General features: G+C 44.8%; 3 protein-coding genes across 4 annotated transcripts; all 3 read right to left on the reverse strand.

Annotated features, from left to right (window-relative positions):
* Positions 1-22,924: 22,924 nt before the first annotated feature.
* CCDC97 (coiled-coil domain containing 97) lies at positions 22,925-40,371 on the reverse strand. Its single transcript, XM_073549148.1, has 5 exons — positions 40,243-40,371; positions 26,832-27,329; positions 25,262-25,510; positions 24,797-24,923; positions 22,925-23,535 (listed from the first exon to the last, which is right to left on the reverse strand). The coding sequence occupies exons 1-5, from the start codon at positions 40,310-40,312 to the stop codon at positions 23,379-23,381; spliced, it is 1,101 nt and encodes a 366-aa protein (XP_073405249.1). The 5' UTR covers positions 40,313-40,371; the 3' UTR covers positions 22,925-23,378.
* A 4,042-nt stretch (positions 40,372-44,413) lies between these two features.
* On the reverse strand, positions 44,414-76,680 carry HNRNPUL1 (heterogeneous nuclear ribonucleoprotein U like 1). The gene is made up of 15 exons (XM_073549149.1): positions 76,501-76,680; positions 72,291-72,431; positions 71,627-71,759; positions 71,415-71,497; positions 66,435-66,574; positions 66,257-66,356; positions 65,804-65,916; positions 59,013-59,279; positions 58,802-58,924; positions 58,273-58,401; positions 58,020-58,188; positions 51,444-51,764; positions 49,007-49,206; positions 48,163-48,918; positions 44,414-45,221 (listed from the first exon to the last, which is right to left on the reverse strand). Exons 1-15 carry the CDS (start codon positions 76,565-76,567, stop codon positions 45,063-45,065), a joined length of 2,901 nt encoding a protein of 966 aa, XP_073405250.1. The 5' UTR covers positions 76,568-76,680; the 3' UTR covers positions 44,414-45,062.
* Positions 76,681-96,475: 19,795 nt separating this feature from the next.
* LOC141051989 (olfactomedin-like) lies at positions 96,476-137,996 on the reverse strand. Of its 2 annotated transcripts, none has more exons than XM_073549151.1 (5): positions 137,786-137,996; positions 103,092-103,244; positions 101,509-101,724; positions 101,270-101,420; positions 96,476-98,742 (listed from the first exon to the last, which is right to left on the reverse strand). In XM_073549151.1, exons 2-5 carry the CDS (start codon positions 103,098-103,100, stop codon positions 97,919-97,921), a joined length of 1,200 nt encoding a protein of 399 aa, XP_073405252.1. In that variant the 5' UTR covers positions 103,101-103,244; positions 137,786-137,996; the 3' UTR covers positions 96,476-97,918. The 2 variants fall into 2 exon arrangements, with proteins under 2 accessions (XP_073405252.1, XP_073405251.1); XM_073549150.1 differs by lacking the exon at positions 137,786-137,996 and adding an exon at positions 113,379-113,431.
* Positions 137,997-144,179: the final 6,183 nt, after the last annotated feature.

Below are 144,179 nucleotides of genomic sequence, written 5' to 3' on the forward strand. Positions count from 1 at the left end.
ACAAAGCTCCAGGCAGTACCACAGTGGAGGATAATTTGTGGGGGACTAAACCGCACGCTCCTATGCTCCAGCCTTTCCTGTCTCCCACACTCAGCAGCTCTTGTACCATCCTGTGCAATCACACAGAAGCGACTCACCAGCTCCAAAAATAATTCTGAGTCACTGACCACCCCAGGAAATCCCAAGTGCACTTTTACTAGAATAAAGAAGAGCGGTAGGGTCTTCAAATGTTCCATCAGCAGATATTATTCAGCATCTCCTCTATGATCAGCCATCACTCACTGCCCCACATCTCAGTCTGGTGTGTTGTATCATTAAATATTACACCAACACTGCCATAAAGCTGTGACTCTGCCCAACTTACCACACTGTCCAGCCACTCTACAATGCTGTACAGTCATACAGCTCCCCTCTTATCTTCATCTACCGACCCACTCACGGTTTTCGCTCTCATCCTGCCTTATTACATTCTCTTACAATGGTCTGCAGGACTTCTCCCATACTGCACCAGTCTCCACCACTCTCCTGTAGAGTGCCAGCATTAAATGGGCAGGGTCCTCTCTCTCTCCTTTAGGATGTGAACTCTTATGGGCAGGGGCCTCTCTCCTGTAATGTCAGCTCTTATAGGAAGAGGCCTCTGCCCTTTAGTGTCGGTTCTTATGGACATGGTCCACTTTCTCTTGTGGAGTATCAGCTCATATGAGCAGGGCCCTCTCCAGTCGGCTATTATGGGCCGGATCCTTTCTCTCTTGTAGAGTGTGAGCTCTTATGGGCAGGGGCCTCTCTCCTGTAGAGTGTGAGCTTTTATGGGCAGGGTCCTTTCTCTCTTGTAGAGTGTGAGCTCTTATGGGCAGGGGCCTCTGTCCTGTAGAGTGTGAGCTTTTATGGGCAGGGTCCTTTCTCTCCTGTACAGTGTGAGCTCTTATGGGCAGGGGCCTCTCTCCTGTAGAGTGTGAGATCTTATGGGCAGGGGCCTCTCTCCTGTAGGAGTGTGAGATCTTATGGGCATGGGCCTCTCTCCTGTAGAGTGTGAGCTTTTATGGGCAGGGTCCTTTCTCTCCTGTACAGTGTGAGCTCCTATGGGCAGGGGCCTCTCTCCTGTAGAGTGTGAGCTTTTATGGGAAGGGTCCTTACTCTCCTGTAGAGTGTGAGCTCTTATGGGCAGGGGCCTCTTTCCTGTAGAGTGGGAGCTTTTATGGGCAGGGTCCTTTCTCTCCTGTACAGTGTGAGCTCTTATGGGCATGGGCCTCTCTCCTGTAGAGTGTGAGCTTTTATGGGCAGGGTCCTTTCTCTCCTGTACAGTGTGAGCTCTTATGGGCAGGGGCCTCTATCCTGTAGAGTGTGAGCTTTTATGGGAAGGGTCCTTACTCTCCTGTAGAGTGTGAGCTCTTATGGGCAGGGGCCTCTGTCCTGTAGAGTGTGAACTTTTATGGGCAGGGTCCTTTCTCTCCTGTAGAGTGTGAGCTCTTATGAGCAGGGGCTTCTCTCCTGTAGAGTGTGAGCTTTTATGGGCAGGGTCCTTTCTCTCCTGTACAGTGTGAGCTCTTATGGGCATGGGCCTCTCTCCTGTAGAGTGTGAGCTTTTATGGGCAGGGTTCTTTCTCTCCTGTACAGTGTGAGCTCTTATGGGCAGGGGCCTCTATCCTGTAGAGTGTGAGCTTTGTCCTTACTCTCCTGTAGAGTGTGAGCTCTTATGGGCAGGGGCCTCTCTCCTGTAGAGTGTGAGCTTTTATGGGCAGGGTCCTTTCTCTCCTGTAGAGTGTGAGCTCTTATGGGCAGGGGCCTCTCTCCTGTAGAGTGTGAACTTTTATGGGCAGGGTCCTTTCTCTCCTGTAGAGTGTGAGCTCTTATGAGCAGGGGCTTCTCTCTTGTAGAGTGTGAGCTTTTATGGGCAGGGTCCTTTCTCTCCTGTACAGTGTGAGCTCTTGTGGGCATGGGCCTCTCTCCTGTAGAGTGTGAGCTTTTATGGGCAGGGTTCTTTCTCTCCTGTACAGTGTGAGCTCTTATGGGCAGGGGCCTCTCTCCTGTGGAGTGTGAGCTTTTATGGGCAGGGTCCTTTCTCTCCTGTACAGTGTGAGCTCTTATGGGCAGGGGTCTCTCTCCTGTAGAGTGTGAGCTTTTATGGGAAGGGTCCTTACTCTCCTGTAGAGTGTGAGCTTTTATGGGCAGGGTCCTTTCTCTCCTGTACAGTGTGAGCTCTTATGGGCAGGGGCCTCTCTCCTGTAGAGTGTGAGCTTTTATGGGCAGGGTCCTTTCTCTCCTGTAGAGTGTGAGCTCTTATGGGCAGGGGCCTCTGTCCTGTAGAGTGTGAGCTTTTATGGGCAGGGTCCTTTCTCTCCTGTAGGAGTGTGAGCTCTTATGGGCATGGGCCTCTCTCCTGTAGAGTGTGAGCTTTTATGGGCAGGGTCCTTTCTCTCCTGTAGAGTGTGAGCTCTTATGAGCAGGGGCTTCTCTCCTGTAGAGTGTGAGCTTTTATGGGCAGGGTCCTTTCTCTCCTGTACAGTGTGAGCTCTTATGGGCATGGGCCTCTCTCCTGTAGAGTGTGAGCTTTTATGGGCAGGGTCCTTTCTCTCCTGTACAGTGTGAGCTCTTATGGGCAGGGGCCTCTATCCTGTAGAGTGTGAGCTTTTATGGGAAGAGTCCTTACTCTCCTGTAGAGTGTGAGCTCTTATGGGCATGGGCCTCTCTCCTGTAGAGTGTGAGCTTTTATGGGCAGGGTCCTTTCTCTCCTGTACAGTGTGAGCTCTTATGGGCAGGGGCCTTTCTCCTGTAGAGTGTGAGCTTTTATGGGCAGGGTCCTTTCTCTCCTGTACAGTGTGAGCTCTTATGGGCAGGGGCCTCTCTCCTGTAGAGTGTGAGCTTTTATGGGCAGGGTCCTTTCTCTCCTGTAGATTGTGAGCTCTTATGGGCAGGGGCCTCTGTCCTGTAGAGTGTGAGCTTTTATGGGCAGGGTCCTTTCTCTCCTGTAGGAGTGTGAGCTCTTATTGGCATGGGCCTCTCTCCTGTAGAGTGTGAGCTTTTATGGGCAGGGTCCTTTCTCTCCTGTGTTGTGTGACCTCTTATGGGCAGGGCCCTCTCTCCTGTAGAGTGGGAGCTTTTATGGGCAGGGTCCTTTCTCTCCTGTAGAGTGTGAGCTTTTATGGGCAGGGTCCTTTCTCTCCTGTACAGTGTGAGCTCTTATGGGCAGGGGCCTCTCTCCTGTAGAGTGTGAGCTTTTATGGGCAGGGTCCTTTCTCTCCTGTGTTGTGTGAGCTCTTATGGGCAGGGGCCTCTCTCCTGTAGTGTGAGCTTTTATGGGAAGGGTCCTTACTCTCCTGTAGAGTGTGAGCTCTTATGGGCAGGGGCCTCTCTCCTGTAGAGTGGGAGCTTTTATGGGCAGGGTCCTTTCTCTCCTGTAGAGTGTGAGCTTTTATGGGCAGGGTCCTTTCTCTCCTGTAGAGTGTGAGCTCTTATGGGCAGGGGCCTCTCTCCTGTAGAATGTGAGCTTTTATGGGCAGGGTCCTTCTTTCTCTTCTGTAGAGTGTGAGTTCTTATGGGCAGGGGCCTCTCTCCTGTAAAATGTGAGCTTTTATGGGCAGAGTCCTTTCTCTCCTGTAGAGTGTGAGCTCTTATGGGCAGGGGCCTTTCTCCTGTACAGTGTCAGCTCTTAAGGGAAAGGGCCTCCCTCCTTTAGTGTCGGCTCTTATGGACAAGGTCATCTCTCTCCTGTGGAGTATAAGCTCGTATGAGCAGGGCCCTCTCCTGTCAGCTCTTACTGGCAGGGTCCTTTCTGTAATATCAGCTCTTACGGGGCCTCTCTCCTGTAGTGTCCTCTCTCTCCTGTAGAGTGTCCTCTCTCTCCTGTAGAGTGTGAGCTCTTATGGGCAGGCGCCTCTCTCCCGTAAATTGTGAGCTCTTGTGGGCAGGGTCCTCTCTCCTGTAGAGTGTCAGCTCTAATAGGAAAGGACCTCTCTCCTTTTGCGTCGGCTCTTATAAGCAGAGTCCTCTCTCCTGTCAAGTGTCAGCTCGAATGAGCAGGGCCCTCTCCCTTCGGCTCTTATGGGCAGGGTCCTTTCTCTCCGGTCAAGTGTTAGTTCTTATGAGCAGGGTCCTCTATCTGGTAGACTTCCTCTCATACATTGATTAACCAGCTGTTCTCATAAGCCTGGGCAAGTCTCTATTGAGTGCAGCTGCCCATTATACACAAACAGAAATAAAACCACATAAAAGAGACGCACCTGTGATAGTTGGAGGTCCAGACATTGTTTGATTATAGGAAATAAGACTTCAAAAGGGGTTGTGACGTTCAGCCTTGCCGGACCCCCAGGAGCTTCACCCACATCTGTATGGAATTATCAAGCACGGAACAACTTCTTAGGTTTTCCTAGTAACCAAGTCAGCAAAGTGGATGCAGCATGCATGTAGTCATCATGTACACATTCACTTAGGACGGTGGAGTAAAGAATATGTCGTAATATGATGTGTTTCATATACAATATGGCTGACCTTATGTTTATTAATGCTCTGGGCGACAACTTTTATTGATGTTCCTGCCTTTGGGTTGCCATATAGTGCCCAAATAATACAATCATATAGTGCCAATATAACAGTAAATTATTCAGAGGCGTATAGCTACTTGTGCGGTTACCGCCTTTCCATAGAACTGGGAACATAGGATGGGAATAGGCGGCTGTTGATGTCTTTGGTTTAGCCCCTAAGTTACGGCCTAATGGCTACTCTCTAGTTAAAGAGGCTCCTTCTCTAGACTATGCAAATCTGACTAATGAAAAATATGACAGGAATCGACATGACTATGGTTGCAAAGCTGCTTTAAAGCTTATTTGTCAGCACAATATCAATACCCACCAGCCTGTAATGAACAGCCCTGTCTGACAGTCTGGTGCCTATGGGGATGTATTTCCTAACAACCAGTCTTTTCAATGTGGTTAGGGAACAGAACCATATTATGTCACGCCTTTAACTAAAAGAATTCTCAATGGACCTAAGCCGACCACAAACGCAAGAACATTGCTGGACGACCTTTTGTACAGAAGGTAGCTATCTCTCCCGCCCCTACACATATGAGCGTATAGAGAGATACCCCCTCTGTCACAGGCTTATTTCCTCTAGAAACAAAAGGATCGGCTGTTGAAATTCCAACATCTTTTCCTCACCTATTAGATGAGGAGGTCCATGTACACATCAGAGTTTTGGCCAGTCCCATCGAAATTGGCAATGTCATCTCATTGTATCGGGGCCTTTTAAGCTATCAAGGGGCAAGAAAGTTTTTTAGAACCTAAGTCAGGCTTCTCTTTATCTATTAGTCCAACCATATGCTTGTAAGAGAAGCGGAACCATTTGAAGAACCTGTATTACTTGCAACTCATAGGTAGAATAGGGGTGGTCCTGAATTAGAAAAACAGAGTTGACGCAAATTGATTGGCCTAACCCAATTCATTGGCCATGACAGTGGTCTGTGACTGCTAGAAAGGAGTGGGAAAATCGCCTCTTTCCTGATGATATTCGCAGCGTTTCTTTTAATTAGCTAACCTAGTGTGATGTCACACGTGCATCAAGCCTCAATGATGTCGGGCCATGCCAGCTAACCAAAAGTGTCGGGAGGCAAGAAGCGGTTCTCCAGCTAGCTCAAACCCTTAAACTTCAATGGAACAGAGCAAGGCATATAGACAAGTGTGAAAATGTTTTTTTTTTTAGGAAAAATGTAGTCATGCCTTGGTTTTACACTTGTGTTTTTTGTGATCCGTTTTTGCAGTCCTTTGTTGCGGGCCGTATGGCTGCAATTTCCACGTTCTTCCGCAAAAACGGGCCGCAAAATACCTTCTCGGATCGACGTTTTTCCGTGTTATAACAAATAGCAGGGAAAAAAACGGCGACTCGCAAATACGGTGTACCGAAAAACAAGCTAACGTTGTGCATTGTGGCCGTGGCCGTAAGCCATGAAAAATATCGAGCAAGCTCGAAATTTTTTCACAGCTGCAAATACATTGGGGCCGCAAAAACGGCCAGCAAAAACACGGCAAGTGTAAAACCAGCTGTACAATCCCTTAAATGCTTTTGCAATAAACTGATGTGATAATTCATGATGAATACAATGGTCATATTCGTCTCTGTGTACTGATTAACCTAAATCAGGACAGAAAGTGGATATAGAAGATGAGAGTGATCTATCATAAAAGACAATGTGACAACAACCCAGGCGTATTGAAATCTGTCAAAAGCTAAACACCAAGGGGGATACACTGCTTGAAAACAAGACTGATGAATGACGAATGAGATTACATGAAGGCTTGGAGAAATCCTTGAGAATGCTGAACTGGAGACATTGTGATTTCCTAACGACAACACATCCAGGCATTGTGTTGGTCAGTGTCAAGATCATATCAGGCTATAGGAATGCTGTATTCAGATTCTTCCCCACATCTCCCTATCAGAACCACCAGCTGAGATCTTATCAGCTAATACTCCTCTACCGCAGACCTCCTACTTCCTCTGCTCCTTCCCTATAAGAAATCTCTGTTCCTCAACTTGAGAAAACTAATTCCTGAAACTTGAAATACAACATCTGTATTCTGGAGAACACTTAAAGAGTTAACACTCAACTTATCTGACCTCATGATGAGCTGGAGAGAGATATCATTTTCTTCCATAAATTTGCCTACTGTCCCTTAAGGCTGTGAGATGCAAGGCAAGGGCTGAGGTTTGCCAGGAGACATGAAACTTTCTTTAGTTAATTATCAAAATTGTTTTAAGATATATGACACAGACATAGTGTGGGAGACCACCCAAAGGAACAGGTACTTGAAAGAAAGACCACCAACCACTGGAGCTTTATTTCCCACCGAGATATTGCCAAATTCCAAAGCTCTTCACTAAAAGATTTAAAGTTCCCGTAACACCATCAATGGTAGTGGATTTAGGTAATACTTGGCAGGTTTGGGTATGGTTGATCTAGAGGTCTCTACAACAGCTGAGGAATTTAATGTGGCCAACCACATGTTAATATGTCCTCCCACATATGCCTGCAATATTGTAATACAGGAAATACTGGACTTTCTATATTTCTTACATGGTTTCTTCTTCAGTTATTACGGAATAGTGCCACCACTATCTGTTCACCAAACTTGCCAATTCTTCTGGAAGACGTCTTGGACTTTAGAAAGAGCTGGCAAATCTCCCAGGCAGTGCCTTAACCTTCCTTTAAAGCAAACTCTGTAAGGTTTCCCGTTTGTAGCACTGGGATCCTCTATCATAAGATGCTAATTAATTATCTGGCTTCTGATGGATGAGTCTGGGTTTGATGACCGCCGTGAGAACGTTACCCACATGACTGCATTGCGTCCGCTGTACAGTTTGGCAGAATAGGTTTAATACTATGGAGGGCATATATCATGCCTTTTGTCCAACACCAGTGTCTGAACTCACAAATGTTCGTCTGGAAAAAGAGGTAAAATTCCCACAGACCTCTCCAAAATCTTGTAGGAATCCTTCTCAGAAGAGCGGGAGCTGCTAGATCTAGAGAGGGGCCGACTCCATATTAATGCCTTTGGATGTTCAATGGAAAGTGAAAAAAGACCTTGTTAGGGAAATGAGTGGGTCTTCAAATACTTTGGTTCACACAATGTATATGTCTGAAGGTTAGTAGCAGATTTCTTGGCTGCACCGTCCCTGGATAAATTATGTTTCGGAATGTGCCTCTAAAGAAAATTACTGTTCTCAAAACTAAAGGTTAATAGAGGGGTCCTCAGTTCAGATACCTTATGGATAAGCCAAGGTGAAGACTGGCTACATAGAGTATCAAGCACATCCGTACAATGGGAACTGTGTAATACTTAATATTTCCTGTGATGGAGCTGTAACGACAGAACACCTGCGGTCATAATTTATTATTATTAATAAGACTATCAAAAACAGTCTTTCTACACCAGACAACTCCTTTAATTTTCATCTTACAGCTCGTCATACATTGTAGGCTGTGGACTTCTACCAAGAGGCCATGTTTCATTCATCCGTCTCTCTCCTACAAAGCTGGGATGCCCCTGGCATCTGGATGAAAAGAGGAATGTGTCAGACTGGACAGAGAGACACGTGGGAGGCCGGGCAGGTCTCTCCCTGGTGGGTCCCAATCTTTGTGTATATACAGTCAGTCTGTGAGCACACAGATCAGACACCACTGAAGCGGAGGGGGAGAGGGTGAAGTCGTCATCGCAGGATGTTTCCCACAAACACAATTATATTCTGGCTTTTGCGGTAAAACAAACTCTTAGGAGAAAGTGACAGCGGGCGAGTAATATAAGAACTCTACATTTCCTGCACCTGAACACTTGAGTCTCACTTATACATAAATCAGACATCAATCGATAGCTTTGCCTCTACTTTGCTACAAGACCACATTATGTGGCCGTTCCGGTGTCAAGAAAAGGTTTAAAAAGAAGTGGATGTTATTTTATATATTCTCCAACAGAAGGAGACTTCAAGTAAAAGTTAAGATTTGTTAGATTCTGGGAAGAATCAGAAATCCTGATATTCTCACCCAAATCTTACGTTTTCCAAGTATGGTATTGTGCATATTTGTCAACTCTCTGGCGGCGTCCAACAGGCTCCTCAAAAAAGAGAAAACCTCCTGGGAGGCCAAGTTCACTCCCTAAAGCCGCAAAGATAAAGGACCGCATAAAGAACGTCAGACGAACTGACGTCAGGCGAACCCAACAATATCGCCAGGTTTGGATGAAAGGCTAAAGAGTATGGAAGTCCTGGTCTGTCTGATTTCTTACCGCCAATCCTTTTGTTTTTAAGAGATATGACACCACCAGAGATGTCAGGCAGCGGCTCTCTCATAGAGAGCACAGGAGTGCTCGGCCAAGACAATGCTCCAGTGTACGGAGGAGTTGGGAGAGAGAGGTGTCGGACGTATGATCTTTTGTGTTGGGGAGGGGGGGGGGGGTTTAAAGAGTAACCGCTCTTTTAATTTTCCCTTTAAGTTAATATGAAAAAAATTAACTTTGTAACATTTCTTATCAAAGAAATCTGCTTCTTTCTCCTACAGGACTGATCTTTCATTCTCAAAAATGTCTTCAGTGAATACAGAAAGATGAAGATGACAGTTGGTGCTCATAAAGTTCTATGGATACTGCACCTGATGTTTTTGGAGAGCTTGCAGTAGAATGTCTGTTTCAGCCTCTACCTTCTTCCTCCTCCACAGAATTTTAAGAGAACCAACGGTCAATTCCTATCTCAGTAATGGGAAAATCTGCCTTCACTGATTACAGAATTCAGCGTGAATGATCAACCCAGGAGGAAACAAAACATATTTCTCCGATAAAATAAGCAGCTTTGTAATAATATTTTATAAAATAAAGAATTAAAATGGCCTTTAATTTTTAAGTCTGCTGAAACTGATGACTCTTCTTTCTTGCAGTCTCCTTCACTTGTGCATGCTGTCCCAGCTTCAGAATACAGGAAGGAGGAAAAATTAGTATTTTTGCAAGATTGGAGGGGCTTAGATACTTTTTCAGGCTTACTGCCTCATATGCTACACTACTGAGAGATTCTGATTGTCCTCGCATGGATTCAAATGATCAAATGCCATAATTTCGAGAACTTACTTGGATTCAGTACTGTCAGCATCGTCCTACCCCTGATCAGGGAACATACTGTATTTAGTAAATTTAGCCATCATGTTTGTGCCTGGAACTCCCCTTCCCCTAATCTCACTGCCATACGAGTGTTAACCATGGTGGTCACTTCTTTTGGCAGTGCTGTATTACAGGGGACTGTAGTGTACATTTTTGAGCCCTTTCCACTTTTCTTAGAGTAGTCTCCAGCTCCATAGCAGGGATCTTAGGAAACTCTTATCTCAGTTGTTTAATCCTTTGATCGCTGTGGTCCATGATCATGGCGTGATCAAAAGTGGACCTCTTTGCAGTCTGCCCTAAGAACGAAGACAGGACCACACAACTGTCTGTATAATGAGGGGACACTAATTCGGTGTCCTTATGTTCCACATCACATCCTTGGGAAAGGCGATAAATGTATGATCGTTGGGGGTCTGACCACTGAGATCTTCACTTATCCCAAGAATAGGGTTCCAAATCCTGTGTGAATGGAGCGGTAGTGAGCATGTATGACCACCACTCTCAGTGAATGGGCACTAGCATTGCGTTCACTTGTTAGACACAGGACCCCTATTTTTGGGATTTGGGTGGTCCTAGCAGTCAGACCCCCACCGATTATGCATTTATCACCTATGCTGTAGACAGGTGGGAAATAGTGTAGGCCCTTTTGTCCATGATGGGAGATGCATACTGAACACTCTCCCTAGAGGAGTTAACTGGCAGCGAAGATTTTTATAATGTATGTAATCCTATAACGTATATAACTTCAGGTATACGTACACAATCCTATGGTATACATACAGTCCGCTGGTATTATAGCGTATCCGCATTTACATAAATAGTGCTGTAATACCAGTCACAGCCTTGGGGCAAGAGTGGCGCTGTTTCTAGGGGGGGGAAAAAGCTGTCCTGTTTCTGTAATCTTGGAAAGCGCCTTAAAATATCTCCTAAACTAACAGAAGTTATAAAAAAAAAAGAAGAAAACTATCGATACAGCTGAAGTCTTTTGCAATATTTCAGCAAGCTGTGTCCGGACACAAGGTGGTTAATAACCTGCTGGAACCCATATCTATAAATATCCATTAATATAAGTACATCATCATGTCACTCCACTGATTTTTCCTTGATGTTTGAAATAACTCAGATTCCAAAAATTCTTTAATTCCCACCCCGGGGCAGAGAAGGGGGGTATGGAGGTATGTTGGGAAGGGGGGATATGTTCTGAATTCTCAGGGTTATATCATATTTAGTGGCTGGTTAGGCGTGGGCGGATAATGGAGATAATACGAATATATAAAAATTAACCCTGCGTTACTTTTCAAACGCTGATACTTTGGTTTTGCTGCGGTTGTGGGACTACAAGCCCCATCATGCTGACTAGAAATGGTCAATTCAGAACTACATTAGCTCATGAGTGGTAATGGACGAGGCAACCCATGGGACCGCATTGCTTAGTGCATGACACCAGGAGTGACTCAGCTAGAGGAGACTCAGTCCGTGCAGGGGAACATTGCTGAGAGCTGTGCAATGTATCTGGACCAGACCGCACAATCCCAGGGACCTTATAACCCAAAAAGGAGAAATCCAGAACTGAAAAATTAAACCAGAGATAGGAAAAATGGCATTACACTCGCCACATCATTACAGCCGTCCGAGAGGTTTATACCGAAAGTATTAATAGCTTCCAGCATCATTATCTCCAGCTCCTGAGCCGAGACGTCACATAAATCTCTGCCGATCCATCGTGTCAGTGCAGGGAAGAAGCAGAGATAAAGAGTACAGTTATATAATGGGGGCCAATGGACAAGCAACGGAGGGTGCCAGGGGCAGAGTTAAGATGGAAGGAGATACAAGAGACCGGGGGTAAGAAGAAAGATGGACACCAACGAGGACAGGGGAATGAGGGGGACACAAAAAAAGGAATGGGTATGGCAAGACAAAAAGGTAATCAAAACAGGAGGCAAAACACAATGAAAAGGGCATAAAGGCGAGAAGAAAAAGGGAAGCCAGGAGGAAACATAGATTAAAGGGCTATGGAGGCAACAAGCACCAGAAAACAAGGAGGCAATACACAAAGAGGAGCATGAAGGAAAGAAAAAAAACAAACAAAGAAGGAATCATAGAATGGTAGAGTTGGAAGGGACCTCCTGGGCCATCTGGTCCAACCCCCTGCTCAAAGCAGGATTCGCTAAATCATCCCAGTCAGGTAACATACAGAGAGGGACATGAAGGTGAGAAGAAAAGAGAGCACACAAAGGAGGGGTGAAGGCAAGAAGAGAAGGAAGACATGGAGGTTACACAAAGAGGAAGATGAAGGCAAGAACAGGGGACTATTACACAAAGAGGGGGATAAAGGAGAGAAGAAAAGGAGACATGGACATTACACAAAGGCAGGAAGAAGGCAAGAAGAAAAGGGAGACATGGAGGTTACACAGCGAGGGATGTAGGCAAGAAGAAAAGGGAAACATGGAGGTTATACAAAGAAGGAGATGAAGGCAAGAAGAAAAGGAGATATGGAAGTTACACAAAGAGAGGGTGTGAAGGGATACATGGAGGCAACACAAAGAAAAAGAAATGGAAAGGTAAAACAGAGAGAGACAGACAGGAAGACAATAAGCACATGAAGACATTGGTGACAGAAAGGGGTGTAAAGGCTTCAATCAGATCGGAATATCAGATAATGAGGAAAAATAAAAAGTATAATGAGTAGAAAGAAGGGGAAAAGGGGGTATGGAGAAGACCAGGACGAGAGGCCCCAAGAGGATAGGAAAGTGTTAGGAGAATAGAACATATCCTGATAATCCCAAGAACTTTGCAGTCACGGAATTGTTCTATAAGATAAACATATATATTGAGAAAACACTAAAATCTATTTGGATCGGGTCATTTTTGGGGATTATTATTTAATATAATTATAGGAGAGCACTGTCACTTGTGTGATCTTCTTCAATGGTTAAAAGTCAACCGTTTGTAATGCTTGTAACAAGAGAAGACAATATCCTTCTCACTGGTATATGAAAAGGTCTCTGGACTTTCTCAGCCCTGTAGATAAGACTGATAAATTAATTACCGGGGTAGGACTTGTCTGGATTTCTTGTTATCGGTTCAATTTGCGACACCAAAGAAGTCCCATGGACAGAAGTCCCATGGACGTTACTCTAAAGGCTAGCCACATAACATCAGTAGTCATCCACTCTAAATACACAAATAGGTTTCAAACTTTTTAGGGAATGGCAACAAAAGATAACCATGGACGGCAAGTCCAGAGAGAAGACTCTCAAAGTTGCCTTGTTGCTGTGGGATCGACCTAATCTAATTTGAAGGGAGTGAAGAAGGCAAAAATTGTTCCATGGTTCAAAGATTATTGTACAAAAATAAGTAATCCCTAACAGCATGGACAACATTGTCTTGTCAGTAGATCCTTCCTGTCACCATACATCTCATATTCACACCACAGATTTTGCGCTGTGGTTCTGAAGTCATTCCGCCCAACCACCCTCATAAAATCAGAGGGGGACTTCAAAAACCTCAGACGCTACAGAAAACCTTGTCTTGGACTGCTGAGTATGAAGTGATGGCTCTGTTTAATTCAAGCTATGGTTGAAAGACCTCCCACCCAGTAATCTTAGCGTATTTGTGCCCACATTTTTCACAAGCTGCCCACAAAAACCCACTGGTCTCTTATTGGCAGTGAGAAGAACATCTGATGCCTCGATACTGACCACATATGAAAAAATACGGCAGAGTCCTAGAGATGAAAATGACCATCTAAGAACGGCACAATACTGCTATATACTATGGACATGGTGATCCATGTCCCAATGGCATAGTAAAGTATTTGTTAATTTATATACCGTATTTAATTGGGGGGGGGGGGGAAGATAGAGCGAACAATATTCCGTTTCTGAATAATAGGGTGGATTGTTTGGGGTAAAGGTGCCAGGGTGTAATGATTACGTACGGGCACAGACAGAATCCGCCTCTTAGTCAGGATTATATTTAGAGTCAAGTGCCAGTGTAATAACATAGCTAAACCACAAAGCCAGCTTGGCACGCCAGGAAAATATTCTCCTTCTGTGTATACAGCTCCCCCCCGTAATACTGTACCCACGTGTTTACAAGTGATAGCCGGCCTTCTGTCTGTGGCTACGAAGAGGCTGGTGCCCTGTCTGTGCAGAAGGGTGGGCATGGTGGTCTATGCTGGCCATTTTAGATAAGCCATTTTCTTACACCCAATTAGTGAATTCTGAGTAATTAGGGTCGACTATTCTGAATTCTTGGCCAGATAGAAGATTGGTTATGAAGAGTTTCTGGCTCTGGAGGACCTGTCCTGCATTACATACCGTACATTGATTTTATTATATTGGACAATTCTTCATTTCCCCTGTGGGAGCGCTGATGGAAACTGGACACTTTATAACCGGTTTCCCCACAGACTAGGGCTGATCGCTGATGGTCCTAGCAGACTAGCAGAGAGTACTTTGTAGTCAGCTTTTATTATTTGAGCCCCTCCATCCAGTAGTGATTGGTTGAAGTACAGAGGCCTCATGCAAAAGAGTGTCTTAAGGTAATCGTAGATATAAAAGATAGCTGGCAGCTGAAGGTTCAATCTGCAGACAGTCACCTCTCGCCTACTCCCCCCTCAGTCGAGAGGTCAGGTGTTTCTAATGGGGACGGAGAAGAAAGTTTCTGCCAAGCATCGACTTATCTCCCCTAAAAACAAAAGGATTGCTGGGTTGGATTTTTAAAGCAGGTAGTTGGTAAAACTCTGATTTGAATCCATGATTTGCTGCCAATCATTTTATAAAATTGAGCCAAGATGGCACTTCTGCCGTTCACATATTGACTAGTTGCCATCACGTTATGGACAGCTTTTGTGTCCATTCACATGTTCAGGATTCAACATGAGTGAGTCTGACTTCTATACCAGGAAAGATCTTTGAGCAATTTATTAAACAACATGTACAGTGCCTTGCGAAAGTATTCGGCCCCCTGGAACTTTTCCCACATCATATGCTTCAAAACATAAAAATACCAAATGTAAATTTTTGGTGAAGAATCAACAACAAGTGGGACACAATTGTGAAGTCGAATGAAATTTATTGGTTATTTTACATTTTTGTGGAAATTCAAAAACTGAAAAGTGGGGCGTGCAATATTATTCGGCCCCTTTACTTTCAGTGCAAACTCACTCTAGAAGTTCATTGTGGATCTCTGAATGATCCAATGTTGTCCTAAATGACTAATGATGATAAATATAATCCACCTGTGTGTAATCAAGTCTCCGTATAAATGCACCTGCTCTGTGATAGTCTCAGGGTTCTGTTTGATGCACAGAGAGCACTATGAAGACCAAGGAACATAACAGGCAGGTCCATGACACTGTTGTGGAGAAGTTTAAAGCCGGATTTGGATACAAAATGATTTCCAAAACTTTAAACATCCCAAGGAGCACTGTGCAAGCGATCATACTGAAATGGATGGAGTATCATACCACTGCAAATCTACCAAGACCCGGCCATCCCTCTAAACTTTCATCTCAAACAAGGAGAAGACTGATCAGAGATGCAGCTAGGAGGCCCATGATCACTCTGGATGAACTGCAGAGATCTACAGCTGAGGTGGGACAGTCTGTCCATAGGACAACAATCAGTTGTACACTGCACAAATCTGGCCTTTATGGAAGAGTGGCAAGAAGAAAGCCATTTCTCAAAGATATCCAAAAAAGTGTCGTTTAAAGTTTGCAACAAGCCACCTGGGAGACACACCAAACACGTGGAAGAAGGTGCTCTGGTCAGATGAAACCAAAATCGAAGTTTTTGGTAACAATGCCAAATATGTTTGGCCTAAAGGCAACACAGCTCATCACCCTGAACACACCATCCCCACTGTCAAACATGGTGGTGTCAGCATCATGGTTTGGGCCTGCTTTTCTTCAGCAGGGACAGGGAAGATGGTTAAAATTGATGGGAAGATGGATGAAGCCAAATACAGGACCATTCTTGAAGAAAACCTGTTGGAGTCTGCCAAAGACCTGAGACTGGGACGGAGATTTGTCTTCCAACAAGACAATGATCCAAAACATAAAGCAAAATCTACAATGCTATGGTTCACAAATAAACGTATCCAGGTGTTAGAATGGCCAAGTCAAAGTCCAGACCTGAATCCAATCGAGAATCTGTGGAAAGAGCTGAAAACTGCTGTTCAAATGATCTCCATCAAACCTCACTGAGCTCGAGCTGTTTGCCAAGGAAGAATGGGCAGGAATTTCAGTCTCTCGATGTACAAAACTGATAGAGACATTCCCCCAGCGACTTGCAGCTGTAATCGCAGCAAAAGGTGGTGCAACAAAGTATTAAGTTAAAGGGGCCGAATAATATTGCACGGCCCACTTTTCAGTTTTTGAATTTCCACAAAAATTAAAAAAAACAATAAATTTCGTTCAACTTCACAATTGTGTCCCACTTGTTGTGGATTCTTCACCAAAAATTTACATTTACTTTCGCAAGGCACTGTATGTAAGTACCTGGATAAGAATTAAGTGATTAATCAGAGTCAGCATGGGTTTGTAACTAATAAGTCATATCAGACTAACTTAAATTTCCTTCTATGACAGAATCACTGACTGGGTGGATCAGGGAAATGCTGTAGATATAGTATATCTTGACTTCAGCAAAGCATTTGACAAAGTATCTCACACAATCCTTATTGAAAAAAAGACAAAGTATGGAATTGATAAGGCAACTGTTAGGTGGATTCATAACTGGCTTAGTGATCGGACCCAAAGAATGGTCATAAATAGCTGCACATCCAGTTGGAAGAATGTCTCAAGTGGGTTACCACAGGGTTCTGTCCTGGGCCCTGTAACATCCTTATCAATGATTTATTTTACACCCCACAAATGGGAACAACCTGTAATGTATATTCTCTGTGTTGAGTTTTTTCCTCCAATCAGCAAAACTCCCTGTTGTTGCTAGGTGAAATTTGACTGTGTGAAGATTGTACCTATGTCCCTCCCGTAGTTGAGCTCTGTGTTAGGTTGCTCCTCCCTTCTTCAGTTTAGCCTACAGCCGCCATTACTCAAGCCACAGGTGTACTCCCCTGTACAGATTACTCCTTTTTACCTATTGTTCAATGTAAACTAATACAAGATTTTTGAAGAAAACAGCAACGTTTCTCCTGGTCTTTCTACAGTTGCACTGCTGGTGGAGTTAACCTATCTGCGGACCCCTGGTGGTGTGAGTATGAGTTATACAATTATCTAAGAAGCTGATAATTAGAACACTTGGAATTTGCAGCCATTAGGAAGAGGCAGAATAATTTAGATGAGGGAATTGTGGGTAAACTGATTAAATTTTCTGATGCCACAAAGCTAGGAGGGATAGCTAATACTAGAGAAGAGAGGATTCAAAAAGATATAAAACTAGCAGTGGGCAGCAACTAATAGAATGGTTTTGAACAGGAAAAAATGCAAAGTACTACATCTGGGGAATAAAAATGAAAAAAAGCATATACAGAATGGGAGGAATAGGGCTAAGCAACAGAACATGTGAAAAAGACTTGGGTATACTAATAGATCATAAACTGAACATGAGTCAACAGTGTGATGCAGCAGCAAAAAAGGCTAATGCAATTTTGGGATGTATTAACAGAAGCATACAGTCTAGATCAGGTGAAGCTTTTATTGTCCTATACTCCTCTTTGGTCAGACCTCATCTGGGATACTGTGTCCAGTTTTGGGCACCACATTTTAAAAGGGACATCAATAAACTGGAGCAAGTTCAGAGAATAGCGACCAGAATGGTGACCGGTCTGCAAACCAAGTCCTATGAAGAACGGTTACAGGATTTGGGAATGATTAGCTTGCAAAAAAGACTGAGAGGAGACATAATAGCTGTCTACAAATATCTCAAGGGCTGTCACATTGTAGAAGGATCATCTTTATTCTCATTTGTGCAAGGAAAGGCTAGAAGCAATGGGATGAAACTGAATGGGAGGAGACACAGATTAGATATTAGAAAAAACTTTTTGACAGTGAGAGTGATCAATGAGTGGAACAGGCTTTCACCAGAGGTGGAGAGTTCTCCTTCCATGGAACTCTTCAAACAGAGGCTGGACAGACATCTGTCTGGGATGATTTAGTGAATTCTGCTTTGAGCAGGGGGTTGGACCAGATGACCCAAGAGGTCCCTTCCAACTCTACCATTGTATGATTCTATGAATTCCATGTCAAAATCAAAGTAAAATGTTCAGATTTGCTGTAGAATTCCAAGTTTCAGCCTTTATTGCAGTAAATAAATGTCAGATCTGCTTGTGCCAAGTCCAGCACGTGTGAACATACCCTTAGGAGTGGGTGAGGTGCCCTCTGCATAATAGGGGAAGGCGAGATGCCCAACTCGCTGTCTCTCTACGTTTGCAGAGGTGATTGGCCATGAATGAGGAGCGCTGTTTACTATGAAGGAAGGGTTGGGAGCGAAGGGTGAAGTTACATCTGTCACTAATTAGACCTTAGTGACTCACCAAAGATGATGCCAGCTATGTTGGGGGCACAGCAGGGGGTATGAGAAAAGAGTAACAGGAGAAATGATTTTATTATTCAGCTACATTACCAGGAAACATGTGCTCCATACCAGGAGGGGGTCGGCTCTGTCCCCTACATGTGTTTCTGCTTTAACCTTATGGATCTCCTGGTATGAATGAAAGGCACAGGTCGCCTACAACTATACGTTCATCATGGATTTTACTGTGCTCCCCTTACATCTCATAAAAAGACACTCAGTATTACAGGCAACTTATCCCTCCTTTCTGGCCTAATAGATGATCCTACAATTAAATTAAGGTTCAGTTTTACCATTTACAGCGATCACCCCCTGCTAAATATTACATAGGTCCCCCTCTGTGCCATTAAAGGAGCTTTGAGGCCTGGACTGTACAAGATCTCTGAAGTCTTCTGTGATATCAGCAAATCCAGATGTCCTGTGCGTTGCTCGGTGCGGCCTTCATGGATCAGACTTGTGTTTCCCGCACATCCCACAGATGATCGATCAGACTGAGATCTGGGGTACATGGAAACAATTCATCAGCTTGATCTCGCTCATGTTCTTCAGACCAATCCTGACCAACTATTCTCCTGCTGAATAAGGCACTTCCATTAGGGAATACCTCCACCATGATGGGGGGGGGTACTTGGTCTGCATAGTGTTAGGTAGATGGTACATGTCACATTCACATGATGCCAGAAACTGAAGTTTCCAGCAGCTGATGTTCTTCCCACGCTGGTGACATATTATTCCACATGTTGTAGGAGGTAAGAAAATGCATTTAACCAGACCTCCTTCTATTGCTCTATGGTCCGAATCGGACGCCTATTGTAGCTTCTCTTGGCAGCGGTCAATATGGCCACTCTGACTGGTCTGTGACTACAAATACACAGTAAGCTGCAATGCTCTGCCTCTTCTGACACCTTTCTGTCATTGTCAGCAGTGACTGTTTCATCAGTGTCGGCTTTAGTCTCTCTTCTGCAGTTGTGTACAATACAGGCCTGCCTTTACTGCTTAAACGCATCAGTAACACTTGGTCGTTCATGTCTCTTCTTCTTTGAAGCACTTTTTGCCAACTACAAACTGCAGGATATTGAGAACATCCCACAGTATCTGCCGTAATGGAGAAGCTCTGAACTCGTCGTCTACACATTACATTTGGCCCTCATCACTGTCGTTCATATCCTTACACTCATCCATTTTTCCTACTTCAACTTCAAGGACTAACCACTCGCTTGCTGCTTGATCAATCCCATCTGATGGGAGCCATTGTTCCCAGATAATCAGCGCTGTGTCACTAATCCCTAATATTGCATTTGCTGTCATTAATGTTTAAGCACCGATTCGGAGGTTGGTCTTCAATGCAGGAAAGATGATTTATATCAGATGTGCTGAAGGTCCTAATAAGAGTGAAGTCATTATATCTCTCTCCATAACAGCTCAACGTGCCCGGACACTGCAGCTTACAGCAGTGGGTTAGCAATGTCTGAGTCCTAGATCCATTGCAAAGCCATCAACAAGCTAAAAACAAAATTCACTAATGACGCCGCCTCATTGGGGAAGGAATTAAATTAATTCTCTATGTGCCAGTAACTCAGTTCTACAACCCATTTCAGCATTATCATATGGTAAACAACAAAAACCCAATGAATAATAACGGCAAAAACTCAAATTAGAATCCATAAACAACAAGAATAAGTATAAATTGCCCAAAATAAACACTTTTATTGAATACAAAGATAAAAATTACACACAAGGGTGACTGCTATCCAAAGCAGGAGCCATATTGCACTAGTGCCCATTTAACCAAATATAAGTACAAATATTAAACAATTACACACACTGATCAGAAAGTGGCATGTGCTATAATTCATATAGCTGAATATTTATGTTGCCCGTTAAACCAAATATAAATGAAAAATTACACATATTGATCAGAGAGTGGCATGTAATTTACTACGTACAGCTAAATAGCCCAAAGAGAACAGCACAAATGTTACTGAACTCACAGTACTTCCCACAGTGGGTATATACATAACCACTCAGTGATCACTTAGCAAAAGGAGCCCAACTATGAGCAATGTGTATAAACAGATACATAAACATACTACCAATGTGGTAAGGACACTTACAAGATATAAGTAATGGCGCTGGCTTCCCACTCGCCCCAACGCGCGTTTCGCTTCTTCTTCCTGACGAAGAAGCGAAACGCGCGTTGGGGCGAGTGGGAAGCCAGCGCCATTACTTATATCTTGTAAGTGTCCTTACCACATTGGTAGTATGTTTATGTATCTGTTTATACACATTGCTCATAGTTGGGCTCCTTTTGCTAAGTGATCACTGAGTGGTTATGTATATACCCACTGTGGGAAGTACTGTGAGTTCAGTAACATTTGTGCTGTTCTCTTTGGGCTATTTAGCTGTACGTAGTAAATTACATGCCACTCTCTGATCAATATGTGTAATTTTTCATTTATATTTGGTTTAACGGGCAACATAAATATTCAGCTATATGAATTATAGCACATGCCACTTTCTGATCAGTGTGTGTAATTGTTTAATATTTGTACTTATATTTGGTTAAATGGGCACTAGTGCAATATGGCTCCTGCTTTGGATAGCAGTCACCCTTGTGTGTAATTTTTATCCTTGTATTTTTGTATTCAATAAAAGTGTTTATTTTGGGCAATTTATACTTATTCTTGTTGTTTATGGATTATCATATGGTGTCCAGTTTTTTGAAAATTTCTTTAAAATTGTTTAGAGTTGTTCATCCCTTTCTGGTGAAAATTTGCAAAATAATTGATAACCTGCAGCCATGAATTGACAGAGGCACAGTCAAAAACCCCGCAATTTCCAGGTTACGTGAAAATGAATCTTTGTAGGACTCCAGTCTTGGCCAATATCCCTGGTCATGGTTCAAGACTCTTTAGTATATTGGACATGGACTGATGGGATACATACCTATAAGCACTAGAGACACAACCTTCTGGCTGGTAGGGAACATTGGTGCCTGCTGAGGCTACACAAATGTGTCATCAAGGATCTGACCAAAACATATTGGAATGTGGTCATCCTAGGATCAGATGTTGCCACGACAAACAGGTTACTAAATAACCCCAAATCATTTACATATTTTCAACATGCAACTTGAATGTCATGTAGGCTTCAACCAGACCTCATTCTGCACGATGCGATGTAACGGTGCCGTTTTTTTCCATTTTTATGTACACCACTCAAAAAAATAAAGGGAACACTAAAATAACATATTCTAGATATCACTGAATGAAATATTCCAGTTTATTCATTACATAGTGGAATGGGTTGAGAACACTAAAAAATAAAAATGATCAATGGATATGGAATCAAAGTGGAAAATGAAATTACAGGCATATCCAACTTCAGTGGAAATGCCTCAAGACAAGGAAATGATGCTCAGTAATGTGCGTCGCCTCTATGACCTCCCTACAACGCCTGGGCATGTTCCTGATGAGGTGGCGATATTCTTCAGAGGGATCTTCTCCCAGGCTTGGATTAAAGTATCAGTCAACTCCTGGACAGTCTGTAGTGCAATGATGCGTTGGTGGATGGAACGAGACACGATGTCCCAGATTTGCTTGATTGGATTCAGGTCTGGGGAACAGGTAGGCCAGTCCATAGCATCAATGCCTTCATCATGCAGAAACTGCTGACACACTTCAGCCACATGAGGCCTAGCATTGTCATGTATTAGAAGAAACCCAGTAACCAGTGCAACAGCGTATGGTCTCACAATGGAGGATCTCATCCCGGTACCTAATGGCAATCAGGGTACCTCTGGCTAGCATATGGAGGGCTTAGCGGGCCTCCAAAGAAATATGCAAACTGGTCATGCTGCAGGATGTTGCAGGCAGCAGAACGTTTTCCATGGCATCTCCAGACTCAGTAACATCAGTCACCTGTGCTCAGTGCAAACCTGCTCTCATCTGTGAAGAGCACATGGCACCAATGTCAAATCTGCCAATCTTGGTGTTCTGTGGCAAATGCCAATCAACCTGCACGGTGTTGGGCTGTAAACACAACACCCACTTGTGGACATTGACATTGGGCCCTCATACCACCCTCATGGAGACTGTTTATGACAGTTTAAGCAGATACCTGGATATTAGTGTCCTGCTGGAGGTAATTTTGCAGGGCCCTGGCACCCTGGTAGCGGTCCTGCTGCTGTTGCCGCCCTCCTACGGCCCCCTCCATGTCTCCTCGTATCTGCCCCATGCTCTGGAAACTGTACTGACAGACAGAGCTACCCTTCTTGCCACAGCTTGCATTGATGTGTCATCCTGGATGACCTGCACAACCTGACCAACTTCTGAGGGTTGTACTGAAGACACCACCACAAGATACTGTACCTCTAGGAGTGAAAGTAATGTCAAAATGCCAAAGTAACGAAAACAACATACAAAAAGGATGAGGGCAGAGAAATGGTCTGTGGTCACCCTCTGCTGAACCACTCCTTTTTAGGGGTTGTCTTGCTAATTGCTAATCATTTCTATGTGTTGTCTGTTCCATTTTCACAACAGCAATTGATTCACAATCGGTGTTGCTTCATAACTGGATAGGATGATTTCACAGAAGTGTGATTGCCTTGGAATTACAGTGTGTTGTTTAAGTGTTCCCTTTATTTTTTTGGTGCAGTGTATAGAGGAAAGCTGGGTGACGAGCTGTGGGGGATGCAATGGTGGTTACAGAGAACATAAAAGATTGGACATATTCGGAAATGATTCAGAATGTCACTTACCAAAACAATTTTTTTATTTACTCCTTTGCTTTTGCAGTAGTAGAAACTTTATCAAAGAGAAAGCAGCAGAAGAAGCCAATTCTTGCCGTTTCCTAGCAGGATGCTGCAGAGGAGATGACCGCGGCTGCGTCTTACCACATGGAAGAATATAATAAAAAGAACAGTACAACTAACATATGATTCTGTGTCTTCTGTACAAGTTGTGAGCAGTCATTTTCCTCATTGAAACCTTCCAATTAAATTCAGAAATTGTCTCCAAAACTATTGTGAAAGTGACAAACACAGTGAAAAGTCCAAAATACCTCTAATATGGATCGGCCAATAAGCATGAGCGGGTATGTGCTGCCATCCAGTGGCCATCCCGGTGCATAGAGTCTGAACAGCAGCTTCTCTGTTACCAGCGCCTCCGATTCCTGTCCATGTAATACTAGTTGGTGAAGGAAGATATCATCACTCGCTGCCAACCCTTTCCCGCCCATTCATCCTCTGATCATCCTCTTCTTCCATCTCATCTATTCCTTCATCTTTGTCATCATCGAAGTAACGTTCTTCTTCGTCCTGATTGACAATGTCCAAATTATCGAAGTCCGGGTTATCATCGACTTCACTAAGAAAAACACAACACAGATCAACGTCATCCCGCTGGAGTCAATTTTTTCCTCCACTCCTTCCCAGAGCCGGAACAAGTTATTTTTCCGCCCCCATAACTGTATGGGGGTTTGTTATTTTTTTGTGCGGAACGAGTTGTACTTATCACTTAAGCAACTACGCCATTATTTCTTTATTTTATGGCATTCAATGTGCAGGAAAAATGACATTGTGGCGCAATTCTCTACGATACTAAACTTTTAAAGCTTTTTTAAAATATTCTATTTGCTGAAAAAAAAATATTTAAAGCCTTGTTTAAAAAAAAAAAAAAGCAAAAAAAGCAAAAACTTTTGGTTGTTTCTCCTTTTTCTGAGACCATAACATTTTTATTTTTCAGTTGATATTCTTTTCTTGTGTGGCGAGCTGACAGTTTTTTCCAATACCATTCTGGGATCCATATGGTTTTGATCCCTTTTTATTGGATTTTTAGGAGGAGGTGTAGGGAAAAAAATGGCCAAAAAAAGGGCAATTCTGGGGGATGGAGAGGATTGTTTTGATTTTTCTTCTTTTTACGCTTCCGCTATGGGTTAAGTAATTTTTTTTTTTTTTATATAGATTAGACGGATGTGGCGATACCAGAAATGCTTATTTATTTTTCAACTTAATAAAGGCCGGGATTCATTTTTTTTATTAAATTTTTTTTAATTAAATTTCTACTGTTTCTTGAAGGCTCTTTGGGAACTTAACTTGTGATCGTCTGATTAACTGTTCTACATAGTGAAGTATTGCAGTAGAAGTGATGATCTATGAAGCCCACCTGGAGTCTGGGCTTCAGAGACGTACAAAGATGGTGACAGGAGTCATCAGTTGGTCCACAGCAAAACACCAGTGATCGGAGCTGGCACTAAGGTTAAGACTGTGTATGGAGCAGGCTCTGTTTCTGAGCCTGTAACAAGCATCCTCAATGGGTGTGCACCTCAAGTCAGGAAGAGGTTAATTACTGGAAAATCCTTCCTTTACTCTCTTTTCTAAAAAATTTAAAGTGTTAAATGTTAGATCGCAGAGGGATCCGACTGCTAAAAATTGGATCCCACAGTAGGTCCACAGTTTTATGGAGTGTGCGGGCAACCATGTATAAAACCATGCATATGTATATAAGCCCCAGAAGGGGACGCTCTAGTAATACCCAACAGCTAATAAATAAATGAGCCTTTCCTTCGGTGCCACATGTATTAATTGTAATGACTCTCATCCACCGTGTACAGACGCAGCTCCCTTACCTGTAGTTGAAATCCCAATCTTTTCCATCCAGAAACCTCTGATGCATCCGGCTGACGAACTCTTCCCTCATCAGAGCCTTTTCCTCATTGTCCACCTCTTGCTCCTCATCAGACTGTTGTTCAGACTCTGGATGATAAAGGATCCAGAATTCATGTGATGTTCTGACCCAGTGTGATACCGCTCTACTAAAGGTAAAGAGGTGGTAAATAAGAGAAAAGATATTCCAGCACCTATAGGGCTTACAGAAAGGAAGTTCCAGCATTATGTCAGTACTATAGGTGCTGGAATGTCCTCTCTCTTATGCACCACCTCTTGACCTTTAGTAGATCCACCCACTCAAAAAGAGAATTTGGACAGTAACCAGGACATTTTAGACTGGTACCTGCAACAACAACAGTTTTATCTTTCTGTAGGGTCTGGGGCAGAGATATCATTCCTTTCTACAGGATTTGTGTGTGACTCACCTTCCTCTTCACTGTCCTCCTCTTCCTCCTCCTCACAGTTCTGCTCCATCTCACGTTGGGCCTCCAGCCTCCTCTGTAGGGACTGCTCCTCGCAAGAGTTGAGGAGGACATCAGACAGAGAAGTTGCCTGCGCCATGTCCCGACTATTCTGTGACATAATCTCCTCCTCGCTCTGGTACTGGCCCACATAGTGCTCGTACATCAGGGGGTCCCGAGCTCGCATTTGCTCGTCGCTGAAATAGTCCCCGGCTGTAGGAAATAAGGCATATGAGAACTTATGGAGGGTTTGTGGCCCTGTATCATGCACACATCCAGACACATGATGCACAGCAGAGAAATGGAGGTCGACCCCAGTAATCAATCTTTGCACTCATCAATGTCCAAGTACTGGAAAATTGCTTACAGATTTAATCCCTTACACTCTATGATGTATTTATCCATTATGAAGCAGGCTCAGGAGCTGCACCCCGGCCATACAGAGCAGGTGGAAGCTGTGTGAAACAGCCAGCCTTTGCCTCTAACAGCAGTGACGGGAACTCACTGCTGTATGACCATGTAAGCGATGCATTTTTTTTTGGCGTCCATCGTTCCCTAAGTGACACAATTAATGGCCGCCTACGTTGGGGGCCTGCTTGGCATCATACAGACCAAGATTTTAGGATACTTTGCAATTCCTATAGGTTCAAGCCACTTATGAGAAGTTAAAAATAAAGTGAAAATACCAAACCCCCAAGAAAAAAAAAAAGTTTTAAAAATATTTTTTAAAGCTTAAAATCACTCAATTCCAAAATAAATGCCAGAAATGCTGTCTCCGAGCACCGCAATTTCCTCCAAAAATGAGATACAAAGCAATCAAAGTGGTACAAATAAAACGACAGCTCAGCATGCAACAAAAAAAAAAAAAAAGAATCCGTCACAATGTTCCACATACCGAAAAAAAAAAAGTAAAGATACATCTCTTAGAAACAGAATATTTTAACCTGAAAAATAATAATTAATCACAAAAACATACGTTTGGTACGGCAGCAATCGTACTGACCCGGAGAATCGAGTTAACAGGTCATTGTTATCCGTGAAAACTGTAAAAACTAAATTTAAAAAACAATGGCAGAATTGCTGTTTTTTACCATTTCAACCCACTTGGAAATTTTTTACTTTTTTTTTCCAGTACATTATATGGTAAAATAAATTGTGTGTTTCAAAGCTGCGAACCTGGCCCGTGAATACAAGCCCCATATGGCTATAGGTCTATGGAAAATTGAATTAAAAATGGTTCTTAGAAGGAGAGGAAAGTCTGAAAAGGTAAAAAAAATTGTCTTTGTGTGGACAAGTGCTCATATGCTCTACTAGGGGGTTGACGGACATCACAGAGACCCTTTTATTAGAGCCGCAGCAGCCCAGGAGGACTCCGCCCGACTTCGTACTACATGGTCACCCCTTCACGCCTCATAGGAAATCTGCTACAGGGAAAACACGTGACTGTCCGCAGCTTTTTTTGGAAATGACAGAAGGCTTTTTGCAGTCTCTGCCATCGTCCATACGGAGCAGTGAGCGATGGTGACTGTCGTACCTGAGATCAGCTGCTGGAGGGCGGCGTACCTCTTGTTACGGACCCTCGTGTGATGGACTTTCTTGAGTGATGCTTTGCGGATCTCCTTGAAGTAGAAATCAGCAGTGTAGTCACCAGTTAAGTGAGTGAAGCATTCCAGATGTTCCTCCTTCAGAACCTTCCGAAAACGCTCAAGAAAGATGAGAGGCTTTGTCTTGTACAGGTCCAGAAGCAACGCCATCTTCTGCTCATGACTGAACTCAGGTTCTCCGATTTGCTGACTGCGGATGGGCACCTGGCTTGCAGCAATCTCAGTAAACATATCTAATAGAGGGCCTGTGACGGGGGCCGAGTCCTGACTTATGGGGTCTTCGCGGCTACCCAAACACCTGGCCACTTTTAGGGCCTTAGCCAGCACTTTGCCATCATCTACACTGATGTCCATCTCATCATAAGATGTGGGTTTCTCATTTTCTGGTTTTTGGTTCCAGACCTCATTGGCAGGTTCTGATGCATCAACTAAAAAAAACAACAAAAAACGAGATAGATAGAATAGAGGTACTGGAGGAGAAGGTGAGCTGTGACATCATCTATTACGAATAGTGAATACAGCTGTGTTATTTACTGTATATAGAGGTGTTATCAGTCATTGTACAGGAGAAGGAGGTGAGCTGTGATATCACCTATTGTGAATGGTGGATCCTGTGTTATTTACTGTAGAGGCGTTATCAGTCATTGTACAGGAGAAGGAGGTGAGCTGTGACATCACCTATTGTGAGTGGTGGATCCTGTATTACCTACTGTATATAGAGGTGTTATCAGTCATTGTACAGGAGGAGGAGGTGAGCTGTGACATCCCCTATTGTGTAAGGTGGATCCTGTATTACCTTCTGTGTAGAGAGGTTATCAGTCATTGTACAGGAGGAGGAGTTGAGCTGTGACATCCCCTATTGTGAATGGTGAATCCTGTATATCAGTAGAGATGGGAAAAACCGAACAGTAAAGTTCGGGGTCCTTACTGAACACCTACTGTTTGGGCTTGGACCTCGAACAAAGACTTCACCAGGAAGTTCGTGTTACTGTTGGGGTTCAGCCCCCCAACACTGGGTGTTTCTCATGACAGCACAGCAAACACTGCCTCTGATCAGTGGTAAAATCATTACCGCCGGTCAGACAGCCGCGGTTCCCACGCTGTCAAATGACAGCGTGAGTCTGCAGTTGTATTCGGAGGTAAAAGTTTACCTCCGGTCACTAGCGTCGGCTGTTGGGGGACTACTACCCCCCATCAGCCTACGCATGCTGCTGCTAATAATAGCGAGAGTAGCCAGCACCTGCGCTCTAAATAACGAATTTAAAAATAACAAAACGAGTGGGTTCCCCTGTATTTTTGATAACCAGCCAGGCAAAACTGACAGCTGCAGGCTTCAATTGTCAGCTATCAGCAAGGTTGGTTATCAAGAATAGAGGGGTCCCCACACCGTTTTATTTTTTAAATAATTCCATTGAGCCCCTCGTCTTAAGTAAAAAAACAAAAGTGAAAAACAACCATATCCCTCTCCTGTCGGTCATTCTATCCCACGCTGTAATCCATGTCTGGGGGATAAACAGTTTTCAACCTGGACGGTGCCAAAATCGACCGTCCAGGCCGAGAATCACTGGTGAATGAGCTGCTGTGACCGCAGCATCAGTGACTAGCGGTGACGTCATCGAGGTTACCGCGGGTCACTGTGGCTGCGTTCCCAGTCGGGCCCCTGAATTAGATCTTAGTGAAATCACCTTAGTGCAGGGTTCCCCAACTCCAGTCAAGGCCCACAAACAGATCATGTTTTCAGGATTTCCTTTGTATTCCACAGGTGAAGCAATTATCACCTAAGCAATAGTAAGGAAATCCTGAAAACATGATCTGTTGGTGGGCCTTGAGGACTGGAGTTGGGGAACCCTGCCTTAGTGAAATCACCGCTAAAACTGATAAAAAGTCTCACGGTGCAGCACTGAGCTCAGAGAGTTCACTGGGAGAAATGAGACGCTGTTTTCTTTTTTTAATTTATTAAAAAGAGCTATGACTGGTCGGCTAACTTGCAAGGATATGATTTGTTTAGGAGGGATCGTAAAAAAAGGAAAGGGGGTGGAGTCTGTCTATATATAAAGTCCACTTTAAAGCCCACACTAAGAGAAGATATACAAGAGGGAAATGAAGAGGTGGAGTCTCTATGGGTGGAGATACAAGGAGAGAAAAGTAATAAAATCCTCATAGGGGTTTGTTATAAGCCACCAAATATAACAGAAACCACTGAAAATCTATTATTGAAACAAATAGACAAAGCAGCAAATCACAAGGAGGTGATTATTATGGGGGACTTCAACTACCCCGACATAGACTGGGAAACTGAAACCTGCGTATCTCAGAAAGGAAGCCAATTTCTGTCAGTGACCAAGGATAATTATCTGTCACAACTTGTGCAGGGCCCAACTAGAGGGACAGCCCTTCTGGACTTAATTTTAAGCAACAGGCCAGATAGAATAACAGAAGTACGAGTCGATGGGCACCTAGGGAATAGTGACCACAATATAATACAATTCCACTTGTCCTTCAGTAACGTGCCCTGGAAGGGGTTACAAAAACGCTGAATTTCAGGAAAGCAAAGTTTGATCAGCTTAGAGAGGACCTTCGCCGAATTGATTGGGACAATGTAAATCAGTCTTACACACTCACTGCGAGCTAGCCATACCGTACAGAAATAAAAGGGCTAGGAACAGGAGAACACCAATGTGGCTAAATAAGGATGTAAAAAGGGCAATAAATAACAAGAACAAGGCATTTAGGAAGCTAAAACAAGAAGGCAATGAAGAAGCATTAAAAAGTTATAGAGAAAAAAATAAAATGAGTAAAAAACAAATACATTTAGCAAAAGTGGAAACTGAGAGACTCATTGCTAAGGAAAGTAAAACAAACCCCAAACTATTCTTTAATTATATAAACAGTAAAATGATTAAAATTGATGGTGTCGGCCCTTTAACCCCTTCCTGACATGAGACGTACTATCCCGTCCACGGTACCCGGGCCCGTATGACCGGGGACGGGATAGTACGTCTACCGCGATCAGCGGCGCCCACGTGGTGAGCGCCACTGATCGCGGCCGGGTGTCAGCTGATTATCACAGCTGACACCCGGCACAATGTGTCAGGGGCGGTCACGGACCGCCCCCGACACGTTAACCCCTTGCACACCGCGATCAAACGGGAGTTAAAGGGAAGCATCGGCAGGGAGGGGGCTCCCTCCGTGCTTCCCTGAGTCCCCCACGGCAGCGCAATGTGCAGCGCTGCTGCGGGGGGCTCCTTTCCTCCAGGCCCCCGAATCCAAGATGGCGACGGGGGCCTTCGGGGGCCTGGGGAAGCTGGCTTCCTCAGTGCCTGCAAAGCGCAGGCATGAGGAAGCCTTGTGCACTGCCTGTGACAGATTGCTGATCTGTCACAGTGATCTGTGATGTGACAGATCAGCGATCTGTCACAGGACAGTGATGTCCCACCTGGGACTATGTAATAAAGTAAAAAAAAAATTAAAAAAAAGTGTAAAAATAAATTTAAAAAAATCGCCAAATAAATTAGTAAAAAAAAAAAAAATATTCCCCAATAAATTCATTTTTTGAAAATAATACAAAAAAAAAAAAAACAATAAAAGTACACATATTAGGTATCGCCGCGTCCGTAACGACCTGCCCTATAAAACTGTCCCATTAGTTAACCCCTTTAGCGAACCCCTTAAAAAATAAAAATAAAAAACGAAGTAAAAAATAATGATTTATTATCATACCGCCAAACAAAAAGTGCAATAACGCGCGATCAAAAAGACGCATATAAATATCCATGGTACCGCTGAAAACGTCATCTTGTCCCGCAAAAAACAAGCCGCCACACAGCATCATCAGCGAAAAAATAAAAAAGTTATAACTCGCAGAATAAAGCGATGCAAAAATAATTATTTTTTATATAAAATAGTTTTCATTGCATAAAACCGACAAAAACATAAAAAAACGACCTAAATGAGGTATCGCTGTAACCGTACTGACCCGAAGAATAAAACCGCTTTATTAATTTTACCGCACGCGGAACGGTGTAAACGCACCCCCCCCAAAAGAAATTCATGAAACGCTGGTTTTTGTTCATTCTGCGTCCCAAAAATCGGAATAAAAAGCGATCAAAAAAATTTCACGTGCCCGAAAATGTTACCAATAAAAACGTCAACTCGTCCCGCAAAAAATAAGACCCAACATGACTCGGTGGGTCAAAATAAGGAAAAATTATAGCTCTCAATATGTGGTGATGCAAAAACTATTTTTACAATAAAAAGCGTCTTTTAGCGTGCGACAGCCGCCAAACATAAAAACCGCCATAAATAGTAAATCAAACCCCCCGTTATCACCCCCTTAGTTAGGGAAAAATAATAAAATAAAAAAATTTATTTATTTCCATTTTTCCATTAGGGTTAGGGCTAGGGTTAGGGCTAGGGGTGTGTTGGGGTAGGGTTGGGGTAGGGTTAGGGCTAGGGCTAGGGTTAGGGTTAGGGCTAGGGCTAAGGTTAGGGCTAGGGTTAGGGGCATGTTGGGGTTCGGGTTGGAGTTAGAATTGGGGGTTTCCACTGTTTGGGCACATCAGGGGCTCTCCAAATGCAACATGGCGTCTGATCTCAATTCCTGCCAATTCTGAGTTGAAAAAGTCAAATGGTGCTCCTTCCCTTCCAAGCTCTGCTATGCGCCCAAACAGTGTTTTACCCCCACATGCAGGGTAGCAGCCTACTCAGGACAAATTGCAAAACAATTTTTGGGGTCCAATTTCTCCTGTTACCCTTAGGAAAATAAAAAATTGGGGGCAAAAATATCATTTTTGTGGAAAAAAATGATTTTTTTATTTTCACATCCGAGTGTTATAAACTTCTGTGAAGCACTTGGGGGTTCAAAGTGCTCACCACACATCTAGATAAGTTCCGTGGGGGGTCTAGTGTCCAAAATGGGGTCACTTGTGGGGAGTTTCAATAGTTTAGGTACATCAGGGGCTCTCCAAAGGCAACATGACACCCGCAGACCATTCCATCAAAGTCTGCATTCCAAAACGTCACTACTTCCCTTCCGAGCCCCGACGTGTGCCCATACAGTAGTTTTCTCCCACATATGGGGTGTCAGCGTACTCAGGACAAATTGGACAACAACTTTTGGGGTCCAATTTCTCCTGGTACCCTTGGGAAAATAAAAAAATGGTGACTAAAAGATCATGTTTGTGGAAAAAATACGAATTTTTTATTTTCACGCCCGGGCGTTGTAAACTTCTGTGAAGCACTGGGGTGGTCAAAGTGCTCACCACACATCTAGATAAGTTCCTTGGGGGGTCTAGTTTACAAAATGGTGTCATTTGTGGGGGGTTTCCACTGTTTAGGTACATTAGGGGCTCTCCAAAGACAACATGACACCCGCAGACCATTCCATCAAAGTCTGCATTCCAAAACGTCACTACTTCCCTTCCGAGCCCCGACGTGTGCCCATACAGTAGTTTTCTCCCACATATGGGGTAGCAGCGTACTCAGGACAAATTGGACAACAACTTTTGGGGTCCAATTTCTCCTGGTACCCTTGGGAAAATAAAAAAATGGTGACTAAAAGATCATGTTTGTGGAAAAAATATGAATTTTTTATTTTCACGCCCGGGCGTTGTAAACTTCTGTGAAGCACTGGGGGGGTCAAAGTGCTCACCACACATCTAGATAAGTTCCGTGGGGGGTCTAGTTTACAAAATGGTGTCATTTGTGGGGGGTTTCCACTGTTTAGGTACATTAGGGGCTCTCCAAAGGCAACATGACACCCGCAGACCATTCCATCAAAGTCTGCATTCCAAAACGTCACTACTTCCCTTCCGAGCCCCGACGTGTGCCCATACAGTAGTTTTCTCCCACATATGGGGTATCAGCATACTCAGGACAAATTGGACAACAACTTTTGGGGTCCAATTTATCATGGTACCCTTGGGAAAATAAAAAAATGGTGACTAAAAGATCATGTTTGTGGAAAAAATACGAATTTTTTATTTTCACGCCCGGGCGTTGTAAACTTCTGTGAAGCACTGGGGGGGTCAAAGTGCTCACCACACATCTAGATAAGTTCCTTAGGGGGTCTAGTTTCCAAAATGGTGTCATTTGTGGGGGGGTTCCACTGTTTTGGTACATCAGGAGTTTTCCAAACGCGACATGGTGTCCGATCTCAATTCCAGCCAAAAACGTCAAATGGCGCTGCTTCCCTTCCGAGCTCTGCCATGCGCCCAAATAGTGGTTTACCCCCACATGTGGGGTATCAGCGTACTCAGGACAAATTGCACAATAACTTTTAGGGTCCTGTTACCCTTGGAAAAATAAGAATTGAGGGTGAAAAGATCATTTTTGTGGAAAAAATATGATTTTTTAATTGTATGGCTTTATGTTATAAACTTCTGTGAAGCCCATGGGGGTTCAAAGTTCTCACCACACATCTAGATAAGTTCCTTAGGGGGTCTAGTTTCCAAAATGGTGTCATTTGTGGGGGGTTTCCACTGTTTTGGTACATCAGGGGTTTTCCAAACGCGACATGGTGTCCGATCTCAATTCCAGCCAAAAACGTCAAATGGCGCTGCTTCCCTTCCGAGCTCTGCCATGCGCCCAAATAGTGGTTTACCCCCACATGTGGGGTATCAGCGTACTCAGGACAAATTGCACAATAACTTTTAGGGTCCTGTTACCCTTGGAAAAATAAGAATTGAGGGTGAAAAGATCATTTTTGTTGAAAAAATATGATTTTTTAATTGTATGGCTTTATGTTATAAACTTCTGTGAAGCCCATGGGGGTTCAAAGTTCTCACCACACATCTAGATAAGTTCCTTAGGGGGTCTATTTTCCAAAATGGTGTCATTTGTGGGGGGTTTCCACTGTTTTGGTACATCAGGGGTTTTCCAAACGCGACATGGTGTCCGATCTCAATTCCAGCCAAAAACGTCAAATGGCGCTGCTTCCCTTCCGAGCTCTGCCATGCGCCCAAATAGTGGTTTATCCCCACATGTAGGGTATCAGCGTACTCAGGACAAATTGCACAATAACTTTTAGGGTCCTGCTACCCTTGGGAAAATAAAAATTGGGGTGAAAAGATGATTTTTGTGGAAAAAATATGATTTTTTAATTGTACCGCTGTACGTTATAAACTTCTGTAAAGCCCTTGTGGGTTCAAAGTTCTCACCACATATCTAGATAAGTTCCTTGGGGGGGTCTAGTTTCCAAAATGGGGTCACGTGTAGGGGGTTTCCACTGTTTAGGTACATCAGGGACTCTCCAAACGTGACATGGCGTCCAATCTGAATTCCAGCCAATTTTGCATTGAAAAAGTCAAACGGCGCTCCTTCCATTCTGAGCTCTGCCATGCGCCGAAACAGTCGTTCCCCCCCACATATCAGGTATCTGCGTACTCAGGACAAATTGCACAATAACTTTTGCAGTTCAATTTCTCCTGTTACCCTTGGTAAAATAAAAAAAATTGAACCTGAATTATTTTTTTTATGAAAAAAAGTTAGATGCTCATTTTTTTTTAAATATTCAAAAAAATTCCTGTGACGCACCTAAAGGGTTAATAAACTTCTTGAATGTGGTTTTGAGCACCTTAAGGGGTGCAGTTTTTAGAATGGTGTCACTTTTGGGTATTTTCTATCATATAGACCCCTCAAAGTGGCTTCAAATGTGATGTGGTCCTAAAAATAAAATGGTGTTGTAAAAATGAGAAATCGCTGGTCAACTTTTAACCCTTATAACTTCCTAACAAAAAAAAATTTTGGTTCCAAAATTGTGCTAATGTAAAGTAAACATGTGGGAAATGTTAGTTATCAAGTTTTTTGTGTGCCGTATCTCTGTGATTTAAGGGCATAAAAATTCAAAGTTGGAAAATTGCGAAATTTTCAAAATTTTCGCCAAATTTCCGTTTTTCTCACAAATAAACGCAAGTTATTTGAATGAAATTTTACCACTATCATGAAGTACAATATGTCACGAGAAAACAATGTCAGAATCACCGGGATCCATGGAAGCGTTCAAGAGTTATGACCTCATAAAGGTACAGTGGTCAGAATTGTAAAAATTGGCCCGTCATGAACGTGCAAACCACCCTTGGGGGTGAAGGGGTTAAAGAGGGTGAAATCATAGAGAGCGATGTGGGAAAAGCAAATGTTTTAAATACTTTTTTCTCAACAGTGTTCACACAGGAAAAGGATTTGCAGGGGAAATGCAGAGTGATAATGTAAACTCCCCATTAAGTATTACCTGCCTAACCCAGGAAGAAGTGCAGAACCGCCTTAGTAAGATTAAAATTGACAAATCACCAGGCCCTGATGGCATTCACCCTCGGGTATTAAGGGAGTTAAGTAATGTGATAGACAGGCCTCTATTCCTTATATTTAAAGACTCTATAGAAACAGGGCCTGTTGCTTTTGATTGGCGGCAAGCAAATGTGGTACCAATATTCAAAAAGGGGTGTAAAAGGGAACCTGGAAACTATAGGCCGGTAAGCTTAACATCTGTTGTGGGTACAATTTTTGAAGGGTTTCTAAGGGATACCATTATGGAATATCTCAATGTTAATAAACGTTTAACTCCATATCAACATGGATTTATGAAGGATCGCTCCTGTCAAACTAACCTGATCAGCTTCTATGAGGATGTAAGCTCTCAAATGGACCAAGGAGAATCATTGGATGTCATTTATCTCGACTTCTCTAAAGCATTTGACACTGTCCCACATAAAAGATTGGTAAGTAAGATGAGAAAGCTTGGGCTAGGGGAAAATGTGTGTAGATGGGTAGGTAGCTGACTTAGTGATAGGAAACAAAGAGTGGTTATTAATGGTGCATACTCAGATTGGGCCAGGGTTACTAGTGGGGTACCACAGGGTTCTGTATTGGGCCCTCTACTATTTAACCCCTTAATGTCCAATGACGGACACAGTCCATCATCAGACATTTCCCCTGCTTTGATGAGGGCTCCGGCGCTGAGCCCGCATCAAAGCCGGGACATGTCAGCTGTTATGAACAGCTGACATGTGCCCGCAATAGGCGCGAGCAGAATCGCCGTCCGCCCGCGCCTATTAACTAGTTAAATGCCGCCGTCAAAGCTGACAGCGGGCATTTAAATAGCATTTCCGGCCGCCGGGCCGGAAATGACGTCATCGCCGACCCCCGTCACGTGATCGGGGGTCGGCGTCATGTTGCCTGGACAACCAGAGGTCTCTATGAGACCTCTATGGTTGTTGCAGCCATATGGCTTTCAGCGCCACCCGGTGGTCGGCGCTGAAAGCACAGCAGTAAATCTGCTACATAAGGGCGATCTGCTCATCGCCCATATGTAGCAGAGCCGATCGGGTTGCGCAAGCTTCTAGCCTCCTATGGAGGCTATTGAAGCATGCCAAAAGTAAAAAAAAAAAAAAGGTTTAAAAATAAAAAAGAATTAAAAAAACCTAAAAGTTCAAATCACCCCCCTTTCGCCCCAATCAAAATAAAACAGTAAAAAAAAATCCCACATACACATATTAGGTATCGCCGCGTTCAGAATCGCCTGATCTATCAATTAAAAAAAAGCATTAACCCGACTGCTAAACGGCGTAGTGAGAAAAAAATTCAAAACGCCAGAATTACGTTTTTTTGGTCACCAAGACATTGCATTAAAATGCAATAACGGGCGATCAAAAGAACGTATCTGCACAAAAGTGGTATCATTAAAAACGTCAGTCCGGCACGGAAAAAATAAGCCCTCACCCGACCCCAGATCATGAAAAATGGAGACGCTACGGGTCTCGGAAAATTGCGCAAATTTTTTTTTTTTTTAGCAAACTTTGGAATTTTTTTTCACCACTTAGATAAAAGAGGACAGACATGTTTGGTGTCTATGAACTCGTAATGACCTGGAGAATCATAATGGCAGGTCAGATTTAGCATCTAGTGAACCTAACAAAAAAAGCCACGCAAAAAACAAGTGTGGGATTGCAGTTTTTTTGCAATTTCACCGCACTTGGAATTTTTTTCCTGTTTTCAAGTACACGATATGGTAAAACCAATGATGTCATTTAAAAGTACAACTCGTCCCGCAAAAAATAAGCCCTCACACGGCCATATAAACGGAAAAATAAAAAAGTTATGGCTCTGGAAAGAAGGGGAGGGAAAAATGAAAATGTAAAACCAAAAATACCCCTGGTCGTTAAGGGGTTAATATATTTATTAATGATCTAGTGGATGGCTTACACAGTAAAATATCAATATTTGCAGATGATACAAAACTATGTAAGGTAGTTAACACAAAGGAGGACAGTTTGTAACGACAGACAGATTTGAGTAAATTGGAGAATTGGGCTGAAAAATGGCAAATGAGGTTTAACACAGATAAGTGTAAGGTTATGCACATGGGAAGGAGAAACAGATGCTACAATTACTTACTAAATGGGAAACTGCTGGGGAAATCAGACATGGAAAAAGACTTAGGCATCTTAGTCAATAAGAAGCTAAATTGGAGTGCCCAGTGCCAGGCAGCTGCCACCAAAGCAAATAGGGTTATGGGATGTATTAGAAGAGGTCTGGGGACACGAGATGAAAACATAATTCTCCCTCTGTACAAATCACTCGTCAGACCACACGGAGTATTGTGTGCAATTTTGGACGCCGGTGCTCAAGAAAGACATTACTGAACTTGAAAGGGTTCAAAGGCGGGCTACTAAAATGATAAATGGAGTTGGTTCACTACAATACCCAGAAAGGTTATCAAAATTAGGTCTATTTACTCCAGAAAAGAGAAGACTTAGGGGAGACCTAATATATATGTACAAGTATATCAGAGGGAAATACAGATATCTCTCTAATGAACTGTTTGCACCAAGGACTGTAACTAGAACAAGGGGGCGTTCTCTTCGTTTGGAGGAAAGACAATTTCTGCACCAGCATAGAAGAGGGTTCTTCACGGTAAGAGCAGTGAGGCTCTGGAATTCTCTTCCTGAGGAAGTGGTGATGGCCAACTCACTGAATGAATTTAAGAAAGGAATGGATGCTTTTCTTGTGAGTAACAGTATAGAAGGTTACAAATAACAGAATATTATAGGTAGATGGTTGACCCAGCTTAGGGGAAGGAATTTTTTTCCCTATGGAGAAAATTGGCTTCTACTCTGTGGGTGTTTTGCCTTCCCCAGGATCAACAATGCAGAACAGCTGCACTAAAAATAGGCTGAACTAGATGGACATAAGGTCTTCCTTCAAAACTATGTTACTATGTTAGTGCGCAGACATCGGCTGATGAATACTCCCATCAGCTGCGCCTGCTCTCGCTGTTATTAGCGGCAGCAGGCTGATGGGAGAAGTAGTCCCATCAGTCAACACCTGTGACTGTAGGTAAACGTTCTAGCTTCGATCACAGCTGCTGGCTTACACTATAATTTGAAAGCATTTGAACCGCGGCTGTCTGACCGGCAGTAATTATTGGATGTTCGGGAAACCCCATTCAAGTGGATGGGGTCCGGGTATTGTTCTTATACCCAAACTTTTTTTTTTCTAACTGTTTGGCTGAACCCGAGCACCAAGTGGTCCCCCCATCTCTAGTTATCAGTCATTGTATAGGAGGAGGAGGTGGTGTGCTGTGACATCAATTGTGAATAGTTGGTGTGTTATCAGCTGTACATATTATACAGGAGAGAGGAGGTGAGCTGTAACATTACCTATTGTGAATGGTGGATCCTGTGTTATCAACTGTATATAGAGGTGCTTTCAGTCATTGTACAGGAGGAGGAAGAGGGGAGCTGTGACATCATCACCTATTGTGAATGGTGGATCCCGTGTTATCTACTGTATATAGAGATGCTATCAGTCATTATACAAAAGGAGGAGGTGGTGAGCTGTGACATCACCTACTGTGAATGGTGGATCCTGTGCTATCTACTGTATATGGAGGTGCTATGTCATTGTACAGGAGGAGGTGAGTTGTGACATCACCTATTCTGAATGGTGGATCCTGTGTTAACTACTGTATATAGAGGTGTTATCAGTCATTTTACAGGAGGAGGTGAGCTGTGACATCACCTATTGTGAGTGGTGGATCCCGTATTATCTACTGTAAATAGGTGTTATCAGTCATTGTACAAGAGGATGTGAGCTGTGATATCACCTATAGTGAATGGTGGATCCTGTGTTATCTACTGTATATAGAGGTGTTATCAGTCATTGTACAGGAGGGGAGGAAGTGAGCTGTGACATCACCTATTGTGAATGGTGGATCCTGTGTTATCTACTGTATATAGAGGTGTTCTCAGTCATTGTACAGGAGGAGGTGAGCTGTGACCACCTACTGTGAATGGTGGATCCTGTTGTATCTACAGTATATAGAGGTGATATCAGTCATTGTACAGGAGGAGGAGGTGAGCTGTGACAACACCTATTGTGAAGGGTGGATCCTGTGTTATCTACAGTATATAGATGTTATCAGTCATTGTACAGGATTAGGAGGTGAGCTGTGACATCACCTATTGTGAATGGTGGATTCCGTGTAATCTACAGTATATAGAGATTGTATCAGTCAATTTACAAAAGGAGGAGGTGAGTTGTGACATCACCTACAGTGAATGGTGGATCTTGTGTCATCTACTGTATATAGAGACGCTATCAGTCATTATACAGGTGAGGTTATCTGTGACATCATCTATTGTGAATGGTAGATCCTGTGCTATCTACTGTATATAGAGCTGTTATCTGTCATTGTACAGGAGGAGGTGAGCTGTGAAATCACCTCTTGTGAATGGTGGATCCTGTGTTATCTATTGTATATAGAGTTGTTAACAGTCAGTGTAAAGGAGGAGGTGAGCTGTGACATCCCCTATTGTAAAGGGTGGGTTCTCTGTTATCTACTGTATATAGTCCTGCCTTTGATAAGGAGCTTTCTGAAAACTATTACTGAAAGGACAGAATGTAGGTGTCTAAAAAAAGCCTGGAGAGGGGGACAGTATAAAGAGAAAGATTACTAATTTTTTTAAGTACAGATTGTAATATGACATTTGTTTTGTGGGATGGTGAGAATACATGTATGTAACATAAACAAACCGGACCCGGTCGTTCTCCGATGGCCTAGTCAGTCCTATCTAGGTGTGTGACGTGAGCGGTTTCCCTGCGATCTGCAGGCTTGTGGCCGCGGAGTGACAATCCCTGGACGTCCTGTGCTTAGCACGCCCCAGTATGACATACGGTGACACCCGGACCACCCTCACATGCTGCCTGGGGTGCACAGAGCTCACATCCTCCGTCCAGGTGGAGGAAGACATGTACGTGTGAGGCTGTACACCTTCATATCGTCAGATGCTGCAATGGCGCCCACCTCCGGCTAGGAGGAGCCCCTCAGCTGAGCTCCTCACTTACCGTCTGCCTCCTTCTCTTCTGACTCCGTCTTCTCACTCGCTCCCTGACAAACCTGACTGGACGCCGCCATCTTCGTCCTCCCGGATGTTGATTCTTATCCAACCGGAAGTTCGACAGCAGACATCTTGCTACACCCACGAAGCGATTTAGCCAAGCCGGCGCCATCTTCCTACGCCAATTTTTTTCGCGGCCTCTCGGGCTTCTGTCGTTCGTGATTTTATAGTTATGTAGTTCATATATAATATAAGCAACGTGTAATCCCCTCCCATAACTACTTGCTACGCCCTCAGTTCCTTCTTGTAAGTACGCTTTTTTATGGAGACTTTATTGAAATGAAAAAAAAAATACGTTATACATTACCCTTTTGGGTGTTCTCCCTTGTACCAATCAGATCGTGTGTTTCATTATCAAAAGGGCTTCTGAGAAATGAGAGCTGGCATGTGATTGGTTGCTTTGGGAAACACCAATTTTTTCATGCGCACCAGTTTTGACAGGCCTGAGTAATCCTGTGGCCATTCTCTTTACAATTATCCACAAAAAGAAAAAAAAAATGAAATTTGCAACAAAAATCTGCCATTTGGGTCTGATATATACGCAATTTGATACCTTAATCCGGCACGTATCAGGTGCCGTTGTTAAGGCTCTGTGCACACGGTGTGGTTTCTACTGCGGATCTGCAGGTGATGTACAGTACCATTTTAGCCTATGAAAAAAAAAAAACGCTGTGCTCATGCTGCGGATTTTTCCGCAGAAAAAAAAGCAGCATGTGACTTCTTTTGTGCGGTTTTGCTTCAGTTTTCCACCTGCTCCATTCTACAAATCCGCAGGTGGAAAACCGCACAAAAAGGAAGAAATCCGCATGAAAAATGCAGGTCATTTGACCTGCGGATTTCGTAAAATCCGCACCGTGTGCACATAGCCTAACAGTCTCCCTGTCATATGATTGCAGTGTATGACATTTAGGATCTGTTTGACTTTCAAATCCAAGATGTAATCAAATCTCATCCACATCTGGAAAACCGCCATGTGTACGACCCGTCTAAACATCGCCTTAAAGGGGCAGTTCCAGGATTGAAAGCTGTCCACTGTGTGAGGGGCTTTTGCCTGCATCTCAGCATTGCGGGGGGGTTTCTGTGATCAGGAAGCTCTCCTTTATTGTAGTGATGGGGGACAGCCCTCAAGTCCTTTGAAAGGGGGAGTCCGGTAGGAAGACGATAGGTATAGGCAATGACTACTTACTTGGTGGGGGTCCGAGCGCAGAGGCCGATAGAAGAGAGCAGCCATACATAATCTTGACCACTGCTCCATTGGAACGCCACTTCACCCGCCTGCCTCCAAACGTCTCTTTACTCACCCTGCCTGCTTCACGTGTACACCGCTGCAGCCAATCAGGAAGCACAACAGCTCCGACAAGTTGAGTGCATGAACCACTGATTGCCTGCAGCGCTGTCCTCACTGCTGCAGACCATAGCAGACAAAGAGCAGTAGAATCTGGAAGGTTTTTTTTTTTTCAGTAATGGACAACCCCTTTAAAAAGGAACCTGCCACCATGTTTCATGTTCTAGGATACGGCCTCTACCCCATATGTCTCTGCAGCTGATGGGCAGAATGATCAGGGTCACGCCAGGGGCCAAAGTTAGGGCGGTTTCACACGTCAGTGGCTCTGGTACGTGTAGTGACAGTTTTCTCACATACTGTAGACACCGACACACGTAGACACATTCTAATGAATGTGTCTGTGCAGATGTCAGCGTGTTTTCACGGACCGTGTGTCTGTGTGCAAAACACGCTGACATGTCCGTTTTTGTGCAACAGCACTGATCACACGGACCCATACAAGTCAATGGGTCCGTGTAAACACGTACCGCACACGGATGCTGTCCGTGTGCGTTTTTAAAAGTCAAAGGGTTAACATTGAAAATAACTTTTCAAAAACACGGACACGGACAGCACACGTACAGCTCCGGTACCGGAATTATCTGGACGTGTGAAACTGCCCTTAGTCTGTACACACCTGTCAGGGGGCACGCAGCCCTCACTAGCAAAGCTTCTTTATGGAGGAGTGTGGGAGCCTCATCCTTAGATATAGGGCATCTTCATATTGTAATTGTTAAAGGGGTTGAGATTGTCAAAGTTTTTTTCTTTGGGGCAGGTACCCCGACATTGAGCTAACTATAAGAGGGTACATATTGGTAAAAGATGATACCCTTAACTTAAAGTTTGGAGCCCACCAATACACATGGCTGCCGGCGGCTGGGTAAGAGGCATAGGGACTGATAATTCAAGCCTCACCATCTACAGCTTTTTCATTCCATTACAAATTTTGCACCGTTGCCTTTCTACAGCCTCTGCGGCGCAGTATTGCTGGCTGCAGAATGAGTGTACTGAGACAGTGAGTTCATTTTGAAAGAGTTTGTAACTAATTTTTTTCTGTGCAGATTTATTTCCATAGTCACTATAAATTCATAAATCAGCTATGAAACGTTGAGAAAAAGAGATACAAACTCTCCCATTAGAACGAGCTCACTGAGAGATTCTCCATTAACTCATTTTTTAGCCCAAGATATATGAAGAGGAAATGAAACTGCTCCCACATGTATCCATATCCTTTTAAAAGGCAATGACGAGAGGGCGTTCTGGAAGTTGTTCATGAGAAATAGTCACTGCTAAATAGATGTATTCGATATACACTGCTCAAAAAAATAAAGGAACACTAGGATACATCGTAGATATTACTGAATGAAATATCGCAGCTGCAAGTCTTTATTCATTATATAGTGGCCTCCACGTGCCTGCATGACCTCCCTACGACACTTAGGCATACTCCTGCTGAGTCGGCGGACAAAAGCATCTGCCAAGTCCTGGACAGTCTGTGGTGCAACGTGACGTTGGTGGATGGAGCGAGACATGATATCCCAGATGTGCTCAATCGGATTTAGGTCTGGGGAACGGACGGGCCAGTCCATAGCTTCAATGCCTTCATCTTGCAGGAACTGCTGACATACTTCAGCCACATGAGGTCTGGCATTGTCCTGCATTAGGAGGAACCCAGGGCCAACCGCACCAGCATATGGTCTCACAAGGGGTCTGAGGATCTCATCTCGGTACCTAATGGCAGTCACGCTACCTCTGGCGAGCACATGTGCGTCCCTCCAAAGAAATACAACCTTACACCATTACTGACCCACTGCCAAACCGGTCATGCTGAAGGATGTTACAGGCAGCAGATCGCTCTGCACAGTGTCTCCAGACTCTGTCACGTCTGTCACATGTGCTCAGTGTGAACCTGCTTTCATCTGTGAAGAGCACAGGGCGCCAGTGGCAAATTTGCCAATCCTGGTGTTCTGTGGCAAATGCCAAGCGTCCTGCACGGTGTTGGGCTGGGAGCACAACCCCCATCTGTGGACGTCAGGCGCTCAGACCATCCTCATGGAGTCGGTTTCTAACTGTGCAGACACATGCACATTTGTGGCCTGCTGGAGGTCATTTTGCAAGGCTCTGGCAGTGCTCCTCCTGTTCCTCCTTGCACAAAGGCAGAGGTAGCAGTCCTGCTACTGGGTTGTTGCCCTACTACGGCCCCCTCCACGTCTCCTGGTGTACTGGCCTGTCTCCTGGTAGCACCTGGAGCCTCTGAACACTACGCTGACAAACACAACAAAACCTTCTTGCCACAGCTCACATTGATGTGCCATCCTGGATGAGCTGCACTAACTGAGCCACTTGTGTGGGTTGTAGAGTCCGTCTCATGCTACCACGAGTGTGAAAGCACAACCAACATTCAAAAGTGACCAAGACATCAGGCAGAAAGCATTGGTACTGAGATGTGGTCTGTGGTCCCCACCTGCAGAAACATGCCTTTATTGAGGGTGTCTTGATAATTGCCAATAATTTCCATCTGCTGTGTATTCCATTTGCACAACAGCATGTGAAATTGATTGTCAATCAATGTTGCTTCCTAAGTGGACAGTTTGATTCCACAGAAGTTTGATTTACTTGGAGTTATATTCTGTTGTTTAAGTGTTCCCTTTATTTTTTTAGAACAGTGTATATTACTTCCCGTGCCACCCCCCCCCCTCCAATGATCCATGTTCCAGATGTGATAAAGATATGACCTCCCCCCATAACGTGCCAGCCCCCATCGTAATAAATAAACAAATAAAAACCACAACACTTTGTTTTTCTTTCAAAATTCAATACTCACTTCCATCCAAATAAAATAAAAAAAAAAACCAAAAAGGTTCAAAATGTCTGTAACACGAAAATGTGCAACATAACTGATGGAAAGGAATATGGCAGCTGCAGCCGCTCAGCTATGAACGTCAATGAAACTCATAAAACATGAATATTCTACAATAAGATAACCAAGACGCTAAAAAAGAAAAAAAAAAGTCAAAGCTGCGGTGCAGCCGTCGGATCGAAACTCCATGCAGACGGCAGGTTTCTACACAAAGAATAAAACTACAGAACAGAAAAGGAGGGGAAAGAAAATCATAAGAATTAAAAAGAGTCTACGGGCGGCTGCGTAGTTGACGGGCGTGGAATGCGAGCCGGAGAGAAGGGGTCGGGGATTACGGGATTTTTTTTTTTCCTAGACAGTTACTAGCTAATAATAATAATCACTTTATGTCACTTTCTTTGTCGGACACGGTAATAATAGACATGTATATAGTACTCGGTGCTAACAAACCGGCGCTCCGGGCACGAGTGTCCGCAAACTGGTTTCAGAAATCAGAAAAGGAGGAAGTTTAATCCAATGTGGTTGAGGATCTCGATCGGTCCTGGTGTGAAACCAAAACAAATGTCACTTTTCCCGCAGAGGCTCAGGGGGCTCCTCCGTATTTCCCGGGCTGGTCGTATCCGCTGCCGCCGCCAGCACCGTAGTTCCACTGGCTCCACTGACCCTGACCCTGTGGTGGGCCAGGACTGGGGTTCGGGGCCTGTCCAGGGCTTTGGTACTGGCTCCATTGCTGATTGCCATACTGGGGAGAATAAAAATAATTGTATATTACCCATATGATTAATTTACAATGGCGTTCATTTAACCCCTTCCCAACACAAGATGTAACAGTGCATCCTACATCCCTACTCCATACAAGGCGGGTGCCGGCTGTGTCAGCTAACAGCAGCGACTAAAGATAGCTCTGGTCACTGCTGTGTAACCTCTTATATGCCACAGTCAATCTCGGACTGTGAAATTTAACCCCTTCACCACCTTGGGTTTTTCCATTTTTCGAGTTTCCATTTTTTGCTCCTCTTCTTCCCAGAGCAATAACTTTGTTTTTCCCGTTAATATGGCCCAATGAGGGCTTGTTTTTTGCGGGACAAGTTGTATTTTTGAACACCATTGGTTTTACCATGTCTTGTAATAGAAAACCAGGAAAAAAAGTTCCAAGTGCGGTGAAATTGCAAAAAAAAAAAAAGTGCAATTCCACACTTGCTTTTTGTTTTGCCATTTTACCATGCTCACTAAATGCTAAAACTGTCCTGCCATTATGACTCTCCAGGTCATTACAAGTTCATAGATACCAAAAATGTCTAGGTTCTTTTTTATATAAGTGGTGAAAAAAAAAATCCAAAGTTTCTTTAGAAAAAAAGCAATTTTCCGACACCCGTAGCTCCTCCATTTTTTTTGTGATCTGGGGTTGAGTGAGGGCTTACTTTTGTGTGCCGAGCTGACTTTTTTAAATGATAATATTTTGGTGCAGATACGATCTTTTGATCGCCCACTATTGCATTTTAATGCAATGTTCCGACGACAAAGGAAAAAAAAACATTTTGGCATTTTGACTTTTTCCTTTACGCCACTAATCAAATTAATTCTATATATTGATAGATTTGGAATCGCCGTTTTCAGAACCACCCAATGTGTATTTTTTTATTTTGAATTGGGTGCATGGGGGCGATTTGATTTTTTTATGATTTTTTTTTTTTTTTTACTTGCTTCAATGGGAGACTAGAAGCTGTGATCTTCCGAGATTTCGCTTATGCTACACAAAGCAGGACTGCAGCCCTGCTCTTAAATGCTCACTTGCTGTGAGCACAGACCGCTGGATGGCGCTCATAGCAATGACAGCCACAGGGGTCTGCTGGAGACCCCGTTTGTCATGCCAACTCATTGGTGACCCGCAGTCATGTGACTCAAGCGGAAAATGGCGGGATTAATGATGCGCTTCCGACACGAGCATGTTAAATGTCACTGTCAGAGATTGACAGCGGCATTTAACATGTTAACAGCCACGGCTGGATTGCGATTCCACACGCACCTGTTAGGGGCACATGTCAGTTGTTCAAATCAGCTGACATGTGCCGGAACAATTGCGGGTTCACCGCTGGAGCCCGTAGCAAACAGGGGAAGCCCACCTTAGAAGTGACTATACGTCTAAGGTGGGAAAGGGGTTAAAGTGGTGTGGTGCTGGTGAGGCGTGTGTTGGCATCCATCATATCCCGCTATGTTGCAGGGTGCTGATGGGAGTATCAGTGTAGTGTACAAGCGATCAAATTATCACAGGTCCAAATCACCTACAAATAAACAAATCTATTATTTCTAAACACTGTTTTTTGGTGATTACTTTGCATCTCCGTTCATACTGCACCCACACACACAAATGATACACCATTTGAAAGAGAAACTTGTCCCATTCCGCAAGAAAATAGCCAAACAAACCACACATCCACGATTTGATAAAAAAAATTCAGTTTAAACATTATCATAAACAGCCTTGGGGGCTTTCCAGCTTGCCAAACTGCTTGCCCAGCCTATTTTAGCCAAATTGGAGGATTGCACACTTCACTGCAGGTGAGGCACATACACAAACACATTTGTAAACATGCACTGCCTATTGAATTGCACTCTTGCTTTGTTCATACTCCAACCACACAAACAAATGATACACCATTTGAAAGGTCAAATGACCTGCAGGTGGCAGCAAACTACCCCAAAGCACACTACCACAAAGCTGCTTACAGACATCACAAACAAATCCAAACATTTGCCTTGGGGTCTTTCCAGCTTGCTCAAGTGCTTGCCTAGCCTATTTCAGGCACATTGGAGGATTGCACACTTTGCAAGACATTTGTAAACATGCACTGCTTTTTCTGTGATTACTTCTCCCCACCACAAATGGTGAGTTAGATATGCAAACACATTTGTAAACATGCACTGCTTTTTCGCTGATTACTTCGCTCCATACACACAAATGATACAACATTTGAAAGGTAAACTTGCCCCTTCAGCAAGAAAAGAGCCAAACAAACCACACATTCACGATTTTATCACTAGAGTTTAAACATTCATTTTCATAAACCTGCAGAAAGACACAATGACCTGCAGGTGGCACCTCAACTGGAAGACATTTTTTGGCCTCTACTTGCTAGTTATCTTATTTCCTTTTGGATTGAGAGTTTTGGCACTATTGTCTAAAGTTTAATCTATGAAAATATAGAGCAGAAAAAAAATAAATGGCTGTTTTTGCCAAAAATGAATATAAAGCCGTCAAAAATGTTGTGTGGATCCTAAAATTGTGTAAAAACAGTCCATCATTCAAACAAGACCTCACAAAGCTCCCATCCACAGAAAAAAAAAAAAAAAAAGTGACAGGCCTGAAAAAACTGGCGACACGCACCAATTATCTTTTTTCTTTTGTTTTTCAGGAATTTTCAGAATAAAAAAAAAAAGTCTGTCTGCAGTAATTTTTTTTTCCTTTCAGAAGATTATATGGCGAAATGAATGGTGTCATTCAGAACTACATCTAAAAGAAATCAAGCCTAAGTTTGGTTATATCAAGAAAATAATGATAAAAGTAAAAAAAAGTTAGGACTCTTGAAAGAAAGGGAGGAAAAATTGAAGGAGCAAAAATATAATTTTTCAATATCTTTTGCAAAACTCTTGCACCTGTAAATAACAGGGGCGGATGCACTCACCGGTTGCTGGTATTGTTGACCGTAGCCCCCCGGACTATAGGAGGGCTGAGACGAGGCAGTGCTGCTCTGGTGCGGAGGTTGGTTGTAGCCTTGACTGTAGCTTTGTGCTCCACCTCCATAGCTCTGATTGCTGCTATCATAGCTTTGGCTGCTATATCCGCCTCCGGCACCACCTTGGCTGTAGCCTCCACTTCCTTGGCTGTAGCCACTGCCGCTTTCAGGACTTTGGCTATAACCACCTCCACTGCCACCTTGGCTATAGCCTCCTGCACCTCCCTGCCCATATCCACCGCCACTTCCTCCACTTTGGCCGTAGTTACTGCCACTTCCTCCACTTTGGCCGTAGTTACTGCCACTTCCTCCACTTTGGCCGAAGCTACTGCCACTTCCTCCACTTTGGCCGAAGCTACTGCCACTTCCTCCACTTTGGCCGAAGCTACTGCCACTTCCTCCACTTTGGCCGAAGCTACTGCCACTTCCTCCACTTTGGCCGAAGCTACTGCCACTTCCTCCACTTTGGCCGAAGCTACTGCCACTTCCTCCACTTTGGCCGAAGCTACTGCCACTTCCTCCACTTTGGCCGAAGCTACTGCCACTTCCTCCTCCCCGGCTGTAGCCATCATTCCCACCTCCACCCTGGTTATAGCTACCCCCACTGCTTCCGCCTTGTCCATAATTTCCACCACCTCCGGACCCATAACTCCCACCCTGGCTGTATCCTCCAGCACCACCGTAACCTCCTTGTCCGAAGCTTGACTGTGGAAAAACACAGAAAGACAATGAATGACTGACTTGCTGGACAGTAGTGGTCACTGACATATAGCAGAGATATGACTAAGTATACCTGTCCTTGACCATAGCTGCTGACTCCACTATGAGAAGGGGGGTTTGACAGTCCACCACCATAACCGCCACCTCGGCTGCTGGGAGGACTGTAGCTGGATGATTGACTATCGGGACCATAGCCGCCTCGATGCTCTGAACCATTATCCTGCGAGCTCCCGGACCATCGGCTTTGTGAATTGTTCCCTCCACGGCTAAATGCTGCATTACCAAATGGATGAGACAAGCATTATCCTGCATGTTCTACCACATAAAGCACAGCCGATCTTTCTAGATCTCGTATTTAGCAGGATTCAGATTCTAGATTCACTTTTCGGTTTATTGCTGATGCTGCTGTGATCACAGGACCATTACTTCCCTCTACAGAAAGCATGAACTCTGCTGAAGAGTCCATCCCAGGACAAAGTATTTCAATGTGAAACGCGCGTCGGTGTGGTGGGTGCCTGGCCAACTTATACTTAAGGTAAACTGTCTAATAAAGGTGTGTGATACAATGTCAATAGACATAAGAGTTTCAATAGGCATTACATATACCTCATATGGTATGATACACAAGAGGGTCATATTGCCACTGTAGCTTTGATTTAGTTTTTGCGATGTCATTTTACTTTATATTTCACTCTATTTCTTATTACTGACATACTAAGTATACCCTAGTGTCTCTCATAAAATACTTATCACCTAGTGTAATATCAACTGTCTACATCCATCATATGAGGTGTATATAGAATTCCTCCTATTATTCTAAACAAATGCCCTGTATATAACATTTATGTATTTAGGACATGCATACACTTAATAGCATAAGTAACAGTATGAACCAGTTTTTATAGTTTTTCTTTGTACAGTTACTATACTCCAGTGATATTCTCACTTGGTACACACATATATAATCACACACACACTCTATTACATTGTATGTTCCAGGTTTACCCACCCACCATATCATTTGTGGTGTTTTTTCTGTTTTTAAATATGTACATTATATTTTGATTTTATAAATAAAGCCTTTTTATTCTTGGTCTTTAAGACTCATTTGGTACCTTTATAGAAAACTAGCTGAAGAACCCGGCGCTGCCCGGGCATAGTAACTAACTGTGGTTATAGAAAATTATAATTATCCTCCATCCCATAGTCCCATGCCCATATACCCATCATACATATCCTCCATCCCATAGTCGAGTGCCCATATACCCATCTCACATCCTCCATCCCATAGTCCCATGCCCATATACCCATCATACATATTCTCCATCCCATAGTCCCATGCCCATATACCCATCATACATATTCTCCATCCCATAGTCCCATGCCCATATACCCATCATACATATCCTCCATCCCATAGTCCCATGCCCATATACCCATCATACATATCCTCCATCCCATAGTCCAGTGCCCATATACCCATCACACATCCTCCATCCCATAGTCCCGTGCCCATACATATCCGCCATCCCATAGTCCCGTGCCCATACATATCCGCCATCCCATAGTCCCGTGTCCATATACCCATCATACATATCCTCCATCCCATAGTCCAGTGCTCATATACCCATCACACATCCTCCATCCCATAGTCCCGTGCCCATATACATATCCTCCATCCCATAGTCCCTTACCCATATACATATCCTCCATCCCATAGTCCCTTACCCATATACATATCCTCCATCCCATAGTCCCTTACCCATATACATATCCTCCATCCCATAGTCCCTTACCCATATACCTGTCATACATATCCTCCATCCCATAGTCCCTTACCCATATACATATCCTCCATCCCATAGTCCCTTACCCATATACATATCCTCCATCCCATAGTCCCTTACCCATATACCTGTCATACATATCCTCCATCCCATAGTCCGGTGCCCATATACTCATCACACATCCTCCATTCCATAGTCAACCATTATGACATCATAATGAGCGGCGGCAGGGCTTGCAACCTTTGATGGCATCAGCGTCGCCATGGCAACCATTGTGACATCATAATGAGGGGCGGGGCTTGATACGCACACACTGCTTCCCCAGTATGCAAATAGGGGCATTGTGACATCACAATGAGGGACGGGGCTTGACGCGCACACACTTTTTCCCCCAGTATGTAGATAGGGGCAAAATTGTTTGGTGAATTGAAACGCGTGGGGTTAAAATTTCGCCTCACAACATAGCTTAGGACGCTCTCGGGGTCCAGACGTGTGACTGTGCCAAATTTTGTGGCTGTAGCTGCGACGGTGCAGATGCCAATCCTGGACATACAAACATAAACACACACACACACACACACACTTTGAGCTTTATATATTAGATTACCCAAATGAAAAGAATCTTTTTGCTGCGAGACCTATATCGTGGCCATTGGCCAAAGTGGCAGTGTTGCCACAGCATATATATGTACACGTTACCAAAAGGCAACTAGTAATACTCACATCCGCCACCTCCAGGGCCACCTCCTCTGCTGTATCCACCGCCAGCGTTGCCACCACGACCTTGAAATCCTCCCCTGCTTCCACCAGGTGGTCCCCGATTATCAAATCTCTGAAAATCACCACGTGGTGCTTCTCCCCTTCCAGCTCCTCCACCACCAGGGGGCCCCCCACCGCGGCCTCGGAATTTCTTTTCTGGGGGTTGCCCCGATCTCTTTCCTTCCTCGTTATATGAGCGGATCAGCTTCTCTGCCTCCTCCTTCTGCAGCTCAATATAGATTACCTCTTCTAAGAAGTCCCCGGGTTCAGGCAGACTAAAATTTGCTGTAGAGTGATTGGGAAAATTAAAATTAGGAAAGTAAAATTTTTTACTTTTCCACTCCTCATAAAGGAGATTTTTGTGTACTCACCGTAAAATCTCTTTCTCTTAGCCTTTAATTGGGTGACACAGAACTGAGGGTGTTATGCTGCTGTCCCACTAAGAGGCGACACTATGCATAATCTGAAAAAGATTAACTTTGGCTCCTCCTCTGCAGTATACACCCCTGGACAGCGTCAGCCTTCTCCAGTTTTGTGCAAAAGCTTTAGGAGGAATATACCAGAAACATAACCATGCCTGTAAGAAGGCTACTATAAACGAGCTCAAACAATATGAGAACCCAACCGTAACAACGGCCCGCAAGGGCAACAGGGTGGGAGCTGTGTCCCCCAATTAAAGGCTAAGAGAAAGAGATTTTACGGTGAGTACACAAAAATCTCCTTTACTCTGTCGCCTAATTGGGGGACACAGAACCGTGGGACGTCCCAAAGCAGTCCCTGGGTGGGAAGCAGTGGACGAATATTGTGCTGACAGTCCCCTAGATTTGGGGTACTGCTGCCTGCAGGACCCGTCTACCCAGGCTCGCATCCGCTGAGGACTGGGTATGCACTCTGTAGTGTTTTGTAAATGTGTGCAGGCTAGTCCAAGTGGCTGCCTTACACACTTGATGAGCCGAGGCTTGATTCCGAATGGCCCAAGAGGCTCCTACCGCCCGCGTAGAGTGTGCCGTGATACCGGCCGGAAGTGGAGAATTGACAAGGCGGTAAGCCTCTTGTATGGTGGACTTGATCCACCTAGCAAGGGTGGCTTTGGAAGCTGGTAGGCCCTTGCGAACGCCTTCTGGAAGAAGGAAAAGTGAATCAGACTTCCCGGAAGGGAGCAGTCCTAGACACGTAAATACGCAATGCCCTGACAAGGTCAAGCGTATGCAGAGCCTTCTCCACTCTATGAACAGGAACCGGGCAAAGAGATGGTAGTGAGATTTCCTCATTGAGGTGGAAGCTGGACACAACCTTCGGAGGGAAGGATGGGACTGTACGGAGAACCACCTTGTCCTGATGGAAAAACAGAAAGGGTTGTCTGTAGGAAAGTGCTGAAAGTTCGGACACCCTGCGTAGCGAGGTGATTGCCACCAGAAAAACCACCTTCTGTGACAGAAGGCGGAGTGAGACCTCCTTAAGGGGTTCGAAAGGAGGTGTCTGCAATGCTGTCAAGACCAGGTTGAGGTCCCACGTCTCCCAATGGATGTTTGTAGGGGGGAACCAATCGGGAAACCCCTTGGAGAAAAGTCCTCACTTGCAGCTTGTTAGCAATACGCCTCTGAAAGAGCACTGAAAGCGCTGGCACCTGGCTCTTAAGCGAGCCCAGGGATAGCCTGGCGTCCAGGCCTGACTGAAGGAAACTGAGGACCTTTGGAAGAGAGTAGGGAAGTGGGACCTGTTCACGAGATTCGCACTATGTGAAGAAAGCCTTCCAGGTACGATAGTAAATCCTGGCTGAAGCTGGCTTTCGAGCCCTGATCATGGTTTTAACGACGTCCGGTGAAAAACCTGTTTGGGTCAAAACCCAGGTCTCAATGGCCACGCTGTCAAATTGATAGCCCCTGAGTTCTGGTGGAAGAACGGGCCTTGTGACAGAAGGTCGGGATGTGTGGGGAGACGCCAGGGAGCGTCTGCTGTGAGTTGCACGACGTCGGCGTACCATGTACGCCTGGGCCAGTCTGGAGAGATCAGGATGGTGGGAACTCCCTCTTGCTTGATCTTCCTCAGGACTCTGGAGATCAGGGGGAGGGGTGGAAAAATGTACAGAAGCTGGAATTGGGTCCAGTCCTGAACCAGGGCATCTGCTCCGAGCGACCGGGGATCGCGCGTCCTGGCCATGAAATTGGGAACCTTGGCATTGAGATGGGATGCCATCAGATTAACATCCGGGGTCCCCCAGCGATGGCAGATCTGACGAAAAACTTCGGGATGGAGAGACCACTCCCCCGAGTCCATTCCTTGTCTGTTGAGATAGTCGGCTTCCCAGTTGTCCACACCCGGAATGTTGACCGCAGAGAGTACCGACCTCGCATCCTCCGCCCAGTGTAGGATACGTGTTACTTTGTTCATCGCCTGGATGCTGTGGGTTCCGCCTTGATGGTTCACGTATGCCACCGCCGTGGCATTGTCCGACTGTACTCTGAGAGTCTGCTAGCAAGTGATGAAAGGCTTTCAATGCCAGGAAGATGGCCTGAATTTCCAGGATGTTGATGGGCATGTTCGCTTCCATTGGTGACCACTTGCCTAGCGCTGTGATGTAGGTGCACCGCGCCCCAACCCGTAAGGCTTGCGTCGGTGGTAAAAACCTTCCATTGACCGGAGAGAAAGGATTTTACCCTTGCAAGCGAGGTTGGCTTGAGCCACCAATGCAGGGACCTCCTGGTTTTCGATGATAACCGGAACTCCCTGTCGAGGGAGAACGGATTCCTGTCCCAGGACTTGAGGATGGCCAGTTGAAGGGGTCCGAGGTGAAACTGGGCAAATGGTACCGCATCCATTGCTGCTGCCATCCTGCCAAGTACTCTCATGGCATTCCGGAGAGATCGGGGGGGGACTTGCGGAGGAGAGTGTGAACTCCCAAACGGAGGGCCAGTGCCTTGTCCCTGGGGAGGATCACCAGACCCCTGGAGGTGTCGAATAGCATCCCCAGGAAGGCCAGAGACTGACTCGGGGTAGTCGAGGACTTCTGTAAATTGACTAACCATCCCAAGCGACTCAGAGTGTCGATTGTGACGTTGACCTCGAAGTCCTTGAAGTTGGGGGCCTTGACGAGAAGGTCATCCAGGTATGGAACGACTACCATGCCTCTGGAGTGTAGAACGTCCATGGTGGCTGCCATGACCTTTGTAAATGTTCTGGGAGCCGTGGCGAGCCCGAACGGGAGGGCCACAAGCTGGTAATGGTCTTGGTTGATTGCGAATCTGAGAAATCTCTGATGGGCGGGAGCAATCGGTATATGCAGGTATGCGTCCAGTATGTCTATGGAGGCGAGATATTCTCCTTTTTCCATGGACGCAACGATTGACCAAAGGGATTCCATGCAAAAGTGATGAACTCGAACATACTTGTTGAGTTGCTTGAGGTCTAGTATGGGTCGGACGCTGCCTCCCTTCTTGGGCACCACAAACAGATTGGAGTAGAACCCTCGGAAGCGCTCGTCTGCTGGAACCGGTACTATGACTCCTGCTTGCAGGAGGGAAGAAACCGCTTGATGGAAGGCTCGAGCTTTGAGTGGAGGCTCTGGAGGAACGGAGAGAAAGAACCTGTGCGGTGGGCTGGTAGTAAACTCGATCTTGTATCCTGAAGACACTATTTCCTTGACCCACTTGTCTTCTGTAATACGCAGCCAGACCTGCTGAAAGAATAGCAGTCGTCCGCCCACAAGTGGGGTGTCTTCCGGAGGGCATGAGTCATGATGAGGGGAAAGTCTGAGCTTTTCCTCCTTTGGATTTTGCCTGGCTTGCTTTTGACTGCCAGTTCCTGTCCGGCCTCTGTGCCGCCCGTGTGTTGTCTCTGCGAGGGGAGCGGTTACGATTTTGTGCTGGGCGCGAGACGGACCAGCCTGAAGAATTCCAAAAGGATCGGAAACGAGATTGATTACGTCTTTTAAATGTGCGTTTTGGTTGAGGGAGAGAAGTACTTTTACCCCCAGTAGCATTGGATATCATTGTATCCAGCTTTTCACCGAAAAGACGTCCACTGAAGTACGGGAGATTTGTTAGGGACTTTTTTGAGGCCGCATCCGCCTTCCATTCTCTCAGTCAGAGAATACGCCGGATTTTGATGGCGTTTGATGCTATTCCCGCTACCCCTCTTGCAGAATCCAACGCTGCATGGACCATGTAATCTGCCACTACTGCAATTTGCACCGCCTGGTCCGCCAGCTGAGGATTTGAAGCTTAGAGGCCCTGTTGCAATAGATTAGCCCAGGCCATAATAGCCTTGGCTGCCCAAACTGAAGCAAATGCGGGAGCCAGAGAGGCACCTGCCGCTTCGAAGATTGAACGAGCCATGCGTTCTACCTGTCTGTCTGCTGTGTCCTTGAGGGTTGAGCTGTCTGGCAGTGAGAGAAGTGTTTGTGCTGCCAGCCTAGAGAATGGGGAGTCCACTTCAGGCGGATCTGTCCAATCCTTAGTGTCCTTCTGTGGGAAGGGGTACTTTGCTTCCAAGTATTTGCGATTGGCGAATTTTTTCTCAGGTTGCGAAAAATGCTTAGAAAGTGTTTTTTGAAATTCCGGGTGACTAGGGAAGACCTTAGATGGTTTCTGAACACTCTCGAAGGAAATCTTGTGTTCTGGTACTTCCGGAGTTGGATCAGAAATGTCAAGCACCCGAAGGATGGAAGAGATTATATCCTCAACTAGCGCCGTATTGCTAGGGGGATAAGGGACCAGAGTGTTCTCTGTTTCATTATCTGAGTTAGAGTCACATATGCCCTCTGAGTCTTGTGCATCGCTAAGGAGCTCCCTAGCGGGCTAACTAGGGCGGAGGTGTTCTGTGGTCTGGGATCGTTGTGGAGATCCGCATTGTATTTCTCTGTCAGGGGACGGTCTCAGTCACCTGGAGCCACTGTGTCTCTCCCTGGAGGGGGACGACCTAGTGCTATGTGAGGACGCAGATGAACGCGACCTGTGGGTCCGCTTACGTCTCAAGCTGTCGGAAGCGGTCTGTCCCTGAGACCGGATGTCCCTTTGCTGGGTAACGTTCATAGCCGAGACATGACCCTGCAGTAGTGTGGAGGTCAGGTTATCTATAGACTGTGTCATAGACTGCGACATCTGAGTCGCCCATTCCGGCGCAGTAGCGGTCGCAGAAGCGTTGGTAGGGACTTCTTGGGGTTCTGATCCTGTGTTTTGGGTACAGTCCCGGCAGTGCGGGTACGTGCTGCCGCTGGGGAGAGTGGCCTTGCAGGCTGTGCAGACTGCATAAAAGCAGTCTTGTCTGGACCTTTTCCTTGAGCCCGACATAGTGCCTAGAGGCCGATTAGCAGAGGCCCTACAGGGGTATCTACGCAGAGGAAAAAGGAATAGGGGAGCGTTATAGGTTATATGAACTCACAGCTGAGTACAGAGAACCCAGCTGTGATCTTACCCCACCGGTGCACCCCCTAGGTCCAGCGCCGATAAATCCCAGTCCTGTGCCCCCCAGAGACCGCTGTGCTGCCTTCAGGTGCAGCAAGATGGCCACCGGAATTCTGAGGTGGAGGGGGAAGGGGGGCGGAGAGCTGAAAAGGGTACGCGGAGCTATGTAAAAGCGCGCCCTTCCTGACTCGATCCGCCCCTTCAATGACACTGCAGAGTGTCATTTTCGTCATCAGGGGGGCGGGAATAAGGCGGCGACTTCGGCTAGGCCGAAGCCACGGCCTAAATTTGATACCTCATGCCAAGAAGGGCTCCAGGGCGGCGCGGTTGTCTTGGGGGGGGTCGGATTCAAACCAGACCCCCGAAGATTGAATGGTAGGCTAGCGGTGGGGTCATGAGCGCAACCTGGGCCCTGTGGGTGGTCCCTTTGAGGCGCTATGCAGCTGGTGCTGCCGCAGAGACAGGGGCGCAGGGAGCCCTGTCTCTGACAAGTGCCATGCCTGCCTGCACCTCTCCTAGTCCCCCGCAGTTGGGCTGGGGTCCCTGGACTGGTAAGTGGCCGAATGGTGCCTGGTACAGGCCCTACATGCGGTGTCTCAACCTAATGCCCCCAGAGGGGGATTAGGGAGGGTGCTGCTGTCACCGTCAGGGGGCTTCATCCTATCCTCGACCTCAACCCAGAGCCCAAGGGAACTGGGGTAGGAGGGGGGTTCTCGACTTCGAACCAGTACCCGATGGACTGGGGAAGGAACGACATGGGGAAGAGCCATCTCGACCTCAACCGGGTACCCCTTAATAGGGGATCGAGGAGGGAGCCATGCCGGGAGTCTCACTGGAGACCCGCTTTTCATCATCTGTAATCCGTAAAAAAAAAAAAAAATCATAGGTGTGCCTCCTTGCGACACTAAGCAAAAACTGGAGAAGGCTGACGCCGTCCAGGGGTGTATACTGCAGAGGAGGAGCCAAAGTTAATCCTTTTCAGATTATGCATAGTGTCGCCTCCTAGTGGACAGCAGCATAACACCCACGGTTCTGTGTCCCCCATTTAGGCGACAGAGTAATTCTTTTTTTTTTCTTTTGGTGGCCATATCTGCAAATAATGGCCACAGCTTTAAGCCAATAGGTAAGAGTAATTCACCTTTCATCTCCAGCACAGCATGGTCAGGAACATCCTTTCCTTCCTCGTCGGTGCGCTTCACTATACGGTCCTGGAGATCATCATCGGTGGGGCAGATTATGATACCTTTGCGATGAAAGCCTTCAAATGGACGCATCTTCCGGCGCTGGGCTGTGGCGTAGACGTTTGTCTGAGGAAGGAAGAGAAGAGGATATTTCCAAGACATGTACATAAATACATTGTGTAATCCTAACAGCCCTGTTGTCCCTCTTACCTGATCCAGTATGTAGTTGCGCTTTCTACGGGCAGCTACCTGGATAAGCTGATTCAGACACTTTGTGGCCTGCTGGATGAGGACATCCCAGCGCCCGGCATAATTACGCTGTCTTCGAAGACCCATAACCTGAAGGTTTAAGATCAAAATTAATGTACAAAATCTCTATATCTGTTACTTAGCAAGAACCCTTTAATCCCCTCTCAACGTTGGACGTACTCCGATTACTGCAGTTAAACCTTTAAGTCTTGGTTCCAATCTAGATAGAAGCACTTATGGCGCATGGTCCAGAGGTGCGCTGTTCCGATGCACCCTTCAGACCCCTTCTCAGTGTCTGTCGATGGGTTTGCTTTGACTACCTGTGGTCTGCTGGAGAGCCCCCTATTCATTGCCATGCTAGGACTCCAGTGAAGCTGGGAGACCGCGATTCTAACTACATATTGCAATTTATATAACACTGCACTACAATTTCCAATTATTTCCAGGTAACCATCAGGGGATCTGGGTCAAGAAGCCTCCACCATCTTACCTTCATCTTCTCCATAATAGTGTTGGTCCCAAGGATGTTGTATTTCTTTCCCGGATTCCCCGCTGTGTGCTTCATTGCCCAGGTCGTCTTACCCGCACCTGGCAGTCCCACCATCATTAAAATCTGAGAAGTGTACAGACATTCACAATGCTGCAACTTTGATTTTGCATCTCATCTCAAAAACTGAAAAACCCCACAGTCAAATGCTCACCTCACACTCCGATTTGTTCTTGGGGGGTTCTGTTCCCCGAATTTTCTCAAAGTGGGGCACGTTCTGTATGAAAGTAAACCCTGGGGGACAATCGCAGAAGGCCTCGGCTCTTTGGCCGAAATTAAACTCGACACAGCAGTTCTTTACTAAAACGTGAGGGAAGAAGGCCTGATTTCCCACAGAGCCTCTGCTGACACGGAAGGCTGTGCCAAAGTAACTCCCGTTCTTGGAGTACGATATCTCTATGTCGCCACGAACTTCAAAGTCCTGCCGAAAGAAACGAAAGCAAAATTAAGAAAATAGCAACACACAAAAAGCTAAACTGACAAAAGGATGAAAGAAAGGATTTTTGGTGCCCACTGTAAAATCTCTCTGAGCAGTCATTGGAGGACACCGGTAACCGTGGGTGCATGTTGCTGCCACTAGGAGGCTGACACTGCACAAAAAGTTAGCTTCTCCCCAGCAGTATATACCCACCAACTGGTACAAAGCAGTTAGTGACAAAGCAGGAGAAGCAACGATAAAGCAACCATAAGGCTTATGTGCACACGGTGTGCTTAATTTTCGCTGCGTTTTTTCAGCTCGGAAATGGGCCAAAAACATTTTGGAATCCTTATGCAACCTAATTCAATGACCATTCTGAAGTTCTGGCACATGATGAGTAAATTTCCTTTGAGTATTTGCAGTGAGTTTTTTTCTGCAGCATCTCAATACTTTGGGTGGATTTGTAGCTTTTTTCACACTGACTTCAGTTAAGTCAGTCAAGTCCGTAACAAAAATGCGGGTATAAAAAGTTTGCGTTTTTACCGGCTTCCTGTAAGACTGTTGGTCAGAGTGCTGCGGGCTCATGCTGTTAGATGTCAGCGTAACCCCACAGAGATACTGTCTGTGACCCATAGCGGTGATCTGCAGTTAAACGCTTACCGTAGGTCAGCAGGTGTGGGCTGATGAGACTACTGCTCTCATCGGGCTACGTCTGCTATCACTGATAACAGTGATGGCAGGAGCCGCTGATGGGAAACGTGGTCTCATCAGCCGGCGCCTGTGCTCACAATTAAAAAAAAAAAAAGAAAGAAAAAAAACACACCATGTAAAATAATTACATACATATTCAAATAAAAGAAAAAAAAAAAACATTATTGTCACCAATCCCCGATGCCCATGTCTCCTAGAAAAAAAATGTAAAATATACCACCATATACCCACCTGTCCGCCATAGTGTAGTCCACATAATCCCGAGTGTCCCACGCAGAGGTGGTGCCGTGAGAGCACCGGAGCTGATCAGCTGATGAAATCCGGTGACTTCTCTCGCTGTAGCTCAGGGATAACACTGTAGGAGCGATTACTACCTGTCAGTGTATCACCAGCAGCTGGTTAGAGCAGTCATCTCTCGATGTGACTGTTCTACATGTGAGATCGCTGAGGGACACTCGGGATTACGTGGACTAAGGCAGACAGTTCAGTGATACAATAACAGGAGGTAATCGCTCCTGCAGTGTATTGCCGGTTGTCTTTGAGAACAGTCACGTCAGTGACTGCTCTCCAAGTTATCAGGATCGTCGTGGGACACTATGAATTATCTTCTCTGCGGACAGGTGAGGAATATTGTGGTTTATTTGATTTTTGTTGCAGAAGACGTTGGCATCAGTGGATTAGGCGGTCGGTGAGTATGGTTTAATTAAGATTCAATAAAGGAGTCTGCGTTTCTATCTCAAATAAAGCACTTTATTCTGGGTGTATGTGTTTTAAAATATAACTATGGGGTTAGCAATGGGGGCGACTTATTGAGGCCTCTCCATTACAAACCTGTGGGCTAGATGTCACCTGATCTCCACCGGTCTTAACCACTGGACCCCCGATGCCAAATGTTCACTTACAGTCCACCAGGTCAGGGAATCTCTTACGGCCAAGGAAAGATGTACTTAAATGTCATTTCAATGATCTTTGCGCCAACAGGACCTCCCACTGTAGATGTCTTAGGTGAGACTGTGCCCAACCTACTGCCGGTATAGAGAATGTTAGGAAACCTAGAAGGGACATCGCCTTCCTCAGTGTCATCACGGGCTGCTGTATTGCTGACAGTACTAAACCCCTTATTTTGACAATTTTGCTCTCTGGCAGGAGGCAAAGCTTGCGTTCTGAGTCCAGCACCAACCCGAGGAAGGATTGCACCTTTTTTGGTACCAACTTTGACTTGAGGGTATTTACCAGCCATCCTAGCTCCTTTAGGGTTAAAGTCACTTCCTTCACCTGAACTATACAGGAAAGATGTATCTTTGTACCGTGTTAGCAGTAGATAGAAAAATATTCAGAATTGAGAGTCCTCAGTGGTTGATACCTTTTAATGGCTAACTGAAAAGATGGTAACACATTGCAAGCTTTCGAGACTACTCAGATCTCTTCATCAGGCATAGACTAATACAAAATCTGTGCATAAATATGTGACTCTTCAGATTTTGTATTAGTCTATGCCTGATGAAGAGACCTGAGTAGTCTCGAAAGCTTGCAATGTATTACCATCTTTTCTTTCAGCCATTAAAAAGGTATCAACCACTGAGGACTCTCAATTCTGAATATTTTTCTGAACTATACAGTGAGTTTCCGACCTCCCCACTGTAAGGAAGTCGTCCAGGTATGGGATAATAACTCTCTCTCGAGACCGAAGGTATGACATTACTTCCACCATCACCTTGGTAAACACCCTTGCAGCTGTGGACAGACCGAATGGGAGGGCTGCATATTGATAGTGCCTGACCTCTCCCTGTATATACAGAGCCACCCTCGGGTACTTTTGATAACCCCAATGGATTGGGATATGGTAGTAGGCATATTTTAAAGTCTATGACTGCCATGAAGCAGTGCTGGAGCAACATCTTTGTGGCCGTGTTTATTGACTCCATCTTGAAGGAGTAATTCTCTACCCACTGGATGAGCTTCCCCAGGTTGACAATGGTTCTCCAGGAACTGTCCAGCTTTTGCATCAAAAAGAAGGGGGAATAAAATCCCCTTCCTTCCTCTTGTCTCGGGACTTCTTGAAGCACTTGTTTCTGTACCAGACCCAAGACCTCTGTCTCCAGGGCTAGTTGTTCTTCCTGAGACTTCCTGCGAGGTGTTAACACAAAAGGTCTGTCGGGGTGGATGGATGAAATCTATCCTTCAGCAGTTTCTGATGACATTTAGTACCCAACCACTGGGGGAGATGTTCACCCAGGCAGGGAGGAAGAGAGAGCCTTCCCCCTACCTCTGACCTGACGTCATTGGGGGACTTTTTTGATGACGTACAGGGCCCTTTGAACATGTAACCAGACCCTCTTTTGTCCTTAAAGTTCCATCTCTTCCTTTCCCCCGGGGACGACCTCTATTAAATTTCCTTCTCCAAAAAGAGGGTTTCTTGGTCTCGCCTAGGAAATGGAGAAATCCCTTCTTTCTGTTGACTGCCTTTTCCAAAATATCCTCTATTTTCTGCCCAAAGAGGAATTGACCTTCACACGGGATGGAACAGAGTCTATTCTTTGAAGGCAAGTCACCCAGACACCCTTTTAGCCAAAGGGCGCGTCTCGCATTTGACAGGCTTGCCGTCCTAACCGCCAACCTTACAGAGTCAGCTGAGGAGTCCGCTAAGAAGGCTGCTGCCCCTTGCACCAGAGACATATTAGCCAAGATCTCATCCCTTGGTACTTTATTCCTCAGCTGTTCCTCAATTTGTTTCAGCCAGATCATAAGAGAGCAAGCGGTACATGTCCCAGCTATCGCTGGTTTCAAACCTCCTACTGCCGCCTCCCAGGTGTACCTCAAGAACCCATCTGCCTTTTTGACTAATGGGTCTCTTAGCATGCCGGAGTCTTCTAAAGGCAGGGACAACTTTTTTGAGGATCTAGCCACGGCCCCTTCAATTTTAGGGATCTTTTCCCGGCTTTCTGAATCTCTCCCCTCAAAAGGGTACCCTCCTTTTGGATGAAGGTAGGCTACCCGATCTCTCTGGCTTCTTCCACTCCTTTTCTATAAGTGCTTTCACCTTCGTATTAACAGGGAAAGTGCGCTTCCTTTTTTCCTCCAATCCCCCGAACATAACGTCCTCTAAGGACTTAGGTGTTTTCTCCTCTTTCAGGCCCATTGTAGACCGGACAGCTTTAACCAGTTTCTCCACATCCTCAGTCGGAAAGCACGGTCGGCCTCCTATATCACTGTCCGAGGAGGAGTGCGAGGATTGGGGAGAGGAGACCGGGATCTCTGAAGACCACCTGAAGGAGAGTCTTCCGAGTCTGTGTGCCCCTTATGGCTCTTCTTGCACTCTTTCCTTAGGGCTGACTTAACGGAACCCTTTACTTCTGCCCTGATTATGGCCCTGAGGCTAGTGGCGAAGTCAGGGGTCTCTTCCCAAATTATTTTGTGCATACAGTCAGTGCAGCGATCCTTCTGCCACTGAACTGCCACGCGGTTTTGCAAAGAGCACACTTCTTGTTCTTTGTTTTGGCGCTAGCCTTCATCGAGCCCTGGTGATTAAGCAGAAAACTGACCCCCAATACAAAAAAGGGTGACATTCACGTAGATCACTCACCACCGCTGTCAATCAGGGGTACCGGATTCAGAGGCTGATCAGGGGTACTACCTACGTCCCTCCTGGAAGCGGAGGAGCCTTGTGACCTTTGGTCGGGATGACTGTCACTCCTGCCACTTGAGCGGCTGCTCCTCCCAGTGCCCGATCTTCTCTGACCAGACTTAGAACTTGGTAAGAGCTTTGGACATGAGCGCCTTTTCGGTGGTCATCCCTCCTTTTTAAGAGGGATCCACTGCGCTCTCCGCCTACTCCGGTGCCCTTCTATGCCCCTCCCACCTCGTGCAAAAAATCCCTGCGTTACCGGACGGCGTTTTCCTCATGGGCAGCACAGTGGCTCAGTGGTTTGCACTGCAGCCTTGCAGCACTGGAGTCCTGGGTTCGAATCCCACCAAGGACAACATCTGCAAGGAGTTTGTTTGCTCTCCCCGTGTTTGCGTGGGTTTCCTCCCACATTCCAAAGACATACTGATAGGGAATTTAGATTGTGAGCCCCATCGGGGACAGTGATGATAATGTGTGCAAACTGGCGCTGCGGAATATGTTAGCGCTATATAAAAATAAAGATTATTATTATCTTGGATCCGGCACGTCATACCGACGTCACGTGGGCCCACCCATTCCCAGCGTGCCTTGCGCGCGATGCCAACAGCACCAACTGGAAGTAGAGCTCCTGGATCGATGAATAGCCGGAGGAGGAGAGCGGCGCGGCAGCCACAGAAGAGTCGCTGGACCCCTGATTGCGCTGCCCCACGCCCGCACGTACAAAGCCCCACAGGACCCGCAAACAGTGCTTCCACTACCTGAAGGCCGGCATACAGGCGCCCTTGCCTGCTCTTTCAGTGCCAGGACAGGCGTGGGTGAGTGGAAAAAACAAATCTTGAACCGCCGTCTTTCAGCACAAGGTTCCCTGTCAGGACAGGAAACCCAACTGAAGTGAGACAGAGGTACCGCCTTTTTATTTTCAGTAGGTTTCCTGTCCTGAGTGGGCAGATACCCTCTCTCAGGTGTGCTGTCATGGGGGAAGGGAAAACCTCCCCATCTAATAAGAATCCTAGCAAATACTTATCTTAGATATTTCCAGATTTTGGAGAGCCCCTGCGTTATGAAAAGGGACTGTAGAAGGAATAGGTGCCTGCTCCGAACATGCTCCCGACGCCTTCACATTCCTGAGGACGGAACCAGGAGCCCACGGGTGGGAGTCACTGAATTGTGCACGTCCTCCTTCCTGCACTTTTGTGGTCCCAGACGGTGTAGAAGCCGACGTCAGGCTAGGATGAGGAGTGGCGGCAGTCTTCCTCACAGCATTGCTCACAGAGGAGTAGGCTGGGGGAAATTGCAAGGACCATCCTTAGACACCATTGCAGTGTTTTGGGGGGGGGGGCTTAAGTTCTGCCTCACAGACCAGAGAGGGTACGATGTGGATCAGACCACACTGTTCTCTCAGTTTCTGAGGTGGGAGATCAGGGTGAGAAGTTACACCCTGTTGCCCTGAAGAAGAATCTGAAAAACAAAGGAAAGAGATTAATAACATACAACACGGTGATCTAAGGGAGAATGGGGTCTGGGAGCCCCCATGTTCGCCTCCTACGACACTAAACTAAAACTGATTAGATCCTTAGCACTTGACTGGCACAAAGCTAACTTTTTTTTGCCTATGGTCAGCTCCTAGCGGCAGCAGCGTACACCAATGATCTCTTACGTCCCTCAATGAAGCGATAGAGAAAGAAAAATCTCTTCCCAACAGTATGTCAGTCATGTGATTGCCCAGTGCTCGGTATGTGCTTGATATAGGAATGTGCGCTTGTGCCCACTGTCAGACTCCATTAACTACTGATTCTGGCAATTGATGGGGGGACCTGCTTCTATCAGACATTTGTGGCACATCCTTTGGATATGCCCTTTCAACTACATGGTCACCACTGTACGCTCATTAAGCTGGTAGCTATGCCACCTTACTCCCTCATGTATACAAGTGTATCTATTCTCAACAGAAAGAGGGGAACTAGCAGCTGACGGACCCCTGCAGTAGTTTATCTGCCATAAACCAGAGGATCAGACTTGTCTGCTATCCCAGCTCTACTGTATACACATTAGATGTTCTGCCAAAGTGTAATATGTACTGTTCTAGCAACTTTAGAGCTGTAGTCTCAATTCTGCTGGGTTTTTTTTTAGCCCTGTCAATTAGACTATGCGACCTGCGCAAAGCTAGAAGAAACGCTCCAAATCGACCTACAATGAAGCAGCCAATGACGTCGTTCTCTGCAAAGGTATCCCCGTAGTTCTCAAACTTGCTGTTGGTGGATTTCTTTGCCGTGCCCCCGTAGCCGTAAGAATACATTTCCTCTCCTGTAAATTCAGAAGGCAGAAATTTAGGAGGGAGGTATTCCTTTGAGAATAATACATTTCTAATATGTGGAGGACCCCATTTATGACACCACGGGTAGCACTAGTATCTATGAGGGAGAAGGTCTCACCTCTGATGGAGGTGCATTAATGGTCTCATGTTAGAAGGAACTCTGCATGCGGGGCCCAGATATGCCCGCTGGTATGCTGTACCCCTGCGACCTGCACCGGGTATGTCACCATCAGTTTTACATGAGGAGGTTGCTTTGGGGAAGCAGCAGCAGCGGTAGATACAGAGATATTACAGGTTTCTAGTCTCATCATACCAGCCTAAATCCCTCACCTAACTGTGTACTACAACTGTCCAAGGACCATCCCACGCGGACGACATGAGGATCTGGCTCACTAGCAGGGAGATCCGCCACTGCAATTTCTTCTGTAATCTGAAGGAAAACAATAATTACTATTAATCTCGTCGCTCAGCCTGAGGAAAAAAGGGAGATTTTATCAACTAGTCTCACCTTCATCTCAAAACACACCCGTCCCTTGTTCACCCCATGTGTAGCCCGAGCTCCAGACCAGAGGTAAGCAAATCCCTGTGTGGTGAGGGGGAAGCCCACAGTGCGGTCTTTGCTGAGCTTGAAATGCAGGTCGCTGTTATCTGGAAAAGCACCAGGATACAAGATGAGGACATGTTCAGGCCCCCATATGAACTATGGGCCCAAAGTCTAATGTGTTGGGGGCCTCCTTGCTCTCCCTCGACAAATGTCAGGAAGCGAAGGATCAGGCACATCTGATTTCCAACAACCCATCCTGTCAATGACACTTTCATGGAGAACATCAAAGCTCACAGCCAGGTGTTACTGTGTGTGTGAGCGCGTGAGAAAAATACCCATCGGCCAACAGCTACCTATTGTGTTTATGAGGGCTTAAGAGAAGGATCATAACTCAGATCCAGGGCAGCAGGGATAGTCAGCCGCTTACATTAACCCTTTTATCCCCAAGGGTGGTTTGCATGTTAATTACCAGGAGAAATTTTTACAATTCTGACCACTGTCCTTTTATGAGGTAATAACTCTGGAACTCTTCCATGGATTCTGGTGATTCTGACAATGTTTTCTAGTGACATATTGTACTTCATGTTAGTGGTAAAATTTCATTCATATAACTTTCGTTTACTTGCAAAAAAAACAAAAAAAAAAACGCAAATTTGGCAAAAATTTTGCAATTTTCCAACTTTGAATTTTTATGCCCTTAAATCACACACTACCGTTCAAAAGTTTAGGGTCACTTACAAATTTCCTTATTTTTGAAAGAAAAGCACATTTTTTTACAATGAAGCTAACATTAAATGATTCAGAAATACACTCTATACATTGTTAAAGTGGTAAATGACTTTCCTAGCTGCAAACGTCTGGTTTGTAATGCAGTATCTTCATAGGTGTATAGAGGCACATTTCCAACAACCATCACTCCAGTGTTCTTATGGTACTTTGTGTTTGCTGTGTAAGAAGGCTAATGGATGGTTAGAATACCCTTGAAAACCCTTGTGCAAGTATGTTAAAACAGCTGAAAACAGTTTGGCTGATTAGAGAAGCTATAAACTTGACCTTCCTTTGAGCTAGTTGAGAATCTGGAGCATTACATTTGTTGGTTCCATTAAACTATCAAAATGGCCAGAAAAAAAGAACTTACATGTGAAACGCGACAGTCTATTTTTGTACTTAGAAATGAAGGCTATCCCATGCGAGAAATTGCCAAGAAACTGAATATTTCCTACAAAGGTGTGTACTACTCCCATCAGAGGAGAGCACAAACAGGCTCTAACCAGAGTAGAAAGAGAAGTGGGAGGCCCCGCTGCACAACTGAGCAACAAGACAAGTACATTAGAGTCTGTAGTTTGAGAAATCGATGCCTCACAGGGCTTCAACTGGCAGCTTCATTAAATAGTACACGCAAAACGCCAGTGTCAGCGTCTACAGTGAAGAGGCGACTCCGGGATGCTGCCCTTCAGGGCAGGGTGGCAAAGAAAAGCCATAACTGAGACTGGCTAATTAAAGGAAAAGATTAATATGGGCAAAAGAACACAGATATTAGACAGAGGAAGATTGGTAAAAAGTGTTTTGGACAGATGAATCAAAGTTTGAGGTGTTTGGATCACACAGAAGAACATTTGGGAGACGCAGAACTGAAAAGATGCTGGAAGAGTGCCTGACGCCATGTGTCAAGCATGGTGGAGGTAATGTGATGGCCTGGAGTTGCTTTGGCAGCACCTGGTAAAGTGGGAGATTTTTACAAGGTAAAAGGGATTTTGAATAAGGAAGGCTATCCCTCCATTTTGCAACGCCATGCCATACCCTGTGGACAGCACTTGATTGGAACCAATTTCACCCTACAACAGGACAATGACCCAAAGCACACCTCCAAATTATGCAAGAACTATTTAGGGAAGAAGCAGGAAGCTGGTATTCTGTCTGTAATGGAGTGGCCAGCGCAGTCGCCAGATCTCAACCTCATTGAGTTGTTGTGGGAGCAGGTTGACTGTAAGGTACACAAAAAGTGCCCATCAAGCCAAATCAACTTGTGGGAGGGGCTTCTGAAAGCATGGGATGAAATTTCTCCAGATTACCTCAGGAAATTATCTGCTAGAATGCCAAAGGTCTGCAATGCTGGAATTGCTGCAAAGGGAGCATTCTTTGACGAAAAAATTTTGAAGGAGAAAATTATTATTTCAAATAAAATCTTCTTTTCGAACCTTGTCAACTTCTGGACTAAATTTTAAATTCATTTGGCCACTTATTTGATTAATATAAGTATGAGTTTTCATGGAAAACACAAAATTGTCTGGGTGACCCCAAACTTTTGAACGGTAGTGTATGGAACACAAAAAACTTAATAAGTAACATTTCCCACATGTTTACTTTACATCAGCACAATTTTGGAACCAAAATTTTTTTTTGTTAGGAAGTTATAAGGGTTAAAAGTTGACCAGCGATTTCTCATTTTTACACCATTTTTTTTTTTTTTTAGGGACCACCTCACATTTGAAGTCACTTTGAGGGGTTTATATGATAGAAAACACCCAAAAGTGACACCATTCTAAAAACTGCACCCCTGACAGTACTCAAAACCACATTCAAGAAGTTTATTAACCCTTCAGTGGCTTCACAGGAGTTTTTGAATTTTTTTTTTTTTTACAAAAAAATTCAGGTCCAATTTTTTTTATTTTACCAAGGGTATCAGGAGAAATTGGACTGCAAGAGGTATTGTGCAATTTGTTCCGAGTACGCTGATACCTAATATGTGGGGGGAAACCTCTGTTTCGGCGCATGGCAGAGCTCCGAAGGAAAGGAGCGCCGTTTGACTTTTTCAACGCAAAATTGACTGGAATTGAGATTCGACGCCATGTGACGTTTGGAGAGCCCCTGATGTGGAAACCCCCCCCCCCCCCCACAAATGACCCCATTTCGGAAACTAGACCCCCCAAGGAACTTATCTAGATATGTGGTGAGAACATTGAACCCCCAAGGGCTTCACAGAAGTTTATAACGTACAGCCGTACAATTAAAAAAATCATATTTTTTCCAAAAAAATGATCTTTTCACCCCCAATTTTTATTTTCCCAAGGGAAACTGGACCCCAAAAGTTATTGTGTAATTTGTCCTGAGTACGCTGATACCCCATATGTGGGAGTAAACCACTGTTTGGGCGCATGGCAGAGCTCGGAAGGGAAGGAGCGCGTTTGACTTTTTCAACGCGGAATTGGCTTGATGCCACATCGCATTTGGAGAGCCCCTGATGTGCCTAAACAGTGGAAACCCCCCACAAGTGACCCCATTTTGGAAACTAGACACCCCCCCCCCCCCAAGAAACTTATCTAGATGTGTGGTGAGCACTTTGAACCCCCAAGTGCTTCACATAAGTTTATAACGCCCGGGCGTGAAAATAAAAAAATCATTTTTTCCACAAACATGATCTTTTAGTCCCCAATTTTTTTATTTTCCCAAAGGTAACCGGAGAACTTGGACCCAAAAATTGTTGTCCAATTTGTCTTGAGTACACCGATACCCCATATGTGGGCGAAAACTACTGTATGGGCACATGTTGGTGCTCGGAAGGGAAGTAGTGACATTTTGGAATGCAGACTTTGATGGAATGGTCTGCGGGTGTTATGTCGCATTTGGAGAGCCCCTGATGTGCCTAAACTGTGGAAACCCCCCCCAAACAAGTGACCCAATTTTGGAAACTAGACCTCCCAAGAAACTTATCTAGATGTGTGCTGAGCACTTTGAACCCCCAATTGCTTCACAGAAGCTTATAACAGAGCCATAAAAATAAAAAAATCATTTTTTTTCCACAAAAATATTTTTGCCCCCAATATTTAATTTTCCCAAGGGTAACAGGAGAAACTGGACTCCAAAAGTTGTTGTGCAATTTGTCCCGAGAAAGCCGCATCCATGCAGGACCCCGAAGGCCTCCACAGCCATATTGGATCCGGGTCCTGCAGGGAGGAGGCCCTCGGAGCAACGCGAGCACATCGCGTTGCTCCGAGGTTCTCAGGGAAGCATGCAGGGAGCCCCCCCCCTGCGTGATATGCTTCCCTATGCCCCCAGTAAACTGCGATCATGTTTGATCGCAGTGTGCCAGGGGTTAATGTGTCGGGGGCGGTCTGTGACGGCTCCTGGCACATAGTGCCGGGTGTCAGCTGTGATAATCAGCTGACACCCGGCCGCGATCAGTGAGCGCCGCTGATCGCGTATGACGTACTATCCCTTCCATGGGAATTAAGTCCCAGGGAACACGGATGGGATAGTACGTCATATGGCAGAAAGGGATTAAAGGGAATCAGTCAGCAGGTTTTTGCTATGCGATCAGACAGCAGCCTGATGTAGGGGCATTGACCCTGATTCCAGCGATGTGTCACTTAGTTTACTGGGTGCAGCATTTGAGATACAATCACAGATTTCTGTGCTGCAGATCTAGAAATGCGAAGCCCTGTATAACCCCTCCCTCACCCCTGATTGGTTGCTTCCTGTGTAAATGGACAGAAAACTGCTAATCAGTGCTGGGGGCGGGGTTACTCAGAGCATGATGACTAGGGGCATGAGACACCTAGTCCTGTAGTGATAATCTCCTGCTGATAAAACTGATTTTATTTAAACAGTCTAGTAAGCGACATTGCTGGAATCAGGGTGTCAGCATCTACACCGTGCGTCTCTAAAAGATTCCTATTTCTACATACACTTCTAATAACCTACATCCATCTTCATAATTAGTTTTCAAATTTTAAAGTTTTTTTGTCTACAGTTTCCTTTGCAGACCGAATTGTTTCCTTAGCTACAAGCCACAACCAGCTTAGTCTTATCCTTTTCATAGCCACTGTACTGCCTCTGATATAGTTCAATGGGTTTGTCCCTCTCTGTTCCCAGCCTTATTCTATGGTTACTTTTCTTCTATTACGTAGGCCAACAACTGAGAACACAACTTATCACTTTACTTACAGTTATCCAGGACGACAAAGCTCTCATCAAAAATGTCGTCCTCATCATCACGACCTCTTCCACGACCCTGGGGGGACCTAGTTCTGCATGACAGACACGTATATCACACCCAGTGTATAACCAGAGGCTTGTATATACCTATGTATCAATTCTGAATCATGAGGTTATTACAGGTGACGCAGTCATTATCGCAGTGACACACATCCATGTACCTCCTGTCATCTCGATGCTCATAGAAGCCTCTGCCTCTGTCATCAAATGATCGCTTACGATTTGGCAAGGACTGCGGACTGGGATTCTTGTAGCCAGGATCGGGCTGCTCCTGTTTAAATTCATTTTTCAACCCTGTGGATGGAAATAGAAAATCAATAGGCTAATTAAGAAATGTAACTATCAAGTTGCAAAATGCTGCATAACCCACAGAGACCCCCATCGATCGGTAAGATGAAGGGGCCGAAGTGCTTCCGTACCCATCACTAACCATTTGAATGAAGGAAGAAATTCAATGGAATTTGCCAAAATAAAACATATGTGAATTGAGATGCAGACCACTACACACAGACATCCTCTCCTGAATGCATATACAGAGTGGCCCCGTAGGGCGTTCAGGTCCATGATAAAACTCGGGGCTGCACAGGGCCACGAAATGGCGAGCTGTGGCATTTTGATGTCTCAATATTCTTCAAGATCTCCGTCTTCAGTCACAGAATAGAAACTTCCAGCTGTTGCCAAGTACAACCCCCAGCTTGTCCTGACAGCTGGCAGATGATTGGCATTCTAGTTGTACCTACACCGCAATACCGCAGGTCAGTGCCTGACGACATCCACGGAGCACTAAATCCAGAGATATAAGAAAGCGATTAATAATTCATTTACCCGTATCGTGCAGAGGAAGAGCCGGCTCCATGGGTCGCCTGTCATAAAACAGGTCTCGTTCTTGCTTGATCTCCTGTCTGGGAGGTGGTGGGTATCCTCCGCCTGGGGGGCCGTAATGATCTGGCGAATGGTGCCCATAATCTGGAACAAGACATATCAGAAATCAAATGAATTGCTATAGATTCACAATCCAGTAATCACTTTCCAGCCACAAAAATAAAATTAATTAAAAAGGGTCGTCCAAACAATATTTTACAAATGAGGCCATGGTGGTCTTAAAAGCAGTATACCTACCAGCTCCCTGCTGTACCTCTTCCAATGGAGGAAATTAGGCCACCACTGCAGCCAGTGACTACCAATTGGTAGAGTTGAGCAAAAAGTTTTGCTGAACTTGTTGTTACTCCAAACCAGCTGGACCAGGAAACTGCAAACTACCTGCAACATCGCCGGAGCCTTATCTGATCAGTAGGCCACAGTACGTTATTATGCCATTGTGATGGGCTCATGACATTGTGGGGTCAGCTAATAAGATGTAAGAGGAGGGTAGCAGGGCTCCAGCCCAGTGGCCATGGACTACTGATATTACCACTGGACTGGGATCCTACAAATCTTTTTGCTCAATAATATTTCATTTTAGTAGGAAGAGAGCTCAGACTGTAGTCTCTTTGGGTTTCGTCAGATACTGCCCTTATTGGCAGAAGTGGGCTAATGCGGCAGTCCCAAGGTATCCCAGCGGTGTGATGCAGTGCCAGGGCTGTGGAGTCGGTGCTCATTTTGGTGGAGTTGGAGTCGGAATAAAATGGACCGACTCCTAAAATATATAATAAATTGGGTACAGTAATTCAATGCAGGATGTGCTGAATATTTTTTCATAGGAGTTTGGGAAAGTTATGAAATGTCCTATAAATGGCTGTTCTATTCCTGATCTAAGGCTACATTCACACACAGCGTTTTTCCTGTGTTTTTTGAGGATACGTTTTTCAGCTGCAAAAGCAGATCAGCTTTTTAAAAAACTGCATCACCTGAAAGGTTTTTGATCTCATAGATAATGTTCTCAATAGCAAAAGCAGATTACAAATCTGCTCTATCTATCCATTTATCCATATCTGTCTATCCATATCTTATCTGTACCAAAAAGAATGAAAACCGGGTAGTACACCAATATATATTCTGTTCTATCTAAATATCTTAATTATTGGATCATAAAAATGATTAAATGTCTGAGGTTCACACTGTACTACAATAAATTTTTCACTTAAATATAAGCAGTATGTGTGGGAGTCGGAGTCGTGGAGTCGGAATCAGTGTAAGGGAAATTGAGGAGTCGGAGGTTTGGCTTACCGACTCCACAGCCCTGTGCAGTGCGTCCAGTTTCGGCAGAGTGCGTTGCATGGAGCAGGGTCCTTTCCTCAGGATGCTGGCAGTAGAAATGTGACGATGCTGCAGCCCGGTGTCCACGGTGAGCAGAGCCAAGTGCATCATTGGTTTCTCGGCAGCCATTTTCCTGAGGCCATTTTCCTTAATCGCATGAGCAGATTAAGATCTTGGGAGCCCTCTGCTTCAGGAAAATGGCCGCTGAGATCTCAATCTGCACATGGGCGGCCATTTTCCTAAAGCCGAGGGCCGCAGAGATCTCGAGCCCACAGCCTCAAGAAAATAGAGCGCGAGAGGTCAGCCGAGATCTCAATCTGTGCACGCGCCGCCTTCAGGAAGATGGCTGCAGGGAAACAAGTGATGCACTCCACACTGCTCACCGCTGATACCGAGCTGCAACATCGCCACATTTCTGCCGCTGCCCTGAGGAAGAGACACTGCTACACCACTGCTGCAACCCCCCGGTAAGCCAAATTTTGAGGGGAAAAAGTGCGTCTTTTAGTCTGAAAAATCCGGTATTATTAAAATCTTTTTGCAGGCGGCGGCATGATCGCATGTGTATTATGTATGTAATCCTCTTCTTTCATGTTATCCATAAATTCATTAAAAAATGAAAAAGAAAAGTTTGAAAATGGCACTGGCCGAGCCTGCGCAGTAGCAGCTATCAGTGTACATTAAAAAAGTGAACCGATAGATGATACTATGCAGGCGCCACCATCTTGGAGGAGGCAACTTTTTTTTCTCTAGCAAAATGGCGCTGCCTGCACAGTAGCAGCTATTAGATCGCCTCTATTAGCACTGATTGATGCTACTGCACAGGCTTGGCCGGCGCCATTTTCAAACTGAGTTCTTTTTAAATTAATTTATGGATTACATGAAAGAAAAAGATTACATACACATTACAGATGCGATCATGCTGCAGCGCCTACAGAAGGGGATTTTTTAAAAAGATATAGATATATATATAATATTCATTATGTAAACTATGGCGCAGGTCAGTTGCCTGTCAGAAGCCATACAGATGAATACCTAATCAGAGCACCACACGAAGACCCCCCAACAGGCCTCTCAGAACAAGAGCATATCATTAACTCAAAACTGAAAATAATGATCACACAACAACCACAAGACAGATTTCATCATCAGGTATCATCATAATCAGTATACCGCCGCCGACCTGACACTGTCTGTAGGTTACTGAGCACAATCCTGCTGACAGGTTCCCTGTAAGGACCATCACTGCTCAGGCCTCATCCTCTATCAGAGCCCGGCAAGATGGTGGTGTGAGGAGACATCCACACAGGTCGGATTTTTACCAGCAAGAGATTAGGAGAAAGCCCTGGTGGAAAACCAATCTGCTCTAAGATTTATACAACTTTTTCCCCCTCTCGCCCAGATTAAGTGTTGGGAGCATTTTTAAGAGATTATTATTTTTTCTTCACCCCATTCCAGCTGTGGCCTCCCAATTTTAATTTTTCCATTTCCCATCACAGCTTTTTTTTTTTTTTGCCGATAAGAGGGCGTGGCTCACGGGCTGATTATGTAGAGCAGCCTAAAGACACGCCCCCAAGGATCCTGGGAGCAGCTCCCTCTTGTAAGGTAGCACTAAATTAAAAGGTCCATATTTCTGGAACCGCACGCGGAATTTAAAGAAGAAAAAAAAACCTTGACACTAAGAGCAGTAGCAGCAATAAAAAATCTGGTCTCTTTTTTGTGTCAGATCCCCTCTATAAAGGGAACCGATCACTAGATTTTGCCATTTAGACCCCTTTATTTGCACATCCGACAACCACCATCTCACCAGCCATGATTGACCCCTCCTAAGTCATCACCACATACACTCTCGCCCCGGACCATTAGGGAACGAGCAGCGCAGGCACTACAGGCGGTCTGGATGACGTCAATCAAGGCAGGAGAGACGGCGATTGCTGGGACAGTGGAGGCGCCAAGCACAGTTCAGAGAAACACAAAGATGACGGCAACTAGGTCTTTTCACCAGGCCCCCGGCGACTATGGCAAACAGCAGTACCTGGTGACGGCAGCGCCAGGCGGGTGACGTGGAGTTGGAGGCACCTCACCTGGACTGCGCCACTTAAATTTCCAGCGGTTCATAAACATTCGCGATCGGAGCTCACTCTGATCGCTGCTGGCTGTAAAACACCGGCACCCACCTCTATGACGGATATATGTGCGTCAAGGTGCAGGGAGGGGATAAAAGGGCCCTCCTGGTGATGGGTGTGATCGAAGGGCTCTGACCTGTGGGACCTCCCGAGAGTGAAAAGGGCACGGCGTCAGTGTAGCATCATTTATATTCCTACCTCCAGGCCTTTTTCCAGGGTCAGTGAGGGGGTCCTAGAGGTCAGACGCCCACTGATCTCATAGTAGCAATCTACCATCACTTTACGGCATGGGACTAGTGGGCGCTCCACTACTGGACGGGGCGCCGAGGGTCCCACACCCGCAAGTCGGATACAGACAAGCATTTTAACCTCGGAAGACCCCTTTAATACCACTGCCCCTATGGGTGGCACGTGTCCGTATGCTGGATGCACCGCTGCCCCGGATGTACGGGAGAGCGCTTATCACGCTTCCCATTGCCATCACCGGTGAGTACGGCAACGATCTGCTCACTGGGTATTGCATTAGGAAGGGGGTTAAAAAAATGGGAAATTCCTTTAAGACCTGAGGTCCCCACAAAATAAACCGCATCTGAATAGCATCATGTGACCGGAGTCATATGACAGTGAACTCAGCCTGTGACACCCCATCAGCCGCCCTCCACAACCATCAGCAGTGGCTTTGTGTTGCCCGCCCGGTCCCCATGCCCAGTGCTTACATCGACCTTCCCCGTCCCTACGGAAATCCCTGGGTGGGTATCCGCCTCGATGGAAGTGATCCCCCATCCTCTTCTCTCAGCTCCCAGCAGCGCGGGTATCACAGTCAGGAGGGCGGACAAAATGGCGGCCCCTAACAACCCCCTCTCTCTATCTTCGCCGTCCACACGCGTAGCAACGCCCTCTGGTGACAAATTACAGTGTGTTTGTAAATCCACCCAATAGGCTTCCTCATCCTGTGTCTCCGGATTCGCTGATTGGTTAGCATTTGATGGGCGGCAACAAGAACTACCAATTAAATTAGAGTCCGCCGTCTCCTATTACGACGTCCCGAAAGATTAGACGAGGGAGTCAGCCATCTTTGTCCACCCTAGGCTTCTCTAACTATTAAGAGCATTTGGAATGTCAGCCATCTTGGTACTCTCAACATGCCAGTGCGTTTGTATGATGAAGGTGTAATTAAACAGTAATTTCTCCTTTTGCCCCAAATTATCACTAATTCCACATTTAGTTTGTAAAAAATAGCCCCCTTTTGTTTACTGTGATAACGTGTATCACTATTAGGAGCAGCAAGTCAATGGGCCTCATTGATCAAAACGAGTTGCCCATAGCAGCCAATCAGAGCAGAGCTTTCATTTTATGAACAGTTCTGCCACAATGAGAGCTGCACTCTGATTGGCTGCTATGGCCAACTACCAGAGTTTTGATAAATTTGTCTCGCCGTATGTCAGGAATTAGCTGCGTTCTACATCAGTATCTGAGGCGTTTTATTATTTTTGACGTGTAACGAAAGTTGCAGTGTGGCATCTTTTGTTATGTGGAAATATAGCCAATAATGAAGACATGTTAGGCTACTTTCATATTAGCGTTTTTTAGCGCTGCGCTTCGTGCGCAATTGAAACGCATGCAAAAAACGCATCATGCGTTTTGCATGCGTTTGCGGTTTTAGGCGCATGTGTTTTAACCAGTTTCTAGCCATGTTAACTCTTAAAATGCCTGTGTTCCCATAGACTGTAATGCGTTATTTTGTCACATTCCGTGCGCAAGCGTGCGCATGTGTTTTTTTTACGCCATTGGACGGACCCAAAAATGCAACAGGTTGTGTCTGGCGTACCTAGGCGCACACCTTAAAAAAACGCATGAGCACGAAAACGCTTACGAACTCATGCAAACGCAAGACCATGCGTACGCCATGTTAAACATATTTGCGCATGACGCATGCGCATGGACAAGCACGATGCGCTGCGCAAAAAAACGCTAATGTGAAACCAGCCTTAGCAGTAGTTGTGCAAAAATGACAATATGGAGCACCACATTTTTAGAATTTTTTTGTCTCTGATGCTGCCATTTTTGGGTGGGGGAGCGTAGCAATCGTACAGTCACAAGCTCCTACGATATAAAAGAGGCCAGTGCTCAGGATCCATCGCAGGAATATTTATTTGTTTCCGTTTTTCAGAAACATCTGTATAGAGTAAAGAATTTCCTCCAGCTTTTAATGACTATTGCTTCAGATTCTGCACAGAAAAGCGGCAGATTTGCTCCACTGTCAGGTCTAAACATACTGATTGGTGGAGGTCCAAGCGTGGGGACCCCCACTGATCAACAGAAAGGGGAATTTTTATTCCCAATAGGGCACTTTTCTCCTTGTCACAAAATGACGCGGTAGGTAGGACCCCCCGATCCCTGCAGGGCTGTCCCGAACGTATAGGCGAACTAGGCGGCCGCCTAGGGTGCCGACCCAAAGGGGGCGCCAGAGAAAAACTAGAAAAAATTATAAAAAATCTTTTCAAAAGGCAAAAAGTTTTAGGGATGGAAAGAAAAGTGTACATATTTAAGGAAAAATATGACACAAGAGAGGATGGTTGGATTGGCAACAATTTCGATAGAATCTGAAGTTGCTAAACAAATTAATCTCGGTGACTTAGTGTCATCCTTTTTTAAAATAAAGGCAAGGAAACAAAAATTTTAATTACCTATGGTCGTTTATGTTTTGTGTTATTGATTACTTTGTATATATTTGTCCTATACAACTTCTCAGAAGATTAAAGAGTTAGGAGAGAGTTAATTAATCATTGTTGTTGTGGTTTATTTTGCTCCTAAATTTATGTTGAATCTATTTTTATTGAAAAAGAATTTAACATATAACATACAGGATAAAAAGTACAAGATGCAAGTTTATACACGGATATGCACCAAGCCCTACTGGATCACAGCAATAGTGGTTCGTGTTCAACAACAGTTTGCCCATAACCTGTGAAGGTGTGTTGCAAATACCCAAGAGAGAGAAGAATCAGAGAGAGAAAGAAAACTCACAAGAGGTATAGATAGAAAGAGAAAGGAGAGAGAGGCAGAGAGAAAAGAAAAAAAGGGGGAGGGGGGACAAAGGGATGGGTTTCAGACCTCCGAGCCGGCCTCTAAGAAGCGTTTTCCATCAGTCTGAGTAGTCCAGGCGTCTCCCTGAACACGATCCAGGGCTGCCATGTTCGAATCAAACGGGAATTATCTCCCTCCAATTCAGCCATCAACTCCTCCATACGAAAGATGTCTATAAACTCTGATAACCACTCTGCTATAGTTGGCTTTGTCGTCGTACGCCAGTGGCATGGGATCACCATCCTTGCTGCAGTTATACAAAACCAGAGAAGGCTCTTCTTTTGTGTGGATATGGGACCCGGGAGAATTGACAAAATGGCAATTTGTGGGGAGGGAAGGACACATTTTCCAGAGACCTCCTGGTAGGCCCGAAACACCCCTTCCCAGAAGGGTCGTACAGCAGGGCATTGCCACCATATATGGTATAGCGTGCCCCTCTCCATTGTACAGCGCCAGCATATATCATCCACTGTTGGGAAAATGGACTTCAATCTAACGGGAGACAGATACCACCTAGTCAGTATCTTATAATTTTTCTCCTGAGCGCCCCCGGCCGGAGACATTTTATGTGTAAAAAGAAAGGCTTTGTCAAGGTCCTCCGTCGAAAATTTGCAACCCATCTCCTCCTCCCATGCGCGGATGTAACTTGGAACCCCCTCCGAGTCCCCCGAATGAAGTTCCTTATATAAAAAGGAAATTAGGTGCGAGGGAGGATCCTGCATTTGTAAGAGAGCTTCCAGCCGCGTCATGGGAGGATGAGAGGTACGGTCGACCAAACGTCCCCGTATAAACGATCCCAACTGGTTATATTCCAACCAGGAGAGCGACCTATTGGGGAACTTTTCCCGTAAGGCATCCCATGTCGGAAACTTTCCGTCTACTAGTATCTGTCCCAGTCGTAAGTCAGAACTCCTATGCCAACCCAGAAATCGGTCTCTGTGACATCCTGGAGGAAAGTCCGGATTACCAAATATCGGTGACAGTGGGTTCAAATTGCTGATCAGTTTCGTTTTATATTTAACACGATTCCAGGTCTGTAGAACCTCTCGAGTCAAGAAGCCTGTAGGTCCCTTATAGTCATTTGCGACCTGTTCAGTACGCCTGATCCACGGGAGATGACGCAGTGGGACGCCGAAAGATGTCTGTTCCAATTGAACCCATTGTTTAGAGCGGTGGCCGAACTTCCAGTCAAACAGACGTGCAAGTAGGGAAGCTCTATGATAGAGTTCCAGGTCAGGGAGGCCCGCTCCACCTCTGGGTTTCGGGGTAGTTAGAATAGGATATTTAAGACGAGGTTTAGATGCCTGCCAGGTAAATCGGATTAACGCAGATCTAATGGTCTGAAAGAATGTCCTCGGCGGCACAATCGGGACCGCCTGAAATAGGTACAAGAACCTAGGAAGAATGTCCATTTTAAATGAATTCATCCTGCCAAACCATGAGATGTTCTTCCGTCCGTATTCCCTCAACCGTTTCAGAGTCGATTCCAACAGAGGCACATAATTTAATTTATATAAGTCAGTCGTGTCAGTAGGGATTTGAATGCCTAAATATTGAATGGCTCCAGTCTTCCACCGGAAGGGGAAATTTCCCATAAGTCTTGTAAGTTCTGTCTGTCCTAGGGATATGTTAAGAGCCTCTGTTTTTTGAAAGTTAATCTTAAAATTACTGACCGCTCCGTATTTTTGGAACTCTTCCATCAATGATGGGAGAGTAATATGTGGCTGGGATATATACAGTAAGAGGTCGTCCGCATAGAGAGAGACACTTTATAATGAATATTATCTACCCATAGACTGTGTACACTAGGGTTCTTCCTGATCGCCACTGCCAAGTGCTCCATAACTATTGCGTATAAAAGGGGCGACAAAGGGCACCCTTGCCTGGTACCGTTTTCGATGGTCAGAGCGTCCGAAATTGCTCCATTTACCCTGACCCTAGCCGACGGGCCAGAGTATAGGGCCGCAACCCTATGCAGGAAGTGGTTTCCCAGGCCCATCTGTCGTAGGGCCGAGAACATGAAGCCCCAGTGCACACGGCCAAAGGCTTTCTCTGCATCCATCGACAGTACGACCAACGGTTTACTTTTTGATTTAGCATCGGCAGTCAGGTTGAGGGTCTTACTAATGCCGTCTCTCGCCTCCCTTCCCCGCACAAACCCCACCTGATCTGAATGTATTACCGAGGGCAAGAGAGGAGCCAGCCGATTCGCCAGAATTTTGGCATATAGTTTTACGTCAACATTGATGAGAGATATTGGGCGGTAATTTGTTACTAATTTAGGGTCCCTCCCCGGCTTCGGCAACACCGTAATAAAAGCCTCTAAAGACTGTGGAGTGAACGGGGACTCAGCTGTGATAGAGTTAAACACCCACGTCATAATAGGGCTAAGTTGTTCTTGAAACATCTTATAAAAATGAGGGGAAAACCCATCCGGTCCCGGGCTTTTACCAGCCGGAGTATTCTTGATGACTTCAACAATCTCCTCTGTCGTAAAGTCCGAGTCCAGCGGGATAGTTAACTCTGTGGCCAGTGTGGGAAGGGCGGTGTCGTGAATATAAGATTCTATGTGTGGTTGAGGATCCAAGGGTGACTGAGGGGGACAATCTCCACCAATATTATATAATGCATGATAGTAACGCCTCATTATGTCCAAAATTTCTGTCGGGTTTGACGTCGTCCGACCCCCTTTTTGCTGGAGAGATGAGATGTATGTAGTCTGGTTACGTGGATGCAAGAACCTGGCCAGCAGACGTCCGCATTTGTTAGCTTGACCGTATAATATACTTTTAAAGCGGTTTCTGTGCTGTCAGTATTTTTCACTCAGTAGGGACTTCAGATCATCTCTGTATTTAAGCAGGTCAGTCAGCGTTTCCGTATCCTTGTCCGTCTTATGCTTCGTCTCTAACGTCAATATCTTTTCTGTCAAGTCTATAATCTCTTTACTTTTTATTCGTTTCAAGCGAGATCCATGCTTAATGAGAACCCCTCTAAGAACGCATTTAAGGGCCTCCCATTTAACAGGGGTGGCAGTAGTGTCATGTGCATGGTCTTCTAGAAAGTCTGCTATGGTAGACTTGATGTCGGCCACGCAAGTATTATCTTTTAAAAGATTGTCGTTCAATCTCCACGTCCACTGCCGCAGCCCTGAGTCAGGAGGACTAATGTCCAGAAATACTGGAGCATGATCCGACCATAGAAAGCTCCCGATAGAAGGTCTCGGGTTCCAGGCCAATGCACAGTGACCAAGGAGAAAGAAATCAATCCTACCATATGAGTTATGCGGCGTGGAAAAAAACGTATAGTCTCTTTCATTGGGATTACAAAGTCTCCAGACGTCAGTGAGTCGTAAATCCTGGAGATCCCTTTTCAATGAGGACAGCTGACGATATGATAGATAAGACTTCGTTGCCGTGGAGTCTAGCATCGGGTTAAGAGTCATGTTAAAGTCACCTCCCAGTATGACCACCCCCTCAGCAAACTCAGCCACGATCTTCAAGAAAGATCTAGCAGCTCGTATTTGGTCTCGGCCGGGGGCGTACCAACCCGCTATAGTATATGTGGTTGAGAAAATTTGAACTTTCAGAAGCACGTATCTGCCCTCCGCATCAACCAAAGTGTCCAATATGGTATGCTGGAGAGATTTATGGAGCGCTATAGATACCCCGCGGGATCGTGATTCCGGATTAGCACTATGGAACCAGGTTGTGTAGTATCGGTCGTGAATATTAGGGATATGTCCAACTTTAAAATGTGTCTCTTGTAAGATTGCTATATTTACTCTTTTCTTGTGCATACCATATAAAATATGTGACCGCTTCTGCGGGGTGTTAAAGCCTCTAGTATTCAAAGAGCCCAGTGTTATCTTTTGTGCAGTGGTCTTACCCGACATTGTATCCGCAGCGAGAGGTCGAGGATGCAGGTTACGGCTACCAAGATGGATCGGCTTCGGAGTCTTACACCCGCTGTTGACGAGGGAGGGAAGCTAGTAAAGGGAGTGGGTATTAACAAAGAAAGTAGATGAAAAGTTAGAGAAAAAAAAAAAAAGGGGATAAAGGACGAAAATATAGGAAATTTTAACTATACGAGTGTAAGTAAGCACACTCCAGTAAAACCTGTTGGAGGTAAACTATAACAGCTGCGTGCCTCAATGGCAAAACAGCGCCTCCAGGGGTTAAGTGTACAGCAAAAAGAGGAGTTGGAGACACCGTCTCACCCGGTTCCCAACCCCGTAATGATCTAACCATCGTATTCCCTTTATAACGAGCATTAAACAGATAGAGAATATACATATATTATCTAATTATAGGCTGGTGAAACATGCCCCAATTCTTAACCATTTTCAATATCAACAACACTGATAGTATTATGGATACTTCGCTTATTAAACTCAAAACCAATATAACCTTTTAGACTGTAAATTAACCCTCAAAACATGACACCATAGGACCACCCGCATCTCAGGACAAGGCATGCTAACCAGCCTCGTCGTCTACCGGATGCATATGCCCTGGACCATTGGGCCGACCCCTGCGACGGCGTTGCTGCTGGGGGTTCTGGCCTCTTTGGAGACCCTCAAGACTATAGCATGATGGCAGGGTTGGCCAGTCAGGTATGTCCACTTCTGTTAGATCCAAGGCAGCCGAGAATGCCGGAACTCCACCAGGATGGCTCAAACAATGCACTCTACCTCCCTTCCGAACCCGAAGACAGAATGGAAATCCCCAAGTATAGGGAAGGCCGCGTCGTTGTAGTTCGTCCAAGAGGGGGCGGAGAGCCCTGCGTCTCTGTAGTGTCCATCTGGACAGATCTGCAAAGAGCTGTATACGAGATCCCGAGTGGTTTATGGATTTTACTCGCCTGGCTGCTCCCATGACCGCATCTTTAAGTTGGTACTTGTGGACCCGACATATCACATCTCTTGGTGGGTCTTGCTCGCCGGGGCGCGGGCCCAGGGATCTATGGGCACGATCCAGTTCCAATGGCGCGTCCTGAGGCCTGTCTAGAACCGAGTTAAAAATGTCTCTCAAAGTGGTGGTCAACTCCTGGGGGGGTATAGATTCGGGCAGTCCTCTTACTCTAATATTATTTCTGCGCCCCCTGTTCTCGGAATCATCCAGCATTTCTGCTAGAGTTTGCAGCTGTCTTGCTTGTGCGGCTGTGGCGGTTTCCTGAGCCTCCATTCTTTCGGTCAGAGAGGCTATAAGCTGGTCATGAGATTTCACTTTCTCACCACATTGTTGAATATCATCTCTTAGTACGGAAAGTTCAGCCTTGTAGGAGCATTCCAAACGAGCAATATACTGCTCCATATCCTGCTTCGTCGGGATATCTTTTATCTTGTTGTATAATAGACTGAAATCAGCTCCCATGGGTGCTGCGGAGTACCCTGTCGAGAAAGAGGGCGATGTCCCGTGCTGCGGTGCTAGGGGTGCGTCCGGTCGGTGAGCTGTGTTATATTGCGGATCTGATACTGCAGTGTCCGTCATCGTGGGGTCTGCCGCTCCCATTGCTGCAGAGGCAACTGCAGTGGCTATATTGGCATCTGGGGGGACACTGCCGCCTCTTTGTGATGTGAGGAGTTCCGTATTCATCCCCCCGGGGCTCCCGTCTGACCCACCGACCTGTGGCTGCGCGGGTCCGACCGCGTGACTCCCCTGTGAGTGACAGGCCTCCCGAGCCCCAGTGGTTTTATGTGGAGGAGAGCGACTCCCCGACCGCGGGGCCCCCGTGGGTGCGCCACTGTTTCTCCCAGGGGGTCCTCAACGGCCTGCCGTCTCTCCGGATCTCTCTCTCCCCGCCTGCATCTTACTTCCTGGTGGCGGCGGGGCCTGCTGCGCTCCGGTCTCCACTCCTGTCATGGCGCCCGCGGCCTTCCCTTTCCCTGCTCCTATAAGGTAGCGGGAGATGCCTCTGGGAGTGCTGTCGGGTGCTGAGGGGCCCGCGGACGTGTTCCCCCTGGTCCTCCTAGCCGTCATCGGTAGATGGGGTAAGTATATTGGGCTCTGTTCGGGTCGGTCACCGGTGTGGGAGCGGGAGCTCTCTCACATGCGTCCTCACTCCTCGCTCGCCATGCCACTCCCCCTGCTCCTAAATTTATATCCCAAATTTTCATCTACTGCCAAGAATAGTAGGGGCGCAACAAAATAGTTTCGCCTAGGGCGCCGTAATCTCTTGGGCCGGCCCTGGATCCCTGTACAATTCATTGAGTGCAGCGCTCGGCAGCCATGTAGGGAATTAACGGAGCAACGGTTGAGCGTCCATCCTGCAGCTCCATTCGTTCTGCCGAGGTCGGACCCCCGCCAATGAACAAGTTATCACCTATCCTGTGATGATGATAAGTAATTATAACTGGACGATCCCTTTAAATTACAGTCTGGAGAATCATCATGTGAATCTACAACAGAAGAAGGGATTTAGTTTGGATTTCTAGTATGGATATTCTGAAAAATCCTTGATGGATCTGCAGCTTGTGTGAACATGGCCTTAATGGGCTTCCTTTAGGTCATTTGTGCTTCTAAGGGTATGTGCACACGATGTCATCTCCCGCCTGAAAAAGCGCTAAAAAAAAGCGCCAAAAAATATGCATAGCAATGGGAAAACGACATGCTGTGTGTATGATGAGCTTTCTGGACTTCTTTTAATTGTTTCAGGCTGCTAAATTAGCAAAGAAGTGACCTGACCATTGTTCTGGCGGCTCCCGCACACTATTAATATATACATTTTAGGGTGCAGTGACGTGAGACGGACATATAGTATAACATGGCCGATGATCGCATCACAGTCCTTGGACTGGCTGGTGGCTCTCCTGTCCTGAGAGTGACAGCTGCATAGAATTACATGACGCTGGCACGCTCAGGTCAGGAGAGCTGCCAGCCAGTCTGAGGATTGCGATGTGATCGTCAGCCGTGTTACAGGTCTGTCTGACTGCACACAAAAAAAATGTCAGAAAAAGATAATTCTGGAAAAAAAAATGCTGATGTTTTCCTGGAGCATCTATTGTAAAAAAAACTCAGCGGGTACGCCGGCGTATAAAAGATGTTGTGTGCGCATATCCTAAAAATAGGTCGTATTTATTGGAGGTCTCTGGCCTATGGCTTTTCGTTTTAGCGGTTATCTGGCACTGTTCATGGGGCTGGTCTTGCCCCATCCTCTTAAAGGGAATTTCTACCTAAAACTAAAGGTTTGGCAAAATAGGCGCTGCTGGTCCTGAGCAATTTGATAGCCTTCTTGCAATATCTGTCTTTTATATGCAAATTAGCTGCAAGTGCATCGGGGAGTGTGAAAGCACGTCCAGCGTTCCAGCCGTCACTTCTTATTCCTCATTCCTCCTCTATTTGATTAGCAGATCAGTTTGACCCATGTCTTCTGCTGCTCCTTAACAAGATCTTCTGCACTAACTCAGGCACTGACAACTCATCGGTGAGATTTTGGTGTGGGGCAGAAGATGACAGGGGCTGGACTGACCTGTCTATCAATGCAGCACTCCCAAACTTTGACACTCCCCTGAAGCATTGCAGTTAATTTTACATATAAATTCAATCTGGGATTTCTGAGGAATTCCAGTACAGATTTCTAGAAGATAAGTATTGATTTACACAATGTAAAAGTGCCCATACAGCCCAACCTTTAGATTTAGGAAGAAATTGTTCCTGGCATGTTCCCTTTAATGGTGCAGCCATTTTTCACTTTTGTATTTTCATTTGTCCCTCCAACGTCTTACAAAAGCCATAACTTTTTATTGTTGCATTGACATAGCCATGCGAGGGCTTGTTATATGTCAGGATGGATTAGTTGTAGTTTTGAGTTTCAGTACATTCACAATGTACTGAAAACGGGTCAAAAAATTCCAAGTGGGGTGAAAAGACTGCAATTCCGACATTGTTTTTTCCTTTTTTTTAACACCATTCATTTTTTCAGTAAAAATTTCTTGACAACACGATTCTATTGGTCAGGACAAATACGCCAGCACCAAACTTATATAGACTTTTTATTTATTTTTTTATTTTAGTGGTTTTGAAAAGTTTGATTTGTGTTATCATTTTCCTAGACGCATAACCTTTCAACTTTTATGATGATGGTGTTTTGGGACGGCTTTTTTTTACTGCTTTTCAAGCTGCATTTTTTTTTGCACAATTTTGATGTCCATTCAGCATCTACACTTTGATCCTCTTTATATTGCATTCTTTTGGGGAAGTGCAATGACCAGAAAATGGTAATTCTGAGTTTCAATTTTTTACTTTACAGCCGGGGAGGGGAACCTCCAGCTCACGGGCTGTATGATCTTTTCTACAGCCCGAGACAACACAGTGCTCGGGCCGGTAGCTGCTGTCCACCAGCCCTTTAATTTCTTCTTGCACTGTGAACACGCGCACACAGTATTCAGTACTGAATTCTGCGATGCATACAATGAAGGATTACATCCTGACACTGGTCATTGTCATCGTTTCGACGTACTTTGTGGGCACAGTTAGCTCACTATGTGGGAACCAATGAAGACAGCAGTGGTAGCACCAGCATCTCCTGTGATGTATGTGCTGCAGCCCCAGTGTCTACTATGCAATGTATATGCTCCAGACCTTATGTCTACTGTGATGCATATGTGGCGCCTCTGAGGCTCAGTCGCCACAGAGGTACTGCACCTTCTCCTAAGGTGTAGTGCCCCACCACCTAGGTAAGTTGGGAACTCCTTTCCACACTCCAACACCTGCACCCACACACAGGATAGTTCAGCAATGGACCAGATTGCGACTCCATGCTTAGAGGATAGCAGAGCACCTTTCGTGGGTCCTTGCTTCGTAACACGAGATGTGCTGGGAGGTGGGTGGAGTTGAGATATATAAAAGGTTGGGAAGGTTTAGAATTACAGGTCAGTCTGGAGGTCAGTCAGTCAGGAGAGTCTGAGGACTGATCCCTGGAAGAGGGATGGAGGAAGGAGTGCTACAGCTGCCTCAGTGATCTGAGCCAGCTGGCACGGGAAAGGAAGAGAAGGAGAGAGACGTAGAACTGCAACCTAAGCTTCCATAAGAGAGAGAAGGAACAGCGCGGAACGCGACAGGAGGAACTTCAGAGTAACTTAGTACTGGAGTGCTTCATTCAAACCAGCGCTAGGAAGGAGACTGCACAGCCTGTCTGCTGAGAGAGAATCCCTGAATTGCTTCCAGGCTAGCCTGCTCCGTTAGCATCTGTAATCAGGACCCTGGACTGCAGTTATCAAGTAAAGGTACAGAAACTGCAACCGCTGTGTCTTGTCTGCTTCCTACCCTTACGGCACTGCTACATCCCAGTGCCAACCACATCTACACTGCCCTGGGACTATAGCTTCATCTTTGCTGCACCATACCATCAGTCCCAGCGGATCTGTCTGCAGCGTCGGCTTAACATCTCCCTTGCCGAGCACCACAGATGGCGTCACGAACTATTCCATTCCATTAACTACATTCCCCCATTACTTGGACGCCCAGGGCCACGGACCGGGTCACCGCTGCTGTGACACATCCCACTGACACCAGCCCGGTACCGAGTACCCCACAGCCCTGGGAGGGTGACCCAATTTTGGCGTCACGAACAGGATGACGAGACCCGATACAGTCGGGTTCTGTGCACCTGAAATTTGTGAGACTTTATACTTTTGAAAATGTGTAGAAGACCTGATTTGATAGACTGTAAAATGGACATTAGAAATGGCCGCTGGCGCGGAGAAGAAGAGCGTGAAGAGATGGGAGGTCCTAAGAAAAGACTGCGAAGAGTATTGGGCCTCCCCTGCCTGAATTACTATGTGACAGCGACATGGCCCACCCCCCGAGGGGTTCGTATACTGGCTTGGTATGGAGGCGCTGGAAGAAGACGCCACCCCCGGAAGCAGGGGCAGAAGAAGCCAGTGGCGGGAAAGGGGCCGAGGCAGGAAGAACGACAGAACGCCATTTTGGAGAGTGAGGGAAGGAGGCCTGTGGAGTGCGGGGAAACGGATGTCCCTGGCGCCATGGCTGAAGGCTCCAACCCGATCTCAGGGATGAATCACCAACAGCTGGAGGACGAGATTATTCAGCTGACGCGCCGCCTGCAACTGAGGCGAGAAGCGCTATGGACATTAAACCTGCAGTGCGCCCAGGAGGGGCCTACACCTGTGGTACCCGCAACACCGGTACCTGCCGCTGCTGCACCGGATCTTTTGATGGCAGACCCCACGGAGCTTGGAGCCGCTGCCATGTCACCAGCAGCGTACTCTGTCCCCTCTTTGCCGCTGATACCGGAGGAGTTGTACACAGCCCAGGGAGCTGAAGCGGAGGAGAAGGAGCTCCCGCCTGGACCTGACGCGGCCGCGCAGGTCCCACCGGAGGCCCCCGCGGACCCGGAGCCCCCACCCGCGGCCACCGGTCCGCTTCCACTGGCACCGGAGCAGAGATCACACCGCCAGGAGGCCCCAGGTACGTCCAATGTCCTGACATCTGGGAAGGCCCTGGGGTGCACCACGGTCGCCGCGGCTGGCCAGGTCGTGCTAGAGCTGGTCTGGGACTGGGATACCAACCCCAGGAGGCGAGCAGCACTAAGAAAATTTAACTCTCGTTACCCAGGAGGGTTTGTTTGCACCAGTTGTGCCTTGTTTTTGCTATCATGTTTTTCCGGTAGCACTTTTGTTGCCCTGTTTTTGATTGGCAGTGTTGTTTTCTGATTGGAACTGAGAAGATCATGAACGCTGTATGATCCAAAACTTTTACTGTAAATAGTTTGCACCTCTTTAGGTGCCCTTTCTTTGTTTTACATATAAAGACACTTTGCGAAGATAATGTTTTTGCATGGACACTTTTCGAAGATGATGTCTACCTCAAAGGACACTGCAAGAGATCCCGGCTGGGAGCGGTGTCCAGCACTTACAAGATTAACTGTTGAATGTTTTACTGTGAAGTATTTGATAATGTGTTTTATAAGAGTATTAGTAACTGAGAAATGGCTTTTATAGAAGAATTAGGAATGTCTGATCTAGAGATGAGAAATGTGAATAAAGAATTGAAAGTAGACAGCTGATGGACCAGGTACTTGCGGTCAGCGTCTTGTGTCTAGAAGAGACAGTGAAAATAAATGTGAACTAGAGAAGGAAAAAGAGAGAAAAATGTGTTTCAGAGAATAGCACTTTGAATTGAGAATTGCACTTAGAATTAAAAATTTTAGATAGAATTTAAAATAGAATTGTTTGTAACGTTCAAGATGGGTACCTCCTATACTAGGAAGATTAGTATAAGAAAAGTTTGTTATGCATTACAAAATTCTTGTATGTTTCTTTGCTGTCTACTTTGTTGTCTTGCAGCCCGCGGACGTGCTGTGTTTAACGGGGGGGTATGTGGCGCCCCTGAGGCTCAGTCGCCACAGAGGTACTGCACCTTCTCCTAAGGTGTAGTGCCCCACCACCTAGGTAAGTTGGGAACTCCTTTCCACACTCCAACACCTGCACCCACACACAGGATAGTTCAGCAATGGACCAGATTGCGGCTCCATGCTTAGAGGATAGCAGAGCACCTTTCGTGGGTCCTTGCTTCGTACCACGAGATGTGCTGGGAGGTGGGTGGAGTTGAGATATATAAAAGGTTGGGAAGGTTTAGAATTACAGGTCAGTCTGGAGGTCAGTCAGTCAGGAGAGTCTGAGGAAGGAGTGCTGCAGCTGCCTCAGTGATCTGAGCCAGCTGGCACGGGAAAGGAAGAGAAGGAGAGAGACGTAGAACTGCAACCTAAGCTTCCATAAGAAAGAGAAGGAACAGCGTGGAACGAAGGAGTAGGAGAACAGAGAGGAGTTGTGGGTTGGAAGAGGAACCCTGCCTATAGGTTCTCAGCGCAAGGCCGGGGCCCGGTCCCCGAGGTTGTATGGACACTTATGGTTCTGCAGCAGACACCGGTGGAGTAGTTGGCTGTAAATGCACTGCTCCCATCCAAGACTTGGGACACAACAGCAACACGGATAGAGAGCCGGGATCCAGGAGGTCCCTGATCAGGCTACAGTTGTCTGTCATACAAGTAGAGTTGTTAGGAACATCTGACAGGAGGAACTTCAGAGTGCCACGGAACTGGAGCTCTTCACACTAAAGGCGCAATAGAGGAGTCGTTCAGGAAAGGTACATGTTGGCAGAGTGTTGGAGAGGAGAAGCCTGACTTGCCCGGGAGGTTGATCGAGTCTCTGCCCCGGAGGACACGGCATGGAAGCGGGCACCAGTGGTTACCAAGAACTGTGAGTAAAGCGTTGAAAATGCAAGCCCCGGTGTCCTCCATTCCTTTGTGCGCCAACACCGTCAGCACTGCTACATCTGAGTAGCCACATTCCTCACATCCCCTGCACCGGACACTACATCATCAAAGTGTCCCCCACATCTCCACTGCCCTGGGGTTACAGCTTCACCTGTGGGGAGCTATACCATCTATGCTGCAACACACCATCAGCCCCAGAGGATCTGCACGCAGCGTTGGCTTAACATCTTGCTTGCCAAACACCACAGGTGGCGTCACGAACTATTCAATTCCATTAACTACAAACCACCATTGATATTGGGCACCAAGGGCCACGGACGGGGTCACCGCTACTGTGACACATCCCCTTGACACTGGCCCGGTACCGAGTACCCAACTGCCCTGGGACTGGGGGCGACCCACATATGATTCAGCCCAGATGTTTCCTGCTATATATACACTCCTGCCTCCTTGTCTCCTATGTGATGTATATTCACCAGTCGCAGTGTATATACAGTAGTCTCAGTGTCTACTATGTGATGTATGTACAGCAGTGTCACTTATGTGAGGTATATACAGCAGTCTCAGTGTCATCTATGTGATGGATATACAGCAGTCTCAGTGTATTCTATGTGATGTATATAGCAGTACCAGTGTATCCTATGTGATGTATACAGCAGTCAGTGTATCCTCTATGATGTATATACATCAGTCTCAGTGTATCCTATGTTATGTTTATGTATATACAGCAGTCACAGTGCCTCTTGTGATGTATTTACAACAGTCTCTGAGGCTCCAATTTGATGTATATACAGCAGTCTTATTGTATCCTCTGCGATGTATAAACAGCAGTCTCAGTGTCTTCTATGTGTTGTTTATATAGCAGTCTCAGTGTCTCCTATGTGATGTATATGCAGCAGTCTCAGTTTATCCTATGTGATATATACACAGCAGTCTCAGTGTATCCTTTGTGATGTCTATACAGTAATCTCAGTGTCTCCTATGTTATGTATATACCGCATTCTACATGTCTCTTATGTGATGTATAAACAGCAGTCTCAATATCTCCTATGTGATGTATATACAGTAGTCTCAGTGTCTCTTATGTGCTGCATAAACAGTGGTCACAGTGTCTCCTATGTGATGTATATACAGCAGTCTCAGTGTCTCCTATGTGTTGTATATACAGAAGTTGCAGTGTTTCCTATGTGATGTATATACAACCATCTCAGTGTGTCCTATATGATGTATACACAGCAGCATCATTGTCTCCTATGAGATGTATATACAATAGTCTCAGTGTATTCTATGTGATGTATACAGCAGTTGCAGTTTTTCCTATGTGATGTATATATAACAGTCTGTGTCTCATATGTGTTGTATATATAACAGTCTCAGTGTCTCCTATGTGATATATATACAGCATTCACTGTGTCTCCTATGTGTATACTGTACTGCAGATCTCCCAGTATTTGAGTTATGAGAGCACTGCTGAATTTCCACTGTGAGCAGTCATGTAGTATAATATGCATATGTGTTCATTACAAATTATTGCTGCAAGTTCCTGACAAAAGTTATCGCAAAGAATCACCTGGGCTCATGACCGATGCAGATCTAGAAAAAACAGTTAGGCTATGTGCACACGCTGCGGTTTTTGCTGCGGTTCCGCTGCGGTTTTGGCCCTGCGGAACTGCAGCAGTTTCGCAGACATGGCACAGTACCATGTAACCCTATGGGTTTTCAAAACCGCAGTGCTCACGCTGCGTTTTTTTCCGCGCGGTTTTGCTGCGGTTTTTTTTCCGCAGCATGTCAATTGTTTCTGCGGATTCCGCTGCGGTTTCACACCTTTAACATAGTAGAGGTGTGAAACCGCAGGGCAAAACCGCAGGAAAACCACAGGTCACTTTACCTGCGGTTTTACCTGTGGTTCCACGGGAAAAAACCTGCAGCGGAATCCGCAGCGTGTGCACATAGCCTAAATGTAGCAGCATCTTCAATATCAACTAACATCACAGCCGCACCAAAGAGAAGCATCTCCAGTCATAACATTAGGGGTGAGTTAATTAAATGTTTGACCCAATATAGCAGTGTAATTTTCAAGTTGATAATTTTGTACGTATGAGGTTCTAAATATCCAAATGGCCCTTAGCAGAAAAAAGGCTCCTCACCCCTGCTTTACAGGGTCTATGATATGGGTCAATTAATTTTACATTGTCATAGTTCTGACTTTCATGGACTTGGCAAGACTGAATATTGGAGATGAGCGGATCTTTTTAAATTTGAATTTTTTTCTCAAAAAATGTAATTAGCAGCAAATCAATTTGCCGGTAAGCGTAATGCTTAAAAATCTTCAATTACCTGGCAAAGACAATGTGTGACACTCTGAGATCTCCTAGGACTATACTGTATATTATAGTAACCATCAGTACATTTAATAATACAGTGAACTGACAGTTTTCATGCTTTTTAAAAATTACCGTCGATTTGGCAAAAAATTCCAAGTGAATGGAAATACTGAAAGAAAATGCAATTTCAGGATTGTTTTGGGGGGATTCTTTTTACATGATTGTCAACAGCACAATTAAGATGATACCAAATTTCGTAGTGACCAATCATAGTAGAAGTGACCAATATGCATAATTTACAAAACTTATAATAATCCGATGCTTCTGAGCTTGAGCTTTTAGATGATACAGAAAGAATAATAGTTTAATGCAAATAGGTAGACACCCCGCTGTAAGAAGTCTTACACAGTGTCTGTAACTATATAGTAATGAGAAGGGCAAAATCCTCTGTTCATATTCTTTATTTTTCACTTACAATCATGAGAAAACCCATTTATGATTTCATATTCACTTATCAATTATTTGCATATGAACAAACATCAAGGTGACTGATTTATTACATTTCTCCACAGCAAAGGTCTAAATGGTCTGGTGGGTTGGCAATACAGAACAAGAAACGAGACAATTCATGGAGAGAGGACAAACGTGAAGGAAAGTGGTATGTATTCTGCTTATAGTACATAGTCTACTTAGAGTATGTATAATGCTTACAGTATACAGTGGGGAATCGTAAAAAAATCATGCTGTATGATTTCTACATAATTAATTTGCATTTTATTGCTTGAAATAAGTATTTTTTCCAACTATATATTCTGCGGACAGTGTGTATTATGCTGACAGTATATATGCTGCTACATATTCTGCTGACAGTATTTATATTGTTTATAGTATATTTGCTGCTGACAGTATGTATTCTGCTGACAGTATGTATATTGCATCCAGTATATATGCTGCTGACAGTATGTATTCTGCTGACAGAATGTATTTCTGTATTCTACGCTGACAATACATTTTTTGATTACAGTATGTATGCTACTGACAGTATTTATGTATTCTGATGACAGTACTTATTCAGCTAACAGTATGCATGCTTCTGACTGTATGTATTCTGCTGACAGTATGTATTCTGCTGACTGTACATATTCTGCTTACAGTATGCATGCTGCTGACAGTATGTATGCAACTGACTGTATGTATTCTGATGACAGTACTTATTCAGCTAAGAGTATGCATGCTACTGACAGTATGTATTCTGCTGATAGTATGTATTCTGCTGACTGTACATATTCTGCTTACAGTATGTATGCTGCTGACAGTATGTATTCTGCTGACAATACATATTCTGCTTACAGTATGTATGCTACTGACAGTATTTATTTATGTATTCTGATGACAGTACTTATTCAGCTAACAGTATACATGCTGCTGACAGTATGTATTCTGCTGACAGTATGTGCAGTTGTGGCCAAAAGTATTAACACCCCTGCAATTCTGTCAGAATACTCAGTTTCTTCCTGAAAGTGACTGCAAACACAAATTCTTTGGTATTATCTTCATTTAATTTGTCTCAAATGAAAAAACACAAAAGAGAATGAAGCAAAAAGCAAAACATTGATCATTTCACACAAAACTCCAAAAATGGGCCAGACAAAAGTATTGGAACCCTCAGCCTTTAGCCAAAATAACTGCGACCAACCGCTTCCGGTAACCATCAATGAGTTTCTTACAATGCTCTGCTGTAATTTTAGACTATTCTTCTTTGGCAAACTGCTCCAGGTCCCTGATATTTGAAGGGTGCCTTCTCCAAACTGCCATTTTTAGTTCTCTCCACAGGTGTTCTATGGGATTCAGGTCTGGACTCATTGCTGGCCACCTTAGAAGTCTCCAGTGCTTTCTCTCAAACCATTTTCTAGTGCTTTTTGAAGTGTGTTTTGGGTCATTGTCCTGCTGGAAGACCCATGACCTCTGAGGGAGACCCAGCTTTTTCACACTGGGCCCTACATTATGCTGCAAAATTTGTTGGTAGTCTTCAGACTTAATAATGCCATGCACACGGTCAAGCAGTCCAGTGCCAGAGGCAGCAAAGCAACCCCAAAACATCAGGGAACCTCCGCCATGTTTGACTGTAGGGACCGTGTTCTTTTCTTTGAATGCCTCTTTTTTTCTCCTGTAAACTCTGTGTTGATGCCTTTGCCCAAAAAGCTCTACTTTTGTCTCATCTGACCAGAGAACATTCTTCCAAAACGTTTTAGGCTTTTTCAGGTAAGTTTTGGCAAACTCCAGCCTGGCTTTTTTATGTCTCGGGGTAAGAAGTGGGGTCTTCCTGGGTCTCCTACCATACAGTTCCTTTTCATTCAGACGCCGACTGATAGTACGGGTTGACACTGTTGTACCCTCGGACTGCAGGGCAGCTTGAACTTGTTTGGATGTTAGTCGAGGTTCTTTATCCAACATCTGCACAATCTTGCGTTGAAATCTCCTGTCAATTTTTTTTTCCCATCCACATCTAGGGAGGTTAGCCACAGTGCCATGGGCATTAAACTTCTTGATGACACTGCACACGGTAGACACAGGAACATTCTGGTCTTTGGAGTTGGACTTGTAGCCTTGAGATTGCTCATGCTGCCTCACGATTTGGTTTCTCAAGTCCTCAGACAGTTCTTTGGTCTTCTTTCTGTTCTCCATGCTCAATGTGGTACACACAAGGACACAGGACAGAGGTTGAGTCAACTTTAATCCATGTCAACTGGCTGCAAGTGTGATTTAGTTATTGCCAACACCTGTTAGTTGCCACAGGTAAGTTACAGATGCTGTTAATTACACAAATTAGAGAAGCATCACATGATTTTTCGAACAGTGCCAATACTTTTGTCCACCCTCTTTTTTATGTTTGGTGTGGAATTATATCCAATTTGGCTTTTGGACAATTCTTTTTGTGTTTTTTCATTTAAGACAAATTAAATGAAGATAATAACAAAGAATTTGTGTTTGCAATCATTTTCAGGAAGAAACTGAGTATTATCTGACAGAATTGCAGGGGTGTCAATACTTTTGGCCACAACTGTATTCTGTTGACTGTACATATTCTGCTTGCAGTATGTATGCTGCTGACAGTATGTATGCTACTGATTGTATGTATTCTGATTACAGTACTTATTCCGCTAACAGTATGCATGCTACTGACAGTATGTATTCTGCTGACAGTACATATTCTGCTTACAGTATGTATGCTGCTGACAGTTTGTAGTTATGCATTCTGCTGTCAGTACATATTCAGCTGACAGTATGTATGCTACTGACTGTATGTATACTGATGACAGTATGTATTCTGCTGACAGTACATATTTTGCTTACAGTATGTGTGCTACTGGCAGTATGCATTTATATATTCTGATGACAGTACTTATTCAGCTGACAGTATGTATGCTGCTGACAGTACATATGCTTCTGACACTATGTATGCTGCTGACTGTATGTATTCTGCTGACTGTACATATTCTGCTTACAGTTTGTATGCTGTTGACAGTATGTATTTACAGTATGTATTTATGTATTCTGCTGACAGTACATATTCAGCTGACAGTATATATGCTGCTGACAGTATGAATGCCTCAGTGCTGACAGTATGTATTATGCTGACTGTACATAATCTGCTTACAGTATGTATTTATGTATTCTGATAACAGTACTTTTTCAGCTGACAGTATATATGCTACTGACAGTACATATTTAGCTGACAGTATGTATGCTACTGACAGTACATATTTAGCTGACAGGATGTATATTGTTTACCGTATATATGCTTCTGACTGTATGTATGCTGCTGACAGTAAATATTCAGCTGACAGTATATATGCTGCTGACTGTATATATGCTGCCGACAGTACATATTCAGCTGACAGTATGTATGCTGCTGACAGTATACATACAGCTGACTGTACATATTCAGCTGACAGTATGTATGCTGCTGACAGTATGTATGCTGTTCACAGTATATATTATGCTGATTGTATGCATTATGCTGCCAGTACATATTCAGCTGACAGTAGGTATTATGCTGATAGTATATGCTGCTCACAGTATACATGCTGCTGACAGTACACATTCTTCTTACAGTGTATGCTGCTGACAGCATGTATGCTGCTGACAGTATGTATTATGCTGACAGTATGTATGCTGCTAACAGTACACATTCTGCTTACAGTGTATGCTGATGTTACATTAGGGTAGGAGCACAAAGCATGTGTGATTGTATATTGTGAGCGCAGGCATAAGGACAAGTATCCACTGTGCCTACTTGATCAACGTGAATTATGAAGGTCAGAAGCTCTTATTGTGCTGATTATATATAGCAGAAGAGGTGGAAAATGTGTCTGAAATGCATGATATTGGTGTATATAGATAACAATCAAGGAATCTTTAGACAATATGAGTGCAGATAAGAATATAAAGTGCTCTATTATTAGAGACAATAGACATACCCGAGAGCTCAAGGCTGCACCATAACATCATAGTGCACCAAATAGCCATCATTATACATGAAAAGCCTGCGTTCATTGGCATTATAGCTCATACTTTGCACTTTATCGGACATCTTCTCCATCATGAAGCTGATCGGACCTCCCTTTCCAGTCTTAGTGTCAAACATGTAGAAGATTTCTTCAGTCTTTTTGCTTACAAAGCGAGTAGTATAAAGAACTCCGCACATCATAAATGCATTGGTAACCTGAGTCTTCATCTGTGTGGTGGTCCAGGTCTTATCCACCATCATGGTGGCAACATTGAACCTACCCACCACAATGTTTCCAGCACTTTCATCTGTGGCATAAATGATCCAGAGACCCTTCTCATCAGAAGCAAAGTCTATGTCTTGGAAGCTAACTCCCGCGTAGGAGTATTGGTTGTTGAATGCGGCATTGGGTAGAGGCTTTCTCTGGTAGACTCCACTGCTTAAGCTTACTCTGCACACGTCGCGACTGTTGTAGCAGTTGTAGTACAGATTGTTGTTGTAGACGATGGATCCCGCACCTTGACCGGCAAGAGTGTGATTCCATTTGTTCTTGATGAGCACGGACAGGGGCAGGTCAATGGAGTTCTTGTACAGTTGTATGTCACTCAAGGAATTGTAAACACGTATGGACTCAAGAATTCGGCCATCGGGATTAAGAGCACCGACCCAATACATTGATTTCTTGGTGGTGTTCCATGCTGCATCCTTACCCCATCCTCCAGCCTTGAACGCGACTCCCTTCCAGTTAAGCTGCAGAAGGTTGGGTTTGCCGACAGAAGATAAACCACGGTGCTGACACGATCCTTCGGGAAGAAAAAGGATACAGATATTAGATATAGATAAAAATAAAGGGAGTCTTGCATCCCCAAAACTCAAATTTAACTATTTAGACCTTCATATAGTGGACTTAGTCCCTATAAAAAAAATCATACTGGTATTATAGATTTTAGTAAATTTGTTGTATAGAAATACAGTTGTATAACATATGTAAATGAACGGGCTTCGGCACATCTTTAAGCCCCTTTCGGTTACCATTCTTCACCCTCCCATTATGGTGGTTGTCAGCGTTTGATTTGGAGCTCTTACCAAACTAAGTCCCCAGCTCTGCACATAATGACACTGCAGGAACTGACAGCAGACATAATGTCAGTGTATGCAGGGAATGAGTTCTTATCCCCCTCTCCTGTGTATAGAGACCGCTCGCTGCACACAGGATCCCACAGCAGCGGAGGATGATGACAGGAGATGGAGATCAGAATGTGTACAATGTCAGTGTGTGTGTGTGCAATGTCAGTGTGTGTGTGTGTGTGTGTGTGTGCGCAATGTCAGTGTGTGTGTGCGCATGCTCTCATGTCCCGTCTCCCTCTCATGTGTATAGCAGGCACTCTCCGCTGTGTGATGCTGTGTGCAGCGAGTGGCCACTGCACACAGGAGTGAAGGATGAGACCACGCACACACTGTCACAGGCTGAGCGTGTCAGTGTGTTCACGTTCTCATCTCTCTTGGTTGTCCACAGAGTTTTCTCCATACACAAAGAGATGACAACTCAACCCCTGCACACACTGACAATGTATTTGCCTGCATTCGGCTCATGCAGTGTCAGTATCTGTAGAACTGGGGATTTAGATCAAGTAGTGCTCCAAAGCGATCACGGTCAATCGCTGTAAGGGCAGGGACAAAAGATGGTAACGAAAGATGGTAGTACGAAGGCAGAAAGGTGCACCAAGCACTTGGCCACTCCAAGGGAGTCCCCTCTCATTTACATATAAAAAAGAACTGTTTTATATAAAATGGAAATTACTAAAATCTACAGTATCAGTATGATTCTTAAGTGAGCAAAGTTCCCTATATAAAGAGCTAAATAGTTCAGTTTCAATTTTGGGGGTGACAGACTCCCTTTATTGTCACTTTGTATGTCAGTTTATTATATGAATTGTTTTGGTGATTAATTTATGCGTTTAGTAGTCTTGAACTGGAAATTTTCTATGAAATCCTTATTATAGTTACAGCACACGGTCACCATTATAATTACATTTTTAGCCATTGTTTGCCATAAGTTATTGTGTTTTTATACTATTAACGTGTAATATTGATCATTTCCTATACTCCACCAATTATTTGAATCATTCTAAAATAGATATTTTTATTCATTGTGCATTTTAATGAATTATATAATGAATTTTATATAAGGAATAATATGTTATAATCATTTCTCTTTGTGGTTTATGATTGTATAATTTTTGTGCATAGGTAGTATTTTATACAGAGTTTTCACTATTTTCCATAATTGGTAAAATGTAGTGACTCGAGGTCTAGTCTCTTGTCGCAGCAACATAAATGGCAGCTGGTGAATTTGTTTATACTTGTAAATATTATATATAGAGAGTTCAGTCCTGCTGATTAGCCTCCTGCAGCATTAACCTAGTATCCCCTACCACCATAATAAAGGACCTCACATTGGACGGGTTGTCCGCACCTTCCGATATTGACAGTTTCTAATGTGTTTGGGACAGCGGGCCAACTGATTGTCGAGAGATGTTCTTTTGGAGATAAGTCGCCGGCAGAGATGTCTGTCTGTTGATTTTGCATAGAAAACATAGGAGTGCTCGGCCGAGCAAGCACTCCTGTGACTGGGAGAGACGGCCGAGATAGCTGTGGCTTAACAAGCTGCCAAAGCATAGTTTGGCCGACCGCCATCTAAAGAGTATGGGGCCTTTAGATTTTCAAAGGATCATATTTTGCATGGCCATGTGATATTTGCATGTGAGCAGCCTATCTCATGAGAGAACAAGGGATTGGGTCAGGGCAAGGTAGAGAGGTCCTTATTTAAATTAGATGGTTGGCTTGTCCACTTGAAATCCACGGGGACTAATGCAGTAGAGTAGCCATTGTCTACATTTTTTATTAGGAAATATGGTTGACATAAAAGGAGGGTTCTTTACTCCAGATCTCTGTCTATTAACCAAATTTGAGAGCCATTGCACAGGGCTGCTTCAATCTGGAGGACTCAATGTGACACATGTAATACCACATTTCTCCTGCAGTGGTCACTGCAGGAGACATGTGCAGCTGCTTTCAGTTGATCCATGATCACCAGTGAGTGGCTTATTTATAAAATTGGATAACAAATTAGAACAACCACTTTATTTTAGCTACACTGTTCCATCTCTGGTAACAATTTGGACATTCATAGAGTCCTTGGTCTATCTTTGGAGACAAGCGGGACAGATTGTTACAGAAGAAAGTTTTTTGCCTTTCAGATTTCCGAGATTAAAATCCTATATTTTTATTGCTTAACTTCTCATTTTGGGGATAGGCTAACCAACTTACCGAGTGGTACCATGGGTGTAGCTTTCAGTTTGAGATTCTTCTCGCAATCTGCAAGACGTTTCTTCAGGTTCTCCATTTCTCTCTGGGCTCGGATGACATTGTTCTTGTCAAGCCTTTCTAGCTGTCCAACAGTGTTCGAGATGTTCTTTACCTAAAGATAGAGAAACCCAATAAGACTCCTCTCCAGTTGTAAGTGCCTGGTTTAATGTTCCCACTTGTAGAGTCCACTTGGAATGTACCTCGGTATAGAGACCTTCCACGTGAGCGTTACTTCCATTGACTTTGCCCCTAATCGTCATGATGACTGTCTCCATGTCTTTTATCTCCTTCTTCAGTTCTTCAAAGTTAATTTCAATCAGACCTTCAGGGCGAAGCTTCTCCAACCATTCAAATTTCTTGGTTAGGTTGATGAGTTTTTCTATACAGTTGTCCAGTCTGATGTCCTGTTCTTGTATCTACAAAATTATGAAATAGTGCAAAATGTATAGGACCAAACTATGAAATGTTATCTTCACCTGACTTGGTTTGAGTCATGAATAGTTTGGTACAATACTAGAAATATAACTGGTAATTGTAATCCGCTTTCTAATAGACCAGACCTGGGGAAAGTGCCCACAAGCCACATCCGGCCCTCTGGCTGTTCCAGACTGGCTCACGGACTGAGATCGCCAAAGGGCTCAAAATAGTGTCCCACAGGCCGCACCATGCCCTCCGCCGCCCAAGTCCTGATTTCACCACTATCTGCATCCTCAGGATGTAGATGGCAGTGAATACATTGGTGGAAGTCAAGAGGGGCCGCTGGCTCCCCTCTTCCACCAATCAGCGTATGCTACTGAGACAGTCATACTACATCACGTCTCCTGTGCATAGAGTCAAGGCAACGGAGACCGGAGCAGAGTGCTGAGGGAATGAGAGCGAAGTTAATATGTGTCATTGCTTTTTGTTTTTTATTATAAGTGTATGAAATGTGTACCTGCATATAGGGGCTATGTGAGGGCTTAGTCTGTATATAGAAGGGCTATGTGGGGGCTCGAAGTGTATGTAGGAAGCTAAGTGGGGGCTCATACTGTAAAGGGGAGCTATATAAGGATTCATTTGGTATATATGGAGCTGTGTGCGGGCTCATACGGTATTTAGGGGGTGTCAACTTAATACTGCTCAATATTAAGTGATACAATTAATATTAATATAAAAAAATTATAATTAATATGCTAATAATATTGAGCAGAATTAATTTCAGCCTAATGATTTCGCTCTCCATAACACTCATGGTCTCTCATTTGGCCCCTTGGGAAATTAAATTGCCCAGCCCTGTTATAGACTATACTGTATATATGATAGGAATTACATACAGTAAAGGTAATCAATGTTTGATCAATGGGGGTCTGATATCTATATGTATCTTTATATACCTTGTCGGTAGTTGGCGTTATTTCTTACAGTTGCACTCATAAAAGGTTTGGCATGTCGTGGAGATGTCATGAATCATCTATCTATTATCTATCTATTTATCATCTATTATCTATTATCTATCTATCTGTCGTCTATTATCTATTGATCTATCATCTATCTATCTATCTATCATCTATTTATCATCTATCTATCATCTATTATCTATTTATTATCTCTATATTATCTATCTATCTATCTATCATATATCTATTTATCATCTATCGATTATCTATCATTTATCTATTATCTATCTATCATCTATCTATCTATCATCTATCTATCGATTATCTATCTATCTATTATCTATCTATCTATCTATCATCTATCTATGTATCTTTGCCATGTTTACTGTACACACTAGTGGACTTACCTTCTGCATTTCATCCTCCACACGGTTGGTCAGGCGCAGTGTTTCATCCTCTAGGGCAGCCACCCTCTTGGCTGGAAAGGTGGTATCTGGCAGGCTAATCTCACATATACATCGGTCTCCTCCATTTACCTTCCCTGTAACATTTTGAGTCACCTGAGGGTAAAAGTAGACAGAGGTTTACATGAAATAAATGTACAGACTGTAGCATAGCGGTAGACTGAAGAACAGATAATACCGTGGTGCTCAATACAATATATCTTCATAGAGGTTTATTGATCTCTCTTCCATTGGGTTGTATTGGATGGCCAAATCTCCGAATCTCCAAATTTGACAAGACATGATAGGTCATTCACTGTATGTTTTACAGCAGTTGATTGACTATCAGCCATACCCTTTCCTCTATTCTTAAGTGATGGCTATGGCGTCCATCCAGGAGTCTGACAGCAGTCACTGAAGAGCAGAGGGCAAGGGTAGTGGAGCAAACAATGCAGAGAGTCTGAGGACAAATTAGTGTCGGGGAATGCTAACTGGACAGATGTGGTAGGGATCAAAATGTCACTTTCTTGTTCACTTCACTGCTAAAACCTGCAAAAGTATGCTAAACACTATTTCTGGTTCCTATCTTGTGCAGATAGCAACTTGCTGTTGTGATGATAGATAGATACAGTAGATAGATAGATGATAGATAGATAAATAATAGATAGATAATAGATAAAATAATAAATAGATAGATAGAGATAGATGATACATAGATAATAAATAGATAGATAATAGATAGATGATATAAATAGACAATAGATAATAGATACCGTAAATAGAGAGATAGATAGACAGATAAACAATAGATAATAGATAAATAGATAGATAGATAATAGAGAGATAGATGATACATAGATAATAAATAGATAGATAATAGATGGATAATAGATAGATAATAATAGATAGATGATATAAATAGACAATAGATAATAGATACCGTAAATAGAGAGATAGATAGATAAACAATAGATAATAGATAAATAGATAGATAGATGATAAAAATTATAATACCCAACAAATGTTTTTTTTAGTATATTTTAATTTTATTCACATTTTGTAATAAATCATACACTGCACATTAATATGATAAATTGCACATTACATGTGTCATTTTTCAGTTAAAGAGGATAGGTCATCAATATATCAATCTCTGACAACCCTTTTAAGAAAAGCAAATTGCAAAGTCAAAACATTAGAAATAAAGAATGTTTTCTACCCAGAAATCTCACCACTTGTTCATAAGCTGTGCTTGGAGTTGTCTTTCAGCACAATAAAATGAATAGAGTGGTGTTTCATCTGGGGATAAAAAACAGACCCATTTTTCTTATACTAGGGAACCCCTTAAATTTGTTTCTTCACCTTTGAATAACATCATACATTTTATCTACACAGCAACGGGAAGAAAAACCCCTCTAATATGAGAGCTGCTGCTGTGATCAGTTGATCGCTACAGATCCCGTGCCCGGAACCCCAATACAGGTGTAAAGCAAGATAAGTCTCTATTGTCGTGGTTCTCCTTTAGTGGCCTCTACAGGGAAAATGTAGTATTACAAGAGCTCCAATATTTTGCAGGGAGTGTTTCTGATATGTGATTGGTTGAGTCCGACTCCAGATAGTCCCCAATTAGTTTTTTATTTAGGACAAAGCTGCAATACCCAACACAGCCACTACTCTAGTATGGCGCTCTGGTATACAAAGCAATAATGAAGAGGCCAAATCGCTCACCTAAGTGCTGTAGCCCTGCCAAACATCTGTTCATTAGGCGAGGTTGAGGGTCAGACCACCACTAATTAGGGCTGGGGTGGATCCATTCACAGGACCCATTCCAGCGGCCACGTCTGTAGTCTGTGTCTACTGGATGGGAGGCTTGAGAAACGCCTCTCATGTGATGGCATCCACAAATCTTTTTTTGATTAGCTGGTCTGACGTAACGCATGTGTCATCATGCTAGGCTAGCCAATAAAAGGAAGACTTGAGGATGCCCTCAGGCAAGAGATGGTTCCAAGGACTACCATCCAACGGCCAATGGACCAGGTATTTCTTCAGAAGAACTCTACCATTGATCTGATATTGCTGACCACTCCTAAGGGCTCCATCACACATAGCGATCTCGCTAGCGAGATCGCTGCTGAGTCACAAGTTTTGTGATGTAACAGCGATCTCACTAGCGAGATCGCTGTGTGACAGCGATCAGCGAGCGGCCCCCCTGCCGGTATCGCTGATCGCTGTAGGAAAGCCCTGGACATTTTTTTGCTCGCTTGTCTCCCGCTGGCCAGCATGCATCGCTGCGTGTGACAGGCGGGAGACCTGCGATCAGCTAGTAACTAAGGTAAATGCAGGGTTTCTAAGCACTGCGCTGTGCTTAAAAACCCTCTGTGTACCTTAGTTACCAGCGCGCTGATGCAGAGAGCTGGTAACCAAGGTACACATCGGGTTTCTAAGTGACGCACGTCCCTTAGAAACCCGATGTGTACCTTAGTTACCAGCTCCCTGCATCAGCACGCTGGTAACTACAGTATTCATCGACACCGCGCGCTTGGCGTCACTGGTCCTGATCGCTGGTGAGTCTGCCTGTTTGGCAGCTCACCAGTGATCATGTAGCGACACACCAGCGATCCTGACACGTTGATATCGTTGTCGGGATTGCTGGTGAGTTGCTATGTGTGACGGGGCCCTAAGGGTAGGACATCAATTTTAGAGAACTGGAAAGCCCTCTAACCTAGAAAATGACAATAAACCATTCGATTGCTATTGTATTTTAGGTCCGTGACCTTCTCACCAGCCATAGGCATTTCTTTATTGCTGCTTCCTCGTCTTCCCAGGTCTCCTCATTGTCCTTTACATAATCCGAAAAATGGTGAACTCTGGTATTATTTCTATGCAACCTTTTCAACAGGAAATGTCTGCATGACATGGAGGACATAGGGTTGAGCTATACAATGGGTTAATATAAAATAAAGGACATTTTAATAGACCATATTGGAACTGGTAGCGTGGCCGTTTAGGTATTATCTTTTGTCTTAGCGTCTCAAAAACAGAAAATCAGACTGCCTTAGCAGTATATGCTTTTAAGTAATAAAGTAATGGTTTTACTATTAATTTCTGAGATAATTAAAAAGTGACAACCAATATGGCTGCACTTCCTGTTGTGGCTTTTTTCAAAATGGATGCCACATCCTGAATTAAAAAAAAAAGCCAATGTTATTAATTTCATATTTCCAAAATGTACGATCTTTACAGAATTACATGAAAGGGAAAAAAAGAGAGATACAAGTGTTATTATTTCTGTTCACTTTCTAGCCGCCTCTTGTATTGTCTCTGGGAGCTTCTCCGATGAAATATTCCAGACCACAAATGGATGGGTTTTGTCGTCGCGATGGCCAATTCTCTGCAAGCAGGAGAGAAAGAAAGAAGAAATTCATGTAGAGGATTGCAGTCAAATCGGTAGCTCAATTTTTAAAGTGAAAAGCTATTTTGATTTTCATTTACTCGAGGTTCTTATAACTTATAATAGTAATTATTAGTATTTTTTGTAAGACTGTTTTAACCTAATTATACTTGAGTACTGCACACAGGTCCTAGTAATTAGAGTTATCCCTAACATTATATACTTTTAAGTGGCTCTGTCAGCTGACCTATTTGAGGACAGCATAGGATAGAAAGGAGAATTGTGAGCTTGGGGATATATAATTTTCTTTGATTTTATTCAGTACTCACAGACTTTCTCTATGAATGGGTGGGGTAGCAGGACTCACAGGCTCTCTCTATGAATGGGTGGGGTAGCAGGACTCACAGGATTTCTGTATGACTTGGAGGGAGAAGCAGAACTCACAGGCTTTCTGTATGGCTTGGTGGGAGAAGCAGGACTCACAGGCTTTCTCTATGACTTGCAGCGAAGCAGGACTCACAGACTTTCTCTTAAAGTAGCTGGGGAGCAGGACTAACAGGCTTCCTGTTTTAGTTGCAGGGAATCAGGACTCACAGACTTTCTCTATGAGTGGGTGGGGGTGAGCAGGACTTACAGGCTTTACCTATGAGTGGCAGGGAAGGAGGACTCACAGGCTTTCTCTATGAGTGGGCAGGAAAAGCAGGACTCACAGGCTTTCGCTAAGAGTAGCTGGAAAGCAGGACTCACAGACTTTCTCTATGAGTTGCAGGGTAGCAGGACTCACAGGCTTTCTCTATGAGTGAGTGGGGGTGAGCATGACTCCCAGGCTTTCGCTAAGAGTAGCTGGAACGCAGGACTCACAAACTTTCTCTATGAGTTGCAGGGAAGCAGGACTCACAGGCTTTCTCTATGAGTGGGTGGGGGTGAACAGGACTCACAGGCTTTCTTTATAACTACTATGCTAGGCTAAGAGGACTCACAGACTTTCTCTATAAGAGGGCAGAAAAAGCAGGACTCACAGGTTTTCTCTGAGTAGCTGAAAAGCAGAGTTCACAGGCTTTTTCTATGAGAAGTTGGGAATCAGGACTCACAGACTTTCTCTATGAGTTGTTGGGGTGAGCAGGACTCACAGGCTTTCTCAACAATATCTCTCAAGCTTTCTCTGAGCATGTGTGTGAGGTGGGACATTATTAGGCGGTACACTGCTGCTTTCTCTAATTGGTAAATCTGCATATCTGAGCGTAGTGTGTATCCAAAGTGTAATTAACCTTATCTCCCTAGGAACCGGAGCACGTTGTCCCACTAATCCATGACTAGCGCTAATGCACCCCATAAACATTGGGTTGCTGTCAGCCAAATGATTGCTCGGCTGACTGCTGTCTATCTCTCAACCCTTTCCACAGGAATTCAGAGAGCCACGGATTAACTTGTGTGGAAGCGAATTACCTCCGGAGATAACAAAAAGATCAACTGCTTAAATTCAGCAGTCCGGATCCTTCTGTTCTAAACATCATCCACTGAGGAACCCTTATACAGACTGTCAACAAGTCCACCAAAATTTAGTCTAATGTGCATGGGGGCCTTAACACAAGTATCTGAGCAGTGCCGACGGCCTCTAAACCTTTTTATTACATTTTGTCTGAGCCATTATGTTCTTTTTACATGTTTTTATGTAGATCTTTCCAATAATAAAGATGCATTTTTGCATTGTAATACCAATATAACATTATAGCCTTTCTGAGTATTTCCTAGCACTTCCAACCGCGTCCAATTTGGTAAAAATGTTCATTTTGCTAAGTCCTTTTCTAAATTGTTCTTATCAGATTGCATGTTATTGACAATTTTAATTGATGAAGGGATTTCCAGGAATTATTATTTTTTTTTACTTTGTAGGATACCAGTAAGTGAAAATAATAAGCAGTCTCCTGCTCCAGCACGTGGTCTTCACTGCTGCCACTGGTCCTGGTGATAGGCTGCAGGGGTGATGTCACAGCTACAGCACATATGCCATTTTAGCCAATCGTTGGGCTCAGCAGCTTGTGCTATCTACATGCGATTGGCTGCAGTTGCCACATGCGCAGTAGTGACATCATTGTTGCAGCCTGTCAAGAATGATTAGAGGCAGCGGTAAAGACACAGCACCGTAATCAGAAAGAGTCTTTTGTTGTCAATCTGTGGGTGCTCATGCAGTAAAAAAAAATATCATTCTTGGAAGTAAAGGCAAAATAATTCCTGGAAACCGCTATAAATAAATTCTCATAGTAAACCACATGGCTGGAAGTGTGCAGAAATACTCAGTATCACTGTGCATTGCAATATGTTTTCACTTGTAGCCAAAGGAACGTACCATAGATTTTCTTTTCTTTCTTCTTACAGATGGCCACATTATGTGACGTGAGGTTGGTTCTCTGAGTCCAGGTGTTGGATGATTTTTCTTTGTCGAGCTACCAATAAGGTAAAAAAGAAATGCAGAGTCCTTGTCTTGTAATACGTCGTCCTGTAGATCTGATTGTAATCTCTCTAGATCTCTGATATACTCCACCACTTTCTTTGAATATGTAAGTGGTACAATAGTTGTGATCAATGGGACTTTGCTACTGACCGTGTCTGCTATTCCTGGCAACGACACCCACAGTGCTGCTCTGTTCAGACGGCACTGACAGAGGTAACCGATTGTAGCGGCACAGGCCGAGTTGCTTGGTCTCTGTGCATGCGCGCTGCCGTACTATTCAATCAACTCTCGATTCAGACACCAGATAAAAGTCAAAATGGATCCCACATCTGATCGAGGGCTTCTCCAAACTTGTAGCCGTTCGTTTAATGCTGATAATTGCCATTTTTAGTCCATAATCTCTGGTGATTATATTTTATACTGTATCCTTACAAGTCTCAGAGCGCCATTTTTCCATCCCAGGGGACTCAGTTATTCCCTTCCCTTTACAGAGCTATTCCGTGTAACCACATGGTGCATAAGTAGGAATGTGGACTGTCTTACCCTGTTCCTGCCGCTGAAGACAACAATCCCGCTATGTGCATAGTGTCATGCGATTTTACATGTAATATTGATGTGCGCCTTGAAGCTGAGCTTGCTCCATTCCAGGCAGATGACAGCTGTGTTATACAGCCGGCATCTGCCTGTAACAGCAGTGATATGAACTGGCTGAGATTGCTGCTGATTAACTATTGAGATACTGATGTTACTTGCTGAATACTTAAAGTGGTTGTCCACTACTTTATCATTAGGATGTGTCATTAATGTCTGATCAGTCGGGGTCCGACATCCAGCACCCCTCCGGATCAGCTGTGCTCGATGTTGGCAGCCGCTGGCCGGAACTTCTCAATTGCAAAGATGCTCCGTCTTCAGAAAGTGGAAAGGTACTGCATGTCTGCCTCCTGTTGGTTTGAATAGGAAGTGGATGTGCAGTACCCGGCCGCAGCCACTATCAGAACACTGAGCAGCTCACAATTGAGTAGTTTTGGCCGCCGCCTCCGACACCGAGAACAGCTGATTGGTGGGGGTTCCAGGTCTTGGACCCCAACTGATCAGAAATTAATGACCTATTTAAGGATAGGTCATCAATGATAAAGTAGTGGACAACCTCTTTAATTTAAATGGTTAAGTTGCTCGTGCACGCGTGCACAGTTCCAATCAGAACCCCTGCGACACAATCACGGGGTGCTGAAAAGTGCTATGTCAGCCATGGGCATACTTAAGACACCCGTTGCTACTATCTTTAACTTTCCTATGAAGCCCAAGAGGACGTCATAAGAGAATGTTATGTTCTCTATATACTGTAGTATGATCAGAGAGGATCGCAGGTACTAAAAACCCACCAGAAAACAGAAAAACAGTTTTTGAAAATAATTAAAAAACAAACATAAAGATTCAAATCATCATCATCCTTTTCTTCAATTTAAAATAGAGAAATTAAAGAATAAATACATTTGGCATTGCCTTGATCTTAAAAGTCTAATGTTTAAAATGTTATTTAACCCATACATTAAATTCCAAAATGAAAAAAAAAGAGAAGTGTTAGAATTGACGATCGTTGCATGACCACAAAAAATGCAACAAAAGCAACGAAAACATCTTATGTATCTCAAAACATTAGCAATAAAAACTGCAGTTCATCATGCAAAAAACAAGCTCCTCAAACACCTCCATTAGAGGTGAAATGTAAAAAAAGTTATGGATCTGATTTTTATCACCACTTAGATTAAATAAAAAATGTAAATTTGGCTTATCCGCAATGATGATGCCAAGGCACGATAAACACTGTAAAAACGAAACCCAAAACACAGTGTTGGAATAAAAAAAAACATTTTCACCACTTGAAATTTATTTTCATCCTTGAAAATACAAGGCCTTATATGACTCTTGATGGAAAAAAGAAAATGGTTTTGTCTCTTGGAAGAAGGGAAGGAAACAACTAAAGCGCAGAAATTAATTGGCCGCGACGGGAAGGGGTTAAAGAGATTTTTCCACTAACTTTATTTGTCGTCTATCCACAGAATTGGCGATAAATGCATGATCGCCCATGTGCGGCTATGCTCCATGCTATTCTATAAAAGTGATGGCTAGTTTTGTCACTCCCATAGAAGTGAATGGAGCGGTGATCATGCGCGCGCACACACACACACACACACACACACACACACACACACACACACACACACACACACACACACACACACACACACACACACACACACACACACACACACACACACACACACCTGCTTTATTTACACAAAGGATGTAATTTGAGGGTGGCCCAAGTAATTGGACCCTCAGCATTATGTTCTATCTGGTGGGTAGATGATTAAGGTTTATGGGAAAACCACTTTTAATGGTAGAATTGTAGCCGTCCATGGCTACCACTAGGGGGAGATAACTGCATATGGAACTAGTCAGTAATAGCTGTACCAATCAGTATGCAGTGCACTCCTCTGCGGAGGCTGCCGGCCTGTGCTCATTGTCACATTTATGGTCTGGACATATAAGTTAGTGGAGAAGTATAAAAACCAGGGTCCTTGACATCTGAGCTATAGGTTTAGCTTTTAGCTAATATTAGTACCAAAGATTGACAGCAGATTTGTGACATTGTGTTATGACTATGCAGGATTTTTAATATTCCATGACCAAGAACATAAAAAAAAGAGTCCACCGAAGACGCAAAAAGAGTAAATTTTGGGGCGCAATGAACATTTTTCAGGACACATCCCCACGTATCTAAAAGGACATTTCCCATCTAACCATACATGAACATGCTACAATATACAGCAGTACAGAGTATGTCAGCACACTTTAGGAAACCCAAAATAGCTAAACATTGACATCTATTTACTGGGTAATCTATTTAACGTCATGCTTATTGTCACTGCATGAAGTCGGGGGTTAATTGTACTGGTGGATATTCATTATGACTGAACTGAGCAGTGTGATTAATAACCAAAAATTGGTAGTTCAAAGTAAGGTGTAGTCAGCGGTGTGCAAAGGCAAGGATATACGACCACATGGCAAACATCTACTGTATATAAGACCTCTTTTTTGTATTGGCTCACTCTTCTAGACCTCTTCCATCCTGGAATTTGCAGTTTCCTGGAATCACCACTAGAGGGAGCTTACTGTACACTGTTTATACCCAGAGCACAGTCTGCAGAAAACTCTTAGGCTCCCCCTAGTGGCTACAGGTAGTCAGAATACAACCATTTTAGAGCTCTATATCAGAAAAATCGAGCTCCGACTGCTATAACAAAAAAGGAAGTACGGTGATCAGCTCAAAATTCAGTTGCATTTATTCCAAAACAGTCTACTTTGTGGTTTGATTTTAGATATATCTTTATAGTCCTAGGTGACCATTGTTAAATGGAACCCGTCATCTGATTCATTTTGCCCAAACCAAGAGCAAAGTGAATGAGGCACCAGCTGCGGTATGACAGCCATGCATGCTTTATTCTGAAATTTTGCAGCATTTCATAGAAAACATACTTCAAAAAGTCATTTGTGAACCATGAGCCCGATTGATTATTGCTTTCGTCTCTTTTTTTGTCAAATATTTGGTATTTTTCTGGCTTTGTCATTTGCGCTTTATTCTTCTTTTAAGTTTTATCTTTCTTAAAGTCTATTATATATATATATATAGAATATATTTTTTATTTTATTTCATGTGTTCACTTCTTTCTTAATACATGTATGCTAACCATTGTATATGGGTTTTTTTTTTAGATTTTTTCGGCTGATTCAGCAATTGATGCTTTTTTAAAAAGTCACATTTGTTAGTTAGTACTCCTGGAGTGATTTTACGGACGCCAGATATTTTGGCACCAATTAAACATAATGAGTGACTTTTTGCTCTAAAAAAAAGTTAAAGAAAAGAATAAAAAATATTTTTAATTTTGCCCAAAATTCACGGATCACTGATGCCTCTTTGAAGAGTTTGTCTGAAAAAATGATAACAAATGATGCAATCAGGCTCCATGTGTCTCAGATGATAAATCCAAGAGGCTGGTCCCCCGTGTATTCTTCCGCCCCACTCCCCTTGATTGACAGGCCTGTCTAATGCGTGTGTGACATGTCAGTCATGGGGAGCGGCGTGTGGAGAAGACATTGGGGACCAGTCTCTTGGACTAGTCATCCAAGACACACAGTCCTTGCCCAGCTTTTCAAATCTTGTTTTCCCTGAAACGCCACAGTGTTTCTGAGTAAAACATACATGATTGCCATAATGCAGCCAGATTCTGATTCATGCTGCCCTTGGTTTGAGGAGCGTGAATCTACTGTCACGTTCCCTTTAATTTATGATTGTACAGAGTGGCTGTAGAAAGTTTCTGATGAAAGGAAGAGCCCATATACTCACAAGTCCAGCAGCAGCGTGGAGCAGGACCAGGGTCAAGAGGCCGAGATACATCTTCACTTGGGAGCAATCGTCAGTGCTTTAGGGCCACGATGCTGAGATTTATATAGGTGGATGCTGAGCCCCCAGCAGACTCCGATACACCTCCCCCTGCCTATTACACCCTTGTTATCTTGATCCTAAAATGATGTGCTCAGGATGATTACAAGGTGCAATAAACACGTATCAATGGCCTGTTTGTAGAAAGTAGGATTACTGGTGTATGGTGACAAGTGTCAGGGATTACAGCCCATAATGTCATGGTCTTATAAGTAATGCATTATCATTGGTACTGACCATTGTTCTACTCTGGTATTTAGCATATTCGGGATTAAGGTTGCTGGTGTTCATTTTACAGTCACTTTACAGTACCTTTATATTAGAAATGGCTCCATAGAAATGTATAGGGCTTGTATGTACCTCTTCATGTCTCCCAGTCCAAAACTTTTTTTCTTTAGATTTAATAAACCTCCAGGCATTGCAAACTTATGATTTTTTTCTAATGTACTTAATTATTTTTTTTGTCCCTCAAAACCAAGCTGCAGTGCAGTTCCTGATCCTTTAGACGCTGCTTTCAACTGCTGCTCATCAAGAATCTGTACACTCATGTCAGTTAGTACAGGTATTCCTCTGTCTGAGCAGCTCTGCATTCTGTTCCCCTACTCAGACAGGAACATTCCCACACTCTGTTTAGTACTCGTCTACTCATAAAAGCATTGATGTAAAATGTAAATTTGGGAAAACACATGAAAATTAAAGGAGTACTCCTGTTTTAGTATTCCAATTTGACATTCGTACATGCTACACAAATACTGTTGCCTGATGTCGTATTTGGCTTTTCGGACATCTACCTAGCATTTCTGGTTCAGTTGTTTTTGGAAAGAGGGAATTGTTTAAAAAAGGCAAAAAAATCCAGATATTTAACTATGACTGTGTTTTCTTGCACACTTGTTTTACTTTTCAAATTGGACATCCAAACACACCACACCAATACAATGGCCTGCTGTTGGCTTTAGAATGCCTTGCAATTTCTTATTGTTAGGCGCCGGGATTCTCCCGCTGCACAGGATAGATCCCAGGCATGGTCTGGTTCTGTGGTCTCCCAATCAAGTCCGGCCGCTGCGATTGTTGCTCGGCACAGATGTTGGTCCCAGCATCTTGCTCAGGGTCGTGGTATACGTTTAGTTACTGCTGGTCCTCCAGCCAAGTCTATGGTAATCAGCGATATGCAGGTGCAGCCTTGCACTCTGAAGTCTAAGTTCAGAGATCAACTTACTGAGCATGTCCATGATGTGGCGTCTTCTCATTGGTGGTCGGATGTTAGCTGCTCTGGTGATGTGGCAGCTCCGGATTGGCCCGCGGGCGATGTCACGGCTGGCTGGGCGTGAGTGTTTGGGGTGGATCCTTGGGGTTAGAAGGCTCTCAGCAGCACACGTGGGTGCTCTAGTATCATTCAGGTTCGGTGTGTGTGAGTGGATACTCTACCACTCTGTCTGCACATGTGTATGTATATTTGTCTACTTTCTAAGTCTGAGCTTCTTATGATTTACTCCGCTTGGCTTAGCATCTGTCTCGTTCATGTGTGCAGTTAGCACAGTTCAGTTACAGAGCAAGCTCAACCCTTCTGCACCACCTCTCTGTGAAGTTAACAGAGCTGGGTATTCTGCGTTCTGTTCATACAGTGTGGAGTTAACGCAGACTGATTTAGAGGAACGCTCGCTGCTTCGTTCCACCATTGTTCACACTAGCAGCAGTTATACATCTCCACGGTGGACCCCGGGTTGTGATTACACTTTAATTTATATTTTATTTAGTGCAATCTGCCAACCCTAACAGTATACTAGTGCCAGGGTCTGGCTAGAAATGGCGGAAGAGCAGCGAGTCCAGCAGTGCATCCAACAGCTGGAGAGCAGGTTGTCCTCTCTTGAGCGTGCGGCTTCAGCTGTTGATTTTGCTGCAGTGGCAGATCAGGCAGCTAGCAAAGCAGCCTCTATGGTTTCTGCTGTGGTGCCTCTTGCACCTGTACCATGTTTTTCACTGCCCGATAAATTTTCCAGGGACAGCAAGGTCTGCAGAGGTTTCGTGAATCAGTGCTCAATTCACCTGCACGATTCCCAACTGAGCGAACCAAGGTGGGATTTGTGATTTCCCTTTTGTCAGGCAGAGCGTTGGAGCGGGCTACGCCATTATGGGAGTGAGACGACCAACTGATTCTCAACGCCTCTCGTTTTTTGGGTGCCCTGAAAGAGGTCTTTTTGGGGCCACAAGTAACCAATGATACTGCACTCCAACTTCTGGCATTAACTCAGGGTTCGTCCATGGTAAGTCAATTTGCCATCCAATTTCGTACTCTGGCTTCTGAGTTGGAGTGGCCTGATAAGGTCCTGACCTTTCTTTTAAAGGGGTTTAGCAGATCATGTCATGGATGCTTTGGCCACTAGGGAGATTTCCACTACTCTGGAGGAATTAATATCCGTGTCCACTCGCATAGATCTTCGACATGCTGAGTGGGGATTGGAGCGAGCTCAGAGTAGATCTGGGATTCAGTTGGCTCCGAACTTCGCCAATCCCTTGAATGCTCCAACTCAGGTTGATGACCCTGAAGAGCCCATGGATGTCTCTCTAGCGGAATCATCCGCTCTGTACATGCACAACCAACTTGTTTTGCCTGCAGGCAAATTGGCCATTTTGCCAATAAATGTCCCAAGCGTCAAAGGGAGTCACAGCGTCTAGTTGCTTTAGGGAGAGGCTCACTAGTTCCAGTTGATGTGTCTTCTAAATTGGCCTTTGGGGTTTCTTTGACGTTGGGTCGACTACTCTCAATGCTTAGGCTTGCGTGGACTCCAGGGCTGAGGGCAATTTCATGTCTGCTACCTTCGCCCATTGACACGTAATTCCATTAGTGATGCTTCCTAAGCCGATGTCCATTTGGGTAGCTAATGGGTCCGTTTTACCAACCACGATTTCCCATCAGACTATACCTCTTACTCTCACTATGTCTCCAAAATATCAAGAGATAGTCTCTTTTCTTGTTATCTCTGAGGGTATTGATGAGGTACTTCTGGGGATGACTTGGCTGCACCTCCATTCTTCCCAGATTGATTGGGCAATAGGTAGCATACAGAAATGGGGCAGTTTCTGTGAGAGTCTGTGTCTTAAGGCCCAGGTACCCCCGGGTGAGATCCATGTACCATCTGATCTTCAGTCAGAAGGTCATATCTTCAAACGGGGTGGTCTCACTAGTACTAAAAGGACCACTGAGCAGTTGGAGTGAAGGAGAGCTTCGGCCGATGAGCAAGAGCACATCCATACTCCCCAGCTTGTGGCTACTTTCAAGCGTGGCAAACATCGCCGGGGGGGATGTTAGGGTGGGGGGTAATGATAGGCGCCGGGAATCTCCCACTGCATGGGATAGATCCCAGACATGGTTTGGTGCTGTGGTCTTCCAGTCAAGTCTGGCCCCTGCGATTGCTGCTCGGTACAGACATCGGTCCCGGCGTCTTGCTCAGACTCGTGGAATACGTTTGGTGACTGCTGGCTCTTCAGCCAAAGAAAAAACGGATTAAAAACATATGTGACATGCACAAATGTGAACAAGTCGGTCGGACTGACTTGTTCACATTTGTGCATGTCACATATGTTTTTAATCCGTTTTTTCCTTGCTTAGCAGGGTTTGGGAGACCCCACCCCTCCCTTGTGTGACATGCACATAAATGAGCTGTCTTACACCACGAGCCCATACTAGGAGGCGCCTGTCTGTATCCTGTTCATTTAGACACTGTTCACATGTTCAGGTTTTAAATACATTAGATAGGGACTGCTCCGTGAAGGGTTACCGTGACGAGGCGGAGCAGCGTGGTATACATTTTTTGCAAAAAACGTATCGACTAAATACCCTCGGGATTCCTCGGGAATCGGGAACTGTTGGCCATGAAATGGACATTCGAGGAGTGGTGACATTGGTTGGAGGGAGCCAGACATCAAGTCGTGGTCCTTACTGACCACAAGAATTTGATTTACCTTGAGTCGGCCAAACGCTTGAATCCTAGACAGGCTAGGTGGGCCTTGTTTTTCACACGTTTTGATTTTGTAGTCTCTTTTCTTCCGGGCACTAAGAATGTCAAGGCAGACGCCCTCTCTAGGAGTTTCTTTGCTGATTCTCCTATTGTGACCAAGCCTGCTACCATCTTAGGTGAGGGGGTAGTTCTTTCTGCCATCTCGCCCGATTTGAGGCGTGCTCTGGAGGAGTTTCAGGGGGACAAACCTGAGCGTTGTCCCATTGGAAAATTGTATGTTCCTGACCAGTGGAGGAAGAGAGTAATGTCTGAGGTTCATTGCTCCGCATTGGCTGGTCATCCAGGTATTTTTGGTACTAGAGATTTGGTGAGTCGGTCTTTTTGGTGGCCCGCCTTGTCTCGTGATGTCAGGAATTTTGTGCAGTCCTGTGGGACTTGCTCTCGGTCTAAATCTTGTTCTCGCTCTAGTGGGTTATTGATGCCTTTGCCGGTGCCCAGGAGGCCATGGACCCATATTTCAATGGATTTTATCTCTGATATGCCTGTCTCTCAGAGAATGACTGTTATTTGGGTAATTTGTGATAGATTCTCTAAGATGGTCCATCTTGTACCACTCCCTAAGTTGCCATCTTCCTCAGAGTTGGTGCCCTTGTTTTTGCAACAGGTGGTTCGCTTACATGGGATTCCTGAGAACATTGTGTCTGACAGAGGAGTTCAGTTTGTTTCTAGATTTTGGAGGACTTTCTGTTCCAAGCTGGGTATTCAGTTGTCCTTCTCCTCTGCGTTTCATCCTCAGACCAATGGGCAGACGGAGAGAACAAACCAGACGTTGGAGTCTTATTTGAGATGTTTTATTTCCGCTGATCAGGATGATTGGGTTTCATTTTTGCCCTTGGCCGAATTTGCTTTAAATAATAGAGCTAGTTCTGTCACTTTGATGTCGCCTTTTTTTTGTAACTTTGGGTTATATCCTCGGTTTTCTTCAGGGCAGGTGGAGTCTTCTGCCTGCCCAAGCGTTGACACTGTGGTGGAGAGAATGCACCAGATCTGGGACCAGGTGGTGGATAAGTTGTCTCTCTCCCAGGAAAAGGCCCAGCGGTTTTCCAACCGGCATAGGACCATTGGTCCCCAGTTTAAGGTGGGTGATATGGTTTGGTTGTCATCAAAAAATATCGCTATGAAGGTGGCTTCTCCAAAGTTTAAACCTAGATTTATTGGACCTTACAAGATTTTGGAGATTCTTAATCCGGTCTCTTTTCGATTGGCTCTTCCTGTTACATTCAAGATCCATAACGTGTTTCATAAGTCTCTGTTGAAGAGGTTTGTTGAGCCATTAGTTCCTGTGGTGGCACCTCCTGACCCTGTATTGGTGGAAGGTAATGTGGAATATGAGGTTGAGAAGATACTGGATTCTCGTCTGGCTAGACGGAGACTCCAGTATTTGGTTAAGTGGAAGGGTTATGGCCAGGAGGATAATTCTTGGGTCCCTGCATCCGATATTCATGCCGAAAGATTGGTTCGTGCTTTTCATCGGGCCCATCCTGATCGCCCTGGTGGCGTGGATGAGGGTTCGGTGACCCCTCTTCAAGGGGGAGGTACTGTTGTGAGTTCATTTTCCCCTTCACTGGTGATGTCTGATGAGCTCCCTCTGCTGGTGAAGGGAGGTAGTGAAGTTGGTGTGGATGGGAGGAACCTGTCATCCGAACAGGTGGAGTGTGATTGGGCGTCCGGGGTCACTGAGTGGATATAAGGCAGTCGACACCCACTCTCATTGCTGGTGATCCACTTTGCTCTGTGCTCTGCATCAGTTTCGTTCCTGTCTGCTAAAAGCTAAGTTTTTTACCCTGCTATTGTTCCATGAGATTTTGTCTGCTTTACTTAGGGTTTGCTTTCAGCCAGCCCATGCCGGGACTGGCTGAATTCCATTTTTGTCTCTGATCAGTTGATATCTTTGCTCTGTTTTCAGAATATACCTGAGTGCTGATATAGAGTTTGAAGTCTAGCGACTTCAGGGCCTTTTTCCTTATCAGAAGGTTGGACATTTTTTGTAGGGTTTTCGCAGATTACAGCCAGCATCTTTTCTGTCCTTTCCTATCTAGTTAGTTGGGCCCCATCGTTTGCTCAGTCTGTCTTTCTGCCTGCGTTTGTGTTTTCATCTGTTTTTCACCGTCAATACATGTTGGGGGCTGTCTATTGCTTTGGGGTCTGCTCTGGGGCAGTTTAGATTTCCCCTTTCTTCCTTTAGGCTTATTTAGCTTTCCGGCTGTGCACGAGGGGTCTAGGACCACCGTAGGAACCCCCCACAGCTACTGCTAGTTGTGGTGAATAGGATTAGGGGCCTGCAATCCGCTAGTTACCAACGTCTCAGGTTTTCTGGACTTAGCTTATATTTTTGTTTTTTCCTCCTACGGTGACTCAATCATAACACACATCACAGCAGGAAGATGTTATCTCTGACAGTGACACTGTCAGTTTGAGTCAGTGTTCTGCTCAGTTCTCCTCCTCCTCTGTCGTAACAGTTCATCTTTAACATTGCAAACTGTCAATTATACAGTACCTCAATCTGTTCTGTCCATTGGTCTCTTAATAAACCCCAAGGACTAAGGAAAATATTTCACAGCAACAATTTCTTGTAGTTGATTTATTAGATGAGATGGGGCTGGAGGAGATGGAGGACGTGACTCTAACACTTAGTCGTGTTGATGACTTAGTCACCTGTGGTGGTAGAGGTACTGGCAGGGGCAGCAGAGCTGGTAGTGGCAATCTGACCCTAGGTAAATCTAGAGGTGCGAATCAGGTGGTAGTGGTGGGCATAGAGCTCTGGACATTTCCCTCACTGAGGTAACTGTCAGCTGAGTCAAGGATGAATATTATAATAATGATTGTGTAGTAGACCACACCTGGACACCAGATCGGGGTGACGGGGAGGGGATGTCATCATAGGAAGTGTATGTGTTGGTATTGGTGATAAAGAGTGGAGCTAACATCTGACCAAAAGATCTTGTGGGAGCAGATCTGTTTCTTCTATGGCCAGCTCTTGAGCAGGTTAGCTGCAACTGCTATTGGTGGAGTGCGCTCAACAGTGCCTGAAAACTCTGGTTGCATTTAATCCTACATTCAGTCATCTTAGGTGTGCGAAGGATCAGCAGCAGGAAAATAAACCATGGAAATCATGGCACAAATTGACTGCGAAGTAAGGCTCTCTATCAGCACACAAAGTGACATCACCTGCTCACGTGGGTAAAGCAAGCTGACAAGCAATATGAGAAGGTTCAGACTGTCCACCTATCCCATCTCTTTGTGCTTGTTTTTCTGGTAGCTAGGCTGCATTTTCAAGTAGCGCCAAGTCATCATCACTATCCTAATCCTCATCTACTACTTTCAATCCTCTGCCTCCTTTTCCTCCAATGCGTTTTCACTTAGCCATGTGAGTGCCAAGAAAACATGATTCTAGTCATCTCAACTCCTACATATCCCATTGCACTGTCGACAGCACCAGTTAATGCTAGTGACTTTACGTGTATGTCTGTTATGGGTCATTGAGTCAGTGATTTGATTTTCGAAGATGCAAAACTGCAAATTGACATTGTGTTTACTGATGACACCGGCACAAGAGATGACGCTTATGTACCTCCTCTACATCCTCCTCAATGGACATCTACCTGATCTCAACAGTAACATGACAGAATGTTGTATCAAATATCACGCTGGATAGCTTCTCGTCATTTACAATCGGACAACCAAGTAAATGACAATGGTAGAAACATCATGGCTGCCATGCGTTTGGACAAATTAAAACATGCTTGCTGTGTAAAGGCCCCGTTACATTTAGCGATGCACCAGTGATCCCGACCACAATATGACCCGGTCAGGATCGCTGGTGCATCGCTAAATGGTTGCTAGTGAGCTGCCAAATAGGCAGATCTCACCAGCAATGCAGCGATGCTTGGCGGTCGTTACTCACCTGTCAGACGCGGCGAGGGTGACCGTCTTCTGCTCGCGTCCATGGCTGCTGCGTCACAAAATCGGTGACGCTTTAGCGATATTGCTAGCAATATCGCTATGTGTAAAAGGCCCTTAAGAGATCGTTCGTGGCTAAGTTTGCTTTGCAGTCCCAAAGCACACAGTTACGGTATCACTGAATGGGTGTATAAAATATAGTGGGCTACACCTATACAGTCCACAATGGTTTGATAATTTGGAGACCTTGAAAATACGCGATGAATCAGTGAGACCAGAATCAATTGTATAACTTCTTTAATTGAATTTCTTAAATATGTCAGTTGCAGGCACAATACTTTTGGTACATTTTCTTTCCTTTGTATCATACAGAGTCCTTCTTCTTATGCGTAACAGACACAGCATTTCACTGGTATTGATTCCTCCTGGAGGGGCATTGGATAGTCCTGTTTTCTGGGTTAGGAGAGTAGCTGGAGTCTTTGTATAAAGAGTAGACACCTGAGGGTGGATTTCAGCACCTGAGTCCTCTCTCACAAGTTCAAAGGTGTCTGGACAACATTCCTCAGTGTACAATGGTTGTGGTCCTGAGAGCCATGTTGTGCTTCCTAGGACTACTTTGCTGTCTGAGTAGAGCTTGGCTTGTGTCAGGTCGATATCCATCTCGGATCCGATGAACTCTGCTAACTCGACGGCTAAGACTGCAGCACAAAGTTCTAACCTTGGTATGGTGTGCTCTGGTTGTGAAGCAAGTTTGGCTTTCCCCATGACGAATCCAATGTGGCTTTGACATTTGGAGTCCACAGTTTTGAGATAAGCAACAGCAGCAATTGCTTTGACAGAAGCATCTGCAAATACATAGTCTTTGGCTCTGTATCTCTGTAGATGGCACAGGGGTGTATGGCCTTGGCACATTCAGGTTGGAGAGAGCTGCTAAAGAGTTCTTCCATGCTTCCCACTGGATTCTCTTATCAGGTGGCAGAGGTGTGTCCTAGTCAGAAGACTCCTTGGTTAAGTCTCTTAGTATGGCTTTGCCTTGGATAATAACAGGAGCTGCAAAACCTAAGGGATCATACAGGCTGTTGATGGTAGACAGGACACCTCTGTGTGTGAAAGGCTTTTCTTTCTGGCTGACCTGAAAGGTAAAAGTGTCCGACTGTAGATTCTAGAGAAGCCCTAGGCTGCGTTGCATTGGTGTGGGGTCTGACCCCAGGTCTAGGACTCTGAGACTGTTACACAAGTCTTGTGAAGGGAATGCTTTCATGAGTTCTTGGCTGTTTGAGGCTATTTTGTGAAGCCTGAGGTTAGAGCAAGCAAGCATCTCCTGTACTCTCCTGAGAAGACTGATGGCAGTCTCATTTGAAGGCATGGCTTTCAGACAGTCATCAACATAAAAGTCTTTCTCTATGAATTGTCTGACATCTGACCCATATTCGTTTCTCCTTCTGGAGCTGACCTTTTGAGTCCATAGATGGCGACTGCAGGAGAAGGGCTATTGCCAAAGATGTGCACTCTCATGTGGTACTCTGTGACTTCTTTAGTAGGATCATTGTCTCTGTACCAGAAGAATCTTAGGAAGTTCCTGTCTCTCTCTCTCTCTCACAAGGAAACAATGGAACATTTGCTGGATGTCAGCGATGAAGGCAATGGAATCCTTACGGAAGCGCATAAGTACTCCCAGTAGTTTGTTATTGAGATCTGGTACTGTCAGTAGAACATCATTCAGGGAGACATCATCAAACTTAGCACTGGAGTCAAACACCACTCTAATCTGGCCCGGTTTCTTAGGGTGGTATACTCCAAACACGGGTAGGAACCAGCATTCTTCAGAGTCTTTGAGAGTGGGAGCTAGTTCTGCATGGCAGTTCTCAAATATCTTCGACATGAAGGAGAAGAAGTGATCTCTCATCTCTGGTTTCTTCTGCAGATTATTTTTGAGAGAGGAGAAACGTTTGAATGCCTGATCTCTGTTGTTTGGTAGACGTGGTCTGTGGGTTCTGAAGGGAAGAGTTGCGACCCAGCTGTTCGTCTCATCTTTTACGAGTCCCTTGTCCATTACCTCTAAGAACAACTTATCCTCTACTGACATTGCTACTTGGTTGTCTTGCTTAGTTCTCTGGAAGACTGTGCACCCCAGCTGATCCTCATAGCTTCCTGACACCATACTGCTATCATGAGCAAAGTCTATTAGGTGATTGGGTAGTGTGGTGTAGTTACCACTATGTCAGCTAGGGGGCGCTGTGTGGGTGTCCCAGGACGGGAGTACAGGCACATTCAGTGTGGTAACAGGAGCAGGGTCCTAAATGACCATTATGGGTCTCAAGGTGGGTGGCCTTGGGATGCAGGCTCCAGGGTGTATTGATCAGCAGAGGTACTGCTGATTTTTCTGTTACACTGTGTCAGGGAAGCCTGTGTGTGTCTATACAACCTTTAGTGATGTCATAGCCATGTGATCACCTGTGGGTGTGGTTACAGGACTATGTAATTGAGGTGTTTGGCACATGTGAGAGTGTGAGAGTGAGTCTGTCTGAGTGTGGACAGACTTCCATGTGTCCAGGTGGGACACTACAGAGAGTGGCCTGTGTGCTACGGAAGGAGAAGCCTTCCTGGGTCTGCGGCTGCAGATAGAGCGCTGCTCGGGACATTGCCCTGGCCTATGTATATTAGTTGTATATGGGGAGGACTACACCTCCCAGCATGTGCTGAGACTCTCGGTCCGAGTCTAAAGCCACGGACGTTTATGATCTTTTGTGCCTAAGCTAGAGGCTATTTTGGTGATACGCTGATTTATGGTTTATGGAGCAAATAAACCTCATGAACTTTGGGAAGAACCTGCCTCATGATTGTCTCCCGCTGCACCTGAGCGAGTCACATCCCTACAATTGGTGACAGACTGCGGGCAGCGACTCCCAGAAGCACGTGTGGCAGTGCTGGCGATTCTGAGCCAGGAGAGCAGACGGTCTGACAACCGTGAGTAATACTGACCGAGGTCAGAGAAAGTGACTGTGTTAATATTTGTGGGATACCTCTGAGGAGAAGAGGCATCCGAGAACCTGTGTGGCCGACACAGATAACAGACAGGAGTCTGTGTTGCACTGACCAGGGTCAGTGAGAGACTGTGTCCCTGGAGGGGTCAGTGAGCAAGGTCCTGGAGGGTCAGTGTTGGGAGGAGCCCTGAAGCACGTGCTATGACCTTGGACCTGGTGAGGCGTGTGTTGGGCAGTCTCAGGTGGAGATGGATGTCCTGAAGAGCACTCGCTGAGCCCCTGGACCTGGTGAAACCGGTGTGTTGGGAAACCCTGGGAGGAGGGCTGCTCCCTGAATAGCACCCGGTGTGCGCCTGTGTGTTGGACGGTCTCAGGCGGAGACGGTACGTCCTGAACAGCACACGGACAGGACATGAGAGACTGTGCATGTGTTTTTGGTTTTTTTTTTTTCTTTTCCTCTGCAAAACCTGAAGGTGCTTGCTGTGGCTCAGTGGGGTCACGAAGGTCTCGCAGCACAGGGTCCTGGTGTTTTTCCTTTTTTGGGATCTGCCCTGGGAGCATTGGTAGCAGACGCTGTCTGTCTACACCATCCTGCTGCAGCTTTATTGCATGTGACTAAGCGGATACAGTAGTTGTGGCTTTACACAACTATTAAGGGTGAGTACCCTGTATTATTGCTGCATAACCCATTATACCTGCACTGGTAAGGCCCTATGGGCGCACTTTTGTGGCTTTTTTATCTTTGAGGGTGACAAGCGGCTTCCAGTAACCCGGCGGGGTTACGAAGGTGACAAGCGGCTTCCGGTGGATCGGCGAGTCCACGAAGATGGCGCTTGGTCCAGAAAGGGGCCAAGTGTGAAGAAGTGACAGCACTGGGTGTCTCAGTAGGTATGTCTGGAGTACCGCAGTGTATGTGCAGGTCTTTTTCAGAATGTGGAATATCCTTTCCGGGGAGTAATGATGGGCCACAGATGTGTACAGTGATGCTGCACCGGGAAGGAGCCTTTGGTCGGCTGGACTCAGAGAGTCAGGTGACTCTGACAGGAACGCCTCTCGTTTTCTCTCTGACCGAGAAAAACGTCAGGGTTCGCTGTAAACACGGGGTCACAGTGAACTAAGCAGTAGACACAGTAGTGTTTGAGGGGACCAAAGGTGGTGAGTGCCAAGGTAGAGGGATACCACAGGACTTAGTCTATGCCTGGGAGAGGGGCCGGGACTTTCTTTTGTTTGATGACGTTTGGTCGGACGGTGGAGATGCTTCGACTGTGGGGCAAGCAGACACTGAAACAGTGACGGCTCCTGGCATGGACAGGTCAGAGGTAGAACTGACCAGAGGAAGAAGTACATCTGCCCAACTGACGGACCTGACGTCTCGTGATAAGACAGATGGTGGGCTGGGAGATGAGACTACTGGACTAGACACATTGGTGCTGAACGGTAACTGGAGGGTTCACTCGACTGGTGTGACTGACCCAGTGGTACCCTTTGATGATATAATTAAAGAGGTAGTGGTGAGACACGTGCTGGCCAAAAGAGAACAAGATCGTGAGATACAGCTTATAAAGGAGACTGTAACAGAACATGTCGAACGGGAAAGAGTCCTAAGGCAAGCAGCTGAGCACAGAGTGGATGAGCTGGAGAAGGAAGTCTCTGAGCTCAGAGGTCACCTGTCAGCGTGTAAAACCATGAACAAGACCCTGTTGGAAGATATGGAGGTGCTCAGAGAGGCCCAAGAGAAGCATCAACAGGAGATTCTCAGGAGAGAGGATCAGCGTCGCTACCTGGCAGAGGAGCGAGATAAAGTTCTGCAAGAACTCAATGGAGTAGTAAAAGGTCTTCTACAGGAGAAGAAGTGGATGGGCGAAGACGTACAGCGGCCTTGCCCCACTGATAGCAAGGCAGAACTGCCAAAGCCCATCTTGGAAAAGGGTCCTGAAGACTGTAAATCTCAGGAAGATGGTGAGCCAAGAGCTGCACAAGACAGTCACCCGGTCTTGGCAGATACCTTGAGGGAAGTGTCCGTGGGGAACCCAGAGCCATCTGTCCAGGATGAGAGCAAGTCCATGACCTTCAAGTGCGTGATGGAGGTACCCGAAGACGTGCGAGAAGCGTGTGCCAGCGAAGGTGTGCATGAGACCTTTAAAAAGGCAGTAAAGGCCTATAGTGTGAGCTGGGCACCAGAAACAAACCAGTTGGTGATACTGGCAGAAACGGAAGACACAGAGAGAAGGGTGGCTGTCCTGAAGGAGATGCACCTACAATGTCTCCGCACGAAACAGATGCTCGTGGAGCATAATAGGAAAGCCGCTCGACGTCTGGAGCTTGCAAGGGAAGCGCAAAGTCGGCTGGGCTTTTTGGAAGACATAATTCCGGTACCCAAAAATCTGGTGGGGAAAGTTGTTGGCAGACTTGGAAAGGTAATGCAGGAGATGGTGAATCGATCCAGTGTGAAGAGAGTGAGGATCCCACCTGCTGCTGAAATCCAAGTCGCTGTTGAAGATGACATGGTTCCTGTCATTGTGGTTGGTTCGGTGGAAAGCATTGGGAAGCTTCGCATGCTCCTGGAATATCGGGTAGCGTACCTGAAGGAGATTGAGCAGCTAAGACAGGATCGACTGCAGATGAATGAGCAGATAGAGAACGTCAGGTGGCGTCCCCCTCCAACCCAAGGTGTAAGGACCCGAAGGGATCCTCCAAGGAATGAAAGGACAGGTAGTCGAAGGCAAGAACGTCGAGAGTCCGCAAGTGGCCGTTCTAATCTTAGTAACATAGGCACGAGACTCGGTGGTGGACGTAGCGACAGAGGGTCAGACTCAGACCAGCCAGTTAGCCCAACTGGATGTGGGACTCATGACCGTACGAACCGGGAGAGTCAGCTAGTGAGAAAAAGGTCGGGTGACGGAGCGCACTGCAGACAGGTGGAGACTAAAGAGTGTCTGGTCACACTGATGGACGTTCACGGGAAGGCCAAAGCCCAAGGCCGAGATACTGACCGCTGGGGGCAGGGGAGGCCTAACGTAAATATGCAGTATGACTACCGAAACAGACGGAGATGGTCCTCCCGACTGGTAGGGCAAGGTGACATGGGTGCCAGGTCTCAAGATCCCTGGGTGATGTCATGTGTTCAACCCCACAAGTTTGAACAGAGGGGGGAGGTATGTGGTGTAGTTACCACTATGTCAGCTAGGGGGCGCTGTGTGGGTGTCCCAGGACGGGTGTACAGGCACATTCAGTGTGGTAACAGGAGCAGGGTCCTAAATGACCATTATGGGTCTCAAGGTGGGTGGCCTTGGGATGCAGGCTCCAGGGTGTATTGATCAGCAGAGGTACTGCTGATTTTTCTGTTACACTGTGTCAGGGAAGCCTGTGTGTGTCTATACAACCTTTAGTGATGTCATAGCCATGTGATCACCTGTGGGTGTGGTTACAGGGCTATGTAATTGAGGTGTTTGGCACATGTGAGAGTGTGAGAGTGAGTCTGTCTGAGTGTGGACAGACTTCCATGTGTCCAGGTGGGACACTACAGAGAGTGGCCTGTGTGCTACGGAAGGAGAAGCCTTCCTGGGTCTGCGGCTGCAGATAGAGCGCTGCTCGGGACATTGCCCTGGCCTATGTATATTAGTTGTATATGGGGAGGACTACACCTCCCAGCATGTGCTGAGACTCTCGGTCCGAGTCTAAAGCCACGGACGTTTATGATCTTTTGTGCCTAAGCTAGAGGCTATTTTGGTGATACGCTGATTTATGGTTTATGGAGCAAATAAACCTCATGAACTTTGGGAAGAACCTGCCTCATGATTGTCTCCCGCTGCACCTGAGCGAGTCACATCCCTACAGTAGTTATTATTATTATTTATTTATATATATAGCACCAGTGATTCCATGGTGCTGTACATGAGAAGGGGTTACATACAAATTACAGATATCACTTACAGTAAACAAACTAACAATGACAGACTGATACAGAGGGGAGAGAGGACCCTGCCCTTTCGGGCTTACATGCTACAGGAAGCTGTAGTTGGATGCTGTGTGATAGTTCCTTGACATGGAACTCATTGTTGCAAGGTTGAAACAGAGATGGGCGTCCTTTCTCCAGTGTATTTGTTAGCATGCTTGTCACAGAAGATGGGGCGTGCATGTGTCCCAAGCATACGTTTCCTATTATGACCCATCCTAGGTCTAGCCTTTGGGCATAGGGAGCATTGTTGAGTTCATTGATATGACTTCTCACTTTATGAACCTGCAGGATGTCTCTTCCCAACAGCAGTATTATCTGTGCCTGAGGGTCGAGTTCCGGTATGAGGTGTGCTATGCGTTTTAAGTGAGCATGATGGATTGCCACATCTGGTGTAGGGATTTCAGACCTGTTGTCTGGGATCTGATTACACTCGATGATTGTAGGTGGTGGCAGGCAGAATTGTCCGTCTAAGGACTCAATTTGGTAGTCAGTGGCTTTCCTACCCACTGTTTTCACAGTACCTGCACATGTCTTTAATGAGTAAGGAGTGCTTGGTCCTTTAATGTTGAATAGGTCAAAGAATGTTGATCTAGCCAGGGATCGATTACTTTGATCATCCAAGATAGCATACAGTCTCACAGCTTTGTCTCTATGGCCCTTTGGGTACACTCTGACAAGGCATATTTTTGAACAAGACCTACTATCTATTGCCCCTTTACAGACTTCAGTACATTGTGAAGTGATCTCTGGCGTAGCTGTATCAGTGCTCTTTTCCTCCCCGCCATGCTCACTGTCAGCTGGCGTGTTTGGTGCACCCCATGGAGCTGGGCCAGGGTGTAGTGCAGTGTTATGATCTGTGGTACCACATTCTGTGCATTTTACACTGACCTTACAATCCTTGGTGAGATGAGTGGTGGATGAGCAGCACTTGTAGCAGATACCGTTCTCTTTCAGGAAGCTTCTGTGATCCGGCATAGATTTTCCTCTGAAGGCTCTGCATTTCAGGAGAGGATGAGGCTTCTGATGAAGCGGCAGGTTCTCGTGCCTTTGTCTCTGAGTGCAGCCAGCAGACCTGTAATTGGAACTTGAAGAAGAAACATTGGTCTTGTGCACTGCTACAGATGTTCTGCATGGGTTTGCAGCTGGTGGTGGTGCGGCATATGACGTTGTAAAGTCAAAGCTGGGATCATTTCTGATTGCCGCTTGTTCGTGTATAAAGTCTACAAAAACGGAGAAGGGAGGGAATGAAACACTGTGTTTGTATTTGTACGTGGAGCCACGTGTGAGCCACCTCTCCTGTAGATTGTAGGGCAACTTTTGGTCTATAGGGTTAACACCTTTGGCTGTTTCGAGGTATGCAAGTCCTGGTAGGTCACCTTCACATTTGGCAACTAGGACCTCTTGTAGCAGGTCACCTAGCTCTCTAAGTTTTGGGAGACCTTTGTTAGATATTTTAGGAAAGTCATCGATTCTTTTGAACAAGGCTCTCTCTATTACCTCTGCAGAGCCGTAACACTCATCTAGCCTCTTCCAGATCTCTTTAAGGCCTATTTGAGGGTAGTTTATATTAATGTCTCTGATCCTTACTGCGTGTTTGACTGACTCTTCTCCCAGGTATTTGACTAAGAGGTCTATCTCTTCCCTGTTTTTTAGCCCCAAGTCCCTGGTAACATTTTGGAAGGAAGCTTTCCAAGCTCTGTAACCTTCAACGTGGTCAGTGAATCTCATCCCGAGTCCCTTGGCAACTAGATCACATCGTGTGAAGATCCTAGCAAGTTCTGATGTGAACCGGTTGTCAGCAGAGTATAATGGTGATGGGTCACCCTGATAGTGATGAGAGGTGCGTTCATACCTGTTAGTATCCTCAGGGTGACGCCAGCCGGTATCATATTGCTTCGGTCTGACATGCGGTGTGTCAGCAAGGTGATTCACGTTGGTTACCTGGTGAGGGGCAAGGAAGACAGGAGAGTTGCTTTGCTTCACGTTTTCCTGGAGCTGAGCTTCATGATGACTCTCACTCGTTTCACTGGATGTATCGTGATCTTGGTTATAGTTTGGATCAGGAAGTTCATTAACATATTGAGATGTGCGTTGTGGTGAATCTTGCAGCGGCAACTTCAGACTTGACGTACTGCTGCAACTATGCAGCTCAGGGTTGTGTGTGGCTTCCAGTGCTTCTGCCAGTGCTGCAGCAGCCTCTCTTTTTACTGCTAGGCTCTCTAAGGCGGCATCCACATGTGCCTTCTCTAACTGCGTCTTTCTCTCTTGCTCATCTCTAAGCGTGACTTCTCGCTTTCTATGCATGACTTTCTCTCTTGATCTTCTAAGCGTGCTTTCTCTAATTTAAGTTCCATCTCTTCTGCAACAAAGCTTGCTCGCATTTTGGCGGCTTCAGCGTTTGCGTGGGCAATGGCGACCGTGCTGCTGATAGATACAGTCTTTGAGGAGACGGATGTAGCAGATTTTGTCCTGTGTGATTTGTGGGACATGGTGTCTTAGACGGATGCTTGGCTGGGCAGAAATTGCTGTAGCTGTGTTAGTCTCTGTGTAGCCGGTGACTTGAATCTCACTAGATGGATTTCTGCAGCATCACTAGTTTCTGCAAGCTGGATGAAGGGGTGTCTTTTCCCTGGATTGCACTAGCTGGATAGCGCTGTGTAACTGGCCTCTGCAGGATGGAAAGCTGTTCTTTCTGTATTCCCACTAGCTGGAGAGCCGGTGTTTTACTAGGGTCCTGCAAGATGGAAAGCTCCTCTCTGTATTCCCACTAGCTGGACAGCCGTCATTTCACTATTCCGTCCTCAGCTAAATGCACGAGGTTCATATAGCTTATACGGGTAGCTAAACCGCTATACCAGAGGTCCAGTAAGAAGACTGTAGGTTGAATCTGTGTTTATTGAACGCGATGGTATATAGATGTACGGTGAAACTACAAATAAGGCCGGTTTCACATTTGCGCTTCTGGGCGCAGCGACGGCCTGCGCACGGCCGCCGCTAAGCCCCGCCCCGTGTCACGCCTCCGCCGGTAGCTCCGCCTCCGGGCGCATGACGTTGCATGCGTCATGCGTCCCCTATCTTTATCACAGAGGGCGCAGGCCATGCGCAGTCTGCGTTTGGCGGCGCATGCGTCCTTTTGACGGTGCGCCGAGCGCAACCAAATTGCAACAGGTTGCAACAGGCCGTGCGCAGGTCGTCGCTGCGCCCAGAAGCGCAAATGTGAAACCGGCCTAAGACACAGAATGCAATGAATCAGTATGGATACATAAAAATACATATATACATATATACATATACAGACTATTTGCGCTAACAGCTAACCAGAGGAGCTGACTAAGGAGGGTGATCTAGGACAGAATTAGATGAAAGAGGGTGAATACGTACCGATGATGCTGACACAAGGGGAGGTGGAGAAATGAGATGTCCACATGAAGCAGGCTTGGCAGAAATGGCCGACTGGACAGAGAAAGGGGGAAGTCTTAGACCATGATGCCTTGCAACTTACCCAAGGTGCATTGGAAATTGGAGGGAAATCAAGAATGAAAATGAAACTGAGGTACAGAATAACACTGCAGTTATATCTTTTGGCCACTAGATGGAGCTAAGGGAACAATAAACATTAAACTGTATGGCAAACTGAGCATTATAACGGAATTTATGTAATGGAAATAAACAGTTAAGAGTCATTATTCCTGTCGGACACAGAACAAGAGGTGTATCTTCATGTTCCACCCTGGCTAGAATAGAAAGTGCTATCTTTCAGGACCGGGTAACACGGCACTCTTTGTAGTCCACTCCATCTAGCTGCCTCAATGAGATCTGTTTTTGCTATGGCTGTTTTCACTGCAGGTGGAAAAGGAAACCTTCTTATTACTCTTGCAGTCTCTGCACTTTGGTAGGTCGTATAGAAATCAGTTGCTGTAGAACTTGTTATCCTTAGAATCTTCTGTCACTAAACACGCTCTCCACTTGTGGCCTTGGCCTAATCCACAACACTTCTTATCTTTTCAGGAGCTGCTCACCAACTTCCTAAAAGCCAGGAACTAGCTTCCTGAACCCACTTAACTCCTCCCAACATGGGCTGGCCTCTAAGAGTTAACACTGTCCAAGGCTAACTACTACATAGATAAAACATACAGACACACATATGTAAATCCATTACATTAATACATGTGATGCTAGTCACTACTCATGGACAAGTCGAGAGGCTGGGTAATCAAAAAAGTCAGAGGTCAAAGGCCAGGAGGGTACGTCATAGACAAAGGGGACAAATTAACAGTCAGGTCATGGTCCAGGGGTCAAAAGCCAGGAGGGTTTATCATAGTCATAGACAGAGGGGTGATACAAATTAAAAGTCAGGTCATGGTAGAAGAGTCAAAAGCCAGGATCATAATCAGATGGATGAGACAAAAGAATAGTCACATCACGGTCCATGAGTCAAAATACCAGGAAGATAGCTGATCAAGAGCAGGGTCAAAGCAAATGCATGTTCAGAGCCCGGTCCTAGGTCACGCAGCATTAGATCATAGCACTGAGCACAGTGAAACAAGACAAGCATACATCGGTGAGCAAGGAGCTGCAATTGGCACTAATCTGAGGCAGAGAGATGGCTAAATAGCCAGGTAATTATCCGAATAGGAGACATCTGGAAGATGCTCAGGCAACACCCCACTCCGATTGGACAACTAAATTGTCATTGAAGACACTGACAGCTCAGCACACCCCAACATCCGATTAGGCAGCTCAGCTGTCCATCAAATTATGACAGCTCAATACACCGCTGCTCTATATTGAACATCAGACAGTAATTCACTGCATTCAGACACACTAAAAGGTGGAATCATGACAATACATATGGTTTTCAAAAGGGGTTTCAAGAGTTTTTCCACTTCTTTACAGAGTCACGGCACACTTCCCCAATATCAACATGCACAATTTATTTCAAATAAAAATTCATGGGCTTCCAAGACTACAATTTTCTTTATCATCATCACCATTATCATCATCATCATCATCAAGAAGTTTTGTTGATTGAATGTTAATTTCCTCTGTTGAATTTTTTTTCAATGAAAAAATTTCTTGGACCTCTTTGACTACCATTCTATTGCACCATTATCATTGCAAAATTACGGATTTTCTGTATTTTGACTGGTATGATTTTTTCCAGATGAACATTTTATAGGATTTGGCCCCTGTGCAGAGCTGGGCACAAAATGCAAAATTATTTTTATAACAAAAACTCAGAAGTTCTGTTATTAGCATCATGCTCATTTTTTTTTTCTTTTATTAGGATGTTTGGTGTCTTGACTGGTGTGAGTTCCCCTGCTAGGCCTTCAACGCAAGATTGGGCGCCACTACCCAGGACCAAGTACAAAATACTTGTTTTGTTACTTTTTCAAGTGTTATTTTTCATCACTTTCTCTCATTATTGGAAAGGGTAATTAAACTCTGACTCCATGTTTCCTGTGGTCTGAACACCAGGAATGGACACATATAGAAAAAGGCCCATGTGCAAAAACAATATATGGGCCCTTTATGGATGAATAACTCATCATAACGCATAGTTCCATCTGCTCTGGAGGTGAAAGAGGGCCTCTTTACTTCTTGGGCTCCTGTGTGGCTGTACACGTTGCACGAATAGTATGCCCACCCCTGCTGGACATGATGGTAGGCACAGCAAGCAACATATATTTTTATAGGACACAATGTCAGTGACAAAAGAATGGATACTCATCATGAAGTCCTGGCCCTTGCATGCATCGTTTATAAAATGCAGCGTCAAACCAGGTTTTGCGTGGACCAGGTACATTGTTAGTAGCCCCAGAAATTTCAGTCATTCTCCTGCAATTACCGTATTTTTTGGACTATAAGACGCACCGCACCATAAGACAAACCAAGGTTTTAGAGGAGGAAATTAGGGGAAAAAAAAAAACTGAAGCAAAAAATGTGGTCAATTCTGTACTTAATATCCCCTATCCTGGTAAATATGGCTCCCTCATCCCCATCCTTATACACATGGCCCCTCATCCCTATCCTGGTATGCATGGCTCCCTCATCCCTATCCTAGTATGCATGGCCCCATCCTTATCCTGGTATGATTGGCCCCATCCCATTCCTGGTATGCATGGTCCCATCCTTATCCTGGTATGATTGGCCCCATCCCGGTCCTAGTATGCATGGTCCCATCCTTATCCTGGTATGATTGGCCCCATCCCATTCCTGGTATGCATGGTCCCATCCTTATCCTGGTATGATTGGCCCCATCCCGGTCCTAGTATGCATGGTCCCATCCTTATCCTGGTATGATTGGCCCCATCCTGGTCCTGGTATGCATGATCCCATCCTTATTGTGGCTTGATTGGCCCCATCCCGGTCCTGGTATGCAAGGTCCCATTCTTATCCTGGTATGATTGGCCCCATCCTGGTCCTGGTATGCATGGTCCCATCCTTATTCTGGTATGATTGGCCCCATCCGGTTCCTGGTATGCATGGTCCAATCAGAAAAGATTAAAAAACATTACACTTCCCTTCCTCCGCTTCCTTTCTGTTCATTTCAGAGAATAGTGAGTATTCATTGCTCTTCAGTAGCGCGCAGTGTCAGCCACGGCTTCCTGCTGGTGCCAGAGGTCACGTGTGCCGATACTTTAGAGAAATGAATATTCTGAATATTCATTTCTCTTAAGTATCGGCACACGTGACTGCCGTCAGCAACAGGAAGCCGGTGGCTGACATTGCGTGCTACTGAAGAGCAATGAATACTCAATGCTCTCTGCGATGAACAGTACCGGTGAGTATTCCGGAAGCTGTGCACAGCTTGTCAGCAGCACATGACGTCCCTGCCATGCGCTGCTTACAAGCATTAAGCAGCTGCTGGCAATGGAGCAGGACTCTGCGAGGGAGCGGAGGAAGGTAAGTGTAATGGTTTACTTTTTTAATATTTTCTGATGGGGCCATGCATACCAGGACCGGGATGGGGCCAATCACACCAGATTAAGTATGGGACCAATCATATCAGGAATGGGATGGGGTCAATCATACCAGGATGCCAAAAATAAATGAATAATAATAATAATAATAAATTTTATTTCTATAACGCCGACATATTCCGCAGCACTTTACATTTCAGAGGGGACTTGTACAGATAATAAAATATTCATTGCTCTCCAGACCATGGGCGTGGAATGCATTGATTGTTCATTTCTCTTTAGCAGCGGCCACAGGACTTGCCGGAGCCACCGGCTCCTGCCTCTGTGACTCGCTGCTCCTCTGAAACCGCTCTCCCACCTGCCCAACACAGCAAGAGCCGGTACATCCAGACTATAAGACGCACCCCCGATTTTCCTCAACATTTTGGGAACAGTCTACCTGATCACAAATGACTAAGGCTGGTTTCACACTTGCGGTTTTTGCGCAAAAAAGCATGCTTTTTTTTCCTGTACTCTACATGGGTGTGCATACACATGCGTTTGTATGCGCATGCGTTTTTTTGCAGTGTGCGCTCGGGCGCACAAAATGCATCCTGTTGCATTTTTTGTGCGTCCGACTTGTCCCAAAAAAAGTATGCGCACGCAATGCGGTTTTTTTCACCCAAACACCCATTATAGTCTATGGGTGCGCTGACGTGCGCATGGTAATGCGCACGTCAGCGCAAAAAAAGCATGCGTTTTTTAAAAAAAAACATGCTCAAAACCGCAAAAAACGCACACAAGCGCATGAAGCATTTTTTATGTGCGTTTGCACTGCGCACAGTGCGCAGTGCAAAAAAACGCAAGTGTAAAAGTAGCCTAAGAGGGATAATTTTTGGACCGATTTCTAATTTTAAAAATTATTAAATGTTTATCAGTGAACTGTGCTATTAAATAGACTGTAGGTTAATACTGATACCATCTGTTTATATGGTTACTTTACTTTGACATAAAGCTGTGTTTGCATTAAAATGCTTGATAGGGGTAGGATAAAGTCCTAGGAGACCTCATAGTGTTACACACATTTTTCAGGGCAATTGGAGGCTTTGCAGTAGTTGCGATTTGAAGTGAATCAAATATTTTTGAAAAATTCACCAAAACTTGTAAACTTGAATTTGAAAAGATTTTTTTTCGTCTGCTGATTACCAATGTAGACCCTTCGTTTTAGAGATGTGGAGGAGAAGAGGATTGCTTTTTAGATTTTTTTACATCATGTCCGGTATTAGCCCCAATGGGACAATGTAAAGTGACTAATTAGAGACATACCTGAAAAACGGTATTCATACCTTATACAGTCACATTCAATGACTTCAGTGAAGCAAGTGGACTGTATAACACTTGGAATTCATGCTACCCGTGTGTGGCTAAAAAGATGGACACCACCGTCAGTGAGATCAAATTGAGTACAAGATTTCATATTTTAGCCTCCGTTTGCCTCATTCAGCTGAATGACTACATCGGAAGAACATTTCAATAACATTTTTTGGCTGTTAATGCAGAAGTCTCCGACAGAGTACTGAATGGGAAGAAGAATGTAATGCAACTGCTGTCTACAAGGGTACACATAGATTTGGTAAAAAATAAACACGCAGGTCCACAAGGGAACCGTAGACCAAAAAAGTGGCTTATTTTTAATCAAAATGTTTTGCTATGTTGTTATATTTAGGTTGTTTTTATTTTTTCTTATTTTACAGAAGTGGATATGTTTCTTTACTTCATTGTGCCGATATGAGGAGAATGTAGTAGACAATTTTGCAACTCTTTTTTTTAAATACATTCCTAGTTGAATGCTCATAATCTGGTTTCTCGTCATGTCTTTGTCCAATCCTAAAGGCCAAGACCCCTATATCTCTCTTCCTAGAATTCGCACAATCCATGATACATTAGCCGGAGTATTCTGTAACTTGACTCTCCAGCCGTAGACCAAACATCCCATTGTTCTGGCGTTATATAACGGTGATTAGCTGATAAATATTGAGACACTTAGCAGGAAATCTCCATCTGACGTAGAGTTTATATCATGGACTAGAGAATACGACACCTTATATGTGCACAATTTGTACTAAGACATCTCAGAGAAAATCTTCTATGGTGTGTGGTAAGAATAGAGATCTAATCAGGTCATTGCCCTCTAGTAGGACCAGAGCCATTCAGCCCAAATCTATGGAGATGTTCAGGTTGTCATGCGTTCTCTACAGTTCTCAGCTTCTCCTCATGAAGATATGCATTGTTATAGACCATCCAACATGGTCTATCTTTAAATGATCGCCCTGTGCTATAGGTAAAGAGGCCTTCAAAGTAGCTGCACCAATTTATCAGCAAAAGCAGCTACCTTAAGCCTACATAAACTTGAAGCGAATCTGTCACCATGTTTGGCCGATATGAGGTAACACCACCACCTTTCAGGCCTGATATACAGCATTCTATAATGCTGTATATCTGCCCCCAACCCGACCTGAAAGAGAAGAAAAAAATCTTTTATTATTCTCACCTGCGGGCCACTCTGAAGGGTATCGCGGGTCTTAGCCCGGTGCCTCCCATCTTCTTACGATACTGTCCTCCTTCTTGCTTCATCCAGATGAAGCGTCCCTGCATCATCCACACTTTCTCCTTAGCATCGTGCTCCTGCACAGGCGTACTTCTCTACCCTGTTGTGGACAGAGTAAAGTACTGTAGTGAAAAAATGAAAGTCAAAAACTACAAAATGGTATCATGTCCTTTACCTGCTGTGGTTGTATAATCATATTAAACTATATTCATACTGAGTATGGCGGTGAGTTTCACTGCAGGTTCCACTAGAGGGAGCTTGATTCATGCATTTTTTCAGCTATTATTGAGTTAAGAGGGAATCTGTTTCCTGTTTTTTTTTTTAGTAAATATAGGGAATTTGTCAGCAGGATTTCTTACCCCAAACAATATGTCAAGTTCAGCAATACTACCTTTCCATTTCTCTGTTACTGAGAAATCAGCAATTGAATTGATATGCAAATGAGGCTGAAGAGCTATGGTAGATCTGAAGCCTCTGTCACTCCAGCTTATTATTTTGATGGATACCCATTAAAAAAAAAACCCAGTTTTATACTATTTCTGTTTTATATTTTTATAGTCAAAAAGTTATTTTATGGGGAAACCCTATTACATATACCGTATGCAGCGTACATTAAAATAAAATGACGTACTCGACTGCAATAACGTAGCTTTATTTGCATGGAATTAAATCTATTGATCCCTGTCAAATATGAATAAAATATATATTATAGTCAAGATTGTACATTTTCTCTTTTGCAGTTTCAAGAATATAAACTAGAAATCAAAAGAGTTTTCTTGGGTCCGGAAACAGTGCCACTCCTTCCCCAGGATTTGCCTGGTATTTTTCCTGTAGATTGGGACAAATTGCAATATCATACACGGCCTATGAACGGGAGTGGTGCTTTATTTCTGGCAAAAAACCCCTGCATTTTTCTAATTTTAGTAACCTCTTTAAAGGTGTTGTCCAGTGCATACATTTATTTTATAAGATTAGCTGGGAGAGCACACTTTAAATGATGCAAAATTAGACTCAATAGGTCAATGTGGTAAACACCTGTGTAGACAATGTGCCCTCTCCCAGATAGTTGGATGGCAGTCCATCCGGTACAAGATTAGAAGACCAACAGAGAATGGTCACAGAAAAACCTGATAGGAGCCATTTTTATCATTTTACTGCCTTTTTATTTTAGTTTAATTTTTATCTTTTCATTAATATTTTCAGCTCATCTTGAATATCGTATTTTTGTTGATCTTCATGAATTTGCATGGACCTCTATTGTTATACATCTGAAGGCGGCAAAGAGGAAGATATATTCCCTTCTAACAAAATTTGGTTTCTCTTTTTCTACGTGTACTTTGTATTCACGTTTTCAGTAATGTCTTCATGTATAGGTTATTTATATATATATTATGTCCGGCTTATATTTTGTGCTTTAAATATTTTATTCATACAATTACACACTAGTATGAGTGCTCAGCTTATGACCAATTTAGTGCACCCTTTGTATTAGTCTCTCTTTTTTACATCTATATGGATAATTATTAGCAACCCCTGATCAATCCCCTGACCTCTTTCTTGCCCTAAATGCACTTTTAGCCACCCTCATTTACATTTCTATGCCGGCATTATTGGCTTGTTTACATTACTCGGTGTGGATATTTAATGCATTTTTGCTCTATACATTTCATCCTATATATATACTCCCATATTTACATATGCGGTTAGACATTGACCTAGTCAGTGCACTTTTCGTATTAACCCCTTGTCTATATACACACATGGCTAATTATTAGTAACCCCAGGTCAAGTCTCTGACCTTTCTTTGCACTAAAGCCCCCTTTACATTTAGCAATGCACCAGCGATTCGACCAGCGATATGACGCGGTCAGGATCGCTGGTGCATCGCTAAATGATCGCTAGTGAGCTGCCACACAGGCAGATCTCACCAGCGACATCGCAGCGACGCAGCGCACGATACTCACCTTTCACACACAGCGATCCAGACGTCCTCCCGCCCGCGTCCAGCGTCGCTCGACTCACACAGCAGGAAGCCCAGCAGGAAGCGACCGACGAGAAATGAAGCCGCCCGATCTCGCACGATCAGCGATGGACAGCGGGGGAGCCGGTCAGAGGTAAGTATCACACATAGCGATATCACTAGCAATATCGCTGCTGCGTCACAAAATCAGTGATGTTATAGCGATATTGCTAGCAATATCGCTATGTGTAAAACCCCCTTAACCCCTTACCTACAATGGACATAATATTACGTCCATGTGACCCTGGACCTAATTACCATGGACGGAATATTACGTCCCAGCGATCAGCGGCGCCCACGTGGTGCGCGCTGCTGATCGCGGCCGGGTGTCAGCTGATTATCACAGCTGACACCCGGCACAATGTGTCAGGGACGGTCACGGACCGCCCCCGACACGTTAACCCCTTGTACACCGCGATCGCGGTGTACCGGGGGTTAAAGGGAAGCATCGGCAGGGAGGGGGCTCCCTCCGTGCTTCCCTGAGCCCCCCACGGCAGCGCAATGTGCAGCGCTGCTGCGGGGGGCTCCTTTCCTGCAGGCCCCCGAATCCAAGATGGCTTCGGGGGCCTGTAGGGAGCTGACTTCCTCACTGCCTGCAAAGCGCAGGCATGAGGAAGTCTGCAGAACTGCCTGTGACAGATTGCTGATCTGTCACAGTGATCTGTGATGTGACAGATCAGTGATCTGTCACAGGACAGTGATGTCCCACCTGGGACAAGGTAATAAAGTAAAAAAAAAAAAAAAAAAGTGTTAAAAATAATTTAAAAAAAAATCGCTAAATAAATTAGTAAAAAAAAAAAAAATATTCCTCAATAAATCCATTTTTTCAAAATAAAAAAACCAAAACAATAAAAGTACACATATTTGGTATCGTCGTGTCCGTAGTGACCCGCCCTATGAAACTGTCCCATTAGTTAACCCCTTTAGCGAACCCCTTAAAAAAGAAAAATAAAAAAAGAAGCAAAAAATAATGATTTATTATCATACCACCGAACAAAAAGTGCAATAACGCGCGATCAAAAAGACGTATATAAATATCCATGGTACCGCTGAAAACATCATCTTGTCCCGCAAAAAACGAGCCGCCATACAGCGTCATCCGCAAAAGAATAAAAAAGTTATAGCTCGCAGAATAAAGAGATGGGGGGTCTAGTTTCCAAAATGGGGTCACTTGTGGGGAGTTTCAATAGTTTAGGTACATCAGGGGCTCTCCAAACGCACATGACACCCGCAGACCAATCCATCAAAGTCTGCATTCCAAAACGTCACTACTTCCCTTCCGAGCCCCGACGTGTGCCCATACAGTAATTTTTCTCCCACATATGAGGTATCAGCATACTCAGGACAAATTGGACAACAACTTTTGGGGTCTAATTTCTCCTGTTACCCTTGGGAAAATAAAAAAATTGGAGACTAATTGATCATGTTTGTGGAAAAAATACGATTTTTTTATTTTCATGCCTGGGCATTATAAACTTCTGTGAAGCCCTTGGGGGTTCAAAGTGCTCACCACACATCTAGATAAGTTCCTCAGGGTGTCTAGTTTCCAAAATGGGGTCATTTGTGGGGGATTTCCACTGTTTAGGTACATTAGGGGCTCTCCAAAGGCAACATGACACCCGCAGACCATTCCATCAAAGTCTGCATTCCAAAACGTCACTACTTCCCTTCTGAGCCCCAACGTGTCCCCATACAGTAGTTTTCTCCCACATATGGGGTGTCAGCGTACTCAGGACAAATTGGACAACAACTTTTGGGGTCCAATTTCTCCTGTTACCTTGGGAAAATAAAAAAAATGGGGACTAAAAGATGATGTTTGTGGAAAAAATACGATTTTTTTATTTTCACGCCCGGGCGTTATAAACTTCTGTGAAGCACTGGGGGGTTCAAAGTGCTCACCACACATCTAGATAAGTTCCTCGGGGGGGTCTAGTTTCCAAAATGGTGTAATTTGTGGGGGGTTTCTACTGTTTTGGTACATCAGGGGCTTTCCAAATGCGACATGGTGTCCGATCTCAATTCCAGCCAAAAACGTCAAATGGTGCTGCTTCCCTTCCGAGCTCTGCCATGTGCCCAAATAGTGGTTTACTCCCACATAAGGGGGGTATCAACGCACTCAGGATAAATTGCACAATATCTTTTAGGGTCCTGTTACTCTTGGAAAAATAAGAATTGAGGGTGAAAAGATCATTTTTGTGGAAAAAATATGATTTTTTAATTGTACGGCTGTATGTTATAAACTTCTGTGAAGCCCTTGGGGGTTCAAAGTGCTCACCACACATCTAGATAAGTTCCTTGGGGGGTCTAGATTCCAAAATGGTGTCATTTGTGGGGGGTTTCCACTGTTTTGGTACATCAGGGGTTTTCCAATCGCGACATGGTGTCCGATCTCAATTCTAGCCAAAAACGTCAAATGGTGCTGCTTCCCTTCCGAGCTCTGCCATGCGCCCAAATAGTGGTTTACCCCCACATGAGGGGGGTATCAACGCACTCAGGATAAATTGCACAATATCTTTTAGGGTCCTGTTACTCTTGGAAAAATAAGAATTGAGGGTGAAAAGATCATTTTTGTGGAAAAAATATGATTTTTTAATTGTACGGCTGTATGTTATCTTCTGTGAAGCCCTTGGGGGTTCAAAGTGCTCACCACACATCTAGATAAGTTCCTTGGGGGGTCTAGATTCCAAAATGGTGTCATTTGTGGGGGGTTTCCACTGTTTTGGTACATCAGGGGTTTTCCAATCGCGACATGGTGTCCGATCTCAATTCTAGCCAAAAACGTCAAATGGCGCTGCTTCCCTTCCGAGCTCTGCTATGCGCCCAAATAGTCATTTACACCCACATATGGGGTATCAGCGTACTCAGGACAAATTGCACAATAACTTTTAGGGTCCTGTTACCCTTGGAAAAATAAAAATTGGGGGTGAAAAGATCATTTTCGTGGAAAAAAATATGATTTTTTTTAATTGTACCGCTGTACGTTATAAACTTCTGTGAAGCCCTTGTGGGTTCAAAGTTCTCACCACATATCTAGATAAGTTCCTTGGGGGGTCTAGTTTCCAAAATGGGGTCACTTGTGGGGGGTTTCCACTGTTTAGGTACATCAGGGGCTCTCCAAACGCGACATGGCGTCCGATCTGAATTCCAGCCAATTTTGCATTGAAAAAGTCAAACGGCGCTCCTTCCCTACTGAGGTCTGCCATGCGCCGAAACAGTGGTTCCCCCCCACATATCAGGTATCAGCGTACTCAGGACAAATTGCACATTAACTTTTGCAGTCCAACTTCTCCTGTTACCCTTGGTAAAATAAAGAAAATTGAACCTGAAGTATTTTTTTTGTGAAAAAAAGTTAAATGTTCATTTTTTTTTAAATATTCAAAAAATTCCTGTGACGCACCTATAGGGTTAAACTTCTTGAATGTGGTTTTAAGCACCATAAGGGGTGCAGTTTTTAGAATGGTGTCACTTTTGGGTGTTTTCTATCATATAGACCCCTCAAAGTGGCTTCAAAAGTGATGTGGTCCCTAAAAATAAAATGGTGTTGCAAAAATGAGAAATCGCTGGTCAATTTTTAACCCTTATAACTTCCTAACAATAAAAAATTTTGGTTCCAAAATTGTGCTGATGTAAAGTAAACATGTGGGAAATGTTATTTATTAAGTTTTTTGTGTGCCGTATTGCTGTGATTTAAGCACATAAAAATTCAAAGTTGGAAAATTGCAAAATTTTCAAAATTTTCGCCAAATTTCCATTTTTTTCACAAATAAACGCAAGTTATTTGAATGCAATTTTACCACTAACATGAAGTACAATATGTCACGAGAAAACAATGTCAGAATCACCGGGATCCATGGAAGCGTTTCAGAGTTATGACCTCATAAAGGACAGTGGTCAGAATTGTAAAAATTGGCCCGAGAGTTAACGTGCAAACCACCCTTGGTAGTGAAGGGGTTAAAAGTACTTTAAGCCACTCCATTCTTATTTCTATGCCGTTGGTATCGGCTTGTTTACATTTCCTGGTATGCATTATCCAGGCATTGAGCAGTGCGCATGAGCAGCCTGACGTGCCGGTCCGTTGCGCGACAACAGCGTCTATCTGTGCAGTATCACGTCGGCCCCTCTGGCAGTGTTTACTCACATGACGCCACTTGCCGCGTCACTTCCGGTTCACGCCGACGGCGCATGCGCTGCTTCATCTCATGTCCTGGATATACCTGACTATAAATAACCCCCTCAGCTGAGCTGCTACCATCCCCCATGACTAAGGAGACTTCCGAAACGCTCGTCGGGGCGCGTTATACAGGAATACCACATTAC

This window comes from Dendrobates tinctorius, unplaced genomic scaffold (genome assembly GCF_039654945.1).
Source record: "Dendrobates tinctorius isolate UK_male_01 unplaced genomic scaffold, ASM3965494v1 ptg000158l, whole genome shotgun sequence".
In the NCBI taxonomy this organism is placed as follows: domain Eukaryota; kingdom Metazoa; phylum Chordata; class Amphibia; order Anura; family Dendrobatidae; genus Dendrobates; species Dendrobates tinctorius.

Bases quoted from the DNA above. Each gene is read 5' to 3' on its own strand.
- CCDC97 (XM_073549148.1), bottom strand. From the start codon at position 40,312: ATGGCGGCGTCCAGTCAGGTTTGTCAGGGAGCGAGTGAGAAGACGGAG. The intron at 27,330-40,242 runs GTAAGTGAGGAG...TGTTTTTTTTAG, and splicing joins AGAAGAGAAGGAGGCAGACG to TTGATGCATCAGAACCTGCC. The intron at 25,511-26,831 runs GTACGACAGTCA...TATTTCCTACAG, and splicing joins CCTCCAGCAGCTGATCTCAG to CCGGGGACTATTTCAGCGAC.
- HNRNPUL1 (XM_073549149.1), bottom strand. From the start codon at position 76,567: ATGGGGGATCACTTCCATCGAGGCGGATACCCACCCAGGGATTTCCGT. The intron at 72,432-76,500 runs GTAAGCACTGGG...GTCTTGTTCCAG, and splicing joins TAGGGACGGGGAAGGTCGAT to ATTATGGGCACCATTCGCCA. The intron at 51,765-58,019 runs GTGAATTACTCT...ATCACTCTACAG, and splicing joins TGCTGTGCTGGAGATGAAAG to CAAATTTTAGTCTGCCTGAA.
- LOC141051989 (XM_073549150.1), bottom strand. From the start codon at position 113,429: ATGTATCTCGGCCTCTTGACCCTGGTCCTGCTCCACGCTGCTGCTGGA. The intron at 103,245-113,378 runs GTGAGTATATGG...TTTTACCCTCAG, and splicing joins TCCACGCTGCTGCTGGACTT to GTGACTCAAAATGTTACAGG. The intron at 101,421-101,508 runs GTACATTCCAAG...CTCTATCTTTAG, and splicing joins TGGAAGGTCTCTATACCGAG to GTAAAGAACATCTCGAACAC.